This window comes from Pelophylax lessonae (assembly GCF_965119305.1).
Source record: "Pelophylax lessonae genome assembly, chromosome: 4".
Classification (NCBI taxonomy): Eukaryota; Metazoa; Chordata; class Amphibia; order Anura; family Ranidae; genus Pelophylax; species Pelophylax lessonae.
This window is the reverse complement of record NC_138771.1, coordinates 551,557,258-551,701,436: the sequence shown is the minus strand read 5'-3', so window position 1 is coordinate 551,701,436 and position 144,179 is coordinate 551,557,258. Positions and strand designations below refer to the sequence as shown.

The 144,179-nt window shown below is 44.4% G+C and overlaps 1 protein-coding gene across 1 annotated transcript; it reads right to left on the bottom strand.

Moving 5' to 3' along the window:
- Positions 1 to 42,287: 42,287 nt before the first annotated feature.
- LOC309552761 (uncharacterized protein) lies at positions 42,288 to 105,599 on the bottom strand (the record flags this gene model as incomplete). Its single annotated transcript, XM_082253676.1, has 5 exons — positions 105,562 to 105,599; positions 91,175 to 91,376; positions 75,596 to 75,769; positions 70,404 to 70,528; positions 42,288 to 42,674 (listed from the first exon to the last, which is right to left on the bottom strand). The coding sequence occupies exons 2-5, from the start codon at positions 91,353 to 91,355 to the stop codon at positions 42,288 to 42,290; spliced, it is 867 nt and encodes a 288-aa protein (XP_082109802.1). The 5' UTR covers positions 91,356 to 91,376; positions 105,562 to 105,599.
- Between the last annotated feature and the right edge of the window lie 38,580 nt (positions 105,600 to 144,179).

Sequence of the window (144,179 nt, the reverse complement as noted above, 5' to 3'; positions counted from 1 at the left end):
CAGGCGGAAATGGCAGCAACATCGCACAGCGTTTGGGGTGCTATTGCAAATCAGGGGCAACGCACAGGCGTCCCGCGATTTGCAATGATTTCCGGATCGCAGGCAGAATCGCTGTGATTCTGCCCGCGATCGCTAAGCTCACATGTGAACGTTATGGGTGTCAATTTCTGGGCACTGATGAGGTGACTGTTGGGTGACAGGTGACATTGGGGGGGGGGGGCTAAGGACTGTGTGGGGACCTTTATTTGTGTGATTTTACATTTTACAGGTGTACAGAGCAGTAACTCACTATTTCTAGCTCTGCTCTCCTCACACTGGAAGCTGTATGAGGGGAGAAGAGCTAGTAACACTGAGTTACTGCTCTTTATTTACATTTTGTGATCGGCTGTGAATGGATTCACAGCCGATCACATAGTAAACAGTCACTGTCAGTGACTGTTTACTACTGCCAGTGACAGCTGTGTTCCTACGGAACACAGTGCCACCGACATGACCGCGCTGCGCGCTCCCGATCGCGCATGCGCGGTCATCTTGTGGGGCGCCTCCATTGTGATCGGCTTTGTCATTGGAACACAGCCGATCACTTTGGAAACAGCCACGCCCATTGGCTGTTTCCCCCCTGCCGGTGACGGGGGGTGTCCCAGGGACACCCCGACACCGGCAGTGCAGGGCGGCGCGCACGCGATCGCGCGCCTGCCCTGCTTAAAGTGCCGCCGTCATATGACGGCGGCCCAGGATAATGGTCGCACCGCTCCGCCGTCATATGACGGCGGGCGGGCGGCATGTAGTTAAATTAATAGTCAATGGGAGAAAGATTCCATAATGCTTAACAAAAAAGTTACAATCTTACTGGTATACAATCTTTAGATTAACCAAAACTATGTAATATGAGGACCTAACTAGATTTTGCAAACATAAACCGCTTTTGTGGGGGTTGTGAGAAATGACAGGATATTGCGCTAAACCTCTAGGTAAATTAGAGAACCAGAACCTTGGCTAAGTGAAAGAGTGGATTTCTTAATAAAGTTAAAAGTGCCTCCACCCAGGACAGGGCATCTGTGAACAGAGGGGAGTCCTTTCCTGGGAAATTAACCAGTAATCTAATCAAAATAATTGGGAGCAAAGGAACTAATACAATCAGCATATAACATTAACCATAAGTATGAAGATGCACTCCAGAGCGGAAATAATACAAGCTTTATATGAGAAAAGATTAATATTAGTACAATGTATATACAGGTATTATCAGCAAAGGGCTCTATATGAGTCCTCATAGAATTGTGCACATATACCTTGGTATATAGTTATTATCAGAAATACCTCTAGATGAATGTTGAAGCAAAGTCCAGTTGCAGGGGCCCCTGAGGATTATCGCAATGTGGCGTTAGTCTTGGTTTCAGAAACCTGAAGATAAGATCTGTGGTGATGGGGAGACCATTCAGTTGTTATCCAAATAGCTTCTCACATGCAGAAACCCTGGTGTGGCACTGGAACTCAGAGTCAGTCTATCTACTCTACACTTAAGTCCCTATAAATTTCTAATCTAACTTGCAACTGAACCTCTGGCTACCAGAAGTGACTGTTGGATGCCTAACCTGGCTCTAGCCTATGCTGGTTATTGAGCCTTGAGCTAAAACTAACTATAGAATCCCAAACCAAAGGGACAGGTTTAACTAAAAGAACAAGAGCTGCATATAAACTCTATTGCAATAAACAGGTTCATGATACAGCAAGTGACTACTACATACATACAGTAGCATAGGCCTAGCTATCTGGCACTGTGCATGTGAGATAGTAACAATAGGACAGAGATACTCTAGGGTTGATTTACTAAAGGCAAATAAACTGTGCACTTTGCAAAGTGCAAATGCACTCTGCAAGAGCAGTTGCTCCAGAGCTTAGTAAATGAGCAGAAGCTCTGCTGACTCCCATCATTCAATCATGTGCAAGCAAAAATGCTGTTTTTTTTATTTTTTCTTGCACGTGATTGGGTATTCTTAGCAAAGTGAAGCTTTACCTCATTTACTAGGCTCTGGAGCAACTGCTCTTGCAGAGCGCAACTGCAAAGTGTAAAGCCTAGTTGCCTTTAGTAAGTCAATCCCTCTATGTGCTACAAGGATTCAGATACACACTGAAAAAGCTATGGGCAGCTGGGGCTAAACTATTAGACCATAGAAATACTTGCATATTAGCCTCTGCTTTTGGCCTGTGTTAAATACAACAGTAGCAATAGCTCCTGTGTGTATAAGGTCATGTGGCTCAGTTCTTCTTTCTTTATTTTCCCCTTCTGGGGTTTTTAAACCTGCCCCACAGGGACAGGAAGTGATGTACATAAATAACTCTAAGTACAACCACTTACAAATACAGACAGTAGATGTCAGCAGATCCCCACACAATTAAATCATATGGGACGTAGATGAAAAAGGCGCTGGTGATCTTTTATATTTACTGGAATAAAACTTGTTCAGGGTAGCATGTGTATTAAATATATATTAAAAGTGCTTGTTGGTGAATTATTATAATTGAAGGTAATAAATATTTTTTAAAGTGCACAACTCAAAATTAAAAAAATATTTCTGTTACTTATTGATAAATAAATATATAAGTAATTATATATAAATAAATAGATATATTGTACATGCAACAAGCAAATCAATTATATAAATATATAATATTCCGTGCAACAAACAAATAAAAGTGCTTAATAGTGCGTGCATAAAAAAACTCGTCAAATATAAGCAAATAAGTTCATGCTCTCCAGTGAAAAAAATAATAATTATATAGCAAGTGTCTCTGTAGTTCGTGCAAAAAATATGCTCCTTAAAGTGCTTCAGGTGGTGGGGTGTGACACACGTGGCCTCTTACCAGCTTCCAATGAGTCACAATGACTCCCAACGCCTGTGATCCCTTTAATTGGGTGGATCAGACCTCTCCTCGATCTCTTTTGGGATGGATATCTGCTCCTACATTAGGCATGTATGGACCATATAGTCCGCATAAAGATAAACAAAAAAAGCCTCCAATAGTGAAATATTGTATGCTTTATTTGAAAATTAATAAAAAAGGTATACAGTTGGTCCCTTACTATTAGTTGTGCCCTCCTGGCACTGGGCAATTCGGCAGTACACAAAATCTTTCAATAGTGGGGAATCGTATCCGAGGATCTGCAGCTTCCTCTTAGTTTTCCTCTCACTGTGCTGTGTGCGGCGGTCGGCGAGCGTCCCTGCCTCTGCTACGAATGCCTGTATGTTTTGCTTCCGGGTTTGTCAGTAACCACAATGCATTTCGCATCTGTGCGTCATCAGGCGGCTACTGTTCCCCGGGATCTCTTTCCTTAAGTGTCACGGACCTTCTTTTGATTGGCTATTACTCAGTATATTATCGGCATCTTATTTACAATTTATTTTCAGCTAACACTTATTGCCAATTATTTCTTTATTTTAATACTGGCAGTCTATATGGGGATTTTGTAAATTTTATTTCAATGTACTCGGATTTATGCTGCATATCCGTCGTATACGTTCCCCTCACTCACATGTATCATACAATTTTCATAACAGTTCATAAAAAGCTATTAAATTTCTCACAATCCATTAACATACAGTATAAAACTTTATTAATTATCAAAATTTATTAAAAATTATTAAAATTATCTTTTTGTTTTTAGCTTTATTTAAAACCATGATATGGACTAGTTTCTTATATTTCTAGCGCCATCTAGTGGAAATTTTTGGGAATCAAGATTAATTAGGTTCTATAATGGGAATCTTTTCCAATATTTATAATAGGACGGCTCTAATCTTATACTTTAAATATTTTTAAAATTATTTTAAAATATATAAATAAATGTAAACATGTTATACAAAGTATTAGATAGTAAAAAGTTAAAATTTATTTAAAATAGCTAAAATGTCAAGGGATATATATATAAAAAGAGATGGATTTATTTCTGAATATCTATAAAATTCTATTATTAAAAATTATTAAGAAAACAATTTAGATCTATGTCCGCATTTAGCCCCAAGGGTTTTAATGTTTTTAAACGATGTATCCAGACGGTTTCATTCTGTGATATTTTTTTCCGCATGTCTGCGCCTCTCCAATGATTAAATATTTTATCAATCCCACAAAACCAAAGGAGGGAAGGATCCTGGTTGTGGTATAGTCTGAAATGATTGGATAAGCTGTGCTTTTTGAAACCTTTTTTAATATTATCGACATGTTCTCCTATCCTTGTTGCTAAAGTGCGAGTAGTGCGTCCAATGTATTTAAGTCCACAGGGGCAAATGCACATATATGTAACGAATTTGGTGTCGCAAGTAATAAATTGTTTTATCTCAAACTCTCGGTTGTCTGAAGAGAAAAACTTGTGTTCTATTCTTTTCTTAAATTTGCTTATCCTGCAGGCTTTACATCTTCTGCATCTATAGAAACCATTTTTTGCAAAGAACATTTGTTGTCTTTTAGGTGGATCCGGAACATTTTTTGCTAACATATTGCGTAATCCTGGAGCCCTTTTGTAAATAAATTTAGGGTGTTTAGGGAGTAATGATTTCAACGTGTCATCTCTTAATAATATGTGCCAATTTCTCTTTATACACTTCTCAACTTCTTTATATTGTGTATTAAACCCCGTAATGAAAGCCAGTTCGAAGTTCGATTTTCCTTTTTTCTTCTTTTTCTTCTTCAGAAGGTCTTCTCTCTTTACTTCGGATATTTTCTTCTGGGTTTGTTTCAACTCTTTCTCTTTATAGCCTTTTTCTTTAAATCTTTCTATTAGTTTGTCTGTCTGTATATTGTAGTCTTTCAGATCTGTACAGTTCCTTCTTATCCGGGTGAATTGTCCCTTGGGTATTGCCTGTATCCATGCCGGATGGTGGCAACTCCTTTTGGAGATATATCCATTTGTGTCCACCTTTTTAAAGAAGGTTCTGGTATTTAAAGTGCCGTTGTGCTTGTATATCTCCAGATCTAGAAATTGTATTGTATTCTTATCTGTGTTTCCTGTGAATTTTATCTGGTATTTATTTTTATTCATTTTTTTAAAAAATTGTTCAAGAGACTCTTGGGATCCTTCCCACACAACCAAGATATCATCCAGATACCGACGATAGTACCTCAGTTGTTGTGGGTATTTTGAGTAGATTTCTTCTTCTTCCCATTTGGTTAAGAATATATTCGCTACGCTAGGAGCATAACGTGCTCCCATCGCTACACCTTTTATTTGGTTGTAATACTCATTCTTATACCAAAAATGATGGTTTGACATTGCCATATTTAGGCCTTCCAATAAGAATTCTCTTTGTGTGTCTTTCAAGTTTGTGTAATTTTCTAAAGCCCATTTTGTAGCGTTTAATGCATCCTTCTGTTTAATATTCGTATAAAGTGATTCTACATCAATTGATGCCAGTATCGTTTTTTCGGTGATATTTATACTTTCTAGTGACACTATTGTTTCCTTGGTGTCCTTTAAAAAGGATCTTCCAATCGCTGCTATCGGCTGAAAAAATGTGTCCAAATATTCACCAATCCTGGCGTATAAAGATTCAATGCCACTAATTATTGGCCTTCCCGGTGGCTGTTGTAGATTCTTATGGATCTTCGGGATTTGGTAGATCACCGGCATGCGTGGGGCTTTTATATTCAGATATTTTCCTTCTTTTTTATTAAGGAGGCCTTTTTTTAGGCCTTTATTGATCCACTGTACCATTTTTGCTTTCAATTTGTTAGTTGGGTTTCCAGATAGTTTCACATATGTTTCTTGATCATTTACAATACGGTCTAGTTCTTTGATATAGTCCTCTTTAGTGAGGATCACCAAGCCCCCTCCTTTATCAGCTGATCTGATAATAATATTTTTCCTTTTTTCCAAACTTCTAATGGCTTCCCAGATTTCTTTCGTATTTCTAGTAGGTTTTCTTTTCAGCATTTGTACTTCTTTTTGGACAATATTCCTGAAAACTTGGATATATTGGTAAGTACTAGATTTGGGGTTGAATATTGATTTGTTCCGTAGTTGGGTATGTTGGTATTCTAGTTCTTCTTCTTCTCCTATCCCTTTTTTATGTTGTTCTGCAAAAAATTTCTTAATGTTCAATTTGCGTGTAAATTTTTCTAGATCTATAAATGTTTCAAAATGGTCTAAAGATTTGGCAGGGGCAAATTTCAAACCTTCTTGTAGTATGTTCATTTCAGATGTTGTCAGTTCCACCCCTGCTAGGTTAAAAATCCCTTGTTCTAGCCGTCCCTTTTTCGTTTTCTTTCTCCCTCCTCTACATCCTCTTTTCTTGCGTTTTCCCGCATATTGGCCCAGTAGTTGTCTTTCCAGGATCTCTCTTCCCCCTGTTGCTTATGTTGTCCTGAGGGCCCTGGCTTTTGTCCATCTTGAGGGTGTGGGTATATGTACTGTCCCGAGGGTCCTGGTTTTTGGCCATCGGAGGGGTGTGGATAATTATATTGATTATTCCTGTAGTCTTGATATGAGGGAAGTCGTTCTCTTTCTCTATATGTTCCTGAAGATTCCTGTCTTGATCCCTCTGGAGGGTAGTTGTAGTATTCTTGGTCATTTCTATAAGATGGTGGTCTTTCTCCTCCTCTGGATTGTTGATAATTATTATAGTTGTCATATTGGTAGTTGTTATTTTTTCTGTATCCTCTCCCTCTTCCGCGTCCTCTTCCTCTCCCCCTACCTCTACCTCTCACAGGTTTGAATTGAGGTGGTTGGAAAGTATGCTGGGGAGCGTAAGGTGTAGAGTTCGGATTTCTCCGTTCATAATTATGATTTTCCCTTGCTTTTGGGTAGTCCACATATCTGGGAGTGGAAAAATCTTCTCTATCTCCTAGAGGTGAAAATCTATTACTGGTGGGAACCAGAATAGTGTTCACTGTAGTGTCTCCCTCATCATCCTCACAAATAGTGGGGGTCATCTCCTCTCTCCGTAAGTTGCTATGGGGTGTTACCCTAAAATCTTTCATAAGATTATATCTTACTTCCGTGTTAGTCTGTTCTCTTTCTGGAGATGATTCCCTAGAATTGGCGCCGATCATCTCTTGCCATTTATAAACTGAGCCTTTTTTATAGTCCTCAATATCCCGCTGATATTTTTTAATTTTTTTCCTTTTTATTTCAATATCATATTGTGCTATATGTTTTTGCATCATTGTGATTTTATCTTTATACTCTTGTGTGTCATTAAGTGGAGCTAATTTTTCTTTAATACTCTGTATCTTTGATTCTATAATGGTTAATTTGGTTTTCCTTCTCTTTATTAAGAGTTCCATTAGTTGCTTTTCTTTGCTATTAAAGAATTTGAACCATTCCTCCATAGAGGTTTTGTCCTCTATTCCATCATTAGGATTCACATCCCATCTTAATCGTCTGGGAGTGATATCCTCTTCAATATACCTATCAAAGGTGGTGATGTCCCACCAGGTCCTGATTTGCCTTTCTAGGTTATATTGAAGTTGTTTAAAATGTTGTGACATATTTACTTCATTAATTGATCTTTGTTGAAAGATCTCACTGGAGTTGTAGGTTCTCTCTTTTAATAGATTAAAAACATCCATTGTTCCAGTTGATTTTGAGCCGGCTGCCATTCAATGGGTGCTTAATAAGTACCCAATAAATCAATAGCAAATTATAGGAAGGCGCCTGGCTCTTTTTAAAGATATGTCTGAACCTGCTGCCCTTTTAATTGTAAAAACAATATAAAATATGGGACGTAGATGAAAAAGGCGCTGGTGATCTTTTATATTTACTGGAATAAAACTTGTTCAGGGTAGCATGTGTATTAAATATATATTAAAAGTGCTTGTTGGTGAATTATTATAATTGAAGGTAATAAATATTTTTTAAAGTGCACAACTCAAAATTAAAAAAATATTTCTGTTACTTATTGATAAATAAATATATAAGTAATTATATATAAATAAATAGATATATTGTACATGCAACAAGCAAATCAATTATATAAATATATAATATTCCGTGCAACAAACAAATAAAAGTGCTTAATAGTGCGTGCATAAAAAAACTCGTCAAATATAAGCAAATAAGTTCATGCTCTCCAGTGAAAAAAATAATAATTATATAGCAAGTGTCTCTGTAGTTCGTGCAAAAAATATGCTCCTTAAAGTGCTTCAGGTGGTGGGGTGTGACACACGTGGCCTCTTACCAGCTTCCAATGAGTCACAATGACTCCCAACGCCTGTGATCCCTTTAATTGGGTGGATCAGACCTCTCCTCGATCTCTTTTGGGATGGATATCTGCTCCTACATTAGGCATGTATGGACCATATAGTCCGCATAAAGATAAACAAAAAAAGCCTCCAATAGTGAAATATTGTATGCTTTATTTGAAAATTAATAAAAAAGGTATACAGTTGGTCCCTTACTATTAGTTGTGCCCTCCTGGCACTGGGCAATTCGGCAGTACACAAAATCTTTCAATAGTGGGGAATCGTATCCGAGGATCTGCAGCTTCCTCTTAGTTTTCCTCTCACTGTGCTGTGTGCGGCGGTCGGCGAGCGTCCCTGCCTCTGCTACGAATGCCTGTATGTTTTGCTTCCGGGTTTGTCAGTAACCACAATGCATTTCGCATCTGTGCGTCATCAGGCGGCTACTGTTCCCCGGGATCTCTTTCCTTAAGTGTCACGGACCTTCTTTTGATTGGCTATTACTCAGTATATTATCGGCATCTTATTTACAATTTATTTTCAGCTAACACTTATTGCCAATTATTTCTTTATTTTAATACTGGCAGTCTATATGGGGATTTTGTAAATTTTATTTCAATGTACTCGGATTTATGCTGCATATCCGTCGTATACGTTCCCCTCACTCACATGTATCATACAATTTTCATAACAGTTCATAAAAAGCTATTAAATTTCTCACAATCCATTAACATACAGTATAAAACTTTATTAATTATCAAAATTTATTAAAAATTATTAAAATTATCTTTTTGTTTTTAGCTTTATTTAAAACCATGATATGGACTAGTTTCTTATATTTCTAGCGCCATCTAGTGGAAATTTTTGGGAATCAAGATTAATTTGGTTCCCAAAAGAGATCGAGGAGAGGTCTGATCCACCCAATTAAAGGGATCACAGGCGTTGGGAGTCATTGTGACTCATTGGAAGCTGGTAAGAGGCCACGTGTGTCACACCCCACCACCTGAAGCACTTTAAGGAGCATATTTTTTGCACGAACTACAGAGACACTTGCTATATAATTATTATTTTTTTCACTGGAGAGCATGAACTTATTTGCTTATATTTGACGAGTTTTTTTATGCACGCACTATTAAGCACTTTTATTTGTTTGTTGCACGGAATATTATATATTTATATAATTGATTTGCTTGTTGCATGTACAATATATCTATTTATTTATATATAATTACTTATATATTTATTTATCAATAAGTAACAGAAATATTTTTTTAATTTTGAGTTGTGCACTTTAAAAAATATTTATTACCTTCAATTATAATAATTCACCAACAAGCACTTTTAATATATATTTAATACACATGCTACCCTGAACAAGTTTTATTCCAGTAAATATAAAAGATCACCAGCGCCTTTTTCATCTACGTCCCATATTTTATATTGTTTTTACAATTAAAAGGGCAGCAGGTTCAGACATATCTTTAAAAAGAGCCAGGCGCCTTCCTATAATTTGCTATTGATTTATTGGGTACTTATTAAGCACCCATTGAATGGCAGCCGGCTCAAAATCAACTGGAACAATGGATGTTTTTAATCTATTAAAAGAGAGAACCTACAACTCCAGTGAGATCTTTCAACAAAGATCAATTAATGAAGTAAATATGTCACAACATTTTAAACAACTTCAATATAACCTAGAAAGGCAAATCAGGACCTGGTGGGACATCACCACCTTTGATAGGTATATTGAAGAGGATATCACTCCCAGACGATTAAGATGGGATGTGAATCCTAATGATGGAATAGAGGACAAAACCTCTATGGAGGAATGGTTCAAATTCTTTAATAGCAAAGAAAAGCAACTAATGGAACTCTTAATAAAGAGAAGGAAAACCAAATTAACCATTATAGAATCAAAGATACAGAGTATTAAAGAAAAATTAGCTCCACTTAATGACACACAAGAGTATAAAGATAAAATCACAATGATGCAAAAACATATAGCACAATATGATATTGAAATAAAAAGGAAAAAAATTAAAAAATATCAGCGGGATATTGAGGACTATAAAAAAGGCTCAGTTTATAAATGGCAAGAGATGATCGGCGCCAATTCTAGGGAATCATCTCCAGAAAGAGAACAGACTAACACGGAAGTAAGATATAATCTTATGAAAGATTTTAGGGTAACACCCCATAGCAACTTACGGAGAGAGGAGATGACCCCCACTATTTGTGAGGATGATGAGGGAGACACTACAGTGAACACTATTCTGGTTCCCACCAGTAATAGATTTTCACCTCTAGGAGATAGAGAAGATTTTTCCACTCCCAGATATGTGGACTACCCAAAAGCAAGGGAAAATCATAATTATGAACGGAGAAATCCGAACTCTACACCTTACGCTCCCCAGCATACTTTCCAACCACCTCAATTCAAACCTGTGAGAGGTAGAGGTAGGGGGAGAGGAAGAGGACGCGGAAGAGGGAGAGGATACAGAAAAAATAACAACTACCAATATGACAACTATAATAATTATCAACAATCCAGAGGAGGAGAAAGACCACCATCTTATAGAAATGACCAAGAATACTACAACTACCCTCCAGAGGGATCAAGACAGGAATCTTCAGGAACATATAGAGAAAGAGAACGACTTCCCTCATATCAAGACTACAGGAATAATCAATATAATTATCCACACCCCTCCGATGGCCAAAAACCAGGACCCTCGGGACAGTACATATACCCACACCCTCAAGATGGACAAAAGCCAGGGCCCTCAGGACAACATAAGCAACAGGGGGAAGAGAGATCCTGGAAAGACAACTACTGGGCCAATATGCGGGAAAACGCAAGAAAAGAGGATGTAGAGGAGGGAGAAAGAAAACGAAAAAGGGACGGCTAGAACAAGGGATTTTTAACCTAGCAGGGGTGGAACTGACAACATCTGAAATGAACATACTACAAGAAGGTTTGAAATTTGCCCCTGCCAAATCTTTAGACCATTTTGAAACATTTATAGATCTAGAAAAATTTACACGCAAATTGAACATTAAGAAATTTTTTGCAGAACAACATAAAAAAGGGATAGGAGAAGAAGAAGAACTAGAATACCAACATACCCAACTACGGAACAAATCAATATTCAACCCCAAATCTAGTACTTACCAATATATCCAAGTTTTCAGGAATATTGTCCAAAAAGAAGTACAAATGCTGAAAAGAAAACCTACTAGAAATACGAAAGAAATCTGGGAAGCCATTAGAAGTTTGGAAAAAAGGAAAAATATTATTATCAGATCAGCTGATAAAGGAGGGGGCTTGGTGATCCTCACTAAAGAGGACTATATCAAAGAACTAGACCGTATTGTAAATGATCAAGAAACATATGTGAAACTATCTGGAAACCCAACTAACAAATTGAAAGCAAAAATGGTACAGTGGATCAATAAAGGCCTAAAAAAAGGCCTCCTTAATAAAAAAGAAGGAAAATATCTGAATATAAAAGCCCCACGCATGCCGGTGATCTACCAAATCCCGAAGATCCATAAGAATCTACAACAGCCACCGGGAAGGCCAATAATTAGTGGCATTGAATCTTTATACGCCAGGATTGGTGAATATTTGGACACATTTTTTCAGCCGATAGCAGCGATTGGAAGATCCTTTTTAAAGGACACCAAGGAAACAATAGTGTCACTAGAAAGTATAAATATCACCGAAAAAACGATACTGGCATCAATTGATGTAGAATCACTTTATACGAATATTAAACAGAAGGATGCATTAAACGCTACAAAATGGGCTTTAGAAAATTACACAAACTTGAAAGACACACAAAGAGAATTCTTATTGGAAGGCCTAAATATGGCAATGTCAAACCATCATTTTTGGTATAAGAATGAGTATTACAACCAAATAAAAGGTGTAGCGATGGGAGCACGTTATGCTCCTAGCGTAGCGAATATATTCTTAACCAAATGGGAAGAAGAAGAAATCTACTCAAAATACCCACAACAACTGAGGTACTATCGTCGGTATCTGGATGATATCTTGGTTGTGTGGGAAGGATCCCAAGAGTCTCTTGAACAATTTTTTAAAAAAATGAATAAAAATAAATACCAGATAAAATTCACAGGAAACACAGATAAGAATACAATACAATTTCTAGATCTGGAGATATACAAGCACAACGGCACTTTAAATACCAGAACCTTCTTTAAAAAGGTGGACACAAATGGATATATCTCCAAAAGGAGTTGCCACCATCCGGCATGGATACAGGCAATACCCAAGGGACAATTCACCCGGATAAGAAGGAACTGTACAGATCTGAAAGACTACAATATACAGACAGACAAACTAATAGAAAGATTTAAAGAAAAAGGCTATAAAGAGAAAGAGTTGAAACAAACCCAGAAGAAAATATCCGAAGTAAAGAGAGAAGACCTTCTGAAGAAGAAAAAGAAGAAAAAAGGAAAATCGAACTTCGAACTGGCTTTCATTACGGGGTTTAATACACAATATAAAGAAGTTGAGAAGTGTATAAAGAGAAAGTGGCACATATTATTAAGAGATGACACGTTGAAATCATTACTCCCTAAACACCCTAAATTTATTTACAAAAGGGCTCCAGGATTACGCAATATGTTAGCAAAAAATGTTCCGGATCCACCTAAAAGACAACAAATGTTCTTTGCAAAAAATGGTTTCTATAGATGCAGAAGATGTAAAGCCTGCAGGATAAGCAAATTTAAGAAAAGAATAGAACACAAGTTTTTCTCTTCAGACAACCGAGAGTTTGAGATAAAACAATTTATTACTTGCGACACCAAATTCGTTACATATATGTGCATTTGCCCCTGTGGACTTAAATACATTGGACGCACTACTCGCACTTTAGCAACAAGGATAGGAGAACATGTCGATAATATTAAAAAAGGTTTCAAAAAGCACAGCTTATCCAATCATTTCAGACTATACCACAACCAGGATCCTTCCCTCCTTTGGTTTTGTGGGATTGATAAAATATTTAATCATTGGAGAGGCGCAGACATGCGGAAAAAAATATCACAGAATGAAACCGTCTGGATACATCGTTTAAAAACATTAAAACCCTTGGGGCTAAATGCGGACATAGATCTAAATTGTTTTCTTAATAATTTTTAATAATAGAATTTTATAGATATTCAGAAATAAATCCATCTCTTTTTATATATATATCCCTTGACATTTTAGCTATTTTAAATAAATTTTAACTTTTTACTATCTAATACTTTGTATAACATGTTTACATTTATTTATATATTTTAAAATAATTTTAAAAATATTTAAAGTATAAGATTAGAGCCGTCCTATTATAAATATTGGAAAAGATTCCCATTATAGAACCTAATTAATCTTGATTCCCAAAAATTTCCACTAGATGGCGCTAGAAATATAAGAAACTAGTCCATATCATGGTTTTAAATAAAGCTAAAAACAAAAAGATAATTTTAATAATTTTTAATAAATTTTGATAATTAATAAAGTTTTATACTGTATGTTAATGGATTGTGAGAAATTTAATAGCTTTTTATGAACTGTTATGAAAATTGTATGATACATGTGAGTGAGGGGAACGTATACGACGGATATGCAGCATAAATCCGAGTACATTGAAATAAAATTTACAAAATCCCCATATAGACTGCCAGTATTAAAATAAAGAAATAATTGGCAATAAGTGTTAGCTGAAAATAAATTGTAAATAAGATGCCGATAATATACTGAGTAATAGCCAATCAAAAGAAGGTCCGTGACACTTAAGGAAAGAGATCCCGGGGAACAGTAGCCGCCTGATGACGCACAGATGCGAAATGCATTGTGGTTACTGACAAACCCGGAAGCAAAACATACAGGCATTCGTAGCAGAGGCAGGGACGCTCGCCGACCGCCGCACACAGCACAGTGAGAGGAAAACTAAGAGGAAGCTGCAGATCCTCGGATACGATTCCCCACTATTGAAAGATTTTGTGTACTGCCGAATTGCCCAGTGCCAGGAGGGCACAACTAATAGTAAGGGACCAACTGTATACCTTTTTTATTAATTTTCAAATAAAGCATACAATATTTCACTATTGGAGGCTTTTTTTGTTTATCTTTATGCGGACTATATGGTCCATACATGCCTAATGTAGGAGCAGATATCCATCCCAAAAGAGATCGAGGAGAGGTCTGATCCACCCAATTAAAGGGATCACAGGCGTTGGGAGTCATTGTGACTCATTGGAAGCTGGTAAGAGGCCACGTGTGTCACACCCCACCACCTGAAGCACTTTAAGGAGCATATTTTTTGCACGAACTACAGAGACACTTGCTATATAATTATTATTTTTTTCACTGGAGAGCATGAACTTATTTGCTTATATTTGACGAGTTTTTTTATGCACGCACTATTAAGCACTTTTATTTGTTTGTTGCACGGAATATTATATATTTATATAATTGATTTGCTTGTTGCATGTACAATATATCTATTTATTTATATATAATTACTTATATATTTATTTATCAATAAGTAACAGAAATATTTTTTTAATTTTGAGTTGTGCACTTTAAAAAATATTTATTACCTTCAATTATAATAATTCACCAACAAGCACTTTTAATATATATTTAATACACATGCTACCCTGAACAAGTTTTATTCCAGTAAATATAAAAGATCACCAGCGCCTTTTTCATCTACGTCCCATATTTTATATTGTTTTTACAATTAAAAGGGCAGCAGGTTCAGACATATCTTTAAAAAGAGCCAGGCGCCTTCCTATAATTTGCTATGCATACAATTAAATCATATCTAATCAGGCAGCCTAGTGCACTTCATATATGTTGGTATATCTAAGAATGATTGTACAGTCAGATTATATCATGTGTGTGAATGGAACACTTTGGCATATACTGAAGATTCTTATGATGGCGGAAATTTTAGGACCATTGGGCTATACACACTTCTTGTTGAAGGAGACTTTACATGAATTTGTCATGTTTGAAGGCCTTTTGCATCACAATTTATTTCACTTCTTTTTTTTTAAGGAGTAGTTTTATTGTATAACTTGAGATTTATTTGTTCAAGGGTTTAGCAGCAGAAGTTTATTCACAATGACTTAGTTCTATTTACTGTATATATTTATTCATTAAAGAAGAAGCAAACTCTGCATTTCATTTCATGTGTAATGTATGTAAAAATACCTCTTACTTACTTGCATAATAGCCTCTGCTTTTGGCCTGTGTGAAATACAATAAATACAAAAATATGTGCAGCGCTAGAAGAAAAAAATTCCCAACAAAATAAATTGTCCAATCGCAGGAAACATTCCACAAGTAACGTAAACAATTGATGGTGAGAAAAAGTCCAATATATAATGGTGCAAATCATATATAAGTGCAGCAAATCCCGTCACCAGTGAAGGTAGAAATATATTGCGCTCACCAGATGGATGGGACCCCAAAACACCTTATAGTGTAGGAGTCAAACAGGCTTAAAAATGATGGAGTGTCCCCACAGATTTTTCACCGATTCCAACGGCAACCATGCAAATCTCCGGTAGATGGAATAGTTCAGAGATTCCCCTTCCACATGGTGGGTGGTAAAACCGAAAAAAATGGAGGGACATATAGTGTAATATTGCTAAAATCAATTTAATATCAATAAAGCTGATACACTTACAGACATCCGTGAAAGACAGGCATATAAGATGTAAAACAGCTGGGCTGACCAAGTCCTCTTTACATGTTTCGGCATAAATGCCTTTTTCAAAAGATAAAGTCAGCAGGTAGCCAGTGTTCATATATATATATAGAGGTAGAATTGATTGGGTACACCTGTAGGAAGTAGGCGGTGGACTGCATGGAAACAGGAAGTAAAACCGGCGTGCGTTCCAAGCCTCACTATGGTATAGCGCCAAAAATGAAGTCTATTAAATCATAAGGGGAAACAGGAAGTGATGAAATGCCTGGAGGGGATGGCATTAGCCATCGTACATCCCAAGCCTCTTTCTGAATTGTAAGACAGGAAGTGCTGACATCACATCCGGGAATAGGCGGAAGTGATGTCAGCGTCAAAACATCCAGGGGGGACGGCATTTAACCATCATCAACCCCAAGCCTCCATCTGAAGTGTAAGACCAGATATGCCGACATCACATCCGGGATTGGGCGGAAGTGATGTCAGCACGGCAAGGCGGACCGCCTTACCGGAAGTTGGAGCATATCAATGCACCAGGTCAACAAAACAGAAATGGAGACAGCTCAGATTGGCCGATTCAGCGAGTAGTGAATATCGCCAATAAGAGAACAAAAAAAGGGGGAGAATAAAAAGATGACGTTATAGTTAAACAGCGCCAACAAAAAGGGGAGAGGAAAAAATCGGTTTAGTTATCTAAACCATAATATATCAACATAGTGGGCTCATTTATTGAGAAACCAGTATATTGAAAAAAACAAAAATGTCAATTGTCCACAGTTAAAGGGACATAATAACAAATTTTGTCTATATACAGTCCATAGTCTATCTCCATATTAGGTGACCCTTAATACAGGATATCTATAACAAAAAATATTTTTATTACATAACTACATGATGTATACAGCCAAAAGACAAATATAATAAAAATATTTTAAAAAATATCGTGAATAAAAATAATAAAATCACATAAAAGAACGAATGAGGATAAAGGGAACATATAAGGCTAAAGATAGCCAGAAAGGCAGATGGGAGTGGGATATTTAGTACGCTAAGCTGTGTTTATAAAGGCGTTTATATCCCACTCTATATTCAACCCAAAAGGATGGTAGGACTTCAAAGTATAGATCCAGTATGTCTCTCTCCTAGAGACACCACGAATTTTTGAGCCACCCCTCCAGGGAGGTACATACTGGTCTATGACCTGAAATAAAGTGCCAGTGGGATCTTTATGGTGATAAAGAAGGTAATGTTTACCTACAGTATGCTTATCCTTGCCTGTGAGAATGCTCGTAATATGTTCATTAACACGCACATTAAAGGACCTTATAGTGCGTCCCACGTACTGCTTTTTACAGGGGCACGTTAACAAATAAACAATATGAGTAGTTATGCAAGTGGCGAAAAATTTGATATGGTGAAGACTCCCTGTGACAGAAGATTGAAAGGATGTAAATTTCCTTCTTTTATCACAATTATATTCGCACACTCTGCACTTCCGGCAGGGATAAAAACCAATAAGATCAGCAAAAAATTTTTTTGGTTTAATTGGTTCATCCGGTACATTGGGAGCTAATTGTCCTCTTAATGCAGGTGCACCTCTGAAAGTGACCGAGGGTCGTACAGGTAAAACGGTACCCAAAATGGGGTCATTTCTAAGTACATCCCAATGTTTGGATATAATTCTCTTGATGGAATTATGCTGAATAGAAAAATTGGTAAAAAAGGACCATTTAGCAAAATCAGACTGTTTTTTTGTTTTATTTCTATTTTTAGACCCAGAAAGTAATTGTGCTCTATCAATCTGGGTTACTTCCCTTATAGTGGACTCAAGAGCATCAGAATTATAACCCTTAACTAAGAACCTATCCTTTAGCAGCTGGGCTTGTTGGAGGAATTCATGTTCATGAGTACAATTCCTCCTAAGTCTGATGAATTGACTCTTAGGTATTCCACCCAACCAAGCCTTGTGATGACAGCTGTCAACAGGCAGGTACGAGTTACGGTCTGTGTCCTTGAAAAAAGTACTGGTGACAAACTGATTGTCCACTATGGAAATATTGAGGTCTAGGAAATGGATATTGGTGGAACTATATTCAAAAGACAAATGAATACCTCTCGTGTTATCATTCAAGAATGACATGAATGTCTCGAGAGATGAGGTGTCCCCTTTCCACAGGAGGAGGATGTCGTCTATATAACGCACCCAGAGAACCAGCTCGGGTGCGTCATAAGGAAAGACGACATCCTCCTCCCATTTGGCCATAAAGAGGTTGGCCAAACTAGGGGCGAACTTCGCCCCCATGGCCACACCCCTTTGTTGTAAAAAGTATTGGTGATTGAACCAAAAGTAATTCCTCCCGGTGGCAAATATCAACAGATCTAGAATGAAATCTCGATGTGAAGAAGAGATAGATTTATCTGTCTTTAAGAAATGGTCAACAGCATTTAAACCCTGATTATGAGGGATACAAGTATAAAGAGAGGTGACATCTGCAGTCACCATCAGATGTTCACCTTCTAACTTGATATTTTTCAGCCTGTTGATAACATCACAGGTATCCTTAATGAAGGAAGGAGTTTCAATAACCAGCGGTTGTAGATAGAAATCGATGTATTTGCCAATACGTGATGTAATAGAATTGATGCCGCTAATAATAGGGCGACCAGGAGGATTTACCGGGTTTTTATGTACTTTCGGTAAATAGTACATGACTGGGATGCGGGGGGCTATGGGAACCAAAAAAGACCTTTCTTTCTTGTTTATTAAGTTCCTTTCATAGCCTTTCTCCACCAGTCTCACCAATTCCTTCTTAAAAGAAGTAGTAGGGTTATTTTGTATTTTAATATAGGTGTCCTGATCGCCTAGGATTCTACCCATTTCATCATAGTAGTCCTGTTTATCAAGGACGACGATGCCGCCGCCCTTGTCTGCAGGGCGCACTATGAGGTCTTTCTGTTCACACAGCGATTTTAGACCCTTTTTCAGTTGAGGCTGTATATAGGGTTTCTTAACAGCTAACTCAGCCAGATCTTTAAACACCAAATCTTTAAACACCGCCACTGATGGAGCAACCGGACCAGGGGGGTTAAATAAAGATGGATTTGATAATCCGGAATGTTTAATAGAAGAGGTATATTCATGTGGTACTTCTGTTCTGGGTTTTGACAGAATGTACCTTTGTACATTTATTTTGCGTACATATTTGTAGACATCGATAAATGTACTAAATTTGTTAATGGGTTTGGGTGGAGCGAACTTCAAACCTCTATCCAAGGTGTATAGCTCATCAGGACTGAGTTCCACCTTGCTAAGGTTGAAGATAACGGATCCAATCAAGTTTTTATTCTTTTTTCTTTGGATCCGCCACCCCCCTCTGGTACCTCGCTTGGATCCGCACCCCTTTTTCCCTTGTTGTGTTGCCGGGGAAAATCCCATTCATGACTGGGTCCTGGGCGTGGCTGGTTATAATTAAAGGGTGAACTATTTTGATGGTCATACTCCTCATCGTATGAACGAGACTGATCATCATGTCTAGGTTGTTGCCTTAAAGGAGAAAACCTATTATGTGTGTTCACATTATATGGTTTAGCATATGTTTGTTGAGGGTAAGGTCTAAATGGAGGGGGAGAGAAATGTCTTTGATAATTCTCATTATGAGACCACTGTCCCCTAGGGGAATTCACTGGATGAGGAGGATACCAGTTATTCTTAACAGGGCCTCTTTCATGTGGTGTTTGTGGTGGATGGTTACCCTTCCAATTCTGATTTTTTGGATTTTTTCCTTTTTTATGGGGGGGACCCTTGTTTTTTAGCTTCTTTTGTGTTTTGGGTGGAGGAGAAGTTTGAACAGAGGTAGCCCCAGGAGCATTAGGAATCACATGGTCCGTCTGATTGCCATCATTAGGATAGTAGCAATAGTTCCTATGTGAACAGGTGGAAATTTTAGGACCATTGGGCTATACATACTTCTTGTTGAAGGGGTCTTTACCTTCATTTTTGATTGTGACAATGTCATGAAGAAGAAGCTTAGATAGCTTTGAAACGCGTTGGGTACTGTGACGCTATAACATAATTTCAACTTCCTTGTGTTGATGTAATGTGATCATTTGTTTGATGCACAATCTTTTTTTCTTGAACAATTTTGTATTTACATGGTCTTTATAATTATATGACAGTAAAATGTATATTTTGTATAGTATGAGCTTTCTATATTTTCAATAAGTGCTTTAAAAGTCCCAAACCCTTTTTGGATGTCATGTTTGAAGACCTTTTGCGCATCATAAATTATTTCACTTCTTTTTTTTTTTTTTAGGAGTAATATTTTAGTAGTTTTAAAAAAAATTGTCTTCTGGGTTTAGGCTGTGGACGTCATTTCCGCCTTTCCTTGTTTTCCCTGCCGAAATCTCGTCACACGGTCACATGGGGAGAACCAGGAAGCGAAGAAGACTGCCCAGTCTTGAGTGTTCTAAGCTGTGCTGCTGACAGGGGAACTTACATACATGGCATGGTTGATGGGTAGAAGGCACACAGAGCGTGCTGTGACCCTAAGGACGGGAAGCGCATGCACCGGTGACGTAATCAAACATTGCGGGATGGATTGCTAGACGAATAAACAAGTAAGGAGATGATGGTAGGCAGCGATCAATAGCTTTAATAATGAGGATTGCCATGTGCTGAAGTTTGAATGGAGAGTTTACAACCATTTTAATATTTTACCAATATGCACCTTTTTTTGGGTTCTGAGCCAAATCATGGAAGGGTTCACACAACACCATCTACTTTGCCTTCTTAAACCAGAAGAAAATTGCATGTCATTAGAAATCAAAAAAATACGTTGCCATAAATCAATAGCAGCATAGCTGTCATCGGGAACGATTTGCAAGGTTCCAACTGCTGAAAATAAGTGAAGCTCTAACCTCTTAAACTGCTTTCACACTAATGCATTTTTGCAACGTTATTACCTTGCTAGAAACGCAGAACAAACATATCCCTTTAAATCCTATGGGACTATTCACACTACTGCACAGCAGGTGTGGTGCATTTTGAAAAGTCCTGCATGCTGCATCTATGGTGCGCTTTTCAAAACTGTATCAAAAATGCAACTCACTATTTGCAATGAATGGAAAATGCATCAAAATTGCACTGCGGTTGTGTTTTTGCTGTGTTTTTTGAGTCACATGTCAATGTTTCACAGGTGTATGGGAATGCACTCGCACTCTGATTAGATGTGAGAACCCCAGTGGGGGTTTCAGCAATTAGCTGCTGGAGGCAGCTTCCGATTTCCGCAGCTAATCGCAGCCACTCACATGAACACACCCATGCAGCGATCACATGCCGGTTATTGGCCTTGTACACAGACTACCTGCATCCAGGGCTGATCACTTGCATTTGATTGCTGCATGAGCGATTACATGTAACCAGAGTGCAGGCGTGAATGCACCCTTAGGGTCTAATTCACTATAGCACCTAGTCAGTAAATGGGTGAAATGACTGATATGGGTGTCCATATCAGTATAGATATCTAGCATGATATTTTTCCCCTTTGAGATCTGATGTGTTTTCAAAGTGTTCCTTTAATGTTTTGGAGCAGTTTATATATAGATATAGATATAGATATTGTTAATTTTTTTTTTTTTATTTGAGATAGATAGATGAATTCTCTGCAGTATATATAGTTGTGTGTATACTGCCATGTGCATGCCCAGGGACTTTGCCATTGGTGAAATATCTTTTGTTACACTGAGCATGCTCAGCCACTTTGAGCCATATCTCTGGTTAAACTGATCATGCCCAGAGACTAATGCCTCGTACACATGCAAAGATTATCGGCCGACCGATCGTCCGACTTTTGTCCAGAGTGGTGTTTTGTTGGTTGGAATGTGCCTAGACTGCGCATGATTTTTCTTGGCCAACAAAAATCTACTTCTGAAGTGATGTCATGTGATGGTTTACTTTCCGTGTGTTTTTTCTTCTCTGAGCATGCCCAGTCTTGCTCATCAGATTTTTGTCTGCCGAAATCTGTACTGACTGACGGAAAATCGGCCGTTGTGTTGACGGCCAACAAAAATTGTATTGCCTGCACACCAGATTTTTTTCGGCCGAAAAGTCGGAGTCGGTTGTCAAAAGCATCATACTAACAAGCCGAAAATCGGCCGATCGGACGTTGGCCGAAAATTCCCGGCCAATAATCGATGCGTGTGTACGAGGCATTAGCTGTTTGACATCTGATGTAGTAAATAGTAGATAATGCACTTGTTGCTCTCCATCTCATATAAATCTTAACCAAAACTCCCACAGCTGTCTTCACAAACCACACACAATACCCTTGCTGATGCAAATTTAAAATTAGTAACAATTTTGTCTGTTGTTTAGTATTTCCAAATGATAATTTTCACCGTAAAAAATGTAATATGTGTACCAACATCATTAATCCAAATCAAAATATCATTACTAAAATTAAGAGTGTAACACCACTATTCTACACTCACACACCAAAAAAACACCAAATATCACAGAATAAATCAAGAAACAGAACTCCTGCCTGATGTAATTCTACCACCTATAGGTAAATGCCTAAATAAATGTAGTATTTAGGTGTAGGAGGGTTCCACCACCATTGCAAATCTTGCCATATGTGTTCCACAGAGAAGGACAAATAGAAGCCTTGAGAACTGCACACCAGCACCAATTGCAGTCTCTTACCAAGCAAAAAGCCCCAAAATTAGAGATAGTCCTACAGGGGCATGCTGACAGTAATCAGCCATAACCAGCCTTGCTGCAACCAGATGTCATATCACAGAAATAGGTCAATGGCACTCAGGACTTCCAGGGTACATCTGCATTGATTAACTTTTTGCACCCCAGGGACTTCGGGATGTTTATCACCACAGAGATGGAGGTTCCATGCATGTGGCAGCACAGTAGCTAGCTGGTTAGCACTTCTACCTTGCAACACCGGGATTTTTGGTTGGAATCCCAAGCATGCCACTCTCTGGTTAGAGGTTCTTCCTCTGTTTTGGTGTTATAGCTTCTTTTTCACAAGGTATTATATTTCTGATGGGTTTCACATAATGGAAACAAAAGAGATGACATTGTAAATAAAGTGAGTGTGGGTTTTACACCAAATCTATGACAGTCTTTTTTGGTCAGATATGGATTTATAAGTATGGTGTGATCCATGCACACATATTTAAATGTTTGATGCTGATGACGAATGTGCTCGTCAACAATTTGTGTCAAGCAGCCCTCACAAAATTTACATTTCCTGCTTTGTACCCTCCACATGCCAAACAAATTACAACTTGAATTGTTTTGTTTTTGATATCACTGATCATGGCCAGAGACTTATGCCTCGTACACACGCAACGATTATCGGCCGACCGATCGTCCGACTTTTGTCCAGAGTGGTGTTTTGTTGGTTGGAATGTGCCTAGACTGCGCACGATTTTTTTTGGCCAACAAAAAACTACTTCTGAAGTGATGTCATGTGATGGTTTACTTTCTGTGTGTTTTTTCTTCTCTGAGCATGCCCAGTCTTGCTCATCAGATTTTTGTCTGCCGAAATCTGTACTGACTGACGGAAAATCGGCCGTTGTGATGACGGCCAACAAAAATTGTATAGCCTGCACACCAGATTTTTTTCGGCCGAAAAGTCGGAGTCGGTTGTCAAAAGCATCATACTAACAAGCCGAAAATCGGCCGATCGGACGTTGGCCGAAAATTCCCGGCCAATAATCGATGCGTGTGTACGAGGCATTAGCTGTTTGACATCTGATGTAGTAAATAGTAGATAATGCACTTGTTGCTCTCCATCTCATATAAATCTTAACCAAAACTCCCACAGCTGTCTTCACAAACCACACACAATACCCTTGCTGATGCAAATTTAAAATTAGTAACAATTTTGTCTGTTGTTTAGTATTTCCAAATGATAATTTTCACCGTAAAAAATGTAATATGTGTACCAACATCATTAATCCAAATCAAAATATCATTACTAAAATTAAGAGGGTAACACCACTATTCTACACTCACACACCAAAAAAACACCAAATATCACAGAATAAATCAAGAAACAGAACTCCTGCCTGATGTAATTCCACCACCTATAGGTAAATGCCTAAATAAATGTAGTATTTAGGTGTAGGAGGGTTCCACCACCATTGCAAATCTTGCCATATGTGTTCCACAGAGAAGGACAAATAGAAGCCTTGAGAACTGCACACCAGCACCAATTGCAGTCTCTTACCAAGCAAAAAGCCCCAAAATTAGAGATGGTCCTACAGGGGCATGCTGACAGTAATTAGCCATAACCAGCCTTGCAACCAGATGTCATATCACACAAAATAGGTCAATGGCACTCAGGACTTCCAGGGTACATCTGCATTGATTAACTTTTTGCACCCCAGGGACTTCGGGATGTTTATCACCACAGAGATGGAGGTTCCATGCATGTGGCAGCACAGTAGCTAGCTGGTTAGCACTTCTACCTTGCAACACCGGGATTTTTGGTTGGAATCCCAAGCATGCCACTCTCTGGTTAGAGGTTCTTCCTCTGTTTTGGTGTTATAGCTTCTTTTTCACAAGGTATTATATTTCTGATGGGTTTCACATAATGGAAACAAAAGAGATGACATTGTAAATAAAGTGAGTGTGGGTTTTACACCAAATCTATGACAGTCTTTTTTGGTCAGATATGGATTTATAAGTATGGTGTGATCCATGCACCCATATTTAAATGTTTGATGCTGATGACGAATGTGCTCGTCAACAATTTGTGTCAAGCAGCCCTCACAAAATTTACATTTCCTGCTTTGTACCCTCCACATGCCAAACAAATTACAACTTGAATTGTTTTGTTTTTGATATCACTGATCATGGCCAGAGACTTATGCCTCGTACACACGCAACGATTATCGGCCGACCGATCGTCCGACTTTTGTCCAGAGTGGTGTTTTGTTGGTTGGAATGTGCCTAGACTGCGCACGATTTTTCTTGGCCAACAAAAAACTACTTCTGAAGTGATGTCATGTGATGGTTTACTTTCTGTGTGTTTTTTCTTCTCTGAGCATGCCCAGTCTTGCTCATCAGATTTTTGTCTGCCGAAATCTGTACTGACTGACGGAAAATCGGCCGTTGTGTTGACGGCCAACAAAAATTTTATAGCCTGCACACCAGATTTTTTTTGGCCGAAAAGTCGGAGTCGGTTGTCGAAAGCATCATACTAACAAACCGAAAATCGGTCGATCGGACGTTGGCCGAAAATTCCCGGCCAATAACCGATGCGTGTGTACGAGGCATTAGATATTTGATATTTTCCACTATACACTGCACAGATACATATGCTTATATAGCTGATACATTCTTTCATTTGCCAAGAGTGTGTGTTCCTGATCAACAGGTGTGAGTACTTGAGGCATACATGAAGAGGCAGAATTAATTACACTGGTGAGCATGTCCTTTACTGGGTGGGTTAGGTGTGCTATCAATCCAACCTATGTTATATAAAGGCCTGCACTAGTGTAGTTTGCGTTGCAAGAAGAGAAGAGGTCAGATTATATGCAGTCAGGGTGCGGAAATGTGCATAAAGACAGACCCACACTGGGTGTGGTTTGATGAATGGTTTGTCTGTTTGCTGTAATTGTTTTGCATTTTGGCCCTCAAAAAAGTGGATTTTTGTGTGTCTTTGTCCAGTGTGACTATGCGTTTCTTGTTTGTGAGCATCAGCTGACCCTTCTGTTTTGATTGTTAAACACAAATCTTACGTGCTAGACGACTCCTAATGTTGATCTAGTTTCCTAAATTGTTTTTATAAAAATGAAGCTTCCTGCTAACCCTAAGCAGAAATGTATGTGTGTGAATTTGGGGGGTGTAGTTATTGCGCTGCCTTTTATTTTGTTACATTTTATATCTTGTCTGTTTTGTTTAATCCTGCACTTAAACTTTTGATGGGGGTGGTGAGAGTTGGTATAATGTTATGTTTGACCTGGTTAGTGATCACCTTACTTTTGTCCCTGTTGTACAAAATGAAAATTGGACAAACCTTAAATGAAGTGCTTCTTTTAGATTGTAAGCTCTTTAGAGCCGGGCCCTTCTAACCATATTGTAAAGTGCTGTGAAAAATGTTGCAACATTAAATGCGAGTCAATTTTTTTGGGCAAAGTAACTAAATGAACAAAATAGTGTTCCTATTGTCCCAATAAAATGTAGAATCAGTTTTGAATTTGCGTTTTTTGTTTTTTTTTGTTTTGAGGTTTAATAAAATGTTATTGAAGTGGAATGTCTTGTTAAATCACCTTCCAATCACTATGAAATCTACTTTGCTACAAAATTTTATTCTGCACACATGCAAGTCCTTAAATCGAGAAAGTATAAATCCAAAACTAAAAGGGCAAACTTTTAACAGCTCCAATGCTAATTTTCATGTTCCAATGATTTTTTTCTGTGGTCTAGGTAAACTATTGATATCAAATTTAAGTATTCATTTTATCTATTCACCAGTTGCCCACCCCTTAAACACCATTTAAAAAAAAAAAAAAATTATTTAGCGAAATAGGCATTTTGAACATACATATTGGACTAGGTGGGACTTTAAATGAGACCCAAGCTGGTGTTGCCTGGCGTCTCCATCCCTATAACAAAACACAAAATGAGGTTGAAGGATTTTAAGAGGTGCATGAAGGTCAGCCAGCCCCCAGTCTGATGTACTCACCCTCCAGTCTGTCACCAACCAAATAAAACCCGTCTCTTGGTACAAAGAACAGGGGTTTAGTTGACACACATTTGCAAACGCATGTGAAAGCTGCAGAGCCACTTCACGGCACCCTGTTATATCTGCAGTCCTACACTCTTAATTTAGTGTCCTCACACTGGAGGCACATGGCCGCTAATGGGTGGATGGGGGACAGGTGAGAGGGAGACAGCCCAACCTCCCTCCAGTGTGAGGTCTAATGTTTTGCTGCAGGCGTTTATAGGGCTTTTTCGAGGGCATGTTTGGAGTCAGGCATGACTTTTGAACTACAAAAAATGCCCCAAAAAACGCCTGCAATAACACACCTAGGCGTTTTTTTGGGCATTTTTTGGGGGTTATTGGAGGCAGGCAAAACATCTGAACTTCTGTATAGGGGTATATATACACACACACTTATATGTATTTCTACATATACACATATATAGGTGTGATAGGAGTGGAGCCATATGCCTGTTAATTATTTCATTAGCGCAAGTATAGTGTTCTGCTACTTTCACACCTATATATGTGTATGTGTGTATATATACATATAAGTGTGTGTGTATATATACCCCTATACAGAAGTTCAGATGTTTTGCCTGCGTCCAAAGACCCCAAAAAAACGCCTGCAATAACACACCTGGGCATTTTTTTGGAGCAGGCGTTTTTTTGGGCATTTTTTTGGGGTCTTTGGAGGCAGGCAAAACATCTGAACTTCTGTATAGTGGTATATATACACACACATGTATGTATATATACACATACACATATATAGGTGGGAAAGTAGCAGAACACTATGCTTGCACTAATGGCTCCGCTCCTATCACACCTATCTGTGTTGCCAACCGTCCGTATATTTACGGACAGCCCGTAAAATCAGGGCACTTTAAGGCTGCCCGTAAATGTCCGTAGGAGCCAGTAAGTGCCAGTAAAAATGGCTGCTTCGGGCTCAGATTAGAACTGCGCATGCGCAGTTCCGGAAATCATCGAGTCTGACTCGAGGAGTCATCCGATCTTGAGTCTGCCGCCACCCACTGGTGATGTCATGCCGCACGGGACGGGAGGCGGGACTCGGGAGCCGTCGTAAAATTTAAAATGATGCCGGGCGGGAGGAGGATACCGGACGCGGTTCACCGCACACAGCCACATACACGCGGCGTCAGCAAGAGGCGGGACTCGGGAGGATGCAGCTTTTACATCTCTGTAAGCCAGGTCAGGACCGTCAGGATCGCCCCATTGCTAGATAGCAGCTTCCTTCCACGGTGAGAGAAGCATTGGCTTTACTGGGCACTGCACTGGCACTGTGGCTAGAGAAGTGGAGGACACTCATGTAAGAAGATGGCAGAGGACAGTGCCTGTGGGGACTAAAGGGGGCACAGGACAGTACTATGGGGGTCTGAAGGGGGCACAGGACAGTACTGTGAGGTCTGAAGGGGGCACAGGACAGTACTATGGGGTCTGAAGGGGGCACAGGACAGTACTATGGGGTCTGAAGGGGGCACAGGACAGTACTGTGAGGTCTGAAGGGGGCACAGGACAGTACTGTGAGGTCTGAAGGGGGCACAGGACAGTACTATGGGGTCTGAAGGGGGCACAGGACAGTACTATGGGGTCTGAAGGGGGCACAGGACAGTACTATGGGGTCTGAAGGGGGCACAAGACAGTACTATGGGGTCTGAAGGGGGCACAGGACAGTACTATGGGGTCTGAAGGGGGCACAAGACAGTACTATGGGGTCTGAAGGGGGCACAGGACAGTACTATGGGGTCTGAAGGGGGCACATGACAGTACTATGAGGTGTGAAGGGGGCACAGGACAGTACTATGGGGTCTGAAGGGGGCACAGAAGGACAGTACTATGGGGTCTGAAGGGGACACAGAAGGACAGTACTATGGGGGCTGAAGGGGACACAGAAGGACAGTACTATGGGGGCTGAAGGGGACACAGAAGGACAGTACTATGGGGGCTGAATGGGGCACAGAAGGACAGTACTATGGGGTCTGAAGGGGGCACAGAAGGACAGTGCTGTAGAGGGTATATGAAGGTGGGCAGAGGAGGACTCTGCTGTGGGAGGGTGATGTAAAAGGTGGCAGAGGTGGACACTGATGTGGAGGGTGAAGTGGGGCAGATTAGGACACTACTGTTGGGGGGAATGGGGGGTGTCTGCAGCCTCTCAATACCTCCTGTACCATGTCCGCGCAGCCTCTGACCATCTCCTGTAGAACGTCCGCAGTCTCTGACCTCCTCCGGTATGATGTCCACAGCATCTGACCACCTCCCATATCATTTCCGCAGCCTCTGACCACCCTCAGGTAAGTGACAGCGCTGCCAGGCCAGTCTAAGGGGGGGTCACTGATGTAAGGGCTGGGTGAATACAATAATGTAAGGGGGAACTGATGTAAAGGTTTCCCCCTTATAGCAGGGAATCACCCCCCCCTTACCTTAGTGTAATTAATCTGTGGAAGGTGGTCTCTGGTCACCAGAGTCCCCCCCACCCCCCTATCAGAGTTCCTGGTATTCCTCTCTACTTCAGAGTCTGCAGTATTCTCCCCTTACAGTGCGAAGGGGGAACTCTGCGGACCCTGATGTAAAAGGGAACTCTGATGTAAAGGGGAATGCAGTGGACTCTGATATAAGGCGGTTTCTGGTCACCAGAGCACCCACTTAAATCAAGATCTGCAGCATTCCTCTTTATGTCAGAGTTACACTGTAAGGGAAATCCTGAACACTCTGATATATGGGGGAACGCTGTGCTGGCTGGGTTATATTAATCTGACCTTCATGTAAATGGAGAAATATGTTTTTTGACTTTTGTTTAACCTAAACACATTGCTAATAGCACTATCTACATGTTAATAGTTTAAGTATTGATATTTGCACGGTTTAGCACTGAAAACAGCCTGTTTATGTACATTTTTGCAGTGCCAGTAAAAAATTTGTGCCGTCCGTAAATTTTGGACGTTCTGCCAGTAAATTTCCCTCCGGGGGGTTGGCAACACTGACACCTATATATGTGTATGTGTATAAATACATATAAGTGTGTGTGTATATATACCCCTACACAGAAGTTCAGATGTTTTGCCTGCCTCCAAAGACCCACAAAAAATGCCCAAAAAAACGCTTGCTACAAAACCGGCAAGGTGTGAAAATAGTGGAGCCATATCCCTGTTCTATAAGTGTTCTAATACAAACAATCTTTTTTTCTGGTTCTGGACATGCTACAGAGCTGAAACTTCACAGGTATACTTTTTAGACCCCCCAGACACTAAATCCAAAGAAATCTTTTTTTTTTTTTCAATCATTTTTTCAATAATTGGCTCTCTATCAAAAATGAAAATTTTTAAGAACTTTTTTTGTGTGCTTAATAGTCTCTGGGGCATGAACCAGAACCCTAGGCACTTTTTAGGGGCATTTATTGGGTTTTAGGGCTTCAAAATGGGGTTTTTTGATTACCAAAGTTCGCGGCCCATTGATTTCAATGGGGTTCTGAATTCCGGGCCGAACTTTCTGGAAGTTCTGGTGTTCTGGTCGAACCGAACTTTTGAAAAGTTCGATCATCCCTAATTATCAGAACACATATCACTTCCTGATTATATGCACAGTAGACTTCCTGCATTTGTTCATGTAAATACAGTGTGGAATGTGTGTGTGCATTTTAGCAAGTGCTCCACAAACTGTTGGCTAAAATCAAATCCTATAGAGTCCTAATGGACTCTACGCACATGTAACTTAGTGAGCCACCCCATAGATACGCGTCTTGTTTTTGGTTGCCTCATCCTGGTGATGTTCACCTGTTACCCAATCAAAAGTTTGCCATTCACAGAAAATCGTTGCTGTTCACATTTTATCAATTTTCCCTGACAGCTGAGTGTGTCTGCATATGCCTCACTTAAAGCTTAAGTTCACTTTTCATTAGAGAATTCCAGCTTCTCTATGTAACAATATACCATTATTGTACCTCTGTTGAAAAACAATACACAATTTCTTTAACCACTTTACGACCAGCCGCCGCAGGCTGACTAGTACAGGCAAAGCCCCGTACATGTATGGCGCTCGTTCCCGGGGCCCTGGGGCGTTCTCCTGGCCCCGCCGATGGTCTGGTTCCATTCAGAACTGATCAGTCATCAGGTCCAGGCCAATGATTTTTGGCCTGGCCCTGCTGATCGGTTCTGACCAATCACAGACCTAGCTGTGCCTGTTAACTGTAAACCCAGGCACAAAAACTGCTGTACATATATGATACACAGTTTAAGGTGCATGAGAACTGATGCATCCCCCCACCAAATAAACTCACTTGGTGGGGAACAACAAAGAAAATACATTATAACATCCTGACTGTCTAACTCTAAGGTGGTCCCACCTGTATAGAGCAAGCAAGCAAAAGTTAGTCAATCTCATCACATATCTAACTAGCTGAACAGTTGAATGGAAAGACCCTCCTTCAAAAATACAAGGGTGACCTTTCCACTCCCTCCCTGACTGCCTCTGCCAACCAGTGTCTTGACACGCCGGGGTCCTCCTTTAACTTGGAAGAATTTGTCCCCTAACACTAGCTGTCTAGACAGTCCTCTTTGTTGAAGTGAAACACAGCGTCCTCTGCTGTCCCTTTGAGCACTTCAGTGAGGAAACAGGGCAGGTCACAGTCTCTCATGACCTACAGTCCTGCTGAGTCAGGGAAACATCACAGGGGTCTAGCAGGGCACCCCACACCAAAGTTCACGGACACTCACGTAGCAACATCCTCATCTGTACAGACTGTGGGTGAAGTCCCACACAGCCATTTGTAATTCACAGAAGACCCCGGACCAATGGGTCAAAGACCTAGCACACAAAGAACTTCCCAAAAGCCCCGGACCCGATGGTCCCAAAGGCATGACATCACAGCACTTGACTTTGCAAAAAGGACCCTGGCCCAATGGCCCAAGGGGTCTGGTCGAACTCCTAATACTTTTCAACTTGGATTCAGTATCATATCATCTCAAAAAGTTTCCTTGGTCAGTCGCTGCTCCTCAACTCCTCCTTGCTTTCAAAGAACTCTGACAAACTCAGATGTAATACTCCGGGTGGGGCACTTGGACATACTCCCCTTGTTCATTTCTGACCCAGATGGACCAAGCATGTCTTGACCCGTCCGGGCGACGGACTTCCACTCTATCTATGTAGATGGAGCGTCCGTAGTACCACTGAGCTTTAACTTTCGCAAACTTCTCCTTTAACCCTTCTTCAGGAGAGTCCCGGTACAGCTTTGGGACAAAAAGGTAGTCCCAAATAAGTTCAATGCACCACCAGTCTCTGTCCTTTTCCACCAGGAGCATGACTTCCCTGGGAGCATAGGGGTAGTCTTAGCCATACACCAATGCCACCTTCTTTTGCATCCACCGCTGCATCCTAGATAATCTGGGAAGGGTTTTCCGGTTACCTCTCCCTGGTGGAGAAAATGGGGTGTGCACTCTTTGGATCATCTCCTCATAGGCCGTGTTTTGGTCCCTGGCCCTAGCAATGTTCCCCGATGGGGTGAGATCTGGGATCCTTGTGACATAGGCATCACAGAACCCCAATTTCTGGTCTATTTCCCCTTTTTCAACAGCCTCCTGAGCCTCCCGGTCTAGGGGTACAACAATTTCGGGACCTGGGGAGCTGCTTCCAGTTTCTGATCCCCATTCCCACTCGGTCTCCTCCATGGACCCCCAGTCATCTATACCTTGTTCCAAGTAGCCATGTTTCAAGTTGAAGGATGGGGAAGCCACTCTGACAGGGCACTTCTCACCCTCACTACTGGCGTTGGAAGAAGACACCTGGGCAACTTCTGTCTGGACAGGCTAGGGAATGCTTATAGGGGCGGATTCCGTTCTGGCTAGGTCCCTACTGTTTGGGTAGACACGGATCCCCTCCCTATGGAGCTCTGTGACCGAACTCCCTTCCCGCAGACTGTAAGCCCACCAACTACAGGTAGGGCCTCCATCTGCATCATCAGCCTGAAGATGCCTCTTCCTGCTCCGCGGAGGAACTTTGACTCGTTCCCCATCCCCTCTTGAGTGAGGCCTGTCTCCCACATAACTGTAAGCTTCTTGGGATGGCCCTCGCTCTTCTCTGCCCTAAGCAGCAAATCACCACATTGCCCACATTGAACACACGCCTGCGCCCTCAGATTTACAGTGGCACACTGGGGACATACCACTCCAAGGAACTCCCGACCTCCTCCGGTGCACAACGTAAGTTCGCCGTCCAGCACCATCTGGATACCGGTATCCCAAACTAACGGGGGATCGGGCGGGTAGATCTGCTCTCAGCTCTGCTCTGCAGGGTTTTCGGCCATGGTGGCAGCCATAGCGGGAACACTCTTCGCTCCTCTGGTGAACGGCATGCCTCTTTCTCCTACACATGTCTCCCGCAGGGCAGCGTCCGGAGGAGGGGATATTAATAGGGTCCTCTGGGCCACTCCTGATTGGCCGGATATTCCCGCGGTCTCCACCCATTCACCATACTGGGTGGTTACTCCTCCCTCTGGGCAGTCCTGTTTGTGGCGCGCTATCCTGTGCGGTACTGTAACTCTTCCCCTGCCATGCTGCTGCGCTGCAAACACTTGGGAAGTAGCTGCAAAGAGGAGTATATCACTTGCTAGATATACATCCGCCCTCCTAAATTGCACTAGGGTGTCCACTGCGCTTTTCCCGACTAAAGCCAGCTGTGCCTTCTTGCTCGGCAAGAGCAGCATCCCGCTACCGACTGCACGGTCGATACTCCTCTTCCTTGCCACACACTTGCAAGCCCAACTGCCCGCCTCGGCATGGTCGACTACGATCCCCACAGTATGCGTGCAGAAACTATACAGAATAAATGTCCCACTGTCAAATGCACGGTCAACATTCTTCCACATATCGTGCACCACCACCCGGCCCCTGGCACCTCTTTCCCCGTGCCCCTGGCCTCCATTTTCACTGTCCTCACTAGGACCTCTGGCATTCACTTCTCTGTCCTCTCTTGGACCCTTGACGACATCTTGACTGTCCACACCCGGACTCCTTACTGTTAGACAGTGGCTGCATTCATGCATCCTGAGACATTTGCCTCCTGCTCTCCACTTTCTGATAGCAGAATACATCTCCATAGTCCATATGAAAAATCTTGGTCACTTCACAGTCTCTTTGAGAGAATTTGCGCTGACACAAGCATCCCTCCATGTGGGCTTCCATCCTCAACCCACTCTCCCTACCTCCTGCAGTTGCAGTCTCACACCCAGCCTGGCACTTGGAGAGCAGTCCCAGACACAAAGATTTATTTTTTTGGACTTTTCCTTATGCCATTGCCAAGGGCAACTGGCCCGGTAACTAATGGCAAAATCCCAGTTGAGCCCCCAAATGTAGCAGGTTTTCCAGGCCTGTGGCCTGATGAGAGTCTGCCATTGGTTACCTTTCCAGCCCATGTGAGCTGTGGCCCTGGGTGTGAAGACTGAGACATGAACCAATCCGGCATCTTTGTGTTGTTGTTTTATTGTAGATAAAAGGGGATGGGAGAAGGGAATGAGTGGGATACTCCTTTAGGCTTCAACCATATACACTTGGGACTTTATTCCTGAAAAATGCCTGTTGGCGCTTCCTGGACGCCAGCCGGCGCCAGCCAACGCCCACTATTTCTGAGAACACTCTGTAACTTAAGAGAAGTGCTGAATACTCGACTTGTAGTCCAGAAGATCCAGGACTGTAAAATTGTAGAACCAAGTCACTGAATACTTCCCTCCTGCTTTGCTTTGGCTTGGTAGTATGTTGTAGAATCCTGTCAAACTGTACATTCCAACTGGCACACACTGTACAATTCAGGGCCCATTAGTAGGTGCCCACCTTTAGCCTTGAACTCTTCGGGGTTCACTATCTAGGCACCCCCCTCTGTAACTTCAGGGTCCTCAACCTAAGTACCCCCTTTCAGCTAGCTGGCACTGGATCCCAGAACCTCTTCCAGAGTGGTCCCCTCTGACTCTGGCAGACCCCCAGGGGCAATCCGCGGTACTCACGACCTGTGTAGGCTTTCCTGGGACTGAACCCCTCTCTCTCTCCACAGGTGCTCGGCACACCGGATCCCCTCAGCTCAACTCAGCACTCTCTGGATTCTCAGTCGACACCCCCAGATATCCTCTTCCCTCGGACAGGAGGAGAGACAGAGGCACTCTCCATCCTGGGACTCTGCTCCTGCCAAAGACATTGTGTCATGTGCCACCCCCAAACTTATACCCACTCCCAGAATCCTTTGCAACACAATCTGCCTTCTGAGGTAGTTACAAGCCTGGATGTGTCCCCTGATTGGGGTTCCTCCCCCGCCCTATGAGAAGCCTCTCACAGGAGCCAGTGGGGAGACTCCCCTTCAGCAGGCAGGCACACCTGGAAACCATGACACCTTAACTGATAAATCATAGCCCTGCTGTTAGGCAGACAAGGCCCACTATACATTTACCTAGCACCTACCTGTAGGGTGCTACACACACTATATACAGTATATAGCGGTTTTATGTATTAGTGTGATTGTGACTTCAGTTAGCACTAGCGAGTTAGTTTCTGTCCCAAGTAGGCTTAGGATACCCGCCACCCCCCCCCCCCCAATAAAGATATAACCCCCTGATCACCCACAGTTAACCCCTTCATTGCCCTGTCACAGTGTCACTTTTATAGTATTCAGTTTTATTTCTGATCACTATTATTAGTGTCACAGATGACATTAGTTAGCGTCAGTCTAGGTCAGCGCAGATTCCCGCCGCATAGTTAGAAATATTAGTTAACCGCTTGATTACCACAAAAACACACATACAGTACACACACATACACCTCCATTACTAGTATAGTATTTAAACGGATCAATATCTTTGATCTGATCAGAACTATACTAGTGTCCCCAATAGTTTAGGTTTCCCAAAACGCAGCATTAAGCAGGATCGGTCACGACACCTGCCAGCACCTGCGTTTAGACCCTCCGCCCAGCCCACCCAACCCCATCCAGGCAAGTTCAGTAATCAATAGATTACTGTCACTTCCAAAAAACACAACACACAAAACCGCTGCGTTAGCAGAGTCAGGCCTGATCCCTGCCAGCACTAGCAGTTTTTTGGTAGCGGTTGAAATAGTCCTTGACAACCAGGTGCTTTTTTACCTGTGAGTCCCACTACTGTACCTGTAAATTTAGTTGCTAAAATGTCCAAACGGTGGTACAGTAGTGAAGAGGCCTACAGCATACTGATCATGTCAGATGAGAGCGATGGGGAAGCCTCACTGGCAGAATCAGGGTCTGTATATGAGCCTGTAGACAGCAGTGGCTCCCTGACAGATAGCTCCAATGACGGAGGGGTCCCTGCTAAGGTCAGGCGTGCCCGACCCCGTTCTGGAGTTGCTGAGGTGCAGGAATTGCAGGGTGCACGTATGGAGCAGAGAGCCAGTACTAGTGCCACTCACACTTCTTGTGAACTGGCAAGCACCAGCGGCCTAGTACACCCTGGACCTAGACATACCAGCACTGCAGTATCACTTGGTGACGTGGCGGGTCCCATAAGTGCAGTTGAAGCTGGTGCGGTGGCTAGCATGAGTAGTGGCCCGCAGCCACTGCGAATTCAAAGACAGGCCCGTAAAGCCCATAGTGCCCTCCCTGAAGCGCTGGCATAGCCTAATTGGTAGCCCACTGATTCTACAGTGCCCGTACTTCTCCCATTCACTGCCCAACCCGGAATTCATGTGGAAACAGACAATTTTACTCCCCTTAATTTTTTGGAGCTGTTTTTCACGGAAGATCTTTACAGATCTATTGTGGACCAAAGCAATTTTTTATGCTGATCAATACATCGCCACCAATCCAAATTCATCCCTTGCCAGAGAATTTGGCTGGAAACCTATAACGGTTTCCGAGTTTAAGACTTTTCTGGGCCTTTCCTTCAAAATGAGTATAACTAATAGGAGTGAGTAGCAGTTATATTGGTCCACTTACCCAATTTACCATATACCCGCGTTCTCTGCTTCCATGTCCAGGGCGAGATACAAGCAAATTCTGCGCTTCATGCACTTCAGTGACAATGAACTCGGTTGTCTTCGGGGAGACCCTGGATATGACCGGCTCCACAAAATTTGGCCCCTTCAATCAGCGGTTTGCAGGCTTGTTTACCCCCCCAACAAGTTGTCTGCGTTGATTAATCCCTGATTAAGTTTACTGGCCGCCTTGCTATCAAGCAGTATCTCCCCAGCAAGCGTGCCAGATACGGGGTCGAGCTGTATAAGCCGTGTGACAGGGCCACAGGCTATACAGTTAGTTTCCGTGTTTATGAGGGAAAAGATAGCACTGTGGAGCCCCCAACTGCCCAGACTACATAGGGAGCAGTGGCAAGATAGTTTGGGACTTGGAGTCACCCTTATTCGGAAAGGGGTACCATTTGTACGTGGACAATTTTTTTTAGTCATCTTCTTCCATTTTAAATTAGTGCACATGGCACCGTGCGACCTAATCGCCGGGGCCTCCCCCAATGGCTTGTAGATTCCCGTCTTAGTCGGGGGGAGAGAGCCTGCTTGAAAACGGACAAATTGCTTGCAATTGTAATGTTCTGGTACCTTTGGGTACCCTAATTACTCTTTCATAAGTGTATGCGCCCCACCATTCTCTTTTGGTAAGGTGCGCATACACCTTTAAGACCGATGCTGTCATCACTGAGCGCCGGACTGGATGGCTATTTAGATCGCCGGCTCTCACTCACATGTGTTCGTTCAAACTACCTTGTGCCTTGATGGTAACCTGTCTTGAAGCTCTCATGCTTGCAAGCATACCTCGCTGTCGGAACCACGCTGCGCTGATCCCTGTATCCCGCTACCGGATCATCCGCTCTTGCTGAACCTCTCCTCTGCTACATTGCTATTAGTGATAAGTACCCCACAGGGGAAACCTCTATAACCTTTATACTAAAGCTTACACTATCTAGCTCTGCATACTAAGGACTATTACTACATCTGCATTATCTAAGATTGCTAGCTCTTGAACCTACTATCACCTGTTCCTGCACTGGGTTGATCTCTCTTGTATGTCCACCTGCTACTCTGTCATCTGCTACCATACATGATTGCTAAACCTATCTGCATCCCATCTGTTACTATCTTACTTTCAAGAAACATTTCCTTTCAAGTGTCTGTCATCTACCATCTCTACCCAACCTGTCTCTTCAGCCTATCATCACTGTGATACTATATACATAAGTCACTCTAGGAAACATCTTATTGAGTGTGTGTATTTACTTGCTGAATTGAGATCCTCCACACATGATGAGTCATTGAGAGTTGGGAATGGTGTCTCAGCGTTTCTCTTACATGACTACTGAAGTGGAATATTTCTGCAGCTGAAAATCCACACCATACATAAAATGCAGGAGCGTTACAGATTGAACGAACCAAAAATGGATTCAGCAGAAATAACCACTCAGGTGACACAATTAAAACAGCAAGTAACTGCGTTAATACACGCACTTGCTGAATTAAAAGAAGACAATCAGGCTCTGTCGCAGCAGGTAATTAGACTGACACAACTTACCTCTGCTCAGTCCCCTGAACCCAAAATAAATCCTCCTTTGGTATTTACAGGCGATCGCAAAAAATTTTGCGAATTTAAAAACGCATGTGAGTTACTTTTCTTGCTAAAACCCCGTACCTACCTAACTGATCACATTAAGGTTTGTACTATTATTTCTTACCTAACAGGCGATCCTCGGGCCTGGGCAGACTCTCTTTTTGAGAAAAACGACCAGCTTCTCAACTCCTATGCCTTGTTCCTAGCAGAACTCGCTAGCCTATATGATGATCCCAATAGGCAGAGTACTGCCGATCTTCAATTAAGATCTTTGAAACAAGGTAGGAGACCTGTAGAAGACTTTGTCGCAGAATTCAAGAGATGGACCCTTGATTCAGAATGGAATGATGCATCTCTGAAAACCCAATTTAGGCTTGGCCTATCAGAAGCCGTTAAAGACGAGCTCGCCCGAGCGGATCTGCCAAAAACCCTGGATGCATTGATACAACTCAGTATCACCATAGATAGAAGACTACGAGAAAGAAAGGCTGAGAAAATGGGAATGCCATTATCCAGTTCTTCTCGAATTTCGGCCGTTGACCCCGTTCCTATGGAGGTAGGAACCATACGCCCACCTCTATCAACTATGGAAAAAGCCAAAAGACGATCTGGTAATCTCTGCTTGTACTGTGCATCCCCGGATCACAAGATAAACGTCTGTCCCCTAGTCTACAAAAAGAAGGGTGAGTGTTCACATGTCCTCCTAGGGGGATTGACAACTTCAATCACTAACCCTTACCTTTCTGTTTGCTTAACATTACAGTGGGACCAGAACAGGATTACTACTAAGGCCATGATTGACACAGGATCTTGTGGAAATTATATTGATACACGTTTTGCTGCTTTAAATAAAGTTCCTATTATTTCTAAACTTAAACCTGTCTCAGTAAGTCTTATTAACGGTGTTCCTTTATCCTCTGGTCCGATCACTGATCAGACACAGGCTCTCCTAGTCACTACTAACGGGTCTCATATGGAGACCACTACCTTCGATCTAATACCTTCACCCCACTTTCCCATTGTGTTGGGACTTCCCTGGTTGCACACACATCAACCAACCATAGATTGGAAGGAACGGACCCTGGCCTTCCTCTCTTGCTATTGCGAGGGTACGTGTAACCTCCCGTCTTTCGGGAAGATCCTGTCTGTGGTGACAGATGAGATTGCACCACTATGTTATCAGGATCTCTCTGAGGTTTTTCTTGAGAAAAATGCTCAAGCACTACCTCCCCATCGAGACTATGATTGTAGCATTGATCTACTCCCAAATAGCAAATTGCTGTTCGGTCATGTTTATCCTCTTTCACAGGATGAACTTTCCCATCTCAAAAACTATTTGGATGAGAATTTGGAAAAAGGTTTTATTAGACCTTCCACTTCTTCCACAGCAGCAGGACTCTTTTTTGTCCGCAATAAGGACTCAAGTCTCAGGCCTATCATCGACTATAGGCAATTGAATGCTATTACAATAAAAGATCGCTATCCTCTACCGCTTATCCCTGAGCTCATTGAGCAGGTGCGTGGAGCTACCTATTTTTCAAAATTGGACCTGAAAGGAGCATACAATCTCATTCGAATCCGTGATGGACACGAGTGGAAGACTGCATTCAGAACCAGATACGGATTGTTCGAATATCTTGTAATGCCATTCGGGCTATGCAACGCCCCTGCAGTTTTTCAACGATTTATAAACGATATTTTCAGAGACTTACTAGATGTCTGTGTTGTGGTATATCTGGACGATATACTTATATATTCACGATCCTTGTCTGAACACATAAGACATGTAAGACTAGTATTATCGAGATTGCTTGCACACAACCTTTATGTGAAACTGAAAAAATGCTTGTTTCATAAAGAAGAGGTACTTTTTCTAGGCTACATCATATCCAAAACAGGAATCGAGATGGACATGAGTAAGATATCCTGCATTCAGGATTGGCCTACACCAACCACACGCAAAGCGCTACAGCGATTCCTTGGATTTTCGAATTTCTACAGGAAGTTCATTAGAAACTTCTCTGCCATTGTGAGACCCCTCACACAGCTCACTAGCATTAAAAAACACTGTGTTATACCTTTGTTTAATATGTTTCTAAAGCATTCCCATTTCTACTCCGTGTTCAATGTTTCTAGGGTTAGGTCCCAATTCATGCTCTCTAGTATTGAGCACAGCTCAGAAAAGTTTGCTCTTCTGAAATTCTGGAGCTTGTGCTCCCCTTGTGCCTTCTTTTCCTATGATTTACGCTAAATGTGATCATCCTGTGATCGTCAGATCCCAAGTTGTTTGTATTGCCACATCTGAGATTAGACTTGGATCGTTGGTTATTAGTAGATCTAGCAATGCATTCTTTCTAGAAGAAGAATCCACCAATTTAGACATGAAGTTGTCCTGTAGACGGGCCTTTAGTGAGTGAGCTGTCCCCAATTCCCAGTCAATATCAGGATAATTGAAGTCCCCCATTATGATGACATTTCCCTGCTTGGCGCCATTCCTATCTGTGAAAGAAGTTCCAACTCCTCCTCCTCCCGGTTGGGGGGGCCTATAACATACCCCCACTATTACTTTCCCCCTTACTTCTTCCCTGTGGAGTTCTACTCACACGGATTCCACCTCCTCCCTAGTCCCTTTCACAACGTCACCCCTCTCTAACACCCTTCCATCATTTTTAATATAGAGACATATCCCTCCTCCTCTTTTACCTTCCCTGTCCTTCCTATACAAGGAATACCCTTGAATATTTGCCATCCCGTCGTGTAAGGTGTCAAACCAAGTTTCTGTTATTCCCACAAAGCCTAGGTCCTCCTCATGTACTAACGGTTCCAGTTCTTCCTTTTTGTTAGCTAGGCTCCTGATATTTGTGTACACTCCTCTCAGTGTTGTATGAGGTGCGAATCAGGTCCGAAGATTTGCCTGAATTCGCCAAACACGCACAGATCCCTTTTGGAATGGGGACTGCGGCTGCCCCGGACCTGTGTGAACTGACTCCATTGAGAGCCAGTCACACTCGCATGTCATGCGAATTGGATGCGGGGTTTTGCCTTATTCTTTAGATTTGTGCTGGATGTAAATACCTTCTGTTTTAGAATGCAATACTGTAAGTCTGGGTTGGAGATAGTTTCATTTACTAATGATATTTTAAATAATGTGTCCAAAAACAAAAAAAAAACAAAAAAAAAAGGGCACATAGTTTTTCACACACCATAGGTAAAGTTTTTGCAGGGTCTTTAATACAACTTTAATTTTTTAATTTAATAACATTTTGGTGGTCGGTGGCACAAGAAACTTAGAAAACATCTCAATATATATAATATAGAACAGTTCAGTGTGCAACTATATGGGCTCAGTTCACAAAGCTGCTTTACTTTTTTGAGACATGATTTTCTTGACATCGAACCTTGCATACATCATATCTCTAAAGGCTCAAATCACAAAAGGTAGATAGCTCACTTTATTTAACCTCCTCTCAGTCAATGTAATTCCAACAGGTGGTTTATTAAACAAAAATAATGTAAAAGTGATATTACAAAAAAATACAATCGGGGGTGTAACTGTGCATGATGGGGCACCTTAGTAATATCATTAATGGGCCCCTGATTGTCTACTTTCAATCTTCAAGGAATTCCCTTTTAGAGTCCTGACTTTTAGAAAATTCCAACTTTTTTGTACATTTAATGTGTCCAAACATATTTGCCAAATACTATTGCTACTTACACAAAATAATATGTAAGTAGATAGTGCTGGACTCCAGTGCAGAGCCCCATAGTAGTTGCATGGTCTGCTAAGGCCATAGTTACAGTCTAGGTTATTGCATAGATGAGTAAGTTTCAATATATATGTAAAAGACAAAGGATGAAAATGAGCTATTTGATTTAGTTATAGCATAACCTTATTGTTTCTTGAATAACAAACATTCTTAGAATATAAAAACAGAATTAGGAAAAAAATTATTCTTCACAGATCTGTCCATATACATGTGATATCTTCTGAATTTGATGGTTGATTGTTTGCTGGTTTAGCTGCTTTCCTCACAGATTTTTAAAACAGTGCATTTATGTTTAAATGTCTGGTTTACCAACAAACAGAATCTCCATAGGGTCTGTATGTAAACCTTCCATAGGGTCTGTATGTAAACCTTTCATAAGTATTTGGCATCAGTTGGTTATTCTCTTGTGAGCTTTCCAGTATCTGTATGTGTGATTGCAGAGATAATCGATTCTTTCCAAACAACATTAATCCGCCAAGTAATTCTGCATCAATTATAAAACCGCTGATCTTTGTCGTTCCGGTATCAGAATCGCTTGCCATATTCACTGAAGATATTTCACTGTTGTTGGTGCAGATGTACATTTTCCTGGACTCAACTGACTCAAACGTAACATTTTCTGGGCTTCTTGTTCGTAAAAACAGAAATCTTTTTGTTAAGCCTTGTATCGGGTCAAGGGTTTCATCATTGGGCTGGTCGAAGTATGTATAAAGAGAGAAGGCAATATGTGTCAAGACAATGGAGAATTATTCTGTTAGCATTAAATACATCTCAAAGACACAAATCAAGAACCTAATCTCACCTCTTCCAGAAAAATGACTGTCTGTGAAACACTGCACTATGAATGTGTTTCACTCAAAGAATGGGCGGGGCTTGGTGATGTCATTACACACAGACCAGGAAGTAGCTAGAGTTGCAGGTTTATGTGCTGATACAAGGTGTATATGAAACAGTGATGCTTGGTTATACTGTGATTTACCTAAGTGCACTTAGCCCTGTTCACACCTGAGTATTTTTTAGCTTGTAAAACGCTCATCTCCGAAGTCTCAAAATGCCCAACAAGCAAAATCCCATTCATTTCAATGGCCCCTGTTCACATTTGAGCATTTTGTCACCTGAAGCAAAACGTCTGAAGCACAAAAAAGTACATGAGCTTATTTTTTGGCAAATTACAAGTATTTTTGTTAGATGTCAATGCCTGCCTCCAAACACCTGAAAAAAATGCCTAAAAAAGCCCAAATAAATGCCTGAAAAAGCCCAAAGAAGCGCCTGAAAAAAGCGCAAAGAAACGCCAAATAACTATACGCTCAGGTGTGAATGAAGCCTAAGGAGATGGTGTACTTACAAATCTGAGTGTATTTAAGTTCGATATTTTTACTAGGATAAGCACACTTAAAGTATTTTAATAAAATCAGACCAAATGTCTGCTTCTCTACTAAGTAACAAATGCGCCATATCCTTCATCCTTACTTGTGGCTGCTAGAGAAGGCTGGCAAGCTGTTTTCTAAGCCCAAGGGGATGCCATGAACTATGAACAAGCCTGCTTATATAACATTAGATGCACAGGTGGGTGTAAATTTGTACAAATAGCATTGTTACAGCTCACATATTATGAGGTTCAAGTTTGCGGCGAATCCTGCGTGTTCTATATTTGAAGACCTGGTGAAATGATGCTGGAATTTGCTATAGTAACCATAATATACCACTTGGCCTTTGAACATAGGTCAGCTCAGCTGGTTTAGAAGGGTGAATAGGGTGCTTTTGGGCAAGCCAATACCCTCACCATAAAAGGCTGAGGGCACAGCAGCCATGATGACAATGCGCTTTACCTGTGATAGGAAAAGCTTAGGGAGTGCTGCTGAAAAACTATATAAAGGGGGATTAGTGTAGGTCTTGTACTTACTAGCAGGTTAAAGTAGATGTAAACTCTTATTGAATGTCATGTTTGTAGCAAAATGCTATTAATCCAGGAAAATTGGGGTGTGGGGGAGGGAAGAGTTTTTACCTGTTTTTCTTTCTTTGTTACATTTTAATGCTGCTGATGTCCTGCAGCCTCTTTACAACCTATTCCTGTCCACATGCACTACAGTGATAACAGGCTGCCTGTGTTTATTCATAGGACACATTTCTTAGTTGTTGTTGGCTGCAATTGTTTTTTGCAGGTTTTTTTTTTTGGATAGTGACACCAGTGGAAAATGCCTGGGCATCAGCACACTAGCGTGAGGATTCCTCTGGGAGGGCATGTGACAGGGTGATTTACTAGCAGGAGATGGTGGGAGGCAAGGGAAGAGCGTTGTCACCCCATAACACAATGTGCCCAAACAAAGGAACCTTTATAGCAGCCTCACAAGCTGTTATTTTCATGAAAGTTAGTGTAGGGATCCTGTCTTCAGGCTTCATGCACACAGTAGCCTAGTGGCTCCTTGGTGCTAAGATGTAAAATTACTAGCATTTTGGGCACCTAGGGAGCCGCAAACTGCATTCACTTGTATTGGTGACTGTACGTGGCGCATGCAGCTCTCCGGGTGCCAGCAAGCATTTTATATGATTTTTTTTTTTTTATCAACACTTAAAATTATCTTGGACTCTTTCATCCAGTTTTGGTCTGACGCCCCCCTCTGTAATTTTGAGGTCTTTGATCTGTTGTGGCCGCTACTTCCACTAGTCAGTATGGCTTCTGGTAAGCTAAAAATCATTTTATTTTAAGTACCTCTCCCAAAAATGCTGCACCCCAAGGAACTCTTAGTTACACTGAACTGCTGTGGCTAGAACAAAGCCGAGAAATTAATTTGTGCTTCCCTGGGATTTGCTATCTTCTGTAATAAACAAATCATTTGGACGTTGATGGTAAAATTGCAATTTTTCCTTGTCATAGCTCACTTATATGGAAGATTGTATCCAAGCCTAATTGAGCCCCCATTTACAATGAAGCGACTTGACAAGTTGCATCCTGTTGCCAGCAATTGCACCGTTCAAGTCAGTGCAATGCCGACATTGCGGTGCCGCATCGATTTGAAATAGTACATGCACTACTTTTGGCAATTAATAGACATCTGTGTATGATGCTGCACAGAGGTCTTCAAAGTCACACCTGAAGTTGCACTGACATGCATTTAATGTGAACTGGGGCTGATAGGCTTGGATACATTAGAGGGGGATGATTTTTACACTCAACCAACCAAACACTGCAGGAACACTTACTGTTGATTTTACTCCTGTTAGCTGTAGACATGTGCAAAATGAAAAAAATGTTTTTGTTTCGGTATTTACATAAATTAGTTATGTTAAATTTGTTTAATTCGTTTTCGGAATTGTTTAGTTTACTCATATTCAAATCTATTTGAATTTGAACTTCATTTGAATTGCATTAAAATCAAATTCCATTAAAATTAAAATATATTTTATTCGAAATTTGAATTTCAAAAAACAGTTATATTGTTATATTCTTTTTATCCTATTCTATTCTTTTCTATTGTTTATTCTATTCTATTATTTTCTATTCTATTATTTTATCTAATATTCTATTCAATATTGAATTTATTCTATTCGAATTTCAGAAGAAGGTTATATTCTTTCTATTTTATTCTAATCTTTTAATTCTATTCTTTTGTATTGTATTCAAATTGAAATGTATACTTTTTGAAATTCGAATTTGAAAAGATAGTTGTGTTCTATTTTATTCTATTTTTTTATTCTATTCCTTTATTTTCTATTCTATTTTATTCTGCGTTTTTTTTTCTTTTCTATTCTATGCTTTTATTTCTATTCTCTCTTTTTATTTTCTATTCTATTTTTTTCTATTCTTTTATTTTGTATTCTGTTCTGTTTTACTCTTTTATATTTTATTCTTTTATTTTCTATTCTATTCTTTTCTGTTCTAGTATATTTTTTTTCTATTCTATTTCTTTATTTTCTTTTCTACTTTATTCTCTTTGAAAATTTTAAAACTATTCAGATTCGATTGGAAAACTTCAAATTTGTGGCCGAAATTTAGTTTAGTTATTTCAGATTCATTTAAATTCATTACTATTGTTAGTCGGAAATTCAGATACATCCGAAATTCTGAATAACGAAAAAATTTGTCCGAATTTAAATTCAGGACAAAATGAACCGCACATGTCTAGTTAGCTGTGACCTCTGACCATATCAAATGTGTGACCTCTTTCTTTGTTTGCTTTTACTGCTATTTGATGAAAATGGTTTTAAAGCGGAGTTCCCGGCACAGAAACCATTTTTCAACAAACATACCCCCGGGACAGTCAGGGCTAGTACATTCCACAATGGCTAGCCTCTGATCTGTCCCGGTTCGCACTTACCTTTTAGAAGAAATACTCACTTATAAAATTTCTTCCACAGCGTTGCCATCTCTGTTGTGGGCAGCTGAAGCCAGCGCGATCCTCTTCGGCGTCCTCTTCCATGTCTTCTTCTGCCAGAATGCGCCTGCACCGGCCCCTCGCGTCACTTCCGATGCGGCGCCGCATTCCTCCACAGCTTCTGGGCATGCCCAGAAGCTGTTTAGCAGGGAATTCGCTGTATATCCAAAGCATAGAATAAAACAGAAAAGCGCCTCTAAGTGCAATAGTTTAATAAAACGTTAAATCACACAAAAAAGGGGCTACTCACATGGGGAGTAAAAGATCAGGCTCATCTGATAGTGGTCAACATTCTGATGAAACAACCAGCGCCTGGGGTCTGAACATGAAAAAGCCGCGACAGGGAAGCAGAAGGCCGGTTCTTCCGTAACGCTGCGAGCAAACCTCTTAGTGAGGTGCAGCATGAACCGCAGCACCGGCATGTGACGTCACCAGAAGTGGGAGTAAACAACGCGTTTCGAGGCATGGGCAATGTGGATAATGAGCATGCTTGCTCCTTTCTCAAGTTATCTTTACAGGGAGGTGAAGATGCGCTTCACCAAGAGGTCTGCCATGAGTGACACAGAAGAACGCTGGCCTTCTACTTCCACACTGTGACTCCTTCATGTACAGACCCTGGGTGCTTGTTGTTTCATTGGGATGTTGACCACTATCAGAGGAGCCTGATCTTTTACTCCCCATGTGAGTGACCTCTTGTCTGTGTGATCTAACATTTTAATAAACAATTGCACTTAGAGGTGCTTTTCTGTTTTCTAATGAAATTATGGAATCCCCTGGACTTGAACGATGCTGTATTTATCTATATTATCATCTGTAATACATCTATAAACCAAGCTAAGTAAATTCCTTTTTATTATTACAATTTTTGAGTTGTTTTAATTACTGCACCATACCCAGATATCTGAGAGGTTAAACATAGGAACCTGTTAACAAACAAATTATAAGTAATATCATTTAACCCTTTATTACCGAAGTCCAGCTCTCAAGTATTTTAACCCTAATGGCAGAACGGAAGACCTAAATTACAGTGGGGAATTCCATCAGTTTTGTCCTGTGTTGAATGAGCAATCCCTCCCCTTTACCCCCTGACTTCTTTGCCATTTTTATTTCAAGGGCAAGTGGCCCTAAAGAGGAATCTTTCCCAAAAAAAGACAGGTAGACGGCAAAAGGTTAGTCACCAATATTCCTGTAATCTCCCTGCAGCTGATATTGTTTTGACTTACAATGTATTGTCCTGCACTTTGTCTCTGTGTGGAGGTAGACATCTAAGAAGAGGTAGGGCTTTTATTAAAAAAAAAAGTTGTTTTTTTTTTTGTTTTTTTTGGAGTCATATTTACAGTGCATCCAGAAAGCATTCACAACACTTCACTTTTTCCACATTTTCTTATGTTACAGCCTTATTCCAAAATGGATTAAAATCATTATTTTACTCAAAATTCTACAAACAATACCCTATAATGACAACAATGAAATCTTTTCAAATTAATTACAAAAAAAAATGGATTTTTAATACAACTTACCTGTAAAATCCATTTCTTGAAGTACATCACGGGAAACAGAGCCATAATCATAACATATGGGTTATATAGGCCACCTACAGGTGAAGGACACTGGCAACCAATCAGAATTGATGACCCCCTATATAGCCCTTCCCTCACAGGAAGTACCTCAGTTTTGTAGCAAGCAATAAAAAACCCCACAGAAGAGGGGCGGGACCTCTGTGTCCTGTAATGTACTTTAAGAAATGGATTTTACAGGTAAGTTGTATTAAAAATCCATTTTTCTTTTCGTACATCACGGGACACAGAGCCATAATCCTAACATATGGGACGCCCCAAAGCAATGCATCTGAGGGGAGGGGGACACCAAAACAATACCGCCATCTGACCCTTAACCGAAGGATTACAACTCTGCCTGCAGTACACTGCCGCCAAAAGCAGACTCCTCCTGGGTCCCAACATCCACTCTATAGAAATGAGTGAACGTATGCACCAACGATCAAGTTGCGGCCTTGCAAATTTGAGCCATAGAGGCTTGATGGCGATGTGCCCAAGAGGCACCTACTCCTCTGGTAGAATGTGCCTTTACAGGAAAAGGTGGAACCTTTCCTACTAAACCATATGCCCAGTGGCGTACTAACGGGGGGGCGGCCTGCCCCGGGTGCCACGCACTGGGGGGGTGTCAGGCTGGTCGGCATATCAATGTGAAGGAGCTGCAGCTCCTTCAGTCCACGCTGCTCGCGGGGGCGGCGGGCGGCGGCCGGCGGGAAGAAGGTGAGCACTGAGCAGCCTCCTCCTGTGTGTCTGTGTGACTGTCTGGATAGGAGAGGAGATGGGACAGCTGCATATAGATTTCTCCTGCTGCCATGGAATGGCTGATTCTCCTCTCCCTCCTGCAGTCAGTTAGCGGCAGCAGTACTCGGAATATGTAAAGATCAAATCATTTATATGCAGTTGACCCATCCCCTCTCCTATACAACTTGCTGGCCCCCTAGTGCTCTCCAGCCCCCCCTCCCCATGCTCTTAGCACCCCCTTCTTTTAACACCCCCCAGTACTCTTAAAACCCCCCTGCTCTTAACACCCCCCCAGTGCTCTTAAAACCCCCCTGCTCTTAACACCCCCCAGTGCTCTTAAAACCCCCCTGCTCTTAACACCCCCCCAGTGCTCTTAAAACCCCCCTGCTCTTAACACCCCCACAGTGCTCTTAAACCCCCCCTGCTCTTAACACCTCCCCCAGTGCTCTTAACACCCCCCCAGTGCTCTTAAAACCCCCCTGCTCTTAACACCCCCCAGTGCTCTTAACCCCCCTGCTCTTAACACCCCCTGCTCTTAACACCCCCCCGGGTGCTCTTAACCCACCCTGCTCTTAACACCCCCCTGCTCTTAACACCTCCCCCCAGTGCTCTTAACACCCCCCCTGCTCTTAACACCCCCCATGCTCTTAAAACCACCCTGCTCTTAGCACCCCCCAGTGCTCTTAAAACCCCCCTGCTCTTAACACCCCCCCCCCCCGTGCTCTTAAAACCCCCCCGCTCTTAACACCCCCCAGTGCTCTTAAAACCCCCCCTGCTCTTAACACCTCCCCCCAGTGCTCTTAACTTCCCCCCTGCTCTTAACACCCCCCAGTGCTCTTAACACCCCCCCCCCAGTGCTCTTAACACCCCCCAGTGCTCTTAAACCCCCCTGCTCTTAACAAGCCCCAGTGCTCTTAACACCCCCCTGCTCTTAACACGCCCCCCCAGTGCTCTTAACCCCTCAGTGCTCTTGGCCCCCCCCGCCCCCCAGTGCTCTTCAGCTCCCCACAGTGCTTTTCATCTCCCCCCTATGCTCTCTTGCTCCCCCAGTGCTCTCCGCCCCCCTGTGCTCCCTGGCTCCCCCCTCAGTGAGTTCCAGTTCCCCCCATGCTCTCCATCCCCCTGGTTTTCCCTGCCCCCCCCCAGTGCTTTCCACCCCCTGTGCCTTCCAACCCCCCTACAATGCTTTTCAAACCCCTCTTAATTCTCTCCAGTCCCCCCCCCGCGCCCTTCAGCTCCTCCAGTGCTCTCTGCTTGCCCTGTGCTCTCCGCCCCCCCTAATGCTCTTCTATCTTCTATCATGTCTGCAGTCTCTGACCTTCTTTTGTATCATGTCTGCAGTCTCTGACCATCGCTTGTATCATATCCTCAGTCTCTGACCATCTCTTGTATCATGTCCTCAGTCTCTGACCATCTCTTGTATCATGTCCTTAGTCTCTGACCATCTCTTGTATCATGTCCTCAGTCTCTGACCATCTCTTGTCCTCAGTCTCTGACCATCTCTTGGATCATGTCCTCAGTCTCTGACCATCTCTTGGATCATGTCCTCAGTCTCTGACCATCTCTTGGATCATGTCCTCAGTCTCTGACCATCTCTTGGATCATGTCCTCAGTCTCTGACCAACCATCTCTTGGATCATGTCCTCAGTCTCTGACCATCTCTTGGATCATGTCCTCAGTCTCTGACCATCTCTTGGATCATGTCCACAGTCTCGGATCATCTCTTGTATCATGTCCGCAGACTCTGACCATCTCTTGTATCACATCTGCAGTGTCTGCCCATCTACTGTATCATGTCTACAGTCTCTGACCATCTCTTGTATCATATCTGTAGTCTCTGACCATCTCCTGTATCATGTCCACAGTCTCTGACCATCTCCTGTATCATGTCCTCAGTCTCTGACCATCTCTTGTATCATGTCCTCAGTCTCTGACCATCTCTTGTATCATGTCCTCAGTCTCTGACCATCTCTTGTATCATTTCCTCAGTCTCTTACCATCTCTTGTATCATGTCCTCAGTCTCTGACTATCTCCTTTAGCATGTCTCCAATCTCTTACTCAAACTTAATACATTGATAATAGTATTAGCTATCTGTTTATGCCAAAGGTAGGACTGTGCAGTGGAGGCAGAGTGTGCAAAAGGGGGAACTGTGATTAGAGAGACGGGGGCAGACTGCAAAGGGCACTGTGATAGGGGGGCTGTGAAATGTGTGCAATAAATATTCTTGGAGACATTACAAATTTTTGCGGGTGTTTTTACATTTTAAAGTCCGGGGGGGGGGGGTGCCAGATATAGGATCCGCCCCGGGTGCCAAATGCTCTAGGTACGCCACTGCATACGCCTGGGTAATAACCTGGCGAATCCTACAGGAAATCATAGATTTAGATGCTGCTAACCCCTTCCTGGGGCCTTCTGGCAGCCCTCGGTTTTACGAATATGAGCTGTTTCCTGTAAAATTTAAGTGCACGCATTACATCAAGGGAATGCAATAACTTTTCCTCCTCTGAGTGAGGATCTGGAAAAAATTAAGGTAGTATAATGTCCTGATTTAAATGAAAGGCGGACACTACCTTGGGCAAAAAATCTGGGTGAGGATGTAAAATCACCCTATCTTGATAAAATGTCAAGAATGGCTCTTTACAAGAAAGAGCTGCTAGTTCCGATACCCTTCTAGCCGAAGTTATCGCAATCAAAAAGACCAGTTTCTTGGTCAAAAGAACCAGGGAAACCTGCCCCAGAGGTTCAAAAGGCTGTTTTTGCAAAACTGCCAACGCCAAATTTAAGTCCCAAGGACACAATGGTGGCTTCACTGGAGGAAGCAAACGCAATATTCCCTGGACGAAGGTTTGAACCAGCGAATGGGAAGCGATCGGTTCCTGGAAAAAAAATGATAAAGCTGAAATCTGCCCTTTAATTGTGCTCAGGGCTAATTTCATATCTACCCCTGCTTGCAGGAAGGATAGAATTCTCCCGATGATATATGTCCGGGGATGCCATTTCCTGGCTTCACACCAGGCAATGTAGGACTTCCAGACCCTGTAATAAATATTTCTAGAGACTGGCTTCCTGGCGTTTATCAGTGTATGAACTGCGGGGCCAGACACACCCTGCTCTTTCAAGATTAAGGCTTCAATAGCAAGGCCGTCAAATTTAGGGACTGTACAGCAGGGTGGAATATAGGGCCTTGAGAAAGCAAGTCCGGACACAGTGGAAGGACCCAGGGCCTCGTCACTGCCAACTCCTGGATTTGTGCATACCAAATTCTCCTCGGCCAAGCCCAGGCTATCAGAATTACTGGTTTCCCCTCCAGCTGGATCCTGCGCAACAGACGCGATATCAGCTGTACCGGAGGAAAGGCATAGATCAGGGAATACTCCTCCCAAGGACTCACCAAAGCATCCACTCCGACTGCGAGTGAATCCCTGGTCCTGGACACAAATCTCTCCAATTTGTTGTTGAACCTGGATGCCAACAGATCTATGACTGGGATCCCCCAGCGTAGGCGAATCAATTGAAAAATCTCGGGATGTAAGGACCATTCCCCCGGAGACATCTGTTGACGGCTCAAATAATCTGCCTGCCAGTTCTCTATTCCCGGAATGAATACTGCTGTCAGGCATGGCACAAACTTCTCTGCCCAGGACAGGATGATTTCCACCTTTTTCTGGGCTGAAAGACTCCTTGTGCCTCCTTGATGGTTGACATAAGCCACGGCCGTGGCATTGTTGGATTGTACCCTGACAGGGTGACCCCGAAGTCTGGGCGTCCAGAATTTCAGCGCCCGACTGACTGCCCGAATTTCCAAAATGTTGATGGGGAGATGACTCTCTACCCAAGACCACTTCCCCTGGACAGAGGCTTCCTCTAGGACTGCTCCCCAGCCAGAGAAACTGGCGTCCGTAGTCACCACTTTCCAGGTCACTGGAAGAAAGGATTTCCCCTTCTCCAGATTTCTGGTCAACAACCGCCAATTCAGGCTCTGTCGTACTCTCGGTAGCAGAGATATGAACCGGTCCAAAGACTGAATTTTTCCATTCCATGCAGATAGAATGTTGTTCTGCAAAGGTCTGGCATGGAATTGAGCATAGGGAATTGCCTCAAATGTGGACACCATCTTCCCCAGTAACATCATGCAAAGACGTATAGACGGATATCTCAGTCTCACTATAGACCGAACCTGATTCTTCAGGTCTGAGACCCTTTTTGCTGGCAAGAATATCTTTGCCTGCACCGTGTCGACAAGAAGCCCCAGGTATTCCAGACGCTGGACTGGCTGTAATGCTGACTTTGCCAAGTTCAGTATCCAACCCAGACGTTTCAAAAAATGTACAGTCTGAAGGATGTTTGGGCTTAGAGCTGACACCAATCGATCTATTAGCAACAGATCGTCCAGGTATCCTATAATTGATATCCCTTGGGACCTTAGAACAGCCAATACTGGAGCCAGGATCTTTGTGAACACTCTTGACCACAAACTGAAAATGATGGATTCCAGTTGCAAAACGCAGGAACCTTTGATGGGTCTGAAATATTGGCACATGAAGATATGCATCCTTAATGTCTATGGATGCCAGGAATTCCCCTCCCTGCAGGGAGGTTACGACTGAACGAATTGATTCCATGCGAAACGAACGAACGAACGAACGTTCAGAAACTGATTCAGTGCCTTGAGATCCAAAATAGGTCTCACATCCCCGTTTGGTTTGGGGACGATGAATAGGTTTGAGTAAAACCCCTGAAACCTTTAGTTCTCGGAACCTCGGTTATCACCCTCTGAGCTCTCAGCTGGTTCAATGCCTGAAAGAGAGCGCTTTCCTTTAGGGGATCTGTTGATATATTCTACCTTAAAAACCGAGGATGCGGGACACCTGGAATTCCAGCTTGTAGCCCTGTGAGATGGTGGAGACAACCCAATTGTCTTGGATCAGCTCCACCCATGCCCCTGAAAACCGCCGGAGTCTTACCCCCACCCAGGTGAGTGGGGGCGACCCTTCATTTAGAGGGCTTAGAGGAAGACTTAGCTGGTCTCTGGGCCCAGGATTTTTCTGACCTTGCCCTGAGGACTTGGGTCTGGATGCAGGCAGTTGAGGCCGTCGCCACTGCCTGGAACTGGAAGCACTGGTATTATGTGTGCTAGGGATCTTAAAGGAAGGGCGCCTGCTCTTCTTTTTTGCAGGTAGCAGCGTACCAGGGGCGGACTGATAACCTATGGGGCCCCCGGGCAATATGAGATCATGGGGCCCCCCTGTGTCCATGTCCATGAGTACACATGTTGCAGCAGGAGTTAAACCCCCTGTTGCTTTTGGTGGGTTATCGTGACCCATTCAAGTGAATGAGGCCCACTCAGCAAACACCCTGCAACCATGTGCAATGCACATAGTTTCAGCATGCTAGTGTGTGATTCAAGGAGTTGAAGCAGGTGATGAGGAGGCAATACAACGCCTTCTCATTGCCTACTTTAACCCTTTTTTTTTTTTGCTGTACTGCACAAGGTTGCACAGCCTTTGCAATGCAGCCCCATTCACTTGAATGAGTTATGCTTGGCAGGTGCTACATCTGCCAAGCGTGACAGGACATATAATTCCTGATGCGGATGCAACATGTGTACACCCCTGGCCCTTGCAGTTAAAGGGGGTGTGGTGGGGGTGAGTAAATACAGGGCTCAATTCTGAGGTTTTCCTGCCCCCAAACTGCAAATTTAAACAGGCCCTTGCTGTCCTGAACAACCTATCCCAGTTGGTGTTTAGGGGACCCCTTGAAAGAGGACAGAGAGGGACCCCTGAGATAAAGACAGAGAGTGACCCTTGGAATAATGACAGAGAGTAGCCCCTGGGATAAGAACAGAGAGGGACCCCTGGGATAAGGACAGAGAGGGGCCCCAGGGATGAGAGCAGAGAGGGTCCTGGAATGAGAACAGAGAGAGGGTCCTAATATGAGAGCAGAGAGGGGGTCCAGGGATGAGAGCAGAGAGGGGGTCCTGAGATGAGAGCAGAGAGGGGGTCCTGAGATGAGAACAGAGAGGGGGTCCTGAGATGAGAACAGAGAGGGGGTCCTGAGATGAGAACAGAGAGGGGGTCCTGAGATGAGAACAGAGAGGGGACACTGGAATGAGAGCTGAGAGAGACCCCTGGGATGAGAGCAGAGAGGGGGCCTTGGGATGAGAGCTGAGAGAGACCCCTGGGATGAGAGCAGAGAGGGGGTCCTGGGATGAGAGCATCGAGGGGGCCCTGGGATGAGAGCTGAGAGAGACCCCTGGGATGAGAGCAGAGAGAGACCCCTGGGATGAGAGCAGAGAGAGACCCCTGGGATGAGAGCAGAGAGAGACCCCTGGGATGAGAGCAGAGAGAGACCCCTGGGATGAGAGCAGAGAGGGGGTCCTGGGATGAGAGCAGAGAGGGGGCCATGGGATGAGAGCAGAGAGGGGGTCCTGGGATGAGAGCAGAGAGGGGGGTCCTGGGATGAGAGCAGAGAGGGGGGTCCTGGGATGAGAGCAGAGAGGGGGGTCCTGGGATGAGAGCAGAGAGGGGGTCCTGGGATGAGAGCTGAGAGAGACCCCTGGGATGAGAGCAGAGAGGGGGTCCTGGGATGAGAGCAGAGAGGGGGCCATGGGATGAGAGCAGAGAGGGGGTCCTGGGATGAGAGCAGAGAGGGGGCCATGGGATGAGAGCAGAGAGGGGGCCATGGGATGAGAGCAGAGAGGGGGCCCTGGGATGAGAGCAGAGAGGGGGTCCTGGGATGAGAGCAGAGAGGGGGTCCTGGGATGAGAACAGAGGGGGGGTCCTGAGATGAGAGCAGAGAGGGGACACTGGAATGAGAGCTGAGAGAGACCCCTGGGATGAGAGCAGAGAGGGGGCCTTGGGATGAGAGCTGAGAGAGACCCCTGGGATGAGAGCAGAGAGGGGGTCCTGGGATGAGAGCATCGAGGGGGCCCTGGGATGAGAGCTGAGAGAGACCCCTGGGATGAGAGCAGAGAGGGGGTCCTGGGATGAGAGCAGAGAGGGGGTCCTGGGATGAGAGCAGAGAGGGGGTCCTGGGATGAGAGCAGAGAGGGGGTCCTGGGATGAGAGCAGAGAGGGGGTCCTGGGATGAGAGCAGAGGGGGGGGTCCTGGGATGAGAGCAGAGAGGGGGGGTCCTGGGATGAGAGCAGAGAGGGGGGGTCCTGGGATGAGAGCAGAGAGGGGGGGGTCCTGGGATGAGAGCAGAGAGGGGGTCCTGGGATGAGAGCAGAGAGGGGGTCCTGGGATGAGAGCAGAGAGGGGGTCCTGGGATGAGAGCAGAGAGGGGGTCCTGGGATGAGAGCAGAGAGGGGGCCATGGGATGAGAGCAGAGAGGGGGCCATGGGATGAGAGCAGAGAGGGGGCCATGGGATGAGAGCAGAGAGGGGGCCATGGGATGAGAGCAGAGAGGGGGCCCTGGGATGAGAGCAGAGAGGGGGCCCTGGGATGAGAGCAGAGAGGGGGCCCTGGGATGAGAGCAGAGAGGGGGTCCTGGGATGAGAGCAGAGAGGGGGTCCTGGGATGAGGAGAGAGGGGGTCCTGGGATGAGGAGATACGGGTCCTGGGATGAAGAGATACGGGTCCTGGGATGAGGAGAGAGGGGGTCCTGGGATGAGGAGAGAGGGGGCCCTGGGATGAGGAGAGAGGGGGTCCTGGGATGAGAGCGGAGAGAGGGGGTCCTGGGATGAGGAGAGAGGGGGTCCTGGGATGAGGAGATACGGGTCCTGGGATGAGGAGATACGGGTCCTGGGATGAGGAGATACGGGTCCTGGGATGAGGAGAGAGGGGGTCCTGGGATGAGGAGAGAGGGGTCCTGGGATGAGGAGAGAGGGGTCCTGGGATGAGGAGAGAGGGGGTCCTGGGATGAGGAGAGAGGGGGCCCTGGGATGAGGAGAGAGGGGGTCCTGGGATGAGGAGAGAGGGGGCCCTGGGATGAGGAGAGAGGGGGTCCTGGGATGAGGAGAGAGGGGGTCCTGGGATGAGGAGAGAGGGGGTCCTGGGATGAGGAGAGAGGGGTCCTGGGATGAGGAGAGAGGGGTCCTGGGATGAGGAGAGAGGGGGTCCTGGGATGAGGAGAGAGGGGGCCCTGGGATGAGGAGAGAGGGGGTCCTGGGATGAGGAGAGAGGGGGTCCTGGGATGAGGAGAGAGGGGGTCCTGGGATGAGGAGAGAGGGGGTCCTGGGATGAGGAGAGAGGGGGTCCTGGGATGAGGAGAGAGGGGTCCTGGGATGAGGAGAGAGGGGGTCCTGGGATGAGGAGAGAGGGGTCCTGGGATGAGGAGAGAGGGGGCCCTGGGATGAGGAGAGAGGGGGTCCTGGGATGAGGAGAGAGGGGGTCCTGGGATGAGGAGAGGGGGGGTCCTGGGATGAGGAGAGAGGGGGCCCTGGGATGAGGAGAGAGGGGGCCCTGGGATGAGGAGAGGGGGGGTCCTGGGATGAGGAGAGAGGGGGCCCTGGGATGAGGAGAGAGGGGGTCCTGGGATGAGGAGAGAGGGGTCCTGGGATGAGGAGAGAGGGGGTCCTGGGATGAGGAGAGAGGGGTCCTGGGATGAGGAGAGAGGGGTCCTGGGATGAGGAGAGAGGGGGCGCTGGGATGAGGAGAGAGGGGGTCCTGGGATGAGGAGAGAGGGGGCCCTGGGATGAGGAGAGAGGGGGTCCTGGGATGAGGAGAGAGGGGGTCCTGGGATGAGGAGAGAGGGGGTCCTGGGATGAGGAGAGAGGGGTCCTGGGATGAGGAGAGAGGGGGTCCTGGGATGAGGAGAGAGGGGGCCCTGGGATGAGAGGGGGTCCTGGGATGAGAGCAGAGAGGGGGTCCTGGGATGAGAGCAGAGAGGGGGTCCTGGGATGAGAGCAGAGAGGGGGCCATGGGATGAGAGCAGAGAGGGGGCCATGGGATGAGAGCAGAGAGGGGGCCATGGGATGAGAGCAGAGAGGGGGCCATGGGATGAGAGCAGAGAGGGGGCCCTGGGATGAGAGCAGAGAGGGGGTCCTGGGATGAGAGCAGAGAGGGGGTCCTGGGATGAGGAGAGAGGGGGTCCTGGGATGAGGAGATACGGGTCCTGGGATGAAGAGATACGGGTCCTGGGATGAGGAGAGAGGGGGTCCTGGGATGAGGAGAGAGGGGGCCCTGGGATGAGGAGAGAGGGGGTCCTGGGATGAGAGCGGAGAGAGGGGGTCCTGGGATGAGGAGAGAGGGGGTCCTGGGATGAGGAGATACGGGTCCTGGGATGAGGAGATACGGGTCCTGGGATGAGGAGATACGGGTCCTGGGATGAGGAGAGAGGGGGTCCTGGGATGAGGAGAGAGGGGTCCTGGGATGAGGAGAGAGGGGTCCTGGGATGAGGAGAGAGGGGGTCCTGGGATGAGGAGAGAGGGGTCCTGGGATGAGGAGAGAGGGGTCCTGGGATGAGGAGAGAGGGGGCCCTGGGATGAGGAGAGAGGGGGTCCTGGGATGAGGAGAGAGGGGGCCCTGGGATGAGGAGAGAGGGGGTCCTGGGATGAGGAGAGAGGGGGTCCTGGGATGAGGAGAGAGGGGGTCCTGGGATGAGGAGAGAGGGGTCCTGGGATGAGGAGAGAGGGGTCCTGGGATGAGGAGAGAGGGGGTCCTGGGATGAGGAGAGAGGGGGCCCTGGGATGAGGAGAGAGGGGGTCCTGGGATGAGGAGAGAGGGGGTCCTGGGATGAGGAGAGAGGGGGTCCTGGGATGAGGAGAGAGGGGGTCCTGGGATGAGGAGAGAGGGGTCCTGGGATGAGGAGAGAGGGGGTCCTGGGATGAGGAGAGAGGGGTCCTGGGATGAGGAGAGAGGGGGTCCTGGGATGAGGAGAGAGGGGTCCTGGGATGAGGAGAGAGGGGGCCCTGGGATGAGGAGAGAGGGGGTCCTGGGATGAGGAGAGAGGGGGTCCTGGGATGAGGAGAGGGGGGGTCCTGGGATGAGGAGAGAGGGGGCCCTGGGATGAGGAGAGAGGGGGCCCTGGGATGAGGAGAGGGGGGGTCCTGGGATGAGGAGAGAGGGGGCCCTGGGATGAGGAGAGAGGGGGTCCTGGGATGAGGAGAGAGGGGTCCTGGGATGAGGAGAGAGGGGTCCTGGGATGAGGAGAGAGGGGGTCCTGGGATGAGGAGAGAGGGGTCCTGGGATGAGGAGAGAGGGGTCCTGGGATGAGGAGAGAGGGGGCGCTGGGATGAGGAGAGAGGGGGTCCTGGGATGAGGAGAGAGGGGGCCCTGGGATGAGGAGAGAGGGGGTCCTGGGATGAGGAGAGAGGGGGTCCTGGGATGAGGAGAGAGGGGGTCCTGGGATGAGGAGAGAGGGGGTCCTGGGATGAGGAGAGAGGGGTCCTGGGATGAGGAGAGAGGGGGTCCTGGGATGAGGAGAGAGGGGGCCCTGGGATGAGGAGAGAGGGGGTCCTGGGATGAGGAGAGAGGGGGTCCTGGGATGAGGAGAGAGGGGGTCCTGGGATGAGGAGAGAGGGGTCCTGGGATGAGGAGAGAGGGGGTCCTGGGATGAGGAGAGAGGGGTCCTGGGATGAGGAGAGAGGGGTCCTGGGATGAGGAGAGAGGGGGTCCTGGGATGAGGAGAGAGGGGTCCTGGGATGAGGAGAGAGGGGGTCCTGGGATGAGGAGAGAGGGGTCCTGGGATGAGGAGAGAGGGGGCCCTGGGATGAGGAGAGAGGGGGTCCTGGGATGAGGAGAGAGGGGGTCCTGGGATGAGGAGAGGGGGGGTCCTGGGATGAGGAGAGAGGGGGCCCTGGGATGAGGAGAGAGGGGGCCCTGGGATGAGGAGAGGGGGGGTCCTGGGATGAGGAGAGAGGGGGCCCTGGGATGAGGAGAGAGGGGGTCCTGGGATGAGGAGAGAGGGGTCCTGGGATGAGGAGAGAGGGGTCCTGGGATGAGGAGAGAGGGGGTCCTGGGATGAGGAGAGAGGGGTCCTGGGATGAGGAGAGAGGGGTCCTGGGATGAGGAGAGAGGGGGCCCTGGGATGAGGAGAGAGGGGGTCCTGGGATGAGGAGAGAGGGGGCCCTGGGATGAGGAGAGAGGGGGTCCTGGGATGAGGAGAGAGGGGGTCCTGGGATGAGGAGAGAGGGGGTCCTGGGATGAGGAGAGAGGGGTCCTGGGATGAGGAGAGAGGGGGTCCTGGGATGAGGAGAGAGGGGGCCCTGGGATGAGGAGAGAGGGGGTCCTGGGATGAGGAGAGAGGGGGTCCTGGGATGAGGAGAGAGGGGGTCCTGGGATGAGGAGAGAGGGGGTCCTGGGATGAGGAGAGAGGGGTCCTGGGATGAGGAGAGAGGGGGTCCTGGGATGAGGAGAGAGGGGTCCTGGGATGAGGAGAGAGGGGGTCCTGGGATGAGGAGAGAGGGGTCCTGGGATGAGGAGAGAGGGGGCCCTGGGATGAGGAGAGAGGGGGTCCTGGGATGAGGAGAGAGGGGGTCCTGGGATGAGGAGAGGGGGGGTCCTGGGATGAGGAGAGAGGGGGCCCTGGGATGAGGAGAGAGGGGGCCCTGGGATGAGGAGAGGGGGGGTCCTGGGATGAGGAGAGAGGGGGCCCTGGGATGAGGAGAGAGGGGGTCCTGGGATGAGGAGAGAGGGGGTCCTGGGATGAGGAGAGAGGGGTCCTGGGATGAGGAGAGAGGGGTCCTGGGATGAGGAGAGAGGGGGTCCTGGGATGAGGAGAGAGGGGGCCCTGGGATGAGGAGAGAGGGGGCCCTGGGATGAGGAGAGAGGGGGTCCTGGGATGAGGAGAGAGGGGGCCCTGGGATGAGGAGAGAGGGGTCCTGGGATGAGGAGAGAGGGGGTCCTGGGATGAGGAGAGAGGGGTCCTGGGATGAGGAGAGAGGGGGTCCTGGGATGAGGAGAGAGGGGGCCCTGGGATGAGGAGAGAGGGGGTCCTGGGATGAGGAGAGAGGGGGTCCTGGGATGAGGAGAGAGGGGGTCCTGGGATGAGGAGAGAGGGGGTCCTGGGATGAGGAGAGAGGGGTCCTGGGATGAGGAGAGAGGGGGTCCTGGGATGAGGAGAGAGGGGTCCTGGGATGAGGAGAGAGGGGGTCCTGGGATGAGGAGAGAGGGGTCCTGGGATGAGGAGAGAGGGGGCCCTGGGATGAGGAGAGAGGGGGTCCTGGGATGAGGAGAGAGGGGGTCCTGGGATGAGGAGAGGGGGGGTCCTGGGATGAGGAGAGAGGGGGCCCTGGGATGAGGAGAGAGGGGGCCCTGGGATGAGGAGAGGGGGGGTCCTGGGATGAGGAGAGAGGGGTCCTGGGATGAGAAGAGAGGGGTCCTGGGATGAGGAGAGAGGGGGTCCTGGGATGAGGAGAGAGGGGGCCCTGGGATGAGGAGAGAGGGGGCCCTGGGATGAGGAGAGAGGGGGTCCTGGGATGAGGAGAGAGGGGGTCCTGGGATGAGGAGAGGGGGGGTCCTGGGATGAGGAGAGAGGGGGCCCTGGGATGAGGAGAGGGGGGGTCCTGGGATGAGGAGAGGGGGGGTCCTGGGATGAGGAGAGGGGGGGTCCTGGGATGAGGAGAGAGGGGGTCTTGGGATGAGTGGCAATCTGCACCTCTTTGATTTGGGGAGAAGGGGCAGTAAGAGAACATGTGCTGGGGGTGCATTTGGAGGGGAGAGGTCAGAGTTGAAATCCCCTCACACCACCTCCTCACCTTCTAGCACAAGTCATCCCCCCTCCAAAAGCATCCCCCTAGCATATGCCCCCGCCCCCATCACTTCTCCATATGTGCATCCTTGTTATCTGTCCCCCTTCCGTATCCTTAAACTATGTACAGTACATACCTCAGATAATCAGTGCAGCTCTTGAAGTTAATGTCCCTCCTCCCGGGCTACTCCTCCTCCTCCTGTCTGTGTACTTCAGAGCCGTGGAGGAGGATCCTTGGTGAGCTCTGTGTACTGTGCAGGCATCAGTTGGGGGACAGATGCAAGTGTCAGCTGCTGCAGAGGGACGATCGCTGCGTGAGGGAGCCCAGGCACCCTCAAAGAGATGCAGGGAAGGTGTCCTGAGTGCCCACGCTAGTGTGTCTCTGTCAGGCCAGTTACCGGAGCTCAGTGCTGGAACTTGTTCTGGCACTGGGCTCCGGGATCATCACAGATGCTTTGGAAGGTAGGTGCCAGGAGCCTTTCATGGGGCCCCCTACTAGCCCCGGGCCCTCGGGCAGTGCCCGAGTGCCCTAATGGTCAGTCCGCCCCTGCAGCGTACACTTCCCTCCCGAGATATTTTGGATATACCTATCCAGATCATCACCAAAAAGGCATTCTCCTTTGAAGGGGAAGCTAGCAAGTAATTTTTTACATGGTAATTCCACAGACCAGCTCTTTAACCATAGGATTCTGCGCATATGGACTGTCATTAGTGCAAACCGTGACATTTGCCTTATGGAGTCCGTAAGAGCATCTACTGCGAAACACAAAGTGCGAGGTAGATCTGACAGATCTTCCACAGACTCCCCTTGAGAGGGAACTGTCTTGAATACTTGCTTTATGCGGTCTTTCAAAGACTGACACACTCCTATGGCTGCTACTGCTGGTTGTACTGCAGAACCTGCAACCGCAAAGGAGGCTTTCAGTAAAGATTCCAGCTTTTTATCTACTGGATCTTTAAAAACCTGGGCATTATCCACAGGACAGGTTAAATTCTGGTTAACCGAAGAAATGGCTGCATCCACAGAGGGAATATTCCATTTCTTAGAAAACTTATCCTCCATAGGATACAATAATGAAAACCTTTTAGGAGGAACAAACATTCTATCTGGATGATCCCAGTCACTATACACTTCTTGTTCCAAGAGTGGATGCATGGGAAAAGACCGAGGACTCTGAGCAGGGCGCAGTGAGCCAAGGGAGGAAAAGGAGCTCTCAGTTGACTCCAGGGGTGGAAATTTAAACTCAGCCCTGACCATCTCAGCAAGAGACTGGATAAACAATCTTTGGGATTGAGAGGCTGATAGAGATTCCTCAGATTCGGACTCCCCAGAAGTGGAAATTTCAGCTTGACCATCTATAGGGTCATCTTCAGCTTCATCTTCCACATCCTCCACATTCTCTGCCCAATCCTGAAATGATTCAGGGGGCGGCTCAGGAGAGAGCGATCTAACTCGTTTCTTTCCTCCATGAGGTGCTGCAAGCATGTCAGCAATCCTGCCCTCTAGGCTGGCTATTGGCGATGCCAAATCGTCCTTGGTAACATAGGCTGTGGCAGAAGTACATGAAGTAGCTACTACGCCTGACAACCGTGATGGCTCAGTTTGGCTATTTGCCTCTGGCCTACCAGGAGGAGTAGACACAGTGGTAGCACGACTAGGGCGTTCAGGGCCTGACGGTGGCATCACAGTGCCTTTTCCAACTGTGCTCCCTCCAGCCCTTTTTCGGGCAGACATTGCTTTATAGCACGACAATACTTGAGGTACTACCTTTGAAATGTACTCAAGGTTTGTGCTAAGCTTATTCAGCCTAATGCACACAACACTGAATTACCAAAGATACAGGACCTATTAGTGCCAGTAACATACACCCACAGTGACTCACGCAACCCAGCTGCTGCTGCTCTGTGTCCTCTTTCAGCCTGCAGAGGCTATTGTGTTGGAAACCGCTCTTTGCAGAACGTGCCCTTTTATGCATGCGTGGCGTTCGCGCGCATGCCAAACCGCAATCAGACCATGCCTATCACGTGGCAAACGTTTATATTTAAATGCGGGATTTTTCACGCATGCTAACGCACAAACGCCATGTTCACACGGCATGCGATGCAGCTGAGGCTACCATGCGAACGCATATGGGCCAGGACTGACCCAAATGAATGGGGAAAGAGAGCAGTTTAGGCTGATTCAGTTTGCTTTAAACATGCTTTAACCACTTAAGCCCCGGAAGATTTTACCACCTTCCTGACCAGGGCCTATTTTGCGATTCGGCACTGAGTGACTTTAACGGACAATTGCGCAGTCGTGCAACACTGTACCTAAACGAATTTGATGTTCTTTTTTTCCCCACAAGCAGAGCTTTCTTTTGGTGGTATTTGATCACCTGATCGATTTTTACTTTTTGCGCTATAAACAAAAAAAGAGCGTCAATTTTGCAAAAATAACAATATTTTTCACATTTTTTTTATATGAAATTCCCCAAAAAAATTTAAAAATCAAAATTTTTTTAACATTTTTAGGCCAATTTGTTTTATGCTACATATGTTTGGTAAAAAAAAAAATCGCAAAAAAGCATATTTTGATTGGTTTGCGCAAAAGTTATTGCGTTTACTAACGAAGGGAAAGATTTCTGTCATTTTTGGTGTTTTTTTTTAAATGCGTAATGGCGGCGATCTGCGATTTTTTTTGCGGTACTGCGACATTGCGGCGGACAGATCGGACCCTTGACTGACATTTTTGACACTTTTGGGGTTACCAGTGACATTACTACAGTAATCAGTGCTATACATATGCACTGTTACTGCAAAATGACACTGGCAGGAAAGGGGTTAACTTTATTGGGGAAGGAGGGGTTAAGTGTGTCCCAAGGGGCGTGCTTCTAACTGTGATTGGACATGGCTACTGGTGTAGGAACAGTGATCAAGGGTCCTACATAGTAGAACCGTATGATCACTATTCATACACAGAGGAGAATGACAGGCGGCTTGTTTACATTAGCCGCCTGCCTTTCTCCCTTCACGGCGGACAATCGCGAGTGACATCGGGTCCGCCGGTCACACACACGGACTTCCCAGGGAACAAGCCGGGGCAGGCGCGCGCTCGTCCGCCTCTGTGGGCACGCGCTCGCCCGCTATTGGCTCACAAGCAAGTGACAGGCTAGTGACGTACCGGTACGCCACTTTGCCTGGCCGGGGCTGACCGCCGCAGTATATGTACTCGCGGCGGTCGGCAACCGGTTAAACATAATTTGCACCCACCTGCCTCAATGTCCTGCAAAGGCAATCATTCAAATGCTTATGTGCCAGGATTTAACACACAGAGGAAGCAAACAGCATGCTGAGTTTTGTTAGTCACAGCTGAAGTTTAATTAGTTAATCAGCTTCAGGGTAGAAACAACACAGTGTAATCATATGGTATAAGCAAGTTTTACTTTGCATAATCTGCTGCAATGTGAATACAAGCAGTAATACACTTGGCACAAGTCTCTGTAATCTTAATAAGGGTAACAGTGCATAAAATATTTACATTTTTGCAATCTTCAACCATTAACGGTTCCTTGGTTGCTGTGTAAATATTTAAAATGGACTCACCAGTCCTCGCTGCCGGAAACTGCTAAAGCAAGTTTTTCAACCTTCACTACTCACGATGAGCATAGCCTTAAAGACCTTCAAGGACAGGGTCCCCTATATTTGAGGGGCCACAACCTTGGACCTGTAGAGCACCCTGCACGGAGCGCCTTTGGGGTTTGGTATTCCAAGGTTTCGGATCTCAGGGTCCAGTGCCTAAAAAGGACAGCATTACAGGGAAAACCTTGTATCTGCTTCCCGAGGCTCGGGTACCATCTTTTTAGTCCATTGACTGTTATTCGATGGATCCGATAGCTAACCCCTTAGATTCAGTGATCTTTGATTGGGGTATCATAGCATAATCTTCTTTCTTCTTCTTTGAAACATAACAAACATGTGGAGCTCCTCTCCACAGTGACCTTCACCTTTTAGACACTGGCGAAAAAACTGAGGTACTTCCTGTGTGGGAGGGGCTATATAGGGGGGTCATCAATTCTGATTGGTTGCCAGTGTCCTTCACCTGTAGGTGGCCTATATAACCCATATGTTATAATTATGGCTCTGTGACCCGTGATGTACGAAAATAAATCACATGTACATAAGTATTCACAGCCTTTGCCATGGCACTCACAGTTGAGCTAAGGTGCATCCTGTTTCCACTAATCATCCTAGAAATGTTTCTACAACTTGATTGGAGTCTGCCTGTGGTAAATTCAGTTGCTTGGACATGATGTGGAAAAGCACACACCTGTCTATATATCAGAGCTCAAACCAATCCATAAATTGCATGGAATTGTCTGTAGACCTCACAGATCTGGGGAAGGGTAGCGAAAAATTTCTGCAGCATTGAAGGTCCCAATGAGCACAGTGGCCTCCATCATCCATAAATATACGTTTAGAACCACCAGGACTCTTCCTAGAGCGGGACGCCCTGCCAAACTGAGTGATCAGGGGAGAAGGGCCTTAGCCAGGGAGGTGACCAAAACCTGATGGTCACTCTGACAGAGATCCAGCATTTCTCTGTGGACAGCGGAGAACTTTCTAGAGGAACAACCATCTCTGCAGCACTCCACCAATCAGTCCCGTATGGTAGAGTTGCCAGATAGAAGCCACTCCTCAGTAAAAGGCACATGACAGCCTGCCAAGAGTTTGCTAAAAGGCACCTGAAGGACTCTCCGACCATGAGAAACAAAATTCTCTGGTCTGATAAAACAAAGATTGAACTCTTCCGTCATGTCTGAAGGAAACTAGGCACCGCTTATCATCTGACCAATACCATCCCTACAGTGAAGCATGGTAGTGGCAGCATCCTGCTGTGGGGATGGTTTTCAGCGGCAGGAACTGGGAGACTAGTCAGGATCAAGGGAAAGATAAATGCAGCAATATACAGAGACATCCTTGATGAAAACTTGCTCCAAAGCGCTCTGGACCTCAGAGTGGAGCGAAGGTTCATCCTCCAACAGGACAATGACCCTAAGCACACAGCCAAGATCACAAAGGAGTGGCTAAGGGACAACTCTGTGAATGTCCTTGAGTGGCCCAGCCAGAGCCCAGACTTGAACTACATTGAAAATGGCTGTGCACCGACGCTCCCCATCCAACCTGATGGAGCTTGAGAGGTCCTGCAAAGAAGAATGGGAGAAACTGCCTAGAAATAGGTGTGCCAAGCTTGTAGCATCATACTCAAAAAGACTTGAGGCTGTAATTGGTGCCAAAGGTGCTTCAACAGAGTATTGAGCAAAGGCTGTGAATACTTATGTACATGTGATTTTTTCATTTTGTATTTTAAATAAATTTGCAAAGATTTCATAAAAACTTCTTTCACATTGTCATTATGGGGTATTGTTTGTAAAATTTTGAGGAAAATAATGAATTTAATCCATTTTGGAATAAGGCTGTAACATAACAAAATGTGGAAAAAGTGAAACGCTGTGCATACTTTCCGGATGCACTGTAACTAGGTGGATGCAGCATCGATCCAATGCTGCATCTTGCCCCCGCCAGCTCTAAGACTGAGAACAGAGTGATCAAACACCACTGAGCACTCAGTTCTCAGTGCTCCATGAGAAGAAAGAACTGGTGACTGTTTGTCACTGGCTCTCTGCTCTGCCCCCCCTCCTCCCTGCACTCACTGGAGTGCTGGCCTGTGGAGGGGCAAAAGCGGAAGAGGCTTGATCGGGCTCTCAGAGGTTTACTGAGAGGCTTAGCCCGATGCCGGTCCAGGCATGTGTGTGGATCCTGACCATATGGTCGTGATCTTTCGCCAGCTTGGCCCGGTTCTGTGACATCAGCTGACAGGGGTCTTTAGCAGCTGAAAATGGGTCACAGGAGTACAGAAAGGACTGCACTCCTGTGTTTCACAGAAGAAATACAGCCAAACGAGCTTTGGCTGTACTCCTCCTTTAATAGATCAAAAGGGCATTCATCCGATGATTTACTTCACTGGTCAGTTAAAGATGCCGCTCACTGAGATGTTCAGACTACAAAAAAAGTACTAATGATAGTGTGGTGCAAACCCTTTATGAAAACTGATGTTTGCAAGGGACTTTCCAGTGTGGTGGCATCTCTGCTTTATATAAACTGCTAGTAATTTTGTCTGCTAAATTATCTCATAAGGTAGCCTAGGAAAAGGATTTAGCTATCAATATCGATGACAAGGATTGGAATAAATGGGTTTCTAGGATGTATAAGGGCATACTTAATGTCAACCTATGGAAGCAAACTTTAAAGTTCAGTCACGCTGGTACCTAGTGCCTGACAGACTGTCCAAGATGTACTCCAGCTCCTCTCTGTTATGTTTTTGAGGATGCGATCAGGTGGGAACTTTGATTCACACATAGTGGACTTGCCCCAAAGTTACTATGATAAATGTGGCCAAAAACATTCATTGCGACACTTTTCTAATTAATCTTACTCATTCCTTTTCTTTTTCTGCCTTCCTTACCCCTTTTGTTCTGTGCTTTTACCTTTTCCTATTACCTCCCTGAGTAGCAACATTCACCATATGTCATTATTCCCCAAGAAAGGGGGGACGGGGGGGTTCTTTGCTTTCTATCAGGTTGTGTTGAGACGTTCTGAAGAGAACTGGAGACTGTGGGCCTAATTTGCTATAATGCTACGTCGGCGTATCGGCGTACTTTTGTACTCTATGGCGAACTTGCCGTAAATACACAGCATTACCAAAATAACTATAACGATTGGGAAAGTGTAATCACGAATGCAAATGCACTATTGTCAATGTACGCCCGCGAGGGAGTAAAAAAGTAGCCGTGCTAAAAGTACCACTATTTTCCTGGAAATAATGTTTTGAGCTTGATAGCATGGGTGAAGTGGTTCTGAAAGATGTGGTATAAAGTTTGGACATGTTCTGCTTTGAAACTTTTTCAAAAAGTGATGTGGAAAAAGACATTTCAAGGAAAGTGTGAAAAATAAAAAATTCTCCCACAGCCTATGACTGTGGAGCAGCACATGTGCGCATGCTCAAAAAAAAATTCAAACCTACGCCTGGGAAATCGTAAGCTGCTGTTATAGTGAGTTAGCAAATTCGCCTACCCGATTATAAGTACGCAGCCGCAAAACATAGGCATAAGTGTAAAGAAAAGCAAGTGTCATCCATTCATCACAATTCTACAACTCTGTTATTGACACAAAAGTATACATTTTAATTGTGGTATGAATTGTTTAATTATTAAAGACAATTGTGTTTGCTGGCTTTTTATTTTGCTTCTTTTTCCTTTTTATGTTAAACAATGTTAGTAAGCTGCAATGTTTTCATGTGTTTTTGCAACAGGTATTACATTTTTGCTTGTAGAAGGGTTCCACCACCATTGCAAATTTTGCCATATGTGTTCCAAGGGGAAGGACAAGCAGCAGTCTTGTGAATTCCACACCAGCACCAATTGCAGCCTCTAAACAATAAAAAAAGCTGTCGGTGACGTCAGAAGGGGCGGGGTCACATGGTGGCGAAAAACGGATGGCCCCGCCCCTTATCTTTTTAGGCCAATTTGTTTTCTGCTACATATTTTTGGTAAAAAAAAAACGCAAAAAAAGCGCCTATTATTATTATTATAATAATATAATTATTGTTATTGCGTCTACAAACTAGCGGAAAGATTTGTCATTTTTTTTTTTTTTACTAGTAATGGCAGTGATCTGCGAATTTCAGCGGGACTGCGACATTGCGGCTGACAGATCGGACCCCTAACTGACATTTTTGACACTTTTGGGGGGGACCAGTGACATACTACAGTAATCAGTGCTAAGAAATGACACTGGCAGGGAAGGGGTTAACCTAGGGGTGATCAAAGGGTAAATGTGTGCCTAGGGGAGTGTTTACTAACTGTGGGGGGGGGGGCTTGTAAAATGATCATACAGACCTGTGATCCTATATAGAAGGATCACAGGCTCTCTCTGATCATTTCAGAGAGAAGAACGGTCAGCTGTGTTTACAACAGCTGACCGGTGTTCTCTTCCAGCGGGGAGAGATTGCGGATGCCCGGTGGCAATCGGTGCTGCTGGTCCCTTGGGTTGGCATCCCCGTTGCCTAGTGGGGGCGGGAGTGCGCCACCAGGAGGCACGTGACGGCCCCCAGGAGCGCTCCCGCGAATTGCTGTACAGGTACAGTGATTCGAGCAGCTGAACCAGCCTACCGCAGTATATATGCAGTGGGTGGTCGGCAACTGGTTAGTGCCGGTTCACACTTCCGCGTGTGCGGCGATCACATGTAATATCGGAGCGCACTGCTCCTTCATTACATGCGATCGGATGTGCAGTGCGAATTCAGCCATACACTTTGTATGGCTAAATTCGCACTGCATCCGCACAAAACTCGCACAGGAGGCATTTTTTCAGCCGCATCAGGATCGGATCGCACAGTGGTTCACACTTGTGCGATCCGATCCTGTGCGAACTGTCAGATTGCACTGCGATATGCGATCAAACTGGGGGTGTCGTTAACATTTCATTGACACCCCCAACGTATCGCATATGGAAGTGTGAACTGCCAGATGTGCGTTTGCGATGCAGGAACAGACTGCAAATTCGCAGCCTTCCCGCATCGCACAAGTGTGACCCGGCACTTAAACTAGCAGTCAGAAGCAGCAGTGCCTAAAGCCTTGTACACACGATCAGATTATCTGAATTTACGATAACAAATTTATAGCCTGCACATCCAGTTTTTGTCGTATGGAAATTCATAATCAGCTGTTCAAAGCACTATACTAACGATGCGAAAATCGGCAGATCGTTCATCGGACGAAATTTAACTTCCGAATTTCTTATCGTGTGTACGGGCCTTTAGATCTCATAATGAAGATATACAGCAATGAGGCTGTATGCACAGGCGTGCCTAGGCACACTTACATACTAGAAAGTGCGTTGCTATTTTTCATTGGGATTTTAATCAGGATACTGCTTGGCACAACTACTATTTCATAATGTTCTCTATAACATAGCAAATCTTCACCTTTTGAGTTCAGTTCCACTTTATGAAAAGCAGATGTTCGGCAGTTGGAATATGCAATCAATCTGTATTAATGGATAGACAAGACTGTGGACTCACCTCTAGTTTTAGTTGGCCATTATTGCAGGAGAGGTAAAGGTTTGTTCCATCGATTTTCAAAGTAATTGGCACTTTGTCTGTATTGGATTGTTGTTGTTGGCTATAAATTGTTATTTCAATATTTGCTAAATATGTAAAAAACAAACGCACAAAAATGTTAAATTCTTTATGATGTATATATTAGTATTAGTATTTGCAATTACTTTGGAGCATTTGTAACACAGTCAATGCTACTGTGAGCACCTGAAATTAAAAATGTGACATCATTGGCAAAGTGCATTAGAGATCTGTTGATTTTCAGTGTCCTATAACAGGGTGACAATGCTGTTTTTTCTGCAGTGAAATTAAAGACCAACTCCAGCTAAAATGTTAAAAAAAATCAATCCGTATATAAGAAAATACTCCTATTAGTAAAATCACATGACTAAATATAAAAATAATTCATACGTCCTACTTTACTACTGATAACATTCCCTCCATATATCTGTTCAGGAGTGCATTTTCTCGAGATTTCGAATCTTGAGTCTTTTGTACATAATCTAGACCAGCATTTTTCAACCAGGGTGCGTTCCAAACATTTTGTGTAGCGGTAATCTGATAGAACACCCAAGCGGACATCTTACTACTCCCAGCTATGTCTTGAATTTAAGAGTATTTTAGCAATAAAGTGAGCGTATATAAATAAATATAGTATATTGATATCTGTGTTGCTGCATGGATGTTTAATTTTGAAAGTGTAAAGGTTTATCACTGAGCAGTGCGGGGTGTACCAACATGGCCTCCGCCACCTTCCTACTGCTGCCATCCAGCATCTTTCAAAATGTTACTACAAAACAGCATCACAGATGTTAATATATTATATTTCTTTATATCTGCTCACTTTAATGCTAAAATTACTCTGAAATTCAAGACGTAACTGGGTGTAGTAAGCTGTTCACATGGGTGTCCCATCAGATTACTGCTACCTGTCATGGAACGCACAGCGCATGCGCAGTAAGTGTTTTTTGTCAGAACGTCACAATCTGATGGGTAGCGCTAATATGATAAAACACTGGCAGCTGCCCCTGGCTGCTCACAAACTCTTGTGTGAATATAGCCTTAAAGGTATTGTAAAGTCTCAGAGGTTTTCATCTTAATACATTCTTAATACATTAATGTGAAAAACCTTTTTTGCTGCAGGGACAGAGGGGGGAGAAGACAGGGACAGAGGGGGGGGGGGAGATGATGGGGACAGAGGGGGGGAGATGACAGGGACAGAGGGGGGGATGACAGGGACAGAGGGGGGAGATGACAGGGACAGAGGGGGGAGATGACAGGGACAGAGGGGGGGGGGGTGACCGAGGGAGGGGGGACACAGGGACAGAGGGGGGAGATGACAGGGACAGGGGGGATGACAGGGACACAGGGGGGAGATAACAGGGACAGAGGGGGGAGATGACAGGGACAGGGGGGATGACATGGACAGAGGGGGGAGATGACAGGGACAGAGGGGGGAGATGACAGGGACAGAGGGGAGGGGGATGACAGGGACAGAGGGAGGAGAACACAGGGACAGAGGGGGAGATGACAGGGACAGAGGGGGGAGATGACAGGGACAGAGGGGGGAGATGACAGGGACAGAGGGGGGAGATGACAGGGGGGATGACAGGGACAGAGGGGGGAGATGACAGAGGGGGGGGGTGGCAGGGACAGGGGGGGGGGGTGACAGGGACGGGGGGATGACAGGGACAGAGGGGGGTGATGACAGGGACAGAGGGGATGGCAGGAACAGAGGGGGTGGTGACAGGGACAGGGGATGACAGGGAAAGGGGGATTACAGAGGGGGGATGACAGAGACAGGGGGGATGACAGGGAGAGAGGGGGGTGATGACAGGGAAAGAGGGGGGGGTGACAGGGACAGAGGAGGGGGATGACAGGGACAGGGGGGATGATAGGGACTGAGGGGGGGATGACAGGGATGGGGGGGTGACAGGGACAGAGGGGGGGGTGACAGGGTAGGGAGGAGTAAGCCCGGTCACAGTGCTCATCTTACTCACTCAGTTCACCATGTAGCTACTGGCTGCTTAAATGAAACTTTTCCTGGGCGGGCACAGGGAGAGAGAGGGGGGCGGGAGAAGGCAGAGTAGATGCAGCCTCTCCCATTCCTGGAGGGGGGGGCTACTCACTGGGCTACAGTGAATCACACACACACAGCCTTGTGACAGGGGGAGGGGCAGGCTGAACAGAGGAGCTACACATTCCCTATACAGCACAGCCCTGTGCTTACTCGCCCTCCTCATCATTCCACTCGCAAAATGCGAGCAGGCAGGTAAACACCTGGAAGATTATTTTTTTAGGTTAACAAACGCTTTAAAAATAAATTCTGCCATTTCCCCTTTAAAAATACTCACAAGTCGCGGTGACTGACGTCGCCTTCCCGAAAAAGGGCGGAGCATGGGTGACCTTAAAATTATGTCTCCCCCTGAAACAAGTTCTGCGGATGCCCATGCACGAACATGATCATCTACAACTCCAACACTGCTACCTCAGCTGCTACTTTGATCCTCTTTCGCTCGCAGAGCTGAATCATCCCTCACATCCCTCACATCCCTATGATTTGCTTATCCACCTGGCTAACGGCATTATCTGTCCAAACATGTGGGCAACTGTGATATCGGTTCCCTCACTAAAATTATTCCTCAAAGACGTCACTTTGTAACCAAATTCGCTTAATCATATTGTGAACTATCAGCGCTATCGGCTTTGGATGAGGTGAATGGTTCCTTAAAGCGGTTGAATACTCAGTAAAAAAAAAAAAAAAAAAAACCTGCAGGACAAAGGCATAATGAGCTAGTATTCATCGCATACTAACTCATTATGAAATACTTACCTTAAAACTAAGCCCCGACAAGGTCGCCTGGACAACGCTAAGGGCGCTGTCATGTTGCCTCGGCGTCTCTTCCTGGTTCTGTGAGTGGCCGGAGCCGTCACTCCCACGCATGGACCGGCAAAGAGCTCTGAAGGTCCGCCGGACCTTCAGAGTGCATGCGCTGCTGATGTCAGCGGCTGCATGCAGGGCGAATATCTCCTAAACCGTGCCAGTTTAGGAGATATTAATTGTACCTACAGGTAAGCCTTATTATAGGCTTTCCTGTAGGTAAAAGTCAATTAGCGGAGTATACTACCACTAACAGCCAGACAGTACTGTATCATCATTGTGACAATTGCAGGGGGTTTCCTGCTTCAGAATCGATACATTGTTATCAATAACTTCAGTATGGTTTAAGCATGTCATCTTCCAGGTGATTACAACTCTTCTGTAAACATATGCAGGATTATAGTGATGCAGCAGAGGTAGTTGTTCCCTGGAATGACGACCCAGCAGGTCGTCATTCAAGCAGCCATATTAGCAGGTCATGCACTTAGAGTCCAGATTCTATTGTTTTTAATTTGACAACGTTGTCGTGTGTCTGGTGTAGGTGGTGCGATTAATACATATCATGTATCATACATTCTGTAATTTTTACATTCAATAAACCTTATTTTAGTCACACTACATGGACCTAACAGTGCCGTCTTTTTGTATTGTTCCTTCCATACTAATCTTTTTTTCTATATGTTCCACAAGGCACACCTATATAGGTTCCACATAGTACCCAACCTATATAGGTGAGTTAGTGGACTAGGCTGGTATGCTGTACTACATACACACCTCTTGGCTCTGTGTAGCAGGTATCTGCTACCTTATTATTTTTTACATGGTCATGAATTCACTGCAACTTAACATTTAGAGCCCATTTTCAGGAAAAGTAAAAGATTTTTGGGGGGCTGTCTCCTCACTGCAAGGGTTAAAGAATATATATATATATATATATATATATATATATATACTCAACATTTTATATTCCTGATATGTGCCTGCTGTACTATGTTCTTGTATGAAAAAGTATCCTGTCCTCTTTGTATTACTTCCTTTTTGTGAAATCCCTGGTGTTCCTGCCTTTCCTATTAAAAACTGACCACTCTATGCAAGAGAGCACAGTGTGGCCAGTTCTCTAGCTCTACTGGGAACTCAACCTGCTCTCCTCCAATGATCAGACTTGTCCTGACATGCCTGCCCTGCACAGCCATTCACTGGGAAAACCAGTGTACTGATTTTTTCCTCTCACAGCTCTCTAAGCTCGTTATGCAGCTGAGAACAGAGAGAATGTGATCACCTATAAAAAAATATATACATATTTATAATGTTTTACACATATATTTACATACACATGTTTTGCCTTTCATTTCTATTTTAAACTGAATGGGTTCTTTTTCAAGGTGATTGTTTACATATACTTTAACCACTTGACTTCTGGAAGATTTACCCACTTCATGACCAGGCCATTTTTTGCGATACTGCACTATGTTACTTTAACTGACAATTGCGTGGTCGTGCGATGCTGTACCAAAAAAAAATGTATGTCCTTTTTTTCCCACAGCTCTCTTTTGGTGAGATTTGATGACCTCTACGTTTTTTATTTTTTTGCGCTATAAACAAAAAAATACCAACAATTTTAAATAGAAAAAAGAACGATATTTTTTACTTTCTGCTATAAAACATATCCGATAAAAAAAAAATAAAAAAAAAAACAAATTTCTTCATAAATTTAGGCCAATATGTATTCTGCTACATATTTTTGGTTAAAAAAAAAATCCTAATAAGCATATTTTGATTGGTTTGCAAAAAAGTTATAGCATCTACAAACTATGGGATATTTTTATTTGATTTCTTTATTTATTTTTTACTAGTAATGGTGGCGATCAGCGACTCATAGCGTGACTGCAATATTGCTGCGGACATTCTGACACTAACTGATGCTTCTTGAGGACCAGTGACACTAATACAGTGATCAGTGCTAAAAAAAATATGGACTGTCACGGCACTAATGACACTGGCTAGGAAGGGGTTAACAGGGTTAACTGTGTGCCTAGCCTGTGTTTTACTAGACTGTGAGAGGTGCTTTTACTAGGGGAAGAGATGGATCCTACTCCTTGCTTTGTAGCAACACAGGATCCATGCCTTCCCTCCTGTCAGAACGGCAATCTGCTTTGCTTACATAGGTAGACCACGGTTCTACCTCTCTGCTGGATGCGCCTTACCCGGAAGAGCCAGATCACGTATAGATATAAATATCGTACTTTAAAGCAAATAAAAGAAAAAAGAAACTGACCTGCTTCATCTGAATTTTGTCTCGGCATGGCCTGTAGTGATCCACGTTTATAAAATATCCATTTGTTTCTCTTATCACGAATTTGAGATTTTTTACTGGCTCTTTTTTGAAAGATTTGCTCTCCACGTGAGATAGACTCTTCTTCATCTTCGTTGGGCCTAAAATATCTCCTATCTAAATTGAAATGAGCAAGAAATATTGGTCATATAGGTAAATATTCTCTTAATACATATTGTGCATGTGTAGCACCCTCCTAGGTAGGTGCTAGTGAGAGAGTATAGTTTTTTGGCTCTGTCTACTGCAGGCAAATCTATATTGCACTTTGCTTACCAGAGAGCAGGATCTGTTAGTGAGGTCTGCTCATTGTGCTCAGTGTGTAATTCATTGTGTCTAGAGAGTGTTTCACACTGGTCCAATAGGGAGGCATGTTGGACAGTGGGAGGAAACCTGACAAATGGATGCATAGGCTTTGATACAGTCCTGGTGATTGGCAGAGGCGGGTCGCCTCAGTGCATTCTGGGATACTGTATAAAAGCCAGGAGCACATGTGCTGTGGGGTATTTGGCTGGAGAACAGAGTCCCGGAGGGAAGGGGGCGGCTGCCTCCTCCTCTGTAGCAGTGGCACATGGTCACAGGAGGTAATCCCGAGGGCCAGAGGAATGGAGCATAAGCCAGAGGTCCAGGAGAGCTGACTGGAGGGGAGACACTGGAGACCCTGGAAAAGCAGTATCGTGAGTACAGGGGCTCGTGTCAAGAGGCCTGACCTGAGGGGGCCACCCCAGGAGTAGGATAGTCAGTGGACGGGTGTTGGCAGTCAAGAGAGAGGAGGAGTGTCCTGAGGATAACATATAGTTCATCAAGTTGTCTTGAGAAAGAGACTCAAAACTAGATTCACCTCAGTGGCAGGGTGAATCAACAGCCTGGCTGTACCTAAAGATAGAGGTCCTCCAACATTGTGCATAATTAATTCAAAGTATCCCACTATTCCCTTCTCCCATTCCTAATTAATAATAAAACACAAAAACAACTACATACCCCTGGACTGGTTATTGGAGCGAGCCGAGGAGGAAAAGTGAGAGACTGTGCAAATCAATGTTGCTAATGGTAACTCTGGGGGGGGGGACCCGTAAGTGTGGAATCTGGCAGTCCTCAAGGGGGCAGTGCTACACATGCAATAGTTAAAGTACTCTTATTCTCTACTCTAGTTGTTTATTAATTCCACATTATGATGGCCCATTTTTAGTAACAAACTGAAAAATCTAAATAATTTTGAACGTTTTTCAAAATCCAACAGGAATCTGCTTCAAATGGAGCCCTTGCAAATATTATGATGATGATACCCATCATTTGAGAAAAAAAAAACAGTAATAATCATGACACTTTAAAGGATAAGTCTACATTAAAACTAAAATACCCCGAATCTATAGATCTCCAAGTTCTAACACATGCCTATCTAGCCCTGTAAAGAAGAAATCAGTATACTTACCTTTTTTGAAGCCTTTCTGACCCGATCTCCAGCAGCGGAAACTCTGCAGAGGACACGGCCGACAACGGCTGTGAAATGAATGGGAAGTGACGTCACCCATAGACTTACTATGGGGCTTCTATTGTCGGCTGTGTCCTCTGCACCCGCCTCCACAGCGAAGCCACAGCTGACAGCTCAGCGCGGAATTGTGTCGGATCGGCTTCAAAAAAGGTAAGTGTACTGATTTTTTCTTTACAGGGCTAGATAGGTTAGTGTTAGAACGTGGAGATCTATAGATGCAGGGATTTTAGTTTTAGGTTGGACTTATCTGTTAAAGCTGAACTGTAGGCAGATACTGTATAATAGACACAATTTAACACAGCTCGGTAATAATTCTTTTTTTTTAATGGAATTTTAATACCTGAATTTGACTTGGTTTTAGCCTCTTACAGTCCATGTACAAAGCTCAGGCTGAGGGAGAGAGATGTAGCACAAGGAGCCAATCAGTTAGGCTACAGGTCAAGGTGCATACTCATAGGAGAAAAGAGCAGAGTGGAAGAGAGGTAAGCTTATCAGTATGCTGCTTCTCCTTTCACTGTCCAGTCACAGGCTGGGGGGTGGGGAGGAGACCTAAAAGTGTTAGTGAACAGCAGCATATATAAATCAGGTCTCCTGTACTGCTGAGTTGGATTGTACTTTACAGTAAAGAAAGCTGCCATCTCGACCTCTCTTTGATCTGCAGTTGTCATGATGCTGCACATGTGATCAGTTATAACACCAGTCATTTCATGGCTTGACAGTTTGGTTGAGAGCTCACATAAGCATACCAGAAACTTTAACAGTTATAATTGACAATTGACAGAATTACTTGAATGTAACTGTTTTAAGAAACAGTTAAAATCAGTGGGGGGTTTTTTTGAGGAAAGAAAGAAGCTTACTCATTTCACTAGGATCCCCATCACTAAAGCAATAAAACAACTTTTTATCCTAAAGCTTTTTAAGTCTGTGTTGGATATTTCCTCTGACTTCCTGTCCCAATAACATCAGTATCCCCAGAACAGGAAGTGAGGGGAAATTCATTTAAGGGGGGGTCACAGACAGCATAATGCCTGGTAGAAGTTCTATGCCTTCCTCACTTTGTCCAAAACAAGAATGTCATTAACTAACCAATAATATGTTTGAATGTGCTATAATTTAAAAATACCCAAGTGAATTGATAAATAATACAAATAAAAATACTCAATGTGCAATGTAAAATAATGATAAAACCTTATCAAGGTGTCCTCTGTCATGCAATCCATTAAGTGCAATACAATTCATATTGTGCAATAAAGTTCATCCATCAGTGTCCAGATCGTATAATTCAAATGCATATAGCGTCCTGTGCAAAATGTGTGCATTATATCCTGTGTCAAACACACATAAAGGGCAATAGTACTTCCAAAATAAAGTGTCCACAAAGGATATCCTTCTCATTGCTTCCTCACTACACCCAGTGTCCTCCAACTGTCACATCAACCACTCAACAGGATTAATAATCCATCAGGCTTTACTCAATAAAAAAAACAACCAATTCCTTTTCAGTATCCACAGGGTTAACATCACATAATCTTCAACACAGTGTTCAATTATCTTCTTTCCTCCCAGAGACCATATATAAAGGGATAAAAGGCGCTGATAGTGTAAAATCCTCTTTTAATAAGAATAAAATACAGTCATGCACTTACATAAATTAGTGCCTATTTCCCAAAAAGGAATACACGCGTGATTCTCAGTGGCATTGCTGGCTCCAGCCACCAATCTCAGGTTGCGAGTGGACAAGCACAAACAGAAAGACGTCCCTCCAGACAAGCCCAACCCTACGCGTTTTAACATGATGTTTTCATCAGGGACAGAATGGAGGTGGCTCATCCCCTGTCTCATATTTTTATTCAGTTTACATGTATTACAATTGCAGCACAATAAAATCATTCAATACAGCAACAGCCTATCTACACAAAGTATATCCTACCTAAATCTGTTAAAACTCCTCTCTTCTCTTGCTAGCAAAAATCATGACATATCCTTCTAAGGGAAATACTACCTATCTAAAAATTGTCCTAAGAATTAATATGAACCTAAAAACTATAAAAAAATATATGCTCTCATCTACTCCAATATATTACTAAACAAAGTAATAAATATTGAAACGCTAAATGATCTCTAAAAATTACTTCAAAAACAATTAAAATCAATGTCGGTGTTCATAGCCAGGTTGTAGTGTTTCTATTTCATAAATCCACTTAAGCCCCGTACACACGTACCGATCGTCGGCGAACGATCGGCCGTCTTTTGTCCAGGGCTGTCGGTGTCTGTTGAAAAGTGCAAAAGACTGCACAAGAATTTTGTCCGCCGACTATAGCCGACTGCAGAAGTGATGTCATGTAATGGTTAACTTTCCCTGTGTTTTCCTTTTCTGAGCATGCCCAGTCTTGCAAATCTGCGGTCTGTCGGCCGAAATCTGTACTGACTGGCGAACAATCGGCCGCTCTGGTGTCGGCATACAAAAATTTTAATGCTTGCATGACAGATTCTTTTCGGCCGAATGTGCGCTGTCGGCTGTCAGAGGCATCATACTAACAAGCCTACAATCGGCAGATCGGTCGTCGGCCGAAGCTTTTTGGCCGACGATCAGTACGTGTATACGGGGCTTTAGTCTCTTTCTTTGGGATCGCTTTAACCCTATCACATCCTCTCCAGTTGTGTCTATCCCATGTTTTTCCAAAAAGTGATTCCAGACTTGCACTAAATGGATTGTATGACAGAGGACACCTTGGGTAAGTTTTATTATTATTATTTTATTTTTTATTGCACATTGAGTATTTTTATTTGTATTATATTTTAATTAATTTAAGTATTTTTAAATTATAGTGCAGTCACACCTATTTTTTTTTTTTTTAGCCCCGGTTCACACTTGTGCGTGTGCGATCGGCTGTGCGGTGCGAGTTTAGCCATACAGTTTGTATGGCTAAATTCGCAGCGCAGCCGCACCAAACACGCACAGGGACCCTTTTTGGCAGCCGCATCAGGATCGGATCGCACAGCGGTTCACACTTGTGCGATCCGATCCTGTGCGAACTGCACGATCGCACTGCGATATGCGATCAAACTGGGGGTGTCGTTAAGATTACATTGACACCCCCAGCGTATCGCATATGGCAGTGTGAACTGCCGGGGGTGCGTGTGCGATGCGGGAACAGGCTGCGGATTCGCAGCCTTCCTGCATCGCATAAATGTGAACCGAGCCTAAAATGAAGAAAATGTTTTATTGTTTAAAACCCTTAGTGTAACAATACAATATAATACAGTCACAGTACATTGGCAATCCTCCCTTTTTTTTGGATTGCATTTGTGGGCATAGAAGTCATTCAGATATTGGTATCTATTTACGGTCAGACCATTATATATATATATCAGAAACTATACTATTGTAATTCAACCCAACCAATAATCCACAAGAAGTGCAGCTATTGTTATGCAACTGTTAAAGACATATCTTCATTTTCTATGGTTTATTCAGGCATACCAACAATCTGTGTAGTACTAGTTCCTGTGGACTAAGTCCAGGGGTATCCAACCATAGGCCCCACAGCTTTTCAAATTTACCCTGACAGCCATGTCTTGTGTAGATATGACATTCTAAAAGTAGTGCATTTCCCATGGCTGACAACCATGATTTATGTGTGGGGGGATCTGCGGATTTCCACATTCCTAGAATTAATCTCCGGGCATGGAAAAGGGCCCTTTCAACAGCTGTCCTGGGGTGCTCCTCCTCTATAACACCTTCTAGGATGTTCAGTAGACAACATTTAGGGTCTATTGGGATTGTTACTTTAAATACAATGTTTAGTGTATTTAGGATTTGGCTACAGTACAGGTGGAGTTTGGGACATCTCCATAGCAGATGGATCAAGTCCCCATGGTCTCTTTGGCACCTAGGACAGTGTGACTTCGTACCATATCCCATCTTGCTCAGCTTCAGGGGAGTATAGTGAGCACGTAAAATAATATACAGCTGTGACACCGCCTGATATGCTTCTTCCCATTGCTCAGTTGATATTAGCGACAAATCATTCTCCCACCCTGAAGTCACTTTACTAGGGTGGCCTTTATGAAATTTCAATATTAACATATTGGAACATTGAGATATAAAACCTTTAGAGTTGTCTGTCAGTTGTATAAGATTAAATATAGGAGTAGGAGACAGTCGCCAATCCTGCATTTACCCCTGCGCCCTGACTGCATTTTTCAATTACAAGTAGTAAAACTGCATATGATCGGGTAGCGAGTATTCAGCTTGCAGGGACGCAGAAGGTATCAGGACCCCATCTCGAAAAATCTGGGACATCCACACTATCCCATACCTCTCCCATCGAATGCCATCCACCAATTTTGCTAGCTCTGGATAATTGTTATTGTTCCAGATCGGGCTGTACTTCGTATATCTGGTAGCATGCTGTAAGTATTTGGCCTTATTCCAGATTTTTTGAATGAGGCTGTATGTTGGCAGGATTTTGTTTGGTTTGGCAAGACTAATGGCTTCAAGGCCTTCAGAAATAGAGTCTCTCTTGATATAAGTAAGTATAATGCGTGTCGTAGAAGGCATAGGATTGCAGTTGAGCCGATACATAGTATAGCCGGGGCTAAGACCCCCCCATCCTTAGGCTTTTTCAGTTGTTCCAGTTAAATTCTTGGTGTATGTTTCCTCCATAACAAGGTTATAAAAATAGAGTTTACTATTCTGAATGTTTTGAAGGGTATAACAGTCAAGGAATTATGCAAGGGATAGAGAAGCTGGGGCATTAGTATCATTTTGATAAGATTCGCCCTACCTGTGACTGACAGTGGCAATTTATTCCAAATTTTATAACGAAATTTGTGTAAAAGCGAAGTAATGTTTAATGCGCCATATTCTTAGGGGGAGGATGTCCCGTATATTCCCAGGTATTTAAATTGGTCAGTAATAGGAATGGGACATATGGGGGCTACTATTTGCGTAGGGTCTCCATCCAGAAGGAGCAACGCCAACAAGGTCCAATTGATCTTCAGACCAGAATATTGGCAGAAATCAAGAATAAGGCTCATAACAGTCTGCAGAGATAAATAAGTGAAACATATAAATTGAAATATGGTGAAGGAAGTCCGTATATTGTCCAGAATTTGGAAATAAAATGAGGTAACTTGTGCAGGTACCGCTTACCGGAAACACAATGTAAGCCAATCAATAAGCCTTCAATAAGCCTCAAATGGTGGACCCAGGTGGACCTTCCGGTTCCAACGTAGATCCCTCAGTGGAATGTTGACATGTGTGATATAAAAAAACAAAACGCCATAGCGTAAAACCAAAAAACAACAGAGGATAGTAATTGACACCCAAGGTGAGTGGGAGCACCAACGTTCCCGTGTTAAAGGGTAAATGAGGTGTGAAAGAGTGAACTTGACCACCACAGAAGCTCAATAGGTACTTCTTACCAGAATTAAAAATAAGAGTCACCAGATATACCAAAGAATTCCCCCAGTAGGACAGCAGCTTACCACAGAGATGAGTGTGAAGAGCATATAAACTAATAGACTGGTAGGTCCCGACCATGCAAACCAAAAAGGAGAAGCACCGCCACTGGTTAAAACACCCTTACCGACTCCAGGTAATATAGGGGCAAAAGATGTTGAAGGAACTGATCCGATATGGCCTCCTCACATGGAACTCAGGATGCCGATGTGAATCAATCATGGAACATAAAAAGGCACGCCATAGCATAAAACCCACGGATAATTTATTAAATAAAAGAGAGACACTTACAAGCATCAGAAGATATAGGCCAAAGGGAGAGAAGGTAATAGCCGCCGGCCGGCCGGCTCCGCTCGCCCGTCCTTCGTGGACAGTAACGTGAAGGTGACATCAGCACGCCGTGACCTGACGCGTTTCATCAAAGATGATATTCTCAAAGGTACAGGCGGCGTGCTGACGCCACCTATTTATAGCCATAATTCTCATTGAATCGATGACCGGAAGTTCCCTTGCCGCCATCTTGGTTAAGGTAACCCGGAACCGGAAATTGCATACACGGTCCAGGAATTTCATTGGTAATGAGGGAAAAAAGATAAATAATAATCCCAATGTAGCCCGGAACCGGAAATAAAGACAAGACCCGGCATTGAAGAATAACAGGGCATACAGGATGTAAACAAAAGGGACAATCGTGATAGGGTGGCACTCGCCGAAGAGGACTGGGCTGACCACATCATGAAGTGGACAAGAAAAAAACGTCAGCCTAGTTTGATCGTTGCACTAATTAAATAAATAATCACAATGGCAAAAAATAGACTAAATGTCTGTTGTACACATAAAAAAATTACTTTATATGTATTATTTATAAAAATAAAAATGAATATGGATAATATGGGAAATTCCGGTGATGGATTCAGGCCATAGATAAAATTACATATAAATAATACAAAAATAATTAATCATTAATCGTTAAAAACAACCATATATGAATTTATGGGGTATTGATAGTCATATCCAACATTATTATCTAGCAGTAACACTCTGTATGGCTCTAAAGGGCATTACAATTAAAATTAATTAAAAATTGATAAACGAAAAGTCCTCTCAACACAGATATAGTGATCTAAATGTTGACAGACTAATAACTTGGTAATGCATAAAGCCATAACATATGGGCAGAATAAAGTACTAGCACAGATGTACAGACTAAGAATTATCAATAAATGCATTAATTTCAGTATCCACATTTAATCCAAAAGGCGTGTATGTCTTGGCCCTATAGATCCACGACATTTCAAGACAGGAGATACCTCTAATTAGAGGTTCTCCCCTCCAATGCGGGGTAAATTTATCTATTCCGAGAAACAACGTATTTTTAGGATCACTATTATGGGCCTGCGCATAGTGCATAGAAACGGAGTGCTTCGGGAATGCTTTCCTAATGTTGGCTACATGCTCGTTAAGTCTAACATTGAGGGGACGTTTAGTCCTGCCTATGTATTGGTAGCCACATGGGCATTGGAGCAAATAGACCACTCCCTTGGTGGTACAGGAAATGAAAGGTTCAATGTCGAATGATTTTCCAGTACTCTGGGAGATAAAGGCTTTGGTGTTACGTTTTTTCACAGAATTGAGTGAACAGATTTGACACCTGTTGCATCTATAGTACCCTGTGAGTTGGTCTAGAAAAGTCGCTTTGGGTTTTGGAGGCTCAAGCACATTAGGGGCTAGATGGTTTCTCAAAGAGGATGCACCCTTGAAAATAACCCTGGGCTTATCAGGTAAAGATGTTCTCAAAACCAGGTCATTATTCAAGATATGCCAGTGTCGGCGGATCAGGTTTTTAATGGCCATATGTTGACTGGAGAAGGAGGTAATAAAGGGTGCAACAGTCGAATTAGATGTACGGGCGGCATTCTCTGCCCTCCGTGGTTTCAAAAGTTGCGCCCTATCTTGTTGTTGAACTTCCATGAGTGTTTCTTGAAGAAAACCATGGTTATACCCCTTTTCCAAAAATCTTTTGGTCAGAACATCTGCTTGAGACAGAAACTCTTGATGGTTGGAGCAATTTCTCCTAATACGGAGGTATTGCCCCTTTGGTACCGCCTTTAGCCATGGATCGTAATGGTAGCTGTCTACAGGGATTATGATATCCGTTGACTTAAAATAAGTCGATGTTGTAAAACCGTTATCCTTGATTGATATTGTTATGTCGAGGAAATTGATGGTAGATTGGCTGCATTCGTAATTGAAATGTATGCCCCTCGAATTGGAATTTAACTCATCCATGAATGATGTTAAATCATGGTGGTGGCCATCCCAAAGGAGGAGGACATCATCTATATACCTAGCCCACAGAATCAGCTGAGGCCTATGGTGGGCATAGATGACATCCTCCTCCCACTGGGCCATAAACAGGTTGGCAAGGGAGGGTGCATATTTGGCCCCCATGGCCACACCCGTTATTTGGCGGTAAAACCTCCCATCAAACCAGAAATAGTTGTGATGGGTGGCATACTCCAAAAGTCTCATAATGAAAGAGATCTGTAAATGGGGTATTTGGGAGTCCCTGTCTAAGAACATTCTCACTGCCTCTAAACCAAGATGGTGCGGTATGACAGTGTAAAGAGAAGATACATCTGCTGTTACCATCCATAGGTTGGCAGTGGGGGTCAGTCCAGACAGCAGATTAAGAATCTGAGTCGTATCCTTGACATACGATGGAGTCTTTTGGACCAGGGGCTGCAGATAAGAGTCAATGTACTTCCCCACCTGGGACGTCACAGAGTCTATGCCACTGACAATGGGACGACCCGGGGGGAAGTCAGACTCTTATGCAGTTTAGGGAGACAGTATATAACAGGCGTCCGAGGGCATCTCGGAACAAGAGAGGATTTCTCCTTCTTGTTGAGTATGCCCAGCTTATGATCCTCTTCCATGATTTTATCTAGCACCCTTTTATATTTAGTCTTGGGGTCAGAAGGGAGCAAAATATAGGTCTGATCATCACTTAACAACCTATTCATTTCCGCCATATAGTCTTCGCTATCAAGGATGGCTATTCCCCCGCCTTTGTCCGCCGGCCTATTTACTAGATTTTTATTGTTACATAAAGAATCTAGGACTAGTCATACCGCACCATCTTGGTTTAGAGGCAGTGAGAATGTTCTTAGACAGGAACTCCCAAATACCCCATTTACAGATCTCTTTCATTATGAGACTTTTGGAGTATGCCACCCATCACAACTATTTCTGGTTTGATGGGAGGTTTTACCGCCAAATAACGGGTGTGGCCATGGGGGCCAAATACGCACCCTCCCTTGCCAACCTGTTTATGGCCCAGTGGGAGGAGGATGTCATCTATGCCCACCATAGGCCTCAGCTGATGCTGTGGGCTAGGTATATAGATGATGTCCTCCTCCTTTGGGATGGCCACCACCATGATTTAACATCATTCATGGATGAGTTAAATTCCAATTCGAGGGGCATACATTTCAATTACGAATGCAGCCAATCTACCATCAATTTCCTCGACATAACAATATCAATCAAGGATAACGGTTTTACAACATCGACTTATTTTAAGTCAACGGACAGGAACTCATACATCCCTGTAGACAGCTGCCATTACGATCCATGGCAAAAGGCGGTACCAAAGGGGCAATACCTCCGTATTAGGAGAAATTGCTCCAACCATCAAGAGTTTCTGTCTCAAGCAGATGTTCTGACCAAAAGATTTTTGGAAAAGGGGTATAACCATGGTTTTCTTCAAGAAACACTCATGGAAGTTCAACAACAAGATAGGGCGCAACTTTTGAAACCACAGAGGGCAGAGAATGCCGCCATTACATCTAATTCGACTGTTGCACCCTTTATTACCTCCTTCTCCAGTCAACATATGGCCATTAAAAACCTGATCCGCCGACACTGGCATATCTTGAATAATGACCCGGTTTTGAGAACATCTTTACCTGATAAGCCCAGGGTTATTTTCAAGGGTGCATCCTCTTTGTGAAACCATCTAGCCCCTAATGTGCTTGAGCCTCCAAAACCCAAAGCGACTTTTCTAGACCAACTCACAGGGTACTATAGATGCAACAGGTGTCAAATCTGTTCACTTAATTCTGTGAAAAAACGTAACACCAAAGCCTTTATCTCCCAGAGTACTGGAAAATCATTCGACATTGAACCTTTCATTTCCTGTACCACCAAGTAAGTGGTCTATTTGCTCCAATGCCCATGTGGCTACCAATACATAGGCAGGACTAAACGTCCCCTCAATGTTAGACTTAACGAGCATGTAGCCAACATTAGGAAAGCATTCCCGAAGCACTCCGTTTCTAAGCACTATGCGCAGGCCCATAATAGTGATCCTAAAAATACGTTGTTTCTCGGAATAGATAAATTTACCCCGCATTGGAGGGGAGAACCTCTAATTAGAGGTATCTCCCGTCTTGAAATGTCGTGGATCTATAGGGCCAAGACATACACGCCTTTTGGATTAAATGTGGATACTGAAATTAATGCATTTATTGATAATTCTTAGTCTGTACATCTGTGCTAGTACTTTATTCTGCCCATATGTTATGGCTTTATGCATTACCAAGTTATTAGTCTGCCAACATTTAGATCACTATATCTGTGTTGAGAGGACTTTTCGTTTATCAATTTTTAATTAATTTTAATTGTAATGTCCTTTAGAGCCATACAGAGTGTTACTGTTAGATAATTCTATTTATTCTAATGTTGGATATGACTATCAATACCCCATAAATTCATATATGGTTGTTTTTAACGATTAATGAATAATGATGTTTGTATTATTTATATGTAATTTTATCTATGGCCTGAATCCATCACCGGAATTTTCCATATTATCCATATTCATTTTTATTTTTATAAATAATACATATAAAGTAATTTTTTATGTGTACAACAGACATTTAGTCTATTTTTGCCATTGTGATTATTTATTTAATTAGTGCAACGATCAAACTAGGCTGACGTTTTTTTCTTGTCCACTTCATGATGTGGTCAGCCCAGCCCTCTTCGGCGAGTGCCACCCTATCACGATTGTCCCTTTTGTTTACATCCTGTATGCCCTGTTATTCTTCAATGCCAGGTCTTGTCTTTATTTCCGGTTCCGGGCTACATTGGGATTATTATTTATCTTTTTTCCCTCATTACCAATGAAATTCCAGGACGTGTATGCAATTTCCGGTTCCGGGTTACCTTAACCAAGATGGCGGCAAGGGAACTTCCGGTCATCGATTCAATGAGAATTATGGCTATAAATAGGTGGCGTCAGCACGCCGCCTGTACCTTTGAGAATATCATCTTTGATGAAACGCGTCAGGTCACGGCGTGCTGAGGTCACCTTCACGTTACTGTCCACGAAGGACGGGCGAGCGGAGCCGGCCGGCCGGCGGCTGTTACCTTCTCTCCCTTTGGCCTATATCTTCTGATGCTTGTAAGTGTCTCTCTTTTATTTAATAAATTATCCGTGGGTTTTATGCTATGGCGTGCCTTTTTATGTTCCCTGATTGATTCACGTCGGCATCCTGAGTTCCATGTGAGGAGGCCATATTGGATCAGTTCCTTCAACATCTTTTGACCCTATATTACCTGGAGTCGGTAAGGGTGTTTAACCAGTGGCGGTGCTTCTCCTTTTTGGTTTGCATGGTCGGGACCTACCAGTCTATTAGTTTATATGCTCTTCACACTCATCTCTGTGGTAAGCTGCTGTCCTACTGGGGGAATTCTTTGGTATATCTGGTGACTCTTATTTTTAATTCTGGTAAGAAGTACCTATTGAGCTTCTGTGGTGGTCAAGTTCACTCTTTCACACCTCATTTACCCTTTAACACGGGAACGTTGGTGCTCCCACTCACCTTGGGTGTCAATTACTATCCTCTGTTGTTTTTTGGTTTTACGCTATGGCGTTTTGTTTTTTTATATCACACATGTCAACATTCCACTGAGGGATCTACGTTGGAACCGGAAGGTCCACCTGGGTCCACCATTTGAGGCTTATTGAAGGCTTATTGATTGGCTTATATACATTGTGTTTCCGGTAAGCGGTACCTGCACAAGTTACCTCATTTTGTTTCCAAATTCTGGACAATATACGGACTTCCTTCACCATATTTCAATTTATATGTTTCACTTATAGCGCAACTTATTTTTATATTGGACTTTTGGGGTGTCGGTCACACTTGAGGTTGCTGCTTTACACACATATTTTGGACTAGCGCAGTTGTTCCCATTCTGCTTAGAGATAAATTAGTGTCTCCCAGTAGCAGCAATATGTCATCTGCATATAGCATAATTTTTTCCTGGATTTCGCCATATCGGAACCCCGCCACTAGGGGGTTAGCTCTTATGAGCACAGCTCGATGGCGAGTGCAAATAGTAATGCGGACAGGGGGCAGCCCTGCCTAGTTCCTCTGCGCAGAGGAAATGAAGAGGAAATCCTATCCAGAATTCTTAAGGATGCAGTTGGTGCAATATATAAAAGTTTAACCACATGAACTGTGTTCCAACCTGAATTTAGCCAATACCAGCCAGAGATAATCCCATTCTACACTGTCAAACACTTTGTGTGCATCTAGGAACAGTAGGGCTCTATTACCAGTGTTATCTGCTGGGGTCTGAATATTGATAAAAAGTCTTCGCAGGTTAACTGCTGTTGGCTTTCGAGGCATGAATCCTGCTTGATCCTGATGTACTACCGACGAAACAACCTGCAGTCACACCTACAGTGCCTTGCGAAAGTATTCGGCCCCCTTGAACTTTGACCTTTTGCCACATTTCAGGCTTCAAACATAAATATATAAAACTATAATTTTTTGTGAAGAATCAACAACAAGTGGGACATAATCATGAAGTGGAACGAAATTTATTGGATATTTCAAACTTTTTTAACAAATAAAAAACTGAAAAATTGGGCGTGCAAAATTATTCAGCCCCCTTAAGTTATTACTTTGTAGCGCCACCTTTTGCTGCGATTACAGCTGTAAGTCGCTTGGGGTATGTCTCTATCAGTTTTGCACATGGAGAGACTGAAATTTTTGCCCATTCCTCCTTGCAAAACAGCTTGAGCTCAGTGAGGTTGGATGGAGAGCGTTTGTGAACAGCAGTTTTCAGTTCTTTCCACAGATTCTCGATTGGATTCAGGTCTGGACTTTGACTTGGCCATTCTAACACCTGGATATGTTTATTTGTGAACCATTCCATTGTAGATTTTGCTTTATGTTTTGGATCATTGTCTTGTTGGAAGGCAAATCTCCGTCCCAGTCTCAGGTCTTTGGCAGACTCCATCAGGTTTTCTTCCAGAATGGTCCTGTATTTGGCTCCATCCATCTTCCCATCAATTTTAACCATCTTCCCTGTCTCTGCTGAAGAAAAGCAGGCCCAAACCATGATGCTGCCACCACCATGTTTGACAGTGGGGATGGTGTGTTTAGTGTGATGAGCTGTGTTGCTTTTACGCCAAACATAACGTTTTGCATTGTTGCCAAAAAGTTTGATTTTGGTTTCATCTGACCAGAGCACCTTCTTCCACGTTTGGTGTGTCTCCCAGTTGGCTTGTGGCAAACTTTAAATGACACTTTTTATGGATATCTTTAAGAAATGGCTCTCTTCTTGCCACTCTTCCATAAAGGCCAGATTTGTGCAGTATACGACTGATTGTTGTCCTATGGACAGAGTCTCCCACCTCAGCTGTAGATCTCTGCAGTTCATCCAGAGTGATCATGGGCCTCTTGGCTGTATCTCTGATCAGTCTTCTCCTTGTATGAGCTGAAAGTTTAGAGGGACGGCCAGGTATTCGTAGATTTGCAGTGGTCTGATACTCCTTCCATTTCAATATTATCACTTGCACAGTGTTCCTTGGGATGTTTAAAGCTTGGGAAATCTTTTTGTATCCAAATCCAGCTTTAAACTTCTCCACAACAGTATCTCGGACCTGCCTGGTGTGTTCCTTGTTCTTCATGATGCTCTCTGCGCTTTAAACGGACCTCTGAGACTATCACAGTGCAGGTGCATTTATACGGAGACTTGATTACACACAGGTGGATTCTATTTATTATCATTAGTCATTTAGGTCAACATTGGATCATTCAGAGATCCTCACTAAACTTCTGGAGAGAGTTTGCTGCACTGAAAGTAAAGGGGCTGAATAATTTTGCACGCCCAATTTTTCAGTTTTTTATTTGTTAACAAAGTTTGAAATATCCAATAAATGTTGTTCCACTTCATGATTGTGTCCCACTTGTTGTTGATTCTTCACAAAAAATTACAGTTTTATATCTTTATGTTTGAAGCCTGAAATGTGGCAAAAGGTCGAAAAGTTCAAGGGGGCCGAATACTTTCGCAAGGCACTGTATTATTGGTGTGACTTTAGCATTATTGTTTTTGAGTGACTGCAGCTATGGGGTTAGTAGCAGTGGTAGTTTAAAAACAAGATTTTCACATAATGCATACCTTACTCTGTAAGACAAAAGAAAGTCATTGGCTGGAATTTCATTTATGGCTGGATTATTTAATTTATATGTAATTATTTTACCTTCTGGTGATGAAAACTTCGGGATCATATCCAACAATAATCTGGATCTTGGGAACGGAGGACCATTACGAAGGCCTATGTTTATCCGAAGCGTTATATATGGAGGAATTGGGTATGTGGTTACACGAGGTGTATTCCAGTTGCCCATCAAATAATCGAGCTGTGGCTGAATGCAGGACATTTTTCTGTTGCTAAAAAAAGGCTTTAAATAGGAAAAAAATTAAAAGGTTATTGGCTTTTTAAAATAAGACTGGTCTTCTAAAGACCCTCTGTAAGGCCTCATTCACAAGGGCATATTGGTCAGTACACCCATGCAGAGTGGCGCATTTACCCACCCAGGATGCACATGTGGTGCGCGTAGGTAGCCAGCCTGTTTGAATTAATGACAAGCAGACAACTGCACAGATCTTCACGGGTCTTACCGTGCATCCCTGAGTGTTCATCGTGCAGGACCGAAACATGGCTCAAACACAGACAGACAGGGCTGGCAAACATGGCCATATCATGGGTGTACTGATCAGATGCGCCCATGTGAATGAGACATATAGGATAAAGGGGTTGATTTCTTACAGCAGGGGTGGGGAACCTTTTTTCTGCCAAGGGCCATTTGGGTATTTATAAAATCATTCGGGGACCGTACAAAATTATTGTGTGATTGGTGGTGCGCTATATCAAAATAAACTGTGCAATAAATTGCAAGCAATAGAAATTTGCAACCTCAAAATCAAACAAATAATAATGGTGCAAAAATTGTATATAAAAAATTATATATAAAAAATTATATATAAAGGAAAAGTCCCAAGACACCAATGTGTCAATATTGAAACAATTTTCAAATGATGTAATTCGTGACAGATGGTGTTCAAAACAACTAGTGACTTGAATTCCCTCCACCTGTTGGAATTCCTCCTTACCGGACGGAATAAGGTAAGTGCTCTCCTTAGCAAAATCAAACAATCCCGGTGCTCTAAATCAAAATGGTGCTCCCCACCGTGCGTACAAAGTAGCCCGCTGGGCTTCTTACCAGATGGATATAGATAACATGCGTTGTTACACTCCTCTTAGACGAGTATGTCTCTGTATCCAATTGGTACTGACAGCCTTTGATGGATATGGATACCAAATACTGTTACGCTGCTCTCAGGCGAGTATAACCCTGTGTTCAGATGGCACTGGCAGCCGCTTGTTGAAAGCGATTGGAAAGATCGTTTCGTTCCAGCATAACATGTAAGAAGGAATAACTACTATAGTGCATTACCCTTGGTGTAAACGTTATTAAAAATAAAATTGCACTTACATGAAATGTGAAAAGGACTTCGCATGTGGTTGTATAAAGCGGTGAGGGATTCCTATATAGCCTGGGTCCGGCTGCAGCCCGGGTCCCAAGCGACGTGGTGACGGCACGCCTCCTGTCTGACGCGTTTCCGCCTATTGGCTATCTTCAGAGAAAGGAGGTTCTCTGAAGATAGCCAATAGGCGGAAACGCGTCAGACAGGAGGCGTGCCGTCACCACGTCGCTTGGGACCCGGGCTGCAGCCGGACCCAGGCTATATAGGAATCCCTCACCACTTTATACAACCACATGCAAAGTCCTTTTCACATTTCATGTAAGTGCAATTTTATTTTTAATAAAGTTTACACCAAGGGTAATGCACTATAGTAGTTATTCCTTCTTACATGTTATGCTGGAACGAAACGATCTTTCCAATCGCTTTCAACAAGCGGCTGCCAGTGCCATCTGAACACAGGGTTATACTCGCCTGAGAGCAGCGTAACAGTATTTGGTATCCATATCCATCAAAGGCTGTCAGTACCAACTGGATACAGAGACATACTCATCTAAGAGGAGTGTAACAACGCATGTTATCTATATCCATCTGGTAAGAAGCCCAGCGGGCTACTTTGTACGCACGGTGGGGAGCACCATTTTGATTTAGAGCACCGGGATTGTTTGATTTTGCTAAGGAGAGCACTTACCTTATTCCGTCCGGTAAGGAGGAATTCCAACAGGTGGAGGGAATTCAAGTCACTAGTTGTTTTGAACACCATCTGTCACGAATTACATCATTTGAAAATTGTTTCAATATTGACACATTGGTGTCTTGGGACTTTTCCTTTATATATAATTTTTTATATATAATTTTTTATATACAATTTTTGCACCATTATTATTTGTTTGATTTTGAGGTTGCAAATTTCTATTGCTTGCAATTTATTGCACAGTTTATTTTGATATAGCGCACCACCAATCACACATATATCACAATTTCTATCTGGGAGCAGCATATCACAGATCAGCGCACTTTTCTTTTCACACGTACAAAATTATTAACTTAAAAATGTACCTGTTATATTTGCCGTCTTGCCGATGTGGAGTTTTCTACATCGGCAAGACTATCAGAATGCTTAAACAAAGGATTAACGACTGTGTTGCCAACCGTCCGTATATTTACGGACAGCCCGTAAAATCAGGGCACTTTAAGGCTGCCCGTAAATGTCCGTAGGAGCCAGTAAGTGCCAGTAAAAATGGCTGCTTCGGGCTCAGATTAGAACTGCGCATGCGCAGTTCCGGAAATCATCGAGTCTGACTCGAGGAGTCATCCGATCTTGAGTCTGCCGCCACCCACTGGTGATGTCATGCCGCACGGGACGGGAGGCGGGACTCGGGAGCCGTCGTAAAATTTAAAATGATGCCGGGCGGGAGGAGGATACCGGACGCGGTTCACCGCACACAGCCACATACACGCGGCGTCAGCAAGAGGCAGGACTCGGGAGGATGCAGCTTTTACATCTCTGTAAGCCAGGTCAGGACCGTCAGGATCGCCCCATTGCTAGATAGCAGCTTCCTTCCACGGTGAGAGAAGCATTGGCTTTACTGGGCACTACACTGGCACTGTGGCTAGAGAAGTGGAGGACACTCATGTAAGAAGATGGCAGAGGACAGTGCCTGTGGGGACTAAAGGGGGCACAGGACAGTACTATGGGGGTCTGAAGAGGGCACAGGACAGTACTGTGAGGTCTGAAGGGGGCACAGGACAGTACTATAGGGTCTGAAGGGGGCACAGGACAGTACTTTGGGGTCTGAAGGGGGCACAGGACAGTACTGTGGGGTCTGAAGGGGGCACAGGACAGTACTGTGAGGTCTGAAGGGGGCACAGGACAGTACTGTGAGGTCTGAAGGGGGCACAGGACAGTACTATGGGGTCTGAAGGGGGCACAGGACAGTACTATGGGGTCTGAAGGGGGCACAGGACAGTACTATGGGGTCTGAAGGGGGCACAGGACAGTACTATGAGGTCTGAAGGGGGCACAGGACAGTACTATGGGGTCTGAAGGGGGCACAGGACAGTACTATGGGGTCTGAAGGGGGCACAGGACAGTACTGTGAGGTCTGAAGGGGGCACAGGACAGTACTGTGAGGTCTGAAGGGGGCACAGGACAGTACTATGGGGTCTGAAGGGGGCACAGGACAGTACTGTGAGGTCTGAAGGGGGCACAGGACAGTACTGTGAGGTCTGAAGGGGGCACAGGACAGTACTATGGGGTCTGAAGGGGGCACAGGACAGTACTATGGGGTCTGAAGGGGGCACAGGACAGTACTATGGGGTCTGAAGGGGGCACAAGACAGTACTATGGGGTCTGAAGGGGGCACAGGACAGTACTATGGGGTCTGAAGGGGGCACAAGACAGTACTATGGGGTCTGAAGGGGGCACAGGACAGTACTATGGGGTCTGAAGGGGGCACAGGACAGTACTATGGGGTCTGAAGGGGGCACATGACAGTACTATGAGGTCTGAAGGGGGCACAGGACAGTTCTATGGGGTCTGAAGGGGGCACAGGACAGTACTATGGGGTCTGAAGGGGGCACAGAAGGACAGTACTATGGGGTCTGAAGGGGACACAGAAGGACAGTACTATGGGGGCTGAAGGGGACACAGAAGGACAGTACTATGGGGGCTGAAGGGGACACAGAAGGACAGTACTATGGGGGCTGAAGGGGGCACAGAAGGACAGTACTATGGGGTCTGAAGGGGGCACAGAAGGACAGTGCTGTAGAGGGTATATGAAGGTGGGTAGAGGAGGACTCTGCTGTGGGAGGGTGATGTAAAAGGTGGCAGAGGTGGACACTGATGTGGAGGGTGAAGTGGGGCAGATTAGGACACTACTGTTGGGGGGAATGGGGGGTGTCTGCAGCCTCTCAATACCTCCTGTACCATGTCCGCGCAGCCTCTGACCATCTCCTGTAGAACGTCCGCAGTCTCTGACCTCCTCCGGTATGATGTCCACAGCATCTGACCACCTCCCATATCATTTCCGCAGCCTCTGACCACCCTCAGGTAAGTGACAGCGCTGCCAGGCCAGTCTAAGGGGGGGTCACTGATGTAAGGGCTGGGTGAATACAATAATGTAAGGGGGAACTGATGTAAAGGTTTCCCCCTTATAGCAGGGAATCACCCCCCCCTTACCTTAGTGTAATTAATCTGTGGAAGGTGGTCTCTGGTCACCAGAGTCCCCCCCACCCCCCTATCAGAGTTCCTGGTATTCCTCTCTACTTCAGAGTCTGCAGTATTCTCCCCTTACAGTGCGAAGGGGGAACTCTGCGGACCCTGATGTAAAAGGGAACTCTGATGTAAAGGGGAATGCAGTGGACTCTGATATAAGGCGGTTTCTGGTCACCAGAGCACCCACTTAAATCAAGATCTGCAGCATTCCTCTTTATGTCAGAGTTACACTGTAAGGGAAATCCTGAACACTCTGATATATGGGGGAACGCTGTGCTGGCTGGGTTATATTAATCTGACCTTCATGTAAATGGAGAAATATGTTTTTTGACTTTTGTTTAACCTAAACACATTGCTAATAGCACTATCTACATGTTAATAGTTTAAGTATTGATATTTGCACGGTTTAGCACTGAAAACAGCCTGTTTATGTACATTTTTGCAGTGCCAGTAAAAAATTTGTGCCGTCCGTAAATTTTGGACGTTCTGCCAGTAAATTTCCCTCCGGGGGGTTGGCAACACTGATTAACGACCACGTATATTATTCTGGAAAGGGTAAAATGATTACTCCCATTAGTCGTCACATTGACCTTTACCACAGATATGACACTTCCTGCATATCTTTTATAGTGTTGGAGATCATACCTCCAGACCCCAGAGGGGGTAACTGGGATAAAAAAATATTGCATAGAGAAGTTCTATGGATAGAACGCTTAAACGCAACAACACCACCTGGCCTCAATGAAATTCTGTCGTATAGACCCTTCCTGTAAAAATCCATGGCGCTACTAGCGATATTCTATCTCCTTCAACCCCAACAACATGTATGTAGCATTGATAATATGACCTCTTGCCCTTTAAGCATTGTTTTTTCTTCACTGTTCTTTCTTCTTGTTTTCTTTTTCTTCTCTTTCCTTCTTTCTTTTTCTCTCTCCCCCTCCCCCTTCTTTCCCCTTCCCCTTTTCTCCTCCCTTTTTCTGAACACTAGCCTATATATATAAAAAACACATATTCGTTTTGAAGTGTTACTATACCCTACGAGGTTCTAAGAGTGTTCTCTTTTGTCCCTTTTTCAAACTAAACCCCCCCCCCCTTCTCCCCGCCTTTTGGTTTTTGTTTTTTGGTTTTTATTTCCAGGGTTCTCTATATACTGTCAAAAAATATAATGTCCCCCTTTTTCCTGTTTTAAACTTGTATCTCAGTTTTGATATCCGCTCCTTATTTTGGGGCTTTTGCTATTTTTAGTATTCTGGTGCTGGTGCCTATGTCTGTGTGGTCAGCCACCTTGGGCGGCTCCACCGTTTTAGTGCCTGGAGGTGCGGCTGGTAGTGCCGTCACCTCACAGGGGCTCTGCTTCCCCTTCCATTGCCGTTTAGGGATCTCCCTTCACAGCCTTTTTACATCTAGCGCGGCTCCCTGGCAGGGGATAGCTCGGGATCGTGATTGGGTGGTTCCCGCCCCCTTCACCACCGGAGTCTTCCTGTTAGTGGGCGGCGCGTCACGAGAGGCTGTCTTTGCTTCCGCCTCTCGGACCCGCCCTCATCTTCGCTGTGTCGTGGGAATGGGCACTTCCATCGCTACGCTCGCCCCGACCAGCAGTAGAGGGCGGTCCTCATGCCGGGCTGCGCTGACGTCACACGCCATCTCGGCGTGCTGCCTCGCGTAGTTGGGGGCTATTTAGCCCAGACCGAAGCTAGTATTCGGTCTGGAGCCTTTGGAGGTCAAGGCCGTTCCAGCCGGCGCTCTACCCCGGATACATTTGGGCATTTTGGACAGTGCTATAGGTCAGTACTACGCACATTACTTGTATGGTGTTAATCCCGGCCCCGTTTTTTGAATTCATTTGAAACATGGCTGTACCCCCTCCTTGTTTCAACACATTTCTATACCTTCTCCTATTTTTATATTGTATCTTTAGGAACTGACGCCCTACTTACCAGTAGAGGTTCCCTGCCCAACAGCAAAATATTTTCATATAAGCTATTTGGTCATCCTGGGGTGGTCGTGGTTTACTATACATATCGAGGTATGTTTGGTCCATATCCCTACTCTCTTCTTTTTCTATCTATCCCTTTTATATTGAACAAGCAGGCTTGATTACGGATATATATATATATATATATATATATATATATATATATATATATATACTGTACAAGCTGGCTTCTGTTGCATACTGCTTCTTCTATTTGGGTTTTATATTTATTCTTTGATATTTTCTGGGTTGGTTCCTCAAAGCTGTATATCATTATTGCGATATTATATCCTGCTTAGTGGCTCTGCCTACAGGGAACACAGAACTACCTCTCTGGGATCTGTCTGTGACTGCACCTATGCACAACAGTATCCAGCTATATATCTCGTGACCTTATCTACATTGTTTAGGCTAAATAGGTAAGAGATTGGATACCAACATCTCTATGATTATACACATCTACCAATATACCCTCTAATATATATAGATTTTTTTTACCCCCCCCCCCCCTTTTCCTCAATTATCAATATTTATTATATCTGTGTCTTTTTCATTAGATCTAGGACCGTGATTCTAAATATCCCCCCACCTCTTTTACACATACCCCTTTCTTGTTTGGGGTGTGATTCGGCATTTTCTCGGACCGCCGCTCTCTTCTGTCTGTCTCGCAGACACAGGCATCTGCACCTACTGAATAGAAAACAGTGCCTTTGTGCACTATGCTACCAACATTGTTACATTGGTAAGATAAAAACATAGCTAACTAATTTAGTTAGGTTGTGCAACTATGTATGCTACTATGATATTGTATGGTTTGTCTCTCCCTTCTTTTGTTCCCCCCCCCTCCCCTTTTCTTTTCCCCCCCCATTTCCCCCCCCCCCCCTCCCTTGGAAGGCGACACAACATATGTATATATATATGTGCACATTTCTTTAATGGCTTATGTATAAATCCTAAATTCTTCCTTTTTATATTTCTGTAGAATTGTTCAGCCATTATATAAACTCCTAAAGAAGCGCTAACCGCGCGAAACATGTAGAGTTTGTCTTTGACCGGAATATAATACCAAAATACCAAGCCTCCCTATTTCTACCGCCGATGGAATTGCTCACAAGCTTCATGCTGCTTTACCAGGAATAGCCTTAGGGCTGCCCCATAACTTCCAGTTTGTATAGTTCCATCACGGTATATTTGGTCTATTTAGGTGGTTGTAGAGGCTATGGTTATTTAGGTTATCTATGCCTTTTAAAGCTGTGTCTTTTGATATAAATGTGACTGTCTTTTTGATTTGTTTTCATGCTTTGCACCTGTGGTGATACACATATGCATACATGTTTTTTAACAATTTCTTAATAAAATAATTTTATTTTTACTACGTAACTGTCTGGTTGTTAGTGCCAATAAAGTCCATTTGCTCTCACTCGTCCCATATATATTTTGACTAGGACGTGGCACGTATTAATTCAAGTGTCCACAGTGTCATCCTGTGTTGACACTATCTCCTTTTGATATTTGGTCAAACATTTAATTAACTCATCCCTAATGTGATGGCTGCAACTGCTTCTCTTTGGTGAGATGTGTGAGGTTAGCTGGTATTGATGATGTTGCTACTTGCAACTGGTCTTCCAGGTTTGCGTCGGTCAGTCTGGAGCACAGTCTACTCTTTGTGGTGGTAAGTTTTGAAAAGAACTGCTGGCGGGTACTGCTGGTGGGTATAGCTGGCTGGTACTGTGCTGCGGGTACTGCTGGCTCAGGCTGGTACTACTGGCTGGTACTGCTGGCTGATACTGCTGTGGGTACTACTGGCTGGTATTGCTGGGGTACTGCAGACTCAGGCTGGTACAGCTGGCTGGTACTGTGCTGTAGGTACTGCTGTGGATACTGCTGGCTCTGGCTGGTACTGCTGTGGGTACTGCTGGCTCTGGCTGGTACTGCTGTGAGTACTGCTGGCTCTGGCTGGTACTGCTGGTTTTGGCTGGTACTGTTGTGAGTACTGCTGGCTCTGGCTGGTACCGCTGTGGGTACTGCTGGTTCTGGCTGGTACTGTTGTGGGTACTGCTGTCTCTGGCTGGTCCTGGCTGGTACTGCTGGCTCTGGCTGGTACTGCTGGTTCTGGCTGGTACTGCTGTGGGTACTGCTGGTTCTGCTGTGGGTACTGCTGGCTCTGGCTGGTACTGCTGGCTCTGGCTGGTCCTGCTGTGGGTACTGCTGGCTCTGGCTGGTACCGCTGTTGGTACTGCTGGTTCTGCTGTGCGTACTGCTGGCTCTGGCTGGTACTGCTGTGAGTACTGCTGGCTCTGGCTGAAACTGTTGTGAGTACTGCTGGCTCTGGCTGCTACCGCTGTGGGTACTGCTGGTTCTGGCTGGTACTGCTGTGGGTACTGCTGTCTCTGGCTGGTACTGCTGGCTCTGGCTGGTATTGCTGGTTCTGGCTGGTACTGCTGTGGGTACTGCTGGCTCTGGCTGGTACTGCTGGTTCTGCTGTGGGTACTGCTGGTTCTGGCTGGCACTGCTGGCTCTCGCTGGTACTGCTGGCTCTGGGCTGGTACTGCTGTGGGTACTGCTGGCTCTGGCTGGTACTGCTGTTGGTACTGCTGGTTCTGCTGTGGGTACTGCTGGCTCTTCCTGGTACTGCTTTGTGTACTGCTGGCTCTGGGTGGTACTGTTGTGAGTACTGCTGGCTCTGGCTGGTACCGCTGTGGGTACTGCTGTGGGTACTGCTGGCTCTGGCTGGTACTGCTGGCTCTGGCTGCTACTGCTGTGGGTACTGCTGGCTGTGGCTGTTACTGCTGTGGGTACTACTGGCTCTGGCTGCTACTGCTGTTAGTACTGCTGGCTCTGGCTGCTACTGCTGGTCCTGGCTGGTACTGCAGTGAGTACTGCTGGTTCTGGCTGGTACTGCTGTGAATACTGCTGGCTCTGACTGGTACTGCTGGCTCTGGCTGGTACTCCTGGCTCTGGCTGGTACTGCTGTGAGTACTGCTGGTTCTGGCTGGTACTGCTGTGAGTACTGCTGGTTCTGGTTGGCACTGCTGGCTCTGGCTGGTACTGCTGTGAGTACTGCTGGTTCTGGCTGATACTGCTGGTTCTGGCTGATACTGCTGGCTCTGGCTGGTACTGCTGGCTCTGGCTGTTACTGCTGTGAGTACTGCTGGCTCTGGCTGGTACTGCTGTGTGTGCTGCTGGCGGAAAATGCTGGCTAGAAGCGCCGCCGCGCTGGAGGAAGAGGCGATGTTTCCTGTATTGGTCACAGGCGGAGTGCATTTGATATCACTCCGGCTGTGACTCACTAAGACTGTCAGAACGGAGCCGGAACTATACAGGAAGAATCGGCCTGATTCTGACTGATCAGCTGAGAGACACAGACTCAGCTGCACGGGGGAACGGACCAAATTACTTTGAGGGCCGCATACGGCCCCCGGACCATAGGTTCCCCACCCCTGTCCTTCAGAAATAGAGATTGTTCACTTACCAGTGAGTGTAAAGAAGTAACCTGCGCTATGGGTTAATGTTTGGAACCTATAAATGCCGCTGCTCAAAAAAATTTGCGATTTAGTAGTAATTGATGCAGTAATACACAGCGCAAAAATAGGTATACTAAAAAGGTGCAAAGTGTGCAAAATATGCAAAAATAAATATGTGAAATATATATATAAAGTGGTCTAATATTGCACCATCAATCCTAAATACATAAATGAATCAATAATGCATAAATAAATACTCGTTAAAGTGCACTTTAACGAGTATTTATTTATGTATTACTGATTCATTATTCTCCAATGTAGATCCAAGGCCACTGCCGACCAGGTAAAAAAACAAAAAGCTCCTCCTCTGACGAATGTTCCCGTCGTTCTGGCAGCTCCAGTATCTGACAGTTGTTATATATAGTTATATAGCTATGGGACATAACCATGCAGTGACGTAACTTAAAGACCCTCCCCCTTGTGACATCACCTCCCCGGGAATGATGGGTCTGTGATGTCAAAAGGGGGGTGGGGTCTCTGGATAACGTCCCCAGATGGCCGCACAACAAAGTTATATAAAAACTGTCAGACACCAGAGCTGACAGAATGGCAGGGGAGCCAGCTTCAGAGGAGGAGCATTTTTTTTTTCAGCGGGTCATCGACGGCGGCGGAAGACATTGTGATTGATGTTGGAGTTACCACGGGGGACATTAGTAATTTTAAATAAAGGACTGTCAAAAACCACCTCAGTTTTTATTACACTACACTGTTTTTTGGGAGAATGGGTAAGCGTAATATGTACCCTATACTTATTCACATGGGGGGGCAGAGATCTGGGGGCCCCCTTGTTAAAGGGGGCTTCCAGATTCCAATAAGCCCCTCACATGCAACAAAGTGGGGACAAGGTGCTTTAGGGTGGGGGAGGGAGAACCCCCACTGCCCCAAAGCACCCATCCCCATGTTGAGGGCATGTGGCCTAGTATGGTTCAGGGCATGCGACCTGCCAGACTGCATGCTCGGATAAGGGTCTGGTATGAATTTTGGGGGGGGGCCCATGCCTTTTTTTTTCTTTAAATTGTGGCAGGGGGTTCCCCCTCAAGTTCCATACTACGTCCTTTGGGGGGGGGGGCACACCATTTATTTTTTGATAAATTTGGCATGAGTTTTCATTTATACCAGAACCAAAGGAATTGTTTTGATTAGTCAAAGGACAAGTCACACCGATCTCAAAGTCGGATCAAAATCAGATCCTGTTCATTAAAGTTGCATGGAAGTCGCTTGGAAGTTGGACCGAAGTCACAGGCCAAAGTCAGATCAAAAGTAGTGCGACTTTCATGTTGGATCAGTGTTAACAGGCAAGCTGCTAAGCAGGTTTTAGCATCTGTGCTGAAAGCCTGCTAGCAGCTTGCTTAACCGGTTGCCGACCGCCGCACGACTATATACTGCGGCGGTCAGCCCCTGGCCAGGCAGAGTGAGGTATGGGTATGTCACTCGCCTGTCACCGACTTGAGAACCAATTGCGGGCGGGCGCGCGCCCGCCGAGGCGCGCGCCCGCCGCGGCTCGTTCACTGACAAGTCAGTGCGTGTGACCGGCGGACCCGATGTCCGCCGGTCACACTACGATCGCTCCGGTGAAGGGAGAAAGGCGGAGCGGCTTATGTAAACAAGCCGCCCGTCATTCTCCCCTGTGTAAAAATGAAGATCAGACGGTTCTACTATGTAGGACCGTTCATATTTGTTTTTACACCAATAGACATGTCCCTATACAGTTAGAATCACGCCCCTAGGACACACTTAACCCCTCCCTCTCCAATACAGTTAACCCCTTCCCTGCCAGTGTCATTTTTGCAGTAACAGTGCATATGTATAGCACTGATAACTGCAGTAATGTCACTGGTAACCCCAAAAGTGTCAAAAATGTCAGTCAAGGGTCCGATCTGTCCGACGCAATGTCGCAGTACCGAAAAAAAAATCGTAGATCGCCGCCATTACGCGTTAAAAAAAAAAACACCAAAAATGACAAACGCGTTAAAAAAAAAACACCAAAAATGACAAAAATCTTTCCCTTTGTTAGTAAACGCGATAACTTTTGCGCAAACCAATCAAAATAAGCTTTTTGCGATTTTTTTTACCAAACATATGTAGCATAAAACAAATTGGCCGAAAATGTTAAAAAATTTTGATTTTTACATTTTTTTGGGGGGGAATTTCATATTAAAAAAATGTGAAAAATATTGTTATTTTTGCAAAATTTACGCTCTTTTTTTGTTTATAGCGCATGATCAAAAAATCGCACAGGTGATCAAATACCACCAAAAGAAAGCTCTGTTTGTGGGAAAAAAAGGACGTCAAATTTGTTTAGGTACAGCGTCGCACGACCGCGCAATTGTCCGTTAAAGTCACGCAGTAAAAAATCGCCAAAAAACCCCTGGTCTTTTAGCAGCCAAATCCTCCGGGGCTTAAGTGGTTAATGTGTCAATCAAGACTCCCTTCAACAAAGCTTGCTGAATACTCTGCAAATGCAGTGTCAAAGCTTGCTGCTCACACTGCTCTTATACAAGCTGAAGCTCATGTGAATCAGGCCTTAGCTTGCGGTCACAGACACGGGTATGATTTAAAGTCCGACTTCAATACTACTTCAGCAGTATTTCTGTGAGATTTGTAACGATTTGATAAGATTTCAGTGCTACTTCCGTGAGAGGGGCTGTCCATGTCACAGGGAGGAACAGTGACGTTATGAACAAAAGTTTAACTAGCAAAGGGTTCATATTTAACTTCTTTCAGGGCTCAAGTGCTGATAGTGCTGATATAGACACAGGTACGATTTGCAGCACAATTTACATCATAGTCTATGGCAGCAAAATTGTGCTAAAGTCCTGAAAAAGTAATACATGAACTACTTCTTAAATCGCACTACTTGAAATGGTATCTATTAAGACACTGCCATAGAAACACATTAGATGCTACTTCAGGTACGATTTGTAAATCGTATGCCGTGCCTGTAGTCATACTGGTGTGACCGAGGGCTAAGTACTAGGGTTGCCTCCTCATCTCTTTAAACCAGGACACTTATTAATTACACAGGTTCTTAGGCTGATATAATGGACATCAAGCACCAAGAGAGTATAATTACCACCTAATCAGCCACAGAACCTATGTAATTAATGTGTGTCCTGGTTTAACCACTTGCCAACTGCCTAACGACAATTTACGTCGGCAGTCAGCCCCTCACAGGCAAAGCGACGTAGGTCTACGTCGCTAGCCTGTGAGGCTCTAGGGAGCGAGCAAACGCGCGCCGCCAGAGGCCCCCCCTGCGCGTGTGTCCGTTACACCGGGAGAAAGGCAGGCGGCTAATGTAAACACAGCCACCTGTCATTCTCCCCTGTGTAAGAATGGAGATCATACGGTTCTGCTATGTAGGACCGTTGATCTCTGTTCTTACACATCAAGCCACATCCAATCACAGTTAGAAGCACGCCCCTAGGGACACACGTAACCCCTCCCTCTCAAATAAAGTTAACCCCTTCCCTGCCAGTGTCATTTTTACAGTAACAGTGCATATGTATAGCACTGATTACTGTAGTAATGTCACTGGTAACCCCAAAAGTGTAAAAAATGTCAGTCAAGGGTCCGATCTGTCTGTCACAATGTTGCAGTCCCGCAAAAAAAAAAAAAAAAATCGCAGATCGCCGCCATTACTCGTTAAAATAAAAAACAACAAAAATGACAAAAATCTTTCCCTTAGTTAGTAAACGCAATAACTTTTGCGCAAACCAATCAAAATACGCTTTTTGCAATTTTTTTTACCAAACATATGTAGCCATATGTAGCATAAAACAAATTGGCCTAAAATGTTTAAATTTTTTTGGGGGGAATTTCATATAAAAAAATGTGAAAAATATTGTTATTTTTGCAAAATTGACGCTCTTTTTTTGTTTATAGCGCATGATCAAAAAATCGCACAGGTGATCAAATACCACCAAAAGAAAGCTCTGTTTGTGGGAAAAAAAAGACTTCAAATTTGTTTAGGTACAGCATCACACGACCGCGCAATTGTCCGTTAAAGTCACGCAGTGCCGAATCGCAAAATAGGCCCTGGTCAGGAAGGGAGTAAAATCTTCCGGGGCTTAAGTGGTTAAAGGTATAAGGTGGCAACCCTACTAAGTACAGACTTCTGGCAAAATCAGTGAGCCAATCACACAAGCAGGTGCTGCAGATTGAAAAGGAAAGGTCATTTTTACAAAATTGCCAATTGTATGGGCTATATTTTATTATTAGCTAGTTACCCTTTAGGAATAAGAATACACTTTACACATTGAACATACAATTTTCAATACACATTGAACATACAATTTTCAAAGCTAACATTCACTTTACTACTTTAGTAAATCAACAGCACTGCTGATGAACACGAAAAAACCATCCATGTTAAATCAGACACCCACCTGTGCACTAGAGAACGTCCTGAACCATCTGATCCTTTGCTGGGAAGGAAATCTCCTGTACTAATGGGTGTACACACACATATTTATATGTTGAGACAGCTCATGCTGGAAAGTATTTTGTTATGTAACACAGCCCAATTCTGCCCGGAATTTCTTGCGTCTTACTGGTTTATTGTCTTCCCGTAGCTGCCTTAATTATGGAGGCAGTTTATTCATGAAGTCACACCTAATTAGAAAAGTGTGGCTTATAACCAGAACCTTATTAATGATAAGGGGCTTATGCACACACAATGTTTGTTTTTTTTTTTATTATTAATCTTTTTTATTGGACACACAACGTTTTTAACGCTGCGTTTAGGTACAGCTTCCATTTTTTTTCCTGCCTTTAAATGCCCCTCCATGTTAGCCTTTGTGTCTATGCACATATAGGAGTTTAGAGGAGTTTAGAGGAGTTTAGAGGCAGAAAACAAAACCCACTGTCAGTGTGTCCAGGAGCAGCTGTATTTGGCAGAAAAAAAACACTTGACGTGTGTAAATGCATCTAAACGCACATTAATGCTAGCTGTGTCAAGCACTTAAGCAATCATTCATTTCAATGGCCAGAATTCTGGCCAATTACATGAATTAATGCCAACATTTGACGCACCTAAACGCATCTAAAAACATTTACACACATCAAGCTTTTTTTTTCCTGCAAACACACGGCTGATAAGAGGAAACCCATTGTGTGTACATGGGGCCTAATCATGGCCAGCCTAAGAACCCTTTCACATAGGTGGACCAATCGGACCACCCATTGCCCTTTATGGAGCAGCGGATGTCAAGGGACATGTGTTCACTTGTAGCAGCAAACAGTTGTTAGAAATCAGAAATTGAATTCGGACTCCAGGAAAACAAACCTTTTTATTCGCTAGCGAAAATGACTTAGCCCGGCTCATGCCCGTTTGCCAAGTGCCCAAATAAGCACGTACATCACATATATATATATATATATATATATATATATATAGCAGTTACGTCACAGATACATATTTTCCTAACTAGCTTGGCAAGCAATATATATCCTTCTCATGGCGATGTTCCCTGTATCATTTTATCTATGGCAAACACTTCCCGCTTCACACTTATCTGTATTCTCCTTAGTTACAGGAGAACAGAGAGAAAGAGATAATGGGAGAGAAGGGGGGGGGGGTCTAAACTGAGCAGCTTGATTGTCCTTGTCTCTGTAGTACTACAGGGATTCTCAGAATCAACGATTTTATTTTGCTGATTTTTTCATTATTTTAGAAGGCTTTCCAGGTGATGCCACACACTGTCAACCACAGACATCCGATCTGATCCTGTCCGCTAAAAACCATATCGCCTAACTTTTTGAGATAGGAACGAGGGTCACCAATTAGTAGGCATAGGATACACCCCCCTGCCACTCCCCCTTAAAGGAGAATTATACAAAAAAAATGAATTAACCGCACAAGTGCTTTTTGTTTTACCACTACTATTCCTTTATATTGGCTTTAGAAATTTACAAATGCAGCAATTTAGAAATTAGAGGAAAGTTTTAGCACTGGGAAGCACTTTTTGAAAGATAAATAGTGCATTTTATATACAACTATATAGATCAGACCAAAATGAGGGACAAATGAGGGACAAATGAGGAGGGAAGAGGGACAGAGGGACTTTGTTCCAAATCAGGGACAGTCCCTCCAAATCAGGGACAGTTGGGAGCTATGTTAAAACAGACGGATTGGGGATCCGTTCCCCATCCATCTGGCGGATCGGATGACAGTCGGATGGAAACAGACAGGCGGTCTGTTTCCATCTGACCACCGATAGAGAAATGTGGGATGTGTCCATGTCCGCTCTGCATAGCGGAGCAGACATGTACATGTCATCCTCCTGCTCAGTGTAGATCAGCAGACAGGTTCCCCGGTTAGCAGCCAGGTCCGTTGAGGGAGTCTGCCTGTCTGAAAGGGTCCTTAGTGAAATTTTGTTTCACAGTGTACAGATAATGTACAATATACAGAACAAGAGAAGTTCTACTGTTTAGCATCAATTCAAGCAGTATAAAAACAGATACTGAGGAATGAATCCAGTATACACAACAAGATAAATGGGACCATCCAACATCCATACATACAGTATAAGAATAAATACTGAGAATTATACCCAGCATACTTAAAGCTAAACTCTGTGATAAGCAAATATTGTCTAAATACAATAGTCATGTGTATTTCTACTTGAATTTCGGTGTGCTTTTTGTTATTCTGCCAGATGTGTGTAGTAATCCAGTGTGAAAATGTGCTTCTGTGCAGGAGGGCGGACGAAGGGCGGGAAGAAACTTTGTTTTCCTCCGGTAATCCCGGCCCTTTTTCCCGCGGCGGTCTCGAGTGGTGGCAGGCCGGCGCTGCGCGCCAAGATGGCGTCTCGGGTGGAGGAGCAGGAGACCCCGCCAGCGCAGCCCCCAGGCATCCCGGAGGTGATGGCGGCTATTTCGGCCTGCCAGGCGGCTCTCACCAATAAGATTGAGGCGGTGCAGCTGGATGTCAGTTTAATTCGGCAGGACATGGATAAAATTAGGTCCCGTGTGGCTGAGGTGGAGGGGCGTGTGGGACAGGTGGAGGACACGGTGGCGGACCATTCTGCAGCCATCTGTACCCTGCAAACTAAGGTAAAAACTTTAGAATTTCGGGCTGAGGATGCTGAAAATCGATGTCGGCGGAACAATATCCGTATTATCGGCCTGGCGGAAGGGGTGGAGGGCAAGGATGCCATGGCGTTTGTGAAGGACCTGTTTCGGGGCCTACTGCCTGAGGCCCACCTGTCCCAGCACTTCACGGTGGAACGTGCGCACCGGGTCCCGCCCCAGCCGGGCCCACCCGGATCCCCCCCACGTACCCTAATCCTGCGGCTACTTAATTTCTGCGATAGGGATTAAATCCTCCGGGCGGCGAGGGCCCTGGGAGAGCTCAGTTTCCAGAACAATCGCCTGATGTTGTTCCCGGACTACTCGGTGGAAACTCAGAAGATGCGTAAATCCTATGATGCTGTAAAGGCCTCCCTGCGCTCTCGTGGGATCAAGTACAGTGTCCTCTTCCCTGCCAAGCTGAGGGTGGTGGATGGTGAGTCGGTGCGTTTTTTCCATTCCCCTAAAGATGCAGCTGCCTGGTTGGATACCCTTCCCCCTCAAGATAGGGGCTGATGGACGTCCCTGGATCTCTGGCTGTGCCTTTGGATTTCTCTCTTACTTCATTTAACTGGGTGGTCTCTGGATCCTTGGAGTCCCTTGCTGTACTGAACAGGTAACCGTTGTTATTTCCCGGTCTGGATGCCCCCTGGTTTCCCTTGTTCCCTGGCGGATACACACCTGTTGTGGGGTTGGGCCGTTGCCCTCCTTGGAGACTGGGGGCTGGGGTCAGATCATACAGTCGCAATCACCTGGTTGATGCCCAGTTATGGATACCATCGTCCTTCTGTTTACATACCCCTACACATGGATTTTGGTTTTTTATTTATTTATTTTTTTCTTTCCTTTTTTCTTTTCCTAATTTTGTTTTTTAAGGGAACTTGCTCTGCCTTAAGCGTGTGCCCCTGGCTTGCCAAGGTGAACTGTTGCTGAACTCTGCTGACTGTTGCCGATCGGCATCTCCTGTGGGATAGACTGCCTCAGACACTCCGGGCCGTCTGCTCCATCTGGGATCCCAGGGCTCCGGGATCCTTTGAGACGGTCCAGTTAGCCATGTGCCTCCTAACTGTTTTTTATTGCCCTCGGGCTATTGGTTTGGGTTTCAGGCGGCCCTGTGTTTTCGGGGGTCCGCGGGTGGGGGGAAGGGGTTTTTGGCTGATTTTGGCCTGTTAGAGGTCCCGTTGGACTTCTGTTTGGTTTTTTGGATTGTTATTGCTAAAGTTTTTTCCTTTTACAGGTTCCTTTGTTTCATGGACTTGACACATTTATGTTGGTTGGTGGGTCTCATGCGCTCCTCCGGCCCTGGGGGAGGGATGGGTGGGTCACTTCTGGTATTCCTCTGCTGCACTGCATGTCTCTGTTCCCTCTCTGCCCTCTCCCTGTCTTTCACTCTGCTTTTCCTTTCCTTCCCCTATGATGTCTGATAGCTCTATCCTCTCATGGAATGTGCGGGGTCTTGGATCGGCTGTGAAGCGATCCCTTGTTTCCAACTTTCTGCGTAAAGTTTCCCCCCACATATGTATACTGCAAGAAACCCATCTTTTAGGATCTAAGGTTCTGGGTCTGAGGAGGGCCTGGGTTGGAGCGCACTATCACTCGGTGTATTCCAGTTACGCCAGGGGGGTCAGTGTCCTGGTTCATAGATCGCTACCTTTTACTTTGGTGGACTTGTGCACTGACCCCCTGGGTCGTTATGTGATTGTACATGCTCTTATTGCTGGGGCTCCTTTGGTGGTGGTGGGGCTGTACCTTCCTCCTCCTGCGGAGGTCCCCCTCCTCACTCAGATTATGGAGGTGGCCCTTCGTTATGGCGTGGATGATGTTCTTGTACTGGGTGATTTTAATTTAGTGATGCACCCGGAGTGAGATAGGCTGCATGCTACTGCCTCTGGGACCCCCCGCCTGGCCCAATGGGCGGAGGCTTTTGCGCTGACGGATGTCTGGCGTCACTTTCACCCCACATCCCGGGCATACACCTGCCATTCGGCGTCTCATCGGTCCTTGTCCAGGATAGACCTAGCGTTTGCATCCCACTCTGCCTTGCGCAGGGTGTCGGAGGTATCTATCCTGGCCAGGGGGATTTCTGATCATGCGCCGCTGCGGGTGTTGCTGCGGGGGGGTTCCTCGGGCTGGGGTCTTTGGCGGCTTTCCCGGTATTGGGCCACGCATGAGGTGGTGCAGGAGCGTGTCCAGGAGGGGATTGTTAATTTTTGACAAACTAATGAGGATACGGCAGACCCGCATATCCTTTGGGACTCCTTCAAGGCCTGGCTTCGGGGGGAATATGGGATGCGCATTGCTGAGGTGCGTAGGGCCTCTGAGAGATCTCTGGGGGAACGAGAGGAGGAGGTGCGGGTGAGGGAGGAGGCCTATATAGCTGACACCTCTTCGACTACTTACGGTCTCTGGTACGGGTTGAGTTGACCCGTAAATCTATGCTATCTTCTGCCCAACGGATTTATGAATACGGTAATAAAAACGGGAAACTCCTGGCATGGCTGGCAAGGGGTTTTACCCCGTCGGTTCATATCAGTGGGATTAGAGCGCTGGATGGGGGGCTCCTCCGATCTCCGGGGGACATTGCTGCCCGATTTCAATCCTTTTATGAAACCCTCTACTCTTCCAGAGTGGATTACACTGATACCGAGCTGGGTTCCTATCTGGATCGGGTGGACTTCCCGGAGGCTGGGGATGCCTTGGAGGCTGCCATCACTTTGGAGGAGGTGCAGGAGGCTCTGCAGGCTGGTAAGACCCCTGGAACTGATGGCATCCCCACGGAGGTCTATGTGGGATATCAGGAACTCCTGGCCCCCCGTCTGGTCTCCCTGTTTGAGCATAGTTTCGCCCAGGGCTCTCTCCCGGAGTCTATGCGGGAGGCGGTGATCGTGCTGGTTCCCAAGCCTGGGAAGGATGCGGAGGATTGTGCCTCGTACAGGCCGATCTCCTTAATTAATGTTGACGCCAAAATACTGGCTAAGGTGTTGGCCCGCAGGGTGGCGGGGGTGCTGGATGTGCTGGTGCAGGCAGACCAGACGAGGTTCATGCCAGATAAAGGAACAGATATTAATTTGAGGCGACTTTTCCTGAATTTAGTGGCGGACCATATTGACCCTGGGCAGCGAGTTATAGCCTCTCTCGATGCCGAGAAGGCTTTTGACTCGGTTGAGTGGGGGTTCCTGTGGGAGGTTCTCCGACGGTTTGGCTTCGGCCCCAAGTTACTCACTTGGCTGACTATGCTTTATCGCCTACCCACTGCTCGGGTTCGCACCTTTGGTGGGATTTCGGGTTCTTTCCCCCTGCAGAGGGGTACTCGGCAGGGTTGCCCTCTCTCGCCATCCTTGTTCGCTCTGGCTCTCGAGCCTTTGGCGATCCTGATCCGGGGTTCCCCCTCTGTGGTGGGTCTGCAGGTGGGTCCCCTAGAGGAAAAGATCTCCCTTTACGCAGATGACGCGCTGTTGTACTTGCATGATGCAAATGATTCCCTGCGGGCTGCCCTCGATATTTTCGATGAGTATGGTCGTTTTTCCGGGGTGCGTATCAACTGGTCGAAATCGATCTTGTTCCCCTTGGACCCGGGGGCTAAGGCGGCGGCGGCCCCGACCCCCTGCGCTGGGTGGACCAATTTCGCTATCTAGGTATTGAGGTGCGACGGGACCCGGCCTCCTTTAGATCTCTGAACCTTGATCCCCTTGTGGCTCACCTTCGGGATAGATGTGCCCTTTGGGCCACTTTGCCTCTGAACCTTATGGGTAGAATTAATTTGCTTAAGATTATTTTTTTGCCTAAATTTCTATACTTTTTTCGCAACTGTCCTGTCTGGCTACCTGTTTCCTTTTTTCAGGACTATCGAAGGCTGTGTGAGTTTTTATCTGGGCGGGGAAGTCTCCCCGTTTAGCTAGATCTACTCTGTGCCTGCCGTCGAGCTGTGGTGGCCTTGCGATGCCTGATTACCGGACCTACTACTGGGCGGCGGTGCTGGTCACCGTTGGCTGGTGGTACGCGCAATCACGGGGAAATGCGGCGGTTTGTCTGGAGGCTGCTCTGGTGGGTTCACTGCAGGGCCTTAGTTATCTGGTATATAGGGGACTTAGGGCTTGCCCCCCAGCTCTTCAATCTACTAGGGTGACGCTGCGGGTGTGGGGGGCGGCGAGACGCAGGTTTCTGTCTCCTACCCAGTGGTCGCCGGTTTGCCCTTTGTGGGGGAATCCTACTCTGGGGCATCTGGTATCCTTGCCGGATCCCCAGCTGTGGGCGCGGTATGACGTGCGGACCCTCCGAGATGTGTGCCCCGGAGGCTCCGTTCTCCCCTTTCCCGACCTTCGTAGGGCGAAGGGCCTGCCTAGATGGATGTATTTTAGGTACATGCAGCTGCGACATGCACTTCAGGCCCAATTCCCTGCGAATATTACTCTTGTGATGGACCCGGTGGAGGAGCTGCTTGCTCATGAACTTTTGGCCAACCTGCTCTTTTCTCTTTATCTTACTCTGCAGTGCTCCCATTCTCCTAGAATGGATAAGCTGTGGGACATGTGGAAGGAGGACCTGCCCGGCCTCGAGAGGGACGATTGGGAGGAGACCGGTACCAAGTTGATGATCTCTGCCAGAGACCGTTTAATCCAAACCAAATTTCTGCATAGAATCTACTATACCCCCCCAAGCTACATAGAATTTTCCCTCAGAGGTCTCCGAACTGTCCGCGTTGCCTTACCAATGTGGGTACTTTCTTACATATGTTTTGGGAATGCCCCAAGGTGGCCATGTTTTGGTTGCAAGTTTTTGATGTCATCAACCACAGGTTGGGCTTGGCTCTCCAGGTCTCGCCGGTTCTGGCCCTGTTGGGCATTATGGGTGATGACCAGAGACCCAGACCCACTAAACTATTGATCAAATACTTACTGTATTATGCCAAACGGGAAATTGTTCTAAAATGGATTGCTTCTTCTCCCCCCTCGGTGGTTTCCTGGGAGCACTCTATTGATGAGGTTTTGCCATTATATAAGATGACTTACATGTTGCGCAATTGCCCTAAAAAATTTGATCGGGTGTGGCAGCCTTGGTTGGCCCCCTTGGGCTGATCGGGGTGGCCTGCCTGCTTTTATTACTGGTGCTTCTGGGCCTGAGTGCGGGGGAAGGCTTGCTATGTATGTCTTGTTTTATTGTACCAATGCTGTCCTTGCTGTCATTGCTGTTCATATACTTTGTTGGCTGTTTATTATTATGTATCTGCTGTCCAACTTTTGAATGTGTCTTTCCAAATATTTCAATAAAGGAACCGTTTGATTTGTAAAGACTAGTCATTGCTACTCTCTCTTTTTGTGCAGACAGACTGGTTTTGTATCCGCCCCTTCTGTAGTTTTCTGCAGGCCGCCTGAAGTGGGTGGAACCTACTGGGCCCCTCCCACAGCCCTGCTTTCTGCACTGGCTATGTTTATCATGGTGAAGATGTCACTGCTGCTTTTTCCAGGGTATATCTGGGTTTGCAAAGACATTTGGTGCACACAAAGTTGATTTAAATTATTTGTGATTATTGACAAATATATTTGAAAGATTTTTGTTTGTGCCCAGAATTCACTTTTAATAAAAGTGTGACTCGAACAAGTATTGAGAATTATACCCAGCATACAGAAAAATAAGTAATATATACAGTAAAAGAACGGATATTGGGTATTACACCCAGTATACAGAACAAAGGAAATGCTACTGTGCATAGTACATGCAAACAGAAAAAGAGAAGTGCTACTGTGTATAGTACATACATATAGTATAAGAACGAATGCTCAGAATTACACCCAGAATATAGTAAAAGAGAACTGTGCATAGTACCAGTGGCGGCTGGTGAATGAAAATTTTGGGGGGGGGGGGGGGGTTGGTTTTGCGGGATGGCCAGCCGGCAATCAAATCTACCACCCCCTCCCCCCTTTCCCCTCTCCCGGGACAGATGGCTGGTGGCCCAGCCAAACAGCCAGCATCCTTACCTGCTCCTTCCCCGAGCGGCTGTGAGTCTCCTCCGCCCGTACGACTCCTCCCTCTTCCTGGCCAATGGCCAATAAAATTGCTTCTCTTTTCAGCCAATCAGGAAAGGGGTCTCACAACCTGCTTCCTGATTGGCTGGGAGGAAAATCAGTGTGATAATAGCAAATATTCATTCGCTATTGTCATACAACTGTGTGGGCTCAGGGCGCAGTGCTCCATGCCCCAAGCCCACCCTTTTTTGAAGCCTATTAGAGCCTCTGCTTCTAATCACGTGCTTCAAAAAAAAATCCATGTGTCCGGCGCCCTGCATGTAGATTAGGGGGCCGGACGCATGGATAGCGGGGGCGGTGCCCCTGCGCCCCCAATGGAGGTGCCACCACTGTATAGTACATACATACAGTATAAGAACAAATACTGAGAATTACACACAGCATACAAAAAAGAGAAGTGCTACTGTGCATAGTCTATACATATAGTATAAAAAGAATGCTGAGAATTACACACAGCATACCGAAAAAGAGAACTGCTACTGTGCATAGTACATACATACATTATAAGAACAAATACTGAGAATTACACACAGCATACAAAAAGAGAAGTGCTACTGTGCATAGTCCATACATATAGTATAAAAAATAATGCTGAGAATTACACACAGCATACCGAAAAAGAGAAGTGCTACTGTGCATAGTACATATATACAGTATAAGAACAAATACTGAGAATTACACAAAGCATACAAAGAAAGAGACGTGTTACTGTGCATATAGTATATGAATGAATGCTGAGAATTACACCCAGGATAAAGAAAAAGAGAAATCTTTCTGTACATATACACAGTATAAAAACAAATACTGAGAATAAATCCCAGAATACAGAAAAAGAGAAGTGCTACTGTGTATAGTACATTCGTACAGAATGAGAACATTCAGTATACAGAACAGAGAAATCAGCATTCACAGATCCAGAATAAAAATAAATACTGAGAATTTAATTCAGCAACAGGACAATTGAAGTGTTACTGTGCATAGCCCAGGCATATATTATAATAACAGATACCGAGAATTGCACCCAGGGAACAGAAGGTGGGGATGAAGATTACTTAATTAGTGGAACAAAAACAAAAAAAAATATCCAATAAAGGAAGTAGTACTATGCCTGTGCCCACATGTGTGTTATGTCAAAAATTTAAAAACAGAAACAAAAATAAAAACCAACACAACTAAATACACCGTTATTGCTTTTACTGCTATGATCATAGGTGTACTGGACACCTGGCAATTATGCAGCATCAGGTCTGTAATAGAGCGAAGCTTCTTTCTAAGCCCTCATTCACACTGAACGTGGCTTTAAAAACGTGTGAGTTTATCTGAACTTGCTCAATTTTAAAGCCGCATTTCAGTCCGACTTCGGGGGCAACTTCAAAGACATCTGTGCAGCTTCATGCACAGGTGTCTATCGAAAAATCACCCGAAGTCGCCAAAAGTAGTGCAGGAACTACTTTTGGAAATCGGTGCGGCGCCAAAGTCAGAGTCGTACCGATTGGGACTCTCCCATTGCCGGCAATTAGACTGCGATTTGACATGTGATATGACCTGTCAAATCGCATGTCAAATGGTGCTGATGTGAACAGGGGCTAAACTAACTTCAGTAACTTCTGCATACAGGCCAACCTATACAGACAGACATAGACATCATGAGACTGAGAAATGTAGACAATAAGAATACCACTTCATATTGCTGTAATATCAGGCACGCCTTCCATAGACAAGCACGGGAGCAGATGCAGTTTAATGGGATCTAGGTGTGTTTCCATTAAGTGGTAATACCTGTTTAAAACATATATCATACAAAAGGTTTAATGTTATATGCAGGTGGAGCTTATGAATCATCAGATATGAAGCATCGCTGGCAAAAACTCCCTTATCACACAGTGTACAATTATTTCAAAGTATGATGGATCACCCTCAAGACAACCTGCCAGCCTCCAACAGTTATCCAGTGTCTCCAAAATGTTTTTTCAACCAATGAGATGTTTTTTTTCTTTTTGGGAAAGATCACAAAACAAGTGTATAGATAAAAAAGCATTGTGGTTTCCAGGGAATATTTCATTCATGTAACATAACATTTTCAACATGTGCCATACATCCTTCATTACACAGCTCTGTGTCATTCCCTTTCTTTTCGTCTGTTTTTTTTACTTTTCACTTTATGTTCTGGCAAAGCCTACCCTTCCTTTCAAGGCACCTTACCCCCATGTTGAGGGACAACGGCCTCATCTGGTCCCAAGAGGACCAATTGTTGCACACTGTGTGTACATTTAGGCTTTAGGATTCAAGCTTTAAAACAATCTGATCATGAATGGGTTAAGGAAGAGATTGGTAACTATAGGGTACTATTTTTAATCCTTATACTGCTAGCATTAGTAAATAGATAGGAAATTATATTTATATTTATTTATTTATTAATTTTTACATTTCTAAGGTTACTTGCTGGTTTCCAGGCTTGGAAGGGGAGGAGGGACTTTTTCAGCTAAGCAAACCCTCCTGCCTACCTGATCCAAGGGCAGATGGATTTCAGGAAGTAAATGCTACATGAATAATTTGCCCTTACTCATGATGGCCACAGCAAGAAATGTGTTAGACAGAGGAAGTGATTTCTCGGTAAAATAAAGCATGGAAACATGGATGGGGGATTTTGCTCTGAATAATACAAATGAATCAAATAGTGTTTTTGGTTTGTGTTGTTCAGATAAAATGTGGTTCCACTTTAACTTAGTTTGGTGAGCTTTCCATTATTACCCTTTTATTATTATATTATAAGTATGTACTAATATAACTGCTGGGGGGGTTGTTGTTTTTTTATTGGTTGTTATTTTTTTTTTATGTTGGTTTGTTTACATTTTATTAATCTAATACTAATATATGTATTTAGTTATGGAGTCTTGGAGTCAAAAGTATTGGGACACCTGCCTTTACGCACACATAAACTTTAATGGCATCCCAGGCTTAGCCCATAGGGTTCAATATTGAGTTGGCCCACCATTGCAGCTATAACAGCTTTAACTCTTCTGGGAAGGCTGTCCACAAGGTTTAGGAGTGTGTCTATGGGAATGTTTGACCATTCTTCCAGAAGCGCATTTGTAAGGTTAGACACTGATGTTGATGAGAAGGCCTGGCTCACAGTCTCCTCCCTAATTCATTCCAAAGGTGTTCTATCAGGTTGAGGTCAGGACTCTGTGTAGGCCAGTCAAGTTCCTCCACCCCAAAATCACTCTGTGTCTTTATGGACCTTGCTTTGTGCATTGGTGCGCAGTCAATTTTGGAACAGGAAGGGGCCATCCCCAAACTGTTCCTACAATGTTGAGAGCACAAAATTGTTCTGGTATGCTGACTGCTTAAGAGTTCCCTTCACTGGTCCAAGCCCAACCCCTGAAAAACAACGCCACACCATAATCCTCCCTCCACCAAATGATTTGGCACCAGTGCACAAAGCAAGGGCCATAAAGACATGGATGAGTGAGTTTGGGGTGAAGGAACTTGACTGGCCTGCACAGAGTGCTGCCCTCAACCTGATAGAACACCTTTGGAATGAGGGGACTACAAGCCAGGCCTTATCGTCCACATCAGTGCCTGACCTCACAAATGCGCTTCTGGAAGAATGGTCAAACATTCCCATAGACACTCCTAAACCTTGTGAACAGCCTTCCCAGAAGAGTTGAAGCTGTTATAGCTGCAAAGGATGGGTCAACTCAATATTGATCCCTACAGACTAAGACTGGGATGCCATTAACGTTCATGTGTGCGTGTAAAGGTAGGTGTCCCAAAACTTTTAATAATATAGTAAATTTATATTTGTGACTAAAAAAAAACAAAACAAGCAAATCACTAATTTTGAGTCCTTTGAGGTTATAAGCAGTCCAATTCCTTGTGTGTATATATAATATATACCAATCTTGATTGACTGATATACACAAGGAATTAGAACTGTTTATAACCTCAAAGGACTTATATGAGAGATTTCCTATTTGTGTGAGGTGTGTGAAACACTTGTAGATATAGTAGCAGAGTGGGAGGGTGTTTTGAGTGATTTATATATTTTAATTTTTGTTTTTATTGTATTAGTGGTTGCTCGAGACATATATATATATATATATATATATATATATTTACACATGTGACAGTTTATATTGTCTTCCATTTAACCCCTTGGCGCCAATCATATGCAAATATGCGGCCTCTCAGCACCTGGTCCTTAGTGCCCAGGGCCGCATATTGGTGCAAATTGCTCCTATATACCTGTGCTGAGAGCCCTGGCACTGAGTGCTCCCAGCACAGTTACTGTTGCCTAACCGAAAGCTCCCGATTGCTCGTTGCAATCAGTAGGTTTCAGACCATGTGATCTTAAGCCGTGCCCCACCTCCCGACGTCATAAACCTCTTAAAAAGCCAGGAGGGGTCAGCGCTAAGAGGAAATTGTGGCAGTACTATTAGCTTGGCCAACTATGTTCATAGTCTAGTTAGGCTCAGAGGTGTGAATGTCTAAAGCCTAGTACACATGAGCCAAATGTCGAGCGGCATCAGCCGGCTCAATAGAAACTGGCCGACATTCTGCCCGTGTGTACTGGAGTTGGTATGACAGAAGGTCCTGTGGAAGCGGCATGACTGAAAAAGGCCTGCTGATCGGCTCAACATCTGATAATCCTCAGTTGCATCACCATTGTTCTCCATGTTTCTGCCAAAGTATGGCCAACTTTTTTCTCCTTGCTGTGTTTTCATTTTTTTAAAAGCTTGTGTCTATGTCTGTCTTAGGTGTCGCCTGGAGGATTTGGCAAGATAACGTTACCCACACATCTTTTATAAGCTCAGTGAGTACGTTACCTACCATAAAAATGTGGCCAAAAATGTTCTCCAATCTTTCTTTACTACTGTTTTTTCTGAACTTTTAGCTTTTCTGGTTTCTGGTCTTGATTTTACTTTTAGCAATACATATTTGTTCTTCCTCTGTCTGCTTTCAGATTTGTATGTGACCATATACACTATATTTTCAAAAGTATTGGGACGTCTGCCTTTACACACACATTCATTTTATTGACATCCCAGTCTTAGTCCGTAGAGTTCAATATTGAGTTGGCCCACCCATTGCAGCTATAACAGCTTCAACTCTTCTGGGAAGGCTGTCCACAAGATTTAAGAGTGTGTCTATTGGAATGTTTGACCATTCTTCCAGAAGCGCATTTGTGAGGCCAGGCACTGATGTTGGGCTAGAGGGCCTGCTCTCAGTCTCCAATCTAATTCATACCAAAGGTATTCTATGGGGTTCAGGTCAGGGCTTTGTGCAGGCCAGTCAAGTTCTTCCACTCCAAACTCGCTCATCCATGCCTTTATAGACCTTGCTTTGTGCACTGGTCCAAATAATCTGGTGGAGGGGGGATTATGATGCAGGGTTGTTCTGCAGGGGTTGGGCATGGCCCCTTAGTTCCAGTGAAGGGAACTCTTAAGGCATCAGCTTTAGGGCCAGCGCCACTATATGGCAGCTCAGGCAGCCACCTAAGGGTGCCAGGGTGGCGGGGGCCATAAATTCCTATTCCCTGGATTAGTCCTGGAGAGGAGTCTCTGAGAATCCAGGAGCAGAGCCAAGTGTTGGAGCTTGGCTCCAGTCACTTGCAGGCAGGGGAGGGGCTAGTGTGGACACCAGTGTCTCCTACCCTGCAGCTTGTACGGGGGTGTTTGGTGTCCCACACATCACAATATCTGCTCTGCAGTCTGCATGGCACCCGCCATCTCTACCCAGTCCCCACCCACGAGCCTTCTTCACACTGTAGAGCAAACTGAACCTGCCCCATCCTTGGCTCTGGTCTCTACTCCTGCACCCTTCATTCTGTGCATTACACACTCCTGTCCCCTGCATTCTGTGCATTACACACTCCTGTCCCTTGCATTCTGTGTATTACACACTCCTGTCTCCTGCATTCTGTACATTACACACTCCTTTCCCCTGCATTCTGTCCATTACACCCCTGTCCACTGCATTCTGTGCATTACACCCTGTCTCCTGTGTGCTGTCCTTCACGCTGCGCTCCATCACATTACGAGCACAACATAAAGGAGGTACCAGTGAGGCTGTAGACGGTGGTGCTGGGGGCACCAAAATGCACCTTCGCCTGTGTGGACAAAAATTCTTGCACCGGCCCTGGTCAGCATACTAAGATATTTTGGACAATTTTATGCCATATTTGTGGAAATGGTTTGGGGATGGCCCTTCCTGTTCCAACATGACTGTGCACAAGTGCACAAAGCAAGGTCCATAAAGACATGGATAAGTGAGTATGGGGTTGAGAAACTTGACTGGCCTGCACAGAGTCCTGACCTCAACTCGACAGAATACCTTTGGGATAAATTCGAGTGCAGACTGCGAGCGAGGCCTTCTCTCCAACATCAGTGCTTGACCTTACAAATGCGCTTCTGGAAGAATGGTCAAACATTCCCATAGACATTCTCCTAAATCTTATGGGCAGCCTTTCCAGAAGAGATGAAGCTGTTATAGTTGCAAAGGGTGGTCCAACTCAATATTGAACCCTACAGACTAAGACTGGGATGCCATTAAAGTTCAAGGCAGGTGTCCCAATACTTTTGACAATATAGTATATTTACTTCCAGGAAATGTCAAAAGCTAAAAGCCGCTGTCAGGTGTATATTGCTGTTCGTATCTCCATTAGGGAGATTCACCCTCTCTATTTTCATGATTACCATTGTCATTTCCACAAAAAGTGAGGAAAAATCCAAAATTCTGAGTTGTCATAGAAACAACAGATAATAGGAACTGATGGGGATTTATTTCCCTTTGGATTGATATCCTCTTTCCTCTTTCTTCCTGTTGTGTCTACTGGACAGAAGTGAACAGAAATCTTCTCAATGGAACACAGGCAACACAAAACCCCAATCGATCCAAAACTAAACAAGGTTTGGCTTCAGATATATTCTAAAACCTAACTCCAGCAGCAATAAAAAAAAAAAAAAATGAGTATGTGCTAGGAGCAGCAAATGATGTCCCAAGTATCCCAGCTTCTTTGTGTACGGGCACCTGTCGGGTGGGAAATGCCTTGGCTCCCCCTGATTGGCCTGGCACTAACGGCTTTCTTTTTGGGTTTGGCTAAATATGGGTTCAAACAAAACCCAAGCTCATCCCTTCTACAGAGCACTGAAAGTAGAGGACAGAAAGTGCATTACCACTAAGAGAATGGTATTTTAAGGCATACCGAGTGAAAATTGATTAAAAATCATAACGTACAGAAGAACAGGAATTTAGAGAGACAAAACAGTACAAGGCTTCAATTGGGCTATAATTACTTTTCCAAATATGATTTATAATAAATGTTAAATGACAGATTCCTCTGTCCACACAAGCAGGAAGTATAGAGGAATCCCCTCCTGCTGGAACATTGTATTCTGATAGCCAGAGTCTCTGCAGCTGCTGATAGACATTCCAACATTTCTGTTTGACAGAAGCCAATCTTGACTCCTCTCAAACAGGAAAGGCCATAGATAGATAGATATTTCAGTGGGTTCTGCTGAACTGGGTGAATTTTAATCAATATATGGCCAGCTTAAGTGTTACTAAACAATAAAATGAGTCTGTAAATGCAGTAACGTGTGCTTGTTATACTCACTGTGAAACTTTAGGGGATAATCCTGCGCATTGTGTAAAAAGGCTGTTTGATCCTGTCTTCTCTGATCCTCCCCTCCTTCCACTGACCCTTGATAACTTCCTGATAACACAGAGTCTATGGAGTCAGGTTGCACATGCTCAGTTTAGTGTATATTGCTGAATAGTTTTTTTTCTTCTACAGAGAGTACATGTGATCAGCACAGGGCCAATCAGCACTGTCCAGACAGAGGGTCAGGGGTTTTGCAGTCTCATAGGACTGTCAGAAAAATCCTCCTACAAGCTTTAACCAGTGCTTGGCTGAAAACTGGTAGAAGTCATAAGACTGCTATATACTGCTGATGAGAAAAGGTATTTAGCAGTTTATATTTACTTAAATAATTGTATTTCCATGTTCTGTGTACTGTGGGAGACCAGATATAGTGAATGCAGGCTCCTGGGTTTAGTAACACTTTAAGTGTTGATTACTAAGTGCATTAGGTCTAATCTGGTTCCCATTGCTCTGCACACTAATATTTAAAGCCCCTGCTGTAACAGGAAAATAGAGGGGGTAAAACTGTGAAAATTGAGCTTTTGGTACAATGTCTATATGAGAGAAAATTTATTTCTATAACTACGTTGGGTTTTAGAAATGCTATAAAAACCTGTATAATATCCAAAATAAGGACCTTTTTGTTCACATGTTGTTATCCTGTTACCACATCATAAGCTTTAAAGTGATTTGATTGGCTCTCACTACTGTCAATCCCAGCCAGTGAGCCAATGAGGAGAGAGTGGGGGTGGGGCAAAGCTGCCCTAAGTGTGTGAATGGACACACAAAGCAGCTTCTCGGTTGCCACCATAGCAAGCTGCTTGCTATGTGTGCACTGGGGCCAGGAGGGAGAGGCCAGGAGCGCCGGCTGGGGACCCGAGAAGAGGAGGATCAGGGTTGCTCTGTGCTAAACTATTGCACAGAGCAGGTAGGTATGACATGGTTGTTATTATTATTATTATTATTTTTTTAAATCTGCCTTTAATATCACTTTATGTCAAAAATGCCCTTTTTGACTCTGGATTAGGTATGCGATTGCTAAAATGTGTCCTGATAATTAGACTTGGCATCAAATTAAGATGCATTTCAGCTTGCAATACCTTAAATTGGGCAAGTAATGGTGGTGATAGCTGAACATTAGGGCCATTGAGGACTTTTGAAATGACCAGAACAGCTGAATTCTTTAGGTGAGATAATGCTGGGAGGGGAAGCAGCTGGGCCCATCATGTCCATGTAAGCCTGATCATTCCTTTCCCCATTATAGGAATAGCCTTCTGGGGGTCAAAAGGGAATCAATGATGTAAATGATAACAAGAATTGTGAAACTGCAGAGTCTAATTTTTATTGCCTCATTTTGTTTTTAGGGACTTTTTGTTTACAACGAATGTTTTAAACACATGATTCCCAGTTACTACACAGCGGCAATTCTATTGCACAATATTACAGGGGTCAAAACAGTCACATTAAAATTATACAGCATATTAGTGACCATTTAGAAAAACTGTAAGAAAGGCAACTTGGTACATCTTCGCTCTTTTCTGTACTGCACTAGAAAACTACTGATAAGATGTTGTTATTAGAAATATTAATGTATATGTAAAGGATTGTACACACAATGTTGTTGCAGGAATATGCAGTATACTGTATTAAATTGTGGGGTTTTATATTAGCTTTAGGACCCGTGCATACTTTTGGTTACGGCAAAGTGCACATTGCAGTTCACTTACAGAAATGCACATTGGTCCGATATGGTGTCTTTCACGTGAAAGGCATCCCAGTGTACCTTACTGCATCGCACCTACGCACCTAACATGTGATGCAGTAATTCTCACTGTAATGCATGTTACAGCAACATGTGTTGGTGGATTTATAAAGAATTTGCCTTGTTATTTGCCTAGTGAAAGTGCATGTACATCCATTCTGTGTAAATGGGGCAAAAAAAAAAAAAGTAAATTGGCTTTATTCTGTACTCTTCGATTGCAAATTATTGGCTTCATACAGAAAATATTGCATTCAGCCACTAAATGGGGTTAAGTCTCATAGGACTTTGTTTTAAATTAAAGGCCTTGTCAAAAATTATGTGTGTTTTTTACTATTGATGTTTGTTTTTGCGAATCAGTATGGGTACTATATATGCCTTACTCATTCACTTAGGGCAGGGGTCTTCAAAATATGGCCCTCCAGTTGTTCAGGAACTACAATTCCCATCATTCCTAGTCATGTCTGTGAATGTCAGAGTTTTACAATGCCTCATGGGATGTGTAGTTCCGCAACAGCTAGAGGGCTGTAGTTTGAGGATCCCTGACTTAGGGGGTCAGTGTCTAGATGGCCTCTTTTTTTTTTTAAAGGGAGCTTCCAGATTACACTGAGCCCCCTGCCAGCAGACCTCCCACAACCACCGGGTCAAGGTCCTTACCCCCCCCCCCCACACACACACACACGTTGAGGGCATGGGCCCTGATATGGTTCAGGGGGAAAAGCGGGGGACAAGGTTAAGGGCCTCGTATAAATTATGTAGGGACCACACACACTGTTATTTCTTTCTGTGGGGTCCCCATTAAAATCTATACCAGGCTCGAGGGGGTTTGTAGAATTCTTAGGGGGACACCATGCCGTTTTTTACATTCACCTGTCAGCCTGTTATTGCTTTGTACAGTACTGCTGCAATTTGCATACAATTATCATTTCCAGCTACAAGAATCCACCGAATATTGCTGCTGGAATAGGGTGATTGCATGTAACTGCCAGTGTGAAGGCTTTTGGACCCAGATATGAAAGAGCAAAGACAGATAGATAGTCCAACTGCCAATCATCTCTTTAAACGCAAACACAAAGTCAGTGACAAAAGGTGGTGTGACATGGAATACCCTGAGTGTATGGGTCCTAAGAGATTGCTAGATTGCATGAAGTTGTAACGCTCCTGCGTTTTATGTATGGTGTGGATTTTCAGCTGCAGAAATATTCCACTTCAGTAGTCATGTAAGAGAAACGCTGAGACACCATTCCCAACTCTCAATGACTCATCATGTGTGGAGGATCTCAATTCAGCAAGTAAATACACACACTCAATAAGATGTTTCCTAGAGTGACTTATGTATATAGTATCACAGTGATGATAGGCTGAAGAGACAGGTTGGGTAGAGATGGTAGATGACAGACACTTGAAAGGAAATGTTCTTGAAAGTAAGATAGTAACAGATGGGATGCAGATAGGTTTAGCAATCATGTATGGTAGCAGATGACAGAGTAGCAGGTGGACATACAAAAGAGATCAACCCAGTGCAGGAACAGGTGATAGTAGGTTCAAGAGCTAGCAATCTTAGATAATGCAGATGTAGTAATAGTCCTTAGTATGCAGAGCTAGATAGTGTAAGCTTTAGTATAAAGGTTATAGAGGTCTCCCCTGTGGGGTACTTATCACTAATAGCAATGTAGCAGAGGAGAGGTTCAGCAAGAGCGGATGATCCGGTAGCGGGATACAGGGATCAGCGCAGCGTGGTTCCGACAGCGAGGTATGCTTGCAAGCATGAGAGCTTCAAGACAGGTTACCATCAAGGCACAAAGCAGTTTGAACGAACACATGTGAGTGAGAGCCGGCGATCTAAATAGCCATCCAGTCCGGCGCTCAGTGATGACAGCATCGGTCTTAAAGGTGTATGCGCACCTTACCAAAAGAGAATGGTGGGGCGCATACACTTATGAAAGAGTAATTAGGGTACCCAAAGGTACCAGAACATTACAGTACCCCCCCCTTAAGGCCGGCTCCTGAAGGCCTCTGGAGCTGGTTTGTCTGGGTACTTCGCATGAAAATGGCGAATTAATCTAGAGGCATGTATGTCAGAGGTGTTTAGCCAGGTGTCGTCTTGGGGCCCATAGTTCTTCCATCGAACCAAGTACTGAAGTCTTCCTCTGTGGATACGAGAATCCAGAATCTCTTTTATCTCGTATTCTTCTCCACCTTCAACTTGTACAGGAGGAGGAGGTGGGATAGTAGGTCTTATTCCTTGATCAGGAACATGGGGCTTCAGTAGCGACACATGGAAAATGGGATGTATTTTGAGGTCTATTGGCAATGTAAGCTGTACTGCAGCTTTTCCAATAAGTTTCTTGATTGGGAAAGGTCCCAAGAACAGAGGTCCAAGCTTTTTGCTAGGGATTTTCAGTCTTAAATTTTTTGTTGAGAGCCAAACGAGGTCCCCGATAGCGTACTGAGGAGAAGGTCTTCTGCGAAGATCATAGTACTTCTTTTGTTGACTATGAGCGTGTGCAATGGTAGTATTAAGCAAACCCAGAGAGTCCTTTATTTGGGTAAGATAGTCTGAAGCTACTGGGTTATTTGAAGGAAGGATGCGTGGTGGAAGAATAGAGGGATGAAACCCATAGTTCAAGTAGAACGGACTCTGCTTGGTCGTACTGTGGGTTGCGTTGTTGTAGGCAAACTCTGCCAGAGGGAGAAGATCCACCCAATCATCCTGTTGGTAAGAAGTGTAACAACGTAAATATTGCTCGATGCATTGGTTGACTCTTTCAGTCTGTCCGTTGGTCTGCGGATGGTAAGGAGAAGTGAGCTTCCGCTCGATCCGTAGTATGTGACATAGTTCTTGCCAGAACTTGGAAATAAATTGTGATCCACGGTCAGACAGAAGAGTTTTTGGGATACCATGTAACTTAAAGACATGTTTCATCAGGAGTTCTGCCATTTGTTTGGACAAAGGTAGTCTGCGAATAGCAATGAAATGTGCCATTTTTGTCAGATGGTCCACTGACACTAAGATGGTATTAAATCCTTTGGAAGGAGGCAATTCCACTATAAAGTCCAAGGACACAACTTCCCATTGAGTTTGGGGTATCGGTAGACTGCATAGTAGGCCGGATGGTCTCGTAGTGTCAATTTTGGACCTGGCACAAACATTGCATGAAGAGACGAATTTTTGTATAGATGTTTTCATGTCAGGCCACCAGAATTGCCTGGTAATTAGATTAAGAGTCTTTGTCATACCCATATGTCCTGCCATAGGCACATCATGCGATAATTCCAAGATCTTGGTGCGTATGGTAGGTGGTATGTAAAGTTTGTCGTTGTAGTAGAGGAAGCCTTCTGCATCAGTATTTAGTTGTGGTGGGGGTGAATCCAAACTTATACCATGCAAAACCTCTTCCTTCAAGGAACGGACAACTCCAATAATGCGTTTGTGAGGTATTATAGGAACGGAAGGGATTTCAAAGTAGTTTTCTTCAGTTAGTCGTGATAGTGCATCCGCCTTTTTGTTCTTATCTGCAGGTGTGTAGGTCACTAGGAAGTTAAACCTTAAAAAGAATAGTGACCAATGTACCTGTCGGTGCGAGAGAGTTTTGTTAGTCTGAAGATATTGGAGATTTTTATGGTCCGTGTATATAAGTATTGGTAATTGGGTGCCTTCGAGTAGATGTCGCCAATTCTCCAGAGCCAATTTTATAGCAAGCAGTTCCTTTTCACCCACGGGGTAATTTATCTCGGGACTGCTTAGGGATTTAGAAAAAAAGGCGACTGGATGAAGTGGTGAAGTGTGAGTTGGTCGTTGGGAGAGTATTGCTCCTACTGCCAGGTTTGACGCATCTACTTCCAGAACATATTGGAGGGATGGGTCTGGATGGCGTAGTATGGGAGCAGAAGTAAACTTTGTCTTTAACAGGTGAAAAGCTTTATTTGCTTCATCTGACCATTTGAATGGTTTTTTAATGCTAGTGAGCTGTGTGAGGGGTCTCACAATGGCAGAGAAGTTTCTAATGAACTTCCTGTAGAAATTCGAAAATCCAAGGAATCGCTGTAGCGCTTTGCGTGTGGTTGGTGTAGGCCAATCCTGAATGCAGGATATCTTACTCATGTCCATCTCGATTCCTGTTTTGGATCTGATGTAGCCTAGAAAAAGTACCTCTTCTTTATGAAACAAGCATTTTTTCAGTTTCACATAAAGGTTGTGTGCAAGCAATCTCGATAATACTAGTCTTACATGTCTTATGTGTTCAGACAAGGATCGTGAATATATAAGTATATCGTCCAGATATACCACAACACAGACATCTAGTAAGTCTCTGAAAATATTGTTTATAAATCGTTGAAAAACTGCAGGGGCGTTGCATAGCCCGAATGGCATTACAAGATATTTGAACAATCCGTATCTGGTTCTGAATGCACTCGTGTCCATCACGGATTCGAATGAGATTGTATGCTCCTTTCAGGTCCAATTTTGAAAAATAGGTAGCTCCACGCACCTGCTCAATGAGCTTAGGGATAAGCGGTAGAGGATAGCGATCTTTTATTGTAATAGCATTCAATTGCCTATAGTCGATGATAGGCCTGAGACTTGAGTCCTTATTGCGGACAAAAAAGAGTCCTGCTGCTGTGGAAGAAGTGGAAGGTCTAATAAAACCTTTTTCCAAATTCTCATCCAAATAGTTTTTGAGATGGGAAAGTTCATCCTGTGAAAGAGGATAAACATGACCGAATGGCAATTTGCTATTTGGGAGTAGATCAATGCTACAATCATAGTCTCGATGGGGAGGTAGTGCTTGAGTATTTTTCTCAAGAAAAACCTCAGAGAGATCCTGATAACATAGTGGTGCAATCTCATCTGTCACCACAGACAGGATCTTCCCGATAAGACGGGAGGTTACACGTACCCTCGCAATAGCAAGAGAGGAAGGCCAGGGTCCGTTCCTTCCAATCTATGGTTGGTTGATGTGTGTGCAACCAGGGAAGTCCCAACACAATGGGAAAGTGGGGTGAAGGTATTAGATCGAAGGTAGTGGTCTCCATATGAGACCCGTTAGTAGTGACTAGGAGAGACTGTGTCTGATCAGTGATCGGACCAGAGGATAAAGGAACACCGTTAATAAGACTAACTGAGACAGGTTTAAGTTTAGAAATAATAGGAACTTTATTTAAAACAGCAAAACGTGTATCAATATAATTTCCACAAGATCCTGTGTCAATCATGGCCTTAGTAGTAATCCTGTTCTGGTCCCACTGTAATGTTAAGCAAACAGAAAGGTAAGGGTTAGTGATTGAAGTTGTCAATCCCCCTAGGAGGACATGTGAACACTCACCCTTCTTTTTGTAGACATGGGGACAGACGTTTATCTTGTGATCCGGGGATGCACAGTACAAGCAGAGATTACCAGATCGTCTTTTGGCTTTTTCCATAGTTGATAGAGGTGGGCATATGGTTCCTACCTCCATAGGAACGGGGTCAACGGCCGAAATCCGAGAAGAACTGGATAATGGCATTCCCATTTTCTCAGCCTTTCTTTCTCGTAGTCTTCTATCTATGGTGATACTGAGTTGTATCAATGCATCCAGGGTTTTTGGCAGATCCGCTCGGGCGAGCTCGTCTTTAACGGCTTCTGATAGGCCAAGCCTAAATTGGGTTTTCAGAGATGCATCATTCCATTCTGAATCAAGGGTCCATCTCTTGAATTCTGTGACAAAGTCTTCTACAGGTCTCCTACCTTGTTTCAAAGATCTTAATTGAAGATCGGCAGTACTCTGCCTATTGGGATCATCATATAGGCTAGTGAGTTCTGCTAGGAACAAGGCATAGGAGTTGAGAAGCTGGTCGTTTTTCTCAAAAAGAGAGTCTGCCCAGGCCCGAGGATTGCCTGTTAGGTAAGAAATAATAGTACAAACCTTAATGTGATCAGTAAGGTAGGTACGGGGTTTTAGCAAGAAAAGTAACTCACATGCGTTTTTAAATTCGCGACATTTTTTGCGATCGCCTGTAAATACCAAAGGAGGATTTATTTTGGGTTCAGGGGACTGAGCAGAGGTAAGTTGTGTCAGTCTAATTACCTGCTGCGACAGAGCCTGATTGTCTTCTTTTAATTCAGCAAGTGCGTGTATTAACGCAGTTACTTGCTGTTTTAATTGTGTCACCTGAGTGGTTATTTCTGCTGAATCCATTTGTGGTTCGTTCAATCTGTAACGCTCCTGCGTTTTATGTATGGTGTGGATTTTCAGCTGCAGAAATATTCCACTTCAGTAGTCATGTAAGAGAAACGCTGAGACACCATTCCCAACTCTCAATGACTCATCATGTGTGGAGGATCTCAATTCAGAAAGTAAATACACACACTCAATAAGATGTTTCCTAGAGTGACTTATGTATATAGTATCACAGTGATGATAGGCTGAAGAGACAGGTTGGGTAGAGATGGTAGATGACAGACACTTGAAAGGAAATGTTCTTGAAAGTAAGATAGTAACAGATGGGATGCAGATAGGTTTAGCAATCATGTATGGTAGCAGATGACAGAGTAGCAGGTGGACATACAAGAGAGATCAACCCAGTGCAGGAACAGGTGATAGTAGGTTCAAGAGCTAGCAATCTTAGATAATGCAGATGTAGTAATAGTCTTTAGTATGCAGAGCTAGATAGTGTAAGCTTTAGTATAAAGGTTATAGAGGTCTCCCCTGTGGGGTACTTATCACTAATAGCAATGTAGCAGAGGAGAGGTTCAGCAAGAGCGGATGATCCGGTAGCGGGATACAGGGATCAGCGCAGCGTGGTTCCGACAGCGAGGTATGCTTGCAAGCATGAGAGCTTCAAGACAGGTTACCATCAAGGCACAAAGCAGTTTGAACGAACACATGTGAGTGAGAGCCGGCGATCTAAATAGCCATCCAGTCCGGCGCTCAGTGATGACAGCATCGGTCTTAAAGGTGTATGCGCACCTTACCAAAAGAGAATGGTGGGGCGCATACACTTATGAAAGAGTAATTAGGGTACCCAAAGGTACCAGAACATTATAGAAGTGAATATTCCCAAAGACTGTTGAGCCCCAAGTTCTTTTTTGTTCATAGTAAGCCTGACATAGATCATCCCAGCCACCCCCCGCCCCCCCCCCCCCCATCACCACCACCACCACTATCACCACCATCTTCCAGAGTATTATGAGGAGTGTTACTGTATACGATGGAAGCACTGCAATGGTTTGTCTATTTATATACACAGATTAGCAGTGTATTGTCTGCCCATTTCAACTATGAATGTTTTTTCTAAAAGAAAATAGTAAAGTGGTTTAGAGTGTCAGAACGCTCAGACACTTGTACGCTATAGAGCCGCGGACACTTTTTATGCACATTTTGACGTTTGTGAATCTTTTATCCTTGTGAGTACCTTTCTAATAAACTCCTATGCTGTACATATGGACCTTCACTATATGCTGCTTTGGTGTTTTTCTTTGATGGTGACATCTCCATCCATGAATGCTTATGCACTATCTTTAAAGCATTAGTGATATCTGTAAAGAGGAGTGGAGTAGAGTCTGGGGATCCCTCATCTGAACACAGCTGATTATCTATCTACATGCCCTAGATCCATGTGGCTCTGGTAAGCAGCCTCTGTTGGACACCGTGGTGTTGTGTGGTGTTGTGTGCTAACATTTTCACATGGAAGCTGGTGATGGGATGTCATCCTTTCCTATGGATTATGGACTTTTATGGGTTCCAATTTTAGCACTGCATGTGGACTTTTATCTGGTTTAGAGTGTAACAAAAGGCAAAACATTATTTTTTCATTTTGGAAAGAGTAGAGGGTTGTTACCCCCATTGGGAAAATTTCTGTTCCCTTTTTGTTCCATAGCCAACACAGGAAATGAGAGTAATTCCCTTCAAAGTGAGGAAATTCTGGATGTCACCAAGGTCACCAGAACTAGTGTCCTCATTGGGGGCACAGACAACAATAAAAACTGACAAGTGTTCTAAACCCTCTTCCTTTATTAGAAAAAAAATAAAGTTTTGCCAATAGTTACACTTAGGGGCTGGGTTCACATATATACGCAAAGTGCATATTGATTTTCGTCACCTCCAATTTGCATGACAGGCGTGTGACTGGCTCACAAAGGAGACAGTTCACACAGGTCTGGGGCGGCCGCAGTCCGCATTGCAGAAAGGTCCTGTGTGTCTTTGGGTCAGGTTCAGGTGCAAATTCAGGCAAAAATTCGGACTTGAATCACACCTAAACTGGTGAACAGGTATGCTCTGGACCCCAGGCACGAACATATGATAACCCGGCATCACTTTCCAGAATCTACAGAAAAGTGAAATGGGTGGACTGAACCTTTTTAACCTAAATGTATTAATGATCTCAATCCCATAAGAATAGATTATCACAACAAAAACTGGAATAATAATAACATTGAAATTCCATAGACAATACTTAGGAATAAAATGTGGTGCCTAAAAATCTGCACCTAAATGATTGTGCTGAAAATTGCTGATCGTAATTCTGATGTTGGAAATAATTTGAAAAATTTACTGTTAGTGAAAATAAAAGAAGGATCATCGGCAGTACTGAAAAGAAGTAATTAGAGAGGTGTAGCACTGTCCCCATAGAGATTGCTGGATGATGATTTGACAGGCTCCCCAAGTTACCAGCACACGGTTATCTTGAGATATAGTTCATTGATATTGGAAAGTATTCAGACCCCCTTAACCACTTAACGACCGGCGCACGACGATCTACGTCGGCACTCAGCCCCGGCCAGGCAAACTGACGTAGGCCTACGTCAGCACTTTTTGCCGGCCCTGTGCGCGCTCCCGCGCCCCGCCGCCGCCGCCGATGACTCGATTGGGTTCAGAACCGATCAGTCATCAGGTCCAGGCCAATCATTTTTGGTCTGGACCTGTTGATCGGTCCTGCCCAATCAGATCATCCTCTAAGCCTGTGAAATGTAAACACAGGCTTAGAGGAGATGTGCCCTCCCCCCACAACGGTCTTTTTGGATCCAGCGTGAGAGGAGAGCACATCTTACTGTGAGTATTGCACCAAGCACACCCACACACAGTTAGATAGGCACATTTCACCCCCGATCGCCCCCCCAATTAACCCCTACAGCACCTGACACAACACACACTATATACAGCATATAGCATATACCTATATACCTGTATAAGTGTGATTTGTGAACAGGTGTAGCCCTTGCGACCCCCCCTTTTCCACTCAAATTACCCCCCACCCCCCCCTAATAAAGATTTAACCCACTGATCCCCCCTGAACCCCCCCTGATCACCGCAGTTAACCCCTACACCCTCTGTCACATCAGCACTAATACAAACGCAATATACGGTGTTATTGTATTTTTGTATTAGTGTCATTGTGATCAGAATTAGCGCAGGCGACTAAGTTTCTGTCCCAAGAAGGTTTAGGGTCCCCGCCACCCGCCCAATAAAGATTTAAGCCCCTGACCCCCCCTGATCACCCCTACACCCCCTGCCATAACACACACCGTATACAGTATATAGCATTTTGCTATATACCCGTATAAGTGTGATTTGTGGTCAGGTCTAGCGCTTGCGACCCCCCCTTTTCCACTTGAATTACCCGCCACCCCCCCCTAATAAAGATTTGAGCCCCTGATCCCCCCTGATCCCCTCCTGATCACCGCTAGTTAACCCCTACACCCTCTGTCACATCAGCACTAATACAAACGTAATATACTGTGTTTTTGTATTTTTGTATTAGTGTGATTGTGATCAGAATTAGCGCAGGCGACTAAGTTTGTGTCCCAAGCAGGTTTAGGGTACACCCCACCCGCCCAATAAAGATTTAATCCCCTGATCCCCCCCTGATCACCCCTACACCCCCTGCCACAACGCACACTGTATACAGTATATAGCATTTTCTATATACCCGTATAAGTGTGACTTGTGACCAGGTTTAGCGCTTGCCACCGTTCCTTTTATCCTTAGGATACCCGCCAGCCCCTTCCAATAAAGATTTAAACCCCTGATCCCCCCCTGATCACATCCCGTTAACCCCTACACCCTCTGTCACATTAGCACTAATACACACATAATATACTGTTTTTACTGTATTTTGTATTGGTGTCATTGTGACTTGAGGTTGTGCTAGCTAGCTAGTTTCTTTCCCAAAGGAGGTTTAGGGTCCCCGCCACCCCCCCCCCCCAGATCCCCAGCGCATAGTTTAGAAATAACCCCTTGATTGCCACACACACACGCACGCACATTCACTTCCATTTCTAGTATAGTGTTTGAACAGATCAATATCTGATCTGATCAGAACTATACTAGCGCCCCCATAGTTTAGGGTTCCCAAAACGCAGTGTTTGCACGATCAGCACTGATTCCTGCCAGCACCTGCGTTTAACCCTTTCACCCAGGTAAGTGTAGTAATCAATAGATTACTGTCACTTACAAAAAAACACAAGACACAAAACCGCTGTGTTAGCAGAGTCAGGCCTGATCCCTGCTAGCATTAGCAGTTTTTTTGGTAGCGCTTGAAATAATCTTCGACAACCAGGTGCTTTTATTACCTGTGAGTCGCATCACTGTACGGGTAAATTTAGTTACCAAAATGACCAAACGTTCGTACAGAGATGAAGAGCTTATCAGTTTTATGCTGACCGAGTCATCTGATAGCGAAGGGGAAGCTACAATGACCAAATCAGGGTCAGTATATGAACCTGATGACGGCAGCGGCTCCCTGACAGATAGCTCCGACGACAGATGGGTCCCTGTTAGACCCAGGTGTACCCGACCCCATTCTGGAGTTGATGAGATGCAGGAATCGCAGGGTGCTCGTATGGAGCAGAGTGTGGGTACTAGTGCCGCTCATCCTTCTGGCGACCTGGCAAGCGCCAGCGGCCTAGTACACCCTGGACCTAGTACAACCAGCACTGCAGTAAGACCTGGTGACGTGGCGAGTCCCCTAAGTGCAGTTGAAGCTGGTGCGGTGGCTAGCACAAGTAGTGGCCCGCAGCCACCGCGTATTCGAAGACAGGCCCGTAGAGCCCATAGTGATGCGCTGGCATTTCCTAATTGGCAACCCACTGATACTACAGCGCCAGTACTTCCCCCATTCACCGCCCAACCTGGAATCCACGTGGAGACAGCTGGTTTTACGCCCCTGAACTTTTTTGAGCTGTTCTTCACGGAAGATCTTTTCAGATCTATTGTGGATCAATCAAATTTATATGCACAACAATTCATCGCCGCCAACCCAAATTCGCCCCTTGCCAGACAATTCGGCTGGAAACCTTTAACGGTTTCCGAATTTAAGATCTTTCTGGGCCTTTCCCTCCACATGGGCATAACTAAACAGAGTGAATTGCGGCTATATTGGTCCACTAGCCCACTTCACCATATGCGCATGTACTCTGCCTCCATGTCCAGGGCAAGATATGAGCAAATTCTGCGATTTATGCATTTCAGCGACAATGAAATCTGTCGTCCTCGGGGAGACCCTGCATACGATCGGCTCCACAAAATTCGGCCCCTCATAGACCACTTCAATCAGCGGTTTGCAGCCTTGTTTACCCCCGAACAAGTTGTCTGCGTTGACGAGTCCCTGATTAAATTTACTGGCCGCCTTGCTATGAAACAGTACCTCCCCAGCAAGCGTGCCAGATACGGGGTCAAACTGTAAAAATTGTGTGACAGGGCCACAGGCTATACAGTTAGTTTCCGGGTCTATGAGGGAAAAGATAGCACTGTGGAGCCCCCCAACTGCCCAGACTACATAGGGAGCAGCGGTAAGATCGTTTGGGACTTGGTGTCACCCTTATCCGGAAAGGGGTACCATTTGTACGTGGACAACTTTTATACAAGCGTGCCACTATTTAGTCACCTGCTCGAATTACAAATTGGCGCATGTGGCACCGTGCGACCTAATCGCCGGGGCTTCCCCCAACGGCTTGTAGATTCCCGTCTTAGTCGGGGGGCGAGAGCCTGCTTGAAAACGGACAAATTGCTTGCGGTGAAGTGGAAGGATACACGGGATGTTTATGTTCTGTCCTCCCTTCACGCAGACACGACAATCCAAATCACTACGGCAACTGGCGTTGTGGAGAAACCCCTCTGTGTCCACGAATATAACCTTAACATGGGAGGGGTGGACCTTAACGACCAGATTTTGGCGCCGTATTTAGTTGCCCGTAAAGCCAGACGCTGGTACAAAAAAGTGTCTGTTTATTTATTCCAATTGGCGATGCTGAACGCCTTTGTCCTATACAAGGCGTCAGGACGAACTGGATCTTTCCGCGAATTCCAGGAAGAGATCATCCTTGCCTACCTGTACCCAGGAGGCATGCCTGCCCAACTTCCCCTTCCAGATGCAGTGAGCCGGCTGCATGAGAGGCATTTTCCTTATGCCCTCCCGAGTACCCCTACCCAAAGATGGCTCCAAAGAAGATGTCGTGTCTGTCGCAGGCGCGGATTTAGGCGTGACACCCGTTATTATTGTCCCAAATGTCCTGACCAACCTGGTCTCTGCATCGGGGAATGTTTTGAGCGCTACCATACACTAGTGGAGTATTAGTGTAGGGTACAGCACGACACAGTGTAGGGCACACAAACACAGGGTCTCGAAGGATGTTGGATGTCCATCGACATTTTGAGATACCCAAGCTGGAAGAGAAGATCGCAGAAGATCGCAGTCCCAAATCAAGACATGAAGAAACAGTTAGAAAGAAAAATAAAAGGATCCAAAAACTGTTGTTGTGTCAGTCATTTTATATGTCCTTCTACTCTTCTTACTGTACATTTAAATGTCCTTTGTTTGTTTTTTCATTCTTTTGTGACCTGTTTCTCTTGCAGGTACTCGTCGGCTACCACGCATTGATTTTATATATTCTGACACAAACAGTGTTTGCGCTCAGCATATATGGATACCTTTGCTGATAGCAACTGTGGTGATTTTCTGATTTCAGCACTGCAGTTAAAATCCTATTTTGGTATACGTGGATAGTGCCGTGTATACCCATCATTAAATTCAGTGGGTGGTTGTTTGGGCGGTTAATGATGAGAATCCAAAAACTTTTGTTGTTGTCAGTCATTTTATATGTCCTACTCTTCCTAATGTACTTTTTTTTAATGTACTTTGTTTTTTCATTCTTTTGTGACCTGTTTCTCTTGCAGGTACTTGTGGGCTACCACGCATTGATTTTATATATTCTGACACAAACAGTGTTTGCGCTCAGCATATATGGATACCTTTGCTGATAGCAGCTGTGGTGATTTTCTGATTTCAGCACTGCAGTTAAAATCCTATTTTGGTATACGTGGATAGTGCCGTGTATACCCATCATTAAATTCAGTGGGTGGTTGTTTGGGCGGTTAATGATGAGAATCCAAAAACGTTTGTTGTTGTCAGTCATTTTATATGTCCTACTCTTCCTAATGTACTTTTTTTTAATGTACTTTGTTTTTTCATTCTTTTGTGACCTGTTTCTCTTGCAGGTACTCGTCGGCTACCACGCATTGATTTTATATATTCTGACACAAACAGTGTTTGCGCTCAGCATATATGGATACCTTTGCTGATAGCAGCTGTGGTGATTTTCTGATTACAGCACTGCAGTTAAAATCCTATTTTGGTATACGTGGATAGTGCCGTGTATACCCATCATTAAATTCAGTGGGTGGTTGTTTGGGCGGTTAATGATGAGTAATACTACGCATTATTCCTGTGCTGATTTCTGATAGGTTCTCTTTTTTTCCGTTCAGCCCACAGGCTGCATGAAAAAAAAAAAAAACCTATATGCCAAACAAGGACTAGCAATGTACTGGTACGTTGCTGGACTTTGAGTGGTTATACCAGGATGATGCCTGCAGATTTAGGCATCATCTTGGTATCGTTTTTTACAGCCAGCGGTCGGCTTACATGTAAAAGCAATCCTAGCAGGTAATTGGCCGCTAGACTGCTTTTACATGCAGTGGGAGGGGCCTCCCCCCCCCCACCGCCGCCTTCCGCAGCCTTCCGTGGTTTTTCTCGGGCTCTCCTGTCCCACCGGTTAACCCGAGAGTGCAGCCGGTGGTTCAGTTATCTAACCATAGAGCTAATTGAAGATTAGAATGGCTCCAATTATCTCTATGGCCTAAGATGCCGGAGGCTACGAGCATTTCATGACTTCTTTTTCGCCAGAAATAAACAGGGCCATTGGGAAATTGGGAAAGTATTTTATCACACCAATTTTGGCGTGGTCAGAAGCATTAAGGTCAGAGGAGAGATCTAGAGTATAAAAGACCCCAATTTTAAAAAAAAAGAGTACCTGTCACTACCGATTGCTATCATAGGGGATATCTAAATTCACTATGATAGCAATAAAAATGATTTAAAAAAAAAAAATTAAAGGAAAGGTGTCAAAATAACATAAAAGAGCAAAAAAAAAAAAAAAAAACCGAGCTCCGCCCCCTTTCCCCCGTGCTTGCGCGCAATGGCACACGCAAGCGTTGGTCTAGTGTCATATGTAAACCACAATTTCAGCATGCATGTGAGGTATCGCCGCGATCGCCAGATCGAGTGCAGTAATTCTTGCAGTAGACCTCCTCTGTAAGTCTAAAGTGGTAACCTGTAGAGACTTTTAAAGGTTTTTAAAAATGTACGTACGTTTTTGCCGCTGCGCAGGTGTGCGCAATTTTTAAAGCATGTCATGTCAGGTGTCTATGAACTCGGCATAAGATCATCTTTTAAATTTTACCAAACAAATTGGAATTATATAGTGTATTTGTGCAATAAATTTAAAAAAAATGTATTTTTTTCGCAAAAATTGCGCTTGGAAAATCTGTGCGCAAATACCGTGTGACAAAAAAATTTGCAACATCCACCATTTTATTCTATAGGGCCTCTGCTTTAAAGAAATATATAATGTTTGGGGGTTCAAAGTAATTTTCTAGTAAAAAAAAAATATTTTTTCATGTAAACAAAAAGGCACAGAAAAGGCTTGGTTTTCAAGTGGTTAGAAGAGTGGGTGATGTGTGGCTAAGATTGAGCGTAAAATGCCGGGACTGTTCAAACACCCTCCAAATGACCCCTTTTTGAAAAGTAGACACCCAAAGCTATTTGCTGAGAGGCATGGTGAGTCCATGGAATATTTTATATTTTGCTACAAGTGTCGGGAAAATTATTATTTCTTTTTTTTTTGTTGTTTTTTTACAGAAAGTTGTCACTAAATGATATATTACTCACACATGCCATGTGTATATGTGAAATGACACCCCAAAATACATTCTGCTGCTTCTCCTGAGTACAGGGATACCCCATGTGTGAGACTTTTTGGCAGCCTAGCTGTGTACGTGCCCCCGAAAACCAATCCACATCTTCAGGTTTTCTAATGGTGTAAATTGCTGATTTTACCCCTGACTACCCGTCACAGTTTCAGAGGCCCTGAAATTTCAAGATAGCACAAAACCCCACCAAATTACCCCATTTTGCAAAGTAGACACTCCAAGCTATTGGCTGAGAAGCATGGGGAGTCCATGGAATGGTTTATATTTTGCCACAAGTTTCGGGAAAATAATTTTTTTTTTTTTTTTTTTTTTTTTTTTTTTACACAAAATTGTCAGTAAATGATATAATGCTCACCCATGCCATGGGTATATGTGAAATGACACCCCAAAATACATTCTGCTGCTTATCCTGAGTACAGGGATACCCCATGTGTGAAACTTTTTTGCAGTCTAGCCGAGTACAGGTCCCCGAAAACCAGTCCCCACTTTCAGGCTTTCCAAAGGCGTAAATTGTTGATTTCACTCCTGACTACCTATCACAGTTTCGGAGGCACTAAAATTCCAAGATAGCACAAAACCCCCCCAAATTACCCCATTTTGGAAAGTAGACACCCCAAGCTGTTTGCTGAGAGGCATGGTGAGTCAATGGAATATTTTATATTTTGCCACAAGTTCCGGGAAATATATATATATATATATATTTTTTTTTTTACACAAAGCTGTCAGTAAATGATATATTGCTCACACATGCCATGGGTATATGTGAAATGACACCCCAAAATACATTCTGCTGCTTCTCCTGAGTACAGGGATACCCCATGTGTGAGACTTTTTTGCAGTCTAGCCGAGTACAGGACCCCGAAACCAACCTCCACTTTCAGGCTTTCCAAGGGCGTAAATTGTTGATTTCACTCCTGACTACCTATCACAGTTTCGGAGGCCCTAAAATTCTAAGATAGCACAAAACCCCCCCAAATGACCCCATTTTGGAAAGTAGACACCCTGAGCTATTTTCAGAGAGGCATGTTGAGTGTTTTGCAGATCTCACTTTTTGTCACAAAGTTTTGGAAATTGAAAAAAGAGGAAAAAAAATGCATTTTCCTGTTTTTTCTTCATTTTCCAAATAAAATGAGAGCTGCAAAATACTCACCATGCCTCTCAGCAAATAGATTGGAGTGTCTAGTTTGCAAAATGGGGTCATTTGGGGGGGTTTTGTGCCATCTTGGCCTTTTATGGACTTCAAAAGTGTGATAGGTAGTAAGGAGTGAGATCAACAATTTACGCCCTTAGAAAGCCAGAAGGTGCAGATTGGTTTTCCGGGTCCTGTACGCGGCTAGACTGCAAAAAAGTCTCACACATGGGGTATCCTTGTACTCAGGAGAAGCAGCAGAATGTATTTGGGGTGTCATTTCACATATACCCATGGCATGTGTGAGCAATATATCATTTACTGACAACTTTGTGTAAAAAAAAAAATAAAAATATATATATATATATATATATTTCCCGGAACTTGTGGCAAAATATAAAATATTCCATGGACTCACCATGCCTCTCAGCAAATAGCTTGGGGTGTCTACTTTGCAAAATGGGGTCATTTGGGGGGGGTTTTGTGCTATTTTGGAATTTTAGGGCCTCCGAAACTGCGACAGGTAGTGCAGAGGTGACATGAACAATTTACGCCATTAGAAAACCTGAGAGTGTTGATTGGTTTGCGCGGTCCTGTACACAGCTAGGCTCCCAAGAAGTCTCACACATGGGGCATCCCCATACTCAGGAGAAGTGGCAGAATGTATTTTGGGGTGTCATTCCACATATACCCATGTCATGTGTGAGAAATTTATCTTTTAGTGACGTTGTGTAAAAAAAAAAAATAAAAAAAAAAAATTGTAATTTTCCCGAAACTTGTGGCAAAATATAAAATATTCCATGGACTCACCATGCCTCTCAGCAAACAGCTTGGGGTGTCTACTTTCCAAAATGGGGTCATTTGGGGGGGTTTTGTGGTATCTTGACATTTCAGGGCCTCCAAAACCGTTATAGGTAGTGAGAAAATGCAATGAAAAATGTACGCCCTTTGAAATTCTGATGGTGGTGATTTGTTTTCCGGCTCCCGTACACAGCTACGCTCCCAAAAAGTCTCACATATGTGGTATCCCTGTACTCAGGAGAAGCAGCAGAATATATTTTGGGGTGTAATTACACATATACCCATGGCATGTGTGAGCAATATATAATTTCAATGACAACTTTGTGTAAAAAAAAAAAAAAAAAAATATTTTTGTCATTTTGCAAACACCTGTGACAAAAAAATAAAATATTCAATGAGCTCAACATGCCCCTCAGAACATTCCTTAGGATGTCTACTTTCCAAAAAGTGGTAGTTTGGGGGGGTTTTGTACTGCCCCGCCATTTTAGCACTTCATGAAATGAGATAGGCAGTCAGAAATTAAAGCTTCGTAAATTTCAGTATTTACACCATAGTTTGTAGACGCTATAACTTTTGCGCAAACCAATAAAAATACGCTCATTGATTTTTTTTTTGTCAAAGACATGTAGCTAAATATATTTTGGCCAAAAAAAATGACATAAATTGAGTATATTGGATATTTTTTAAAAGACAAAGTTGAAAATGTCATTTTTTTGCAAAATTTTCGCTCTTTTTTTATTAATATCGCAAAAAATAAAAAGCGCAGAGGTGATCAAATACCACCAAAAGAAAGCTCTGTTTGTGGGAAAAAAAGGACGTAAATTTTGTTTAGGTACTGCATTGCATGACCGCGCAATTATCAGTTAAAGTCACGAAGTGCCAAGTTGAAAAAAGGGGTCTGGTCCTTTAGCAGCCAAATCCTCCGGGGCTTAAGTGGTTAAATTTTTCACTCTTTGTTATATTGCAGCTATTTGCTAAAATCATTTAAGTTCATTCTTCTTCCTCATGAATGTACACATAGCACCCCATACTGACAGAAAAACACAGAATTGTTGACATTGTTACAGATTTATTAAAAAAGAAAAACTGAAATATCACATGGTCCTAAGTATTCGGACCCTTTGCTGTGACACTCATATATTTAACTCAGGTGCTTTCCATTTCTTCTGATGATCCTTGAGATGGTTCTACACCTTCATTTGAGTCCAGCTGTGTTTGATTATACTGATTGGACTTGATTAGGAAAGCCACACACCTGTCTATATAAGACCTTCCAGATCACAATGCATGTCAGAGCAAATGAGAATCATGAGGTCAAAGGAACTGCCTGAAGAGCTCAGAGACAGAATTGTGGCAAGGCACAGATCTGGCCAAGGTTACAAAAAGATTTCTGCTGCACTTAAGGTTCCTAAGAGCACAGTGGCCTCCATAATCCTCAAATGGAAGACGTTTGGGACGACCAGAACCCTTCCTAGAGCTGGCCGTCCGGCCAAACTGAGCTATCGAGGGAGAAGAGCCTTGGTGAGAGAGGTAAAGAAGAACCCAAAGATCACTGTGGCTGAGCTCCAGAGATGCAGTCAGGAGATGGGAGAAAGTTGTAGAAAGTCAACCATCACTGCAGCCCTCCACCAGTCGGGACTTTATGGCAGAGTGGCCCGAGGGAAGCCTCTCCTCAGTGTAAGACACATGAAAGCCCGCATAGAGTTTGCTAAAAAAACACCTGAAGGACTCCAAGATGGTGAGAAATAAGATTCTCTGGTCTGATGAGACCAAAATAGAACTTTTTGGCCTTAATTCTAAGCGGTATGTGTGGAGAAAACCAGGCACTGCTCATCACCTGTCCAATACAGTCCCAACAGTGAAGCATGGTGGTGGCAGCATCATGCTGTGGGGGTGTTTTTCAGCTGCAGGGACAGGACGACTGGTTGCAATCGAGGGAAAGATGAATGCGGCCAAGTACAGGGATACCCTGGACAAAAACCTTCTCCAGAGTGCTCTGGAACTCAGACTGGGCCGAAGGTTTACCTTCCAACAAGACAATGACCCTAAGCACACAGCTAAAATAACGAAGGAGTGGCTTCACAACAACTCCGTGACTGTTCTTGAATGGCCCAGCCAGAGCCCTGACTTAAACCCAATTGAGCATCTCTGGAGAGACCTAAAAATGGCTGTCCACCAACGTTTACCATCCAACCTGACAGAACTGGAGAGGATCTGCAAGGAGGAATGGCAGAGGATCCCCAAATCCAGGTGTGAAAGACTTGTTGCATCTTTCCCAAAAAGACTCCTGGCTGTATTAGATCAAAAGGGGGCTTCTACTAAATACTGAGCAAAGGGTCTGAATACTTAGGACCATGTGATATTTCAGTTTTTCTTTTTTAATAAATCTACAACAATGTCAACAATTCTGTGTTTTTCTGTCAGTATGGGGTGCTAAGTGTACATTCATGAGGAAGAAGAATGAACTTAAATGATTTTAGCAAATGGCTGCAATATAACAAAGAGTGAAAAATTTAAGGGGGTCTGAATACTTTCCATACCCACTGTACATCAGCTAAGGACATCTTTCTCTAGACCTCGTAGGTTGATTGGAAACAGCTGGGCTGCTTGATCCACACCGCCACAAGTGTGGAAAGGGTTAAGTATCTTGCTCTTCACTTCCTAGCAAATTACTTATTGGATGATAACTTATCTTCAGGACACTCTCACTAGCATCCCCTTTCAACCGACACCTGTCCACTGACTATCCTGAAAACAGTGGTGGCCTCACTCAGGTCAGGCCCCTTGACACGAGATTCTGTACTCACTATATTGCAGAGCCAGATCCTCCAGTGTCTCCCCTCTCAGTCAGCTCCTCTGGGCCTCCAGATTTAGTTCCTCACTACTACTCTCCAGGCCCTCAGGACAACCCTCCTAAGGCCTCGTGGCACCTCAACAGAGGTAGAGGCAGCCACCCCCCTCCCTCCGGGACTCCGCTATCCAGACGAAATACCTCGAGCACATGTGCTCCTGGCTTTTATACAGTATCCCAGCATACACCAAAGCAATTTTCCTCTGCCAAATCACCAGGGCTGTATCAAAAGCCTGTGCATCCATTTGTCGGGTTTCCTCCTACTGTCCAATATGCCTCCCTATTGGACCAGGGTGAAACACTCTGCAGACAGAACAAGTTGCACCCTGAGCCCAATGAGTAGACCTCACTAACAGATCCTGCTCTCTGGTAGGCAAAGAAAAATATAGATTTACCTGCAGCCCTTATGGTAAGCAGGCAGAGGTAAAAACTGTGCATTCTCACTAGCATCTACCTAGGAGGGTGCTACAGAGGCATGAAA